Source organism: Bos indicus x Bos taurus, chromosome 11, assembly GCF_003369695.1.
Source record: "Bos indicus x Bos taurus breed Angus x Brahman F1 hybrid chromosome 11, Bos_hybrid_MaternalHap_v2.0, whole genome shotgun sequence".
Taxonomy (NCBI): Eukaryota; Metazoa; Chordata; class Mammalia; order Artiodactyla; family Bovidae; genus Bos; species Bos indicus x Bos taurus.
In genome coordinates, this window is record NC_040086.1 from 79,919,582 (window position 1) to 80,063,760 (window position 144,179).

The 144,179-nt window shown below is 44.6% G+C and overlaps 2 protein-coding genes across 4 annotated transcripts; both read right to left on the reverse strand.

Annotated features, from left to right (window-relative positions):
- Positions 1-26,142: 26,142 nt before the first annotated feature.
- Positions 26,143-74,088, reverse strand: KCNS3 (potassium voltage-gated channel modifier subfamily S member 3). 3 transcript variants are annotated; one of them, XM_027556018.1, is made up of 3 exons: positions 73,912-74,088; positions 42,266-42,454; positions 26,143-28,156 (listed from the first exon to the last, which is right to left on the reverse strand). In XM_027556018.1, the coding sequence occupies exon 3, from the start codon at positions 28,095-28,097 to the stop codon at positions 26,622-26,624; it is 1,476 nt and encodes a 491-aa protein (XP_027411819.1). In that variant the 5' UTR covers positions 28,098-28,156; positions 42,266-42,454; positions 73,912-74,088; the 3' UTR covers positions 26,143-26,621. The 3 variants fall into 3 exon arrangements, with proteins under 3 accessions (XP_027411819.1, XP_027411817.1, XP_027411818.1); XM_027556016.1 differs by lacking the exon at positions 73,912-74,088 and adding an exon at positions 73,162-73,297; XM_027556017.1 differs by lacking the exon at positions 73,912-74,088 and adding an exon at positions 51,969-52,480.
- Positions 74,089-117,880: 43,792 nt separating this feature from the next.
- MSGN1 (mesogenin 1) lies at positions 117,881-118,462 on the reverse strand. Its single transcript, XM_027554450.1, has one exon. The coding sequence runs from the start codon at positions 118,460-118,462 to the stop codon at positions 117,881-117,883; it is 582 nt and encodes a 193-aa protein (XP_027410251.1).
- Positions 118,463-144,179: the final 25,717 nt, after the last annotated feature.

Consider the following 144,179-nt stretch of genomic DNA (forward strand, 5'->3'; position numbering starts at 1 on the left):
CCGCATCTCTGCCAATTAGAACCATTTTCCTTTAATGGCATTTGATGTATGTGCTCTCAAATACCAGGCCAAGAGTAAGGAAATGTTCCTCAAGCCAATTGCTTATAAAAATATAATATAAGAAATACTATATTTTATAATTTAAAAATATTAGTGTCCTCATGTGTATTAAGTACACAAGTGTATATTAGTGTAGTATTAGTATTAGCGTAATATAGGAAAAATATTAGTGTAATATTGGAAATGGAAATATCGGAGATGGTTGGATGATGTCACCGACTCAACAGATGTGAGTTTGAGCAAGCTCTCTGAGTTGGTGATGGACAGGGAAGCCTGGCGTGCTGCAGTCCATGGGGTCACAAAGTTGGACATGACTGAGCAACTGAACTGAATATTGGAAAAATTGGGTGAAATCACATTTCCAGTGACTTCAGGAAAGCATTAGTCAAGGAAATTTTTTCCATTTTAAAGCTTAAATTCCTGTATAAAGAACACAATTGCCTTCCTCTTATTGGTGTTTTTCGAGAGATCCCATTTTACTTTTCCTGGGTCTGGAGGAAGATGACAAGTTAGATATGAAATTATAAACTACCTTCTCTCTAAATCTAAGAATAAAATGGGGAGAGAGTGGTGGGGAAGCACAGCCAAACTCAAACTAAGGAAGTATTGACCAAAGACCAAAGACAGGCAGCTTTAATATCAACATTTAACTTTAATAAATCCTGAGGAGCCCTCTACAACCAAGCCTCTGGATGGAGTCACATGCAAAGGAAACATAAATTGGATCTTAAGAGCACTTAAAAATAAAGGTTTAAAAAAGGGGGCACCAAAGCAGGGGTTTTTACACATCTCAGCTCCCAAATAGCCTCCCAGAAATACCTTCAGGCACTGATTCCTCTCCCCCGTCACATGCATGCCCGTCCTACAGGCTCTTGTCTCCTGTCCCTTTTTCCTTCTCATCCAAGCGGCATGTCACCCTGGCATGGGTCCATGCTTTGTCCTGGGCCTACAGTTCCCAACAATTGGTCAAGTTCTCCCCACATGATGGCACGGATGGACACCGGGACTTTCAGTTCTTGCGAAGTCATCCTTGCAACTAACGATCCCATAAAGGGCAGGATCTGTCTCTCTGCCGCCTGTAGTGCACCGTCTTCTTGCTCGAACTGTTTTCCTTGGGCGACACCCTAGGGAGCATCTTCCCCTCACACAGCGATGCTCCTGTTCTATCCCCTCCAAAAGCAAATGATGGAAAAGAGATCAGGAAGCAAAACTTGCAAAAAAAATTTATAAAGAAACTCCTAAAAATATGTGATAGTCGAGGCACAAGGATTAAATAGCCCAACTGAAACAATACGGAATGTCCTTGTAGAACAGACACTCCTTTAGGCCACCTGGGTGCAGAATGTCTGGGCAGAAAGTAGAAAAAGCTGTCATGTCATTGCTCTCCAGATGAAAGACAAGGATGGGCTCAGGAGACAGGACTATATACAAAGAAGGACAAGGTTTGTTCATTCATGTTCTTAGCAGCATTATTCTTATAGCCAAAAGGTGGAAGCAACCCAAGTGTTCGTCAACAAATGAAAGAATACACAAAATGTGGTATAGACAATAGTGAAATGTTATTCAGTCTTAAAAAGGAAAGAAATCCTGATACATGCTATGATATACATGAACCCTGAAGATATGTTAAATGAAATAAGCCAATCACAAAAACAAAAATTCTGTACAATTCCACTTATATGAAGTACATACAGTGATCACCTTCATAGAAACAGAAAGTAGAATGATGGTTGCCATGGGCTGGGGAAGGGGGCAACAGAGAGATATTGTGTAAGGCAGCAGTCCCCCAGCTTTTTGGCCCCCAAGACCAGTTTTATGGAAGACAGTTTTTCACTGGACCAGGACTGGGGGTGATGGTTTGGGGATGATTCAAGCACATTACACTTATTGCACACTTTATTTCTATTATTATTGCACTAACTCCACCTCATATCATCAGGCATTAGAGTCTGGAGTTTGGGGACCCCTGGGGCTAAGAGGTTCAGAGTTTCAATTTTGCAAGATGAAAAGAGATCTGGAGATGGGTTGCACCACGATGTGTAAACTACTGAACACTCCTGATGTGCACTTAGAAATGGTAAGATGGTAAATTTGATGTTGTGTGTATTTTACCACAATTCAACTTTTAAAACTTTCCTTAAAATTAAATTGGAGTTGGGGAATCAAAAGAATATGCAGGCTGCGTGCTTAATCACTTCAGTCGTGTCCGACTCTTTGCAACCCTATGGACTGTAGCCCACCAGGCTCCTCTGTCCATGGGGATTCTCCAGGCAAGAATACTGAAGCGGCTGCCATGCCCTCCTCCAGGGGATTTTCCCAACCCAGGGATCGAACTTGCATCTTTTACATCTCCTGCATTGACAGGAGGTTCTTTACCCCTAGCGCCACCTGGGAAACCCAAGAGAAGATTACAGTATGATGCATATGTAGTCGCTGCACAGAAGGTGGAGGTAGAGAGACAAAGGATGAGGCTGTTGTAAAAGTGCAGGGAAGTAGCAGCCAAGGAACAGTCCCTAAGGTGTCAGAGGGAGGGCTCAGCCCCGGGCTGCCTTCCCATATGCCTGCCCAGCCATGAGAACAAGCCTCTGCTCCTCAAGGGGCTGGTATGTCTGAAACTGGCCCTGCTAACCCCAGAGCAACAGTAAAACATCAACACAGCCCCTACCTGTGAACTGTCACCCTGCCTGGAGAGCCAGGCAGCATGTGACTGTGACCCAGTCTCAGACAAGGGACCACATGCTGTGGCTCCTTAATTCTCTTGGGATTGAGCTCTAACCAATCATGTAACCAGAGAGAGACCCTTCTGCCCAAACTGTTTCCAAAGAAAAAGAGTAAAAAAAAAAGAAAAGAAAACCATTCCAAACAATAAGCCATGCCAGTCCCCATGTCACCTCTGCACCTAACAGAGGGCTGCTTACCTGAGGGCAGGTATATGCAGGAACTTCACTCTAAGGCCACTGCAAGTCTGGGCTGTGAGTCAGTCTAATAAACGGGACCTTGATATGAATAGAGAATAGAGATCTCTTCAAGAAAATTAGAGATACCAAGGGAACATTTCATGCAAAGATGGGCTCGATAAAGGACAGAAATGGTATGGACCTAACAGAAGCAGAAGATATTAAGAAGAGAGGGCAAGAATACACAGAAGAACTGTACAAAAAAGATCTTCACGACCCAGATAATCATGATGGTGTGATCACTGACCTAGAGCCAGACATCCTGGAATGTAAAGTCAAGTGGGCCTTAGAAAGCATCACTAGGAACAAAGCTAGTGGAGGTGATGGAATTCCAGTTGAACTATTTGAAATCTGAAAGATGATGCTGTGAAAGTGCTGCACTCAATATGCCAGCAAGTTTGGAAAACTCAGCAGTGGCCACAGGACTGGAAAAGGTCAGTTTTCATTCCAATCCCAAAGAAAGGCAATGCCAAAGAATGCTCAAACTACTGCACAGTTGCACTCATCTCACACGCTAGTAAAGTAATGCTCAAAATTCTCCAAGCCAGGATTCAGCAATATGTGAACCATGAACTTCCTGATGTTCAAGCTAGTTTTAGAAAAGGCAGAGGAACCAGAGATCAAATTGCCAACATCTGCTGGATCATGGAAAAAGCAAGAGAGTTTCAGAAAAACATCTATTTCTGCTTTATTGACTATGCCAAAGCCTTTGACTGTGTGGATCACAATAAACTGTGCAAAATTCTGAAAGAGATGGGAATACCAGACCACCTGATCTGCCTCTTAAGAAATTTGTATGCAGGTCAGGAGGCAACAGTTAGAACTGGACATGGAATAACAGACTGGTTCCAAATAGGAAAAGGAGTATGTCAAGGCTGTATATTGTCACCCTGCTTATTTAACTTCTATGCAGAGTACATCATGAGAAACGCTAGACTAGAAGAAATACAAGCTGGAATCAAGATTGCCGGGAGAAATATCAATAACCTCAGATACGCAGATGACACCACCCTTATGGCAGAAAGTGAAGAGGAACTCAAAAACCTCTTGATGGAAGTGAAAGTGGAGAGTGAAAAAGTTGGCTTAAAGCTCAACATTCAGAAAACGAAGATCATGGCATCTGGTCCCATCACTTCATGGCAAAGAGATGGGGAAACAGTGGAAACAGTGTCAGACTTTATTTTTCTGGGCTCCAAAATCACTGCAGATGGTGACTGCAGCCATGAAATTAAAAGACGCTTACTCCTTGGAAGGAAAGTTATGACTAACCTAGATAGCATATTGAAAAGCAGAGACATTACTTTGCCAACAAAGGTCCATCTAGTCAAGGCTATGGTTTTTCCTGTGGTCATGTATGGATGTGAGAGTTGGACTGTGAAGAAGGCTGAGCGCCGAAAAATTTATGCTTTTGAACTGTGGTGTTGGAGAAGACTCTTGCGAGTCCCTTGGACAGCAAGGAGATCCAACCAGTCCATTCTGAAGGAGATCAGCCCTGGGATTTCTTTGGAAGGAGTGATGCTAAAGCTGAAATTCCAGTACTTTGGCCACCTCATGCGAGGAGTTGACTCGTTGGAAAAGACTTTGATGCTGGGAGGGATTGGGGGCAAGAGGAGAAGGGGACAACAGAGGATGAGATGGCTGGATGGCATCACTGACTCCATGGACGTGAGTCTCAATGAACTCCGGGAGTTGGTGATGGACAGGGAGGCCTGGCGTGCTGCGATTCATGGGGTCGCAAAGAGTCAGACACAATTAGCGAATGAACTGAACTGATATGAATAAGACTGCTGTACACCTGAAAATTGTCAGCGAATTCTCTTTGTTCCTAAATTTCACTTACCTGTTGCAAAAATGTGGAGTATGTTTGCTGCACATCCCATTTCTAAGTCCTCACTTTCCTGTTTTCCATCTTTTCTTACTGTCCTCACTTTCATTTGGCCCATTCACCACATGGCTGCTGAAGAAAGCTTTCTAGAATACAAACTTCCCATTTTCCCCTCTTTAATGCTGCCTCAAAGATTCCCCACCGGGCATGGGATCAGATCCAAGCTCTTCATGACTTGGCACTGCTCCCTGCATTTGCCTGCAATTCTCATCTCCACCCAGTACACTCCCTTTGCTCCAGCATCACCTTTGACCAAAGTTTTCTCAGCCTCGAACACTCTCCCATCTTCATCAATGCCCAGTCATCCAGTCTAATATCATTCATCCATGCATTTAGCCTAACGGCAGCCTGTACAGCCAAGCTGGGTCAGGTTCCTCCAACTGCCCCCCTACTTTCTAACACCTATCATGCCCAAGCATTTATTCAAAGACTTGAACACAAGGTGGCAAAAATTATCTTTGCCATCAACAAAAGTTCTGATTATTTTGAACAAACAAGAATCAGTTGAGCAATTTTGATTTTTTCAAATGCTTTCAGTTGAGATGGTAAAAGAGCTAGAAAAAAAATTTTTTTTAAGAACCACGTGATTATTTTGAGTCCAAAACCCCAACATCTGGAGTCAGTCCACAATGTCCCCAGGGAGGCGTCCTTGGCGACCCGGCAGCTGCCCTAGTCGTGTCCTCCCATGGCGTGGTATTCTGTTCTTCCTATGGGCCAGTGAGTCTCCCTCGTGTTTTCAAGTGAATCCCACCTTTTGCTTAAGTAATCTAGAAGCTGTTTTTGTTGTTTGTAACCAAAAGAGTCTTCATGGACACAGGGAGTTTCTAATTTAAGTCCACTTCAGCTACTGAGCCTAAGGACAAGAGAGAACTGGGAAACAAGAAAGAAACAAGCTCTCCTCCCAAGAATGTTCCAGTTCTTGAGAAGTTACATAATATCCTGTGATATCATTCTGTGAGCTTCAATGTCCCCATCAGGAAAATGCTAAATGATTTACAATTTTCCAGTGGTAAATTCGGACAGCCTAGGAATTTTTGAGAGTCCAGAATGAGCCAGTACAAACATTGGTTTAAAGTCCCTTGTACTGGTCATTCTACCAGGAGCCTGAGACACTGGCACAGCTTAGTGCCAACCCCAGGATCCTGCCAGAAACATAGTGCAGTGAAGGAGCCCAGACACGCTCCTTTGTTTATTTGTAAACCAGAATGTCTGGGCTTCCTGGAGGCATGCCTCTGCCACTTGACACGTGAAATAAGACACAAATCGAATGGCAAAGACCTTGAAGAATAACATCGAACTTTAGTGGAGGTTTTTGAAGGAACTCAGACTTTATTTTTTTGGCTCCAAAATCACTGCAGATAGTGACTGCAGCCATGAAATTAAAAGATGCTTGCTCCTTGGAAGAAAAGTTATTACCAACCTAGACAGCGTATTAAAAGCAGAGACATTACTTTACCGACAAAGGTCCGTCTAGTCAAGTTCTTTTCCAGTAGTCATGTATGGATGTGAGAGTTGGACTATAAAGACAGCTGAGCGCCCAAGAATTGATGCTTTTGAACTGTGGTGTTGGAGAAGACTCTTGAGAGTCCCTCGGACTGCAAGGAGATCCATCCTAAAGGAAATCAGTCCTGAATATTCATTGGAAGGACTGAGGATGTGGCTGAAGCTCCAATTCTTTGGCCACCTGATGCAAAGAACTGACTCATTGGAAAAGACCCTGATGCTGGGAAAGATTGAGGGCAGGAAGAGAAGGGGACGACAGAGGATGAGATGGTTGGATGGCATTACCGACTCAATGGACATGACTTTGGGTCAACTCTGGGAGTTGGTGATGGACAGGGAGGCCTGGCAAGCTGCGATTCATGGGGTCGCAAACAGTTGGACATGACTGAGCAACAGAGCTGAACTGAACTGAACTGAAGAGGACTGTGCCTCCCATAAAACACACAGCACGATTTCTTTAAGTCTTTTTTGAACATATTCCTCTTTCCCCAAATGTGATAGCACAGCGTGACTACTGCTTCTCTTTCTGTCCACACAGCACCTTCACTACCAAGTGCCCCCAGCCTCTTCCCTTCTGTGTGATGGCCTCCACCATCCACCCATTCCAGGGGCCCCCTCCAAATCCTGACTTGTTGCTCTGATGTTCTTGCAAGATGAAGCCTCCTAAAATTCTGGCAGAGGGATTGCACCTTCATTCAATAAATATCCATATAACTGGGAGGAAGGGTCCCTCAGAGAATATTCAAGGTGCATTTCACATTCAGATTCCAGCTCCAGCCCATACGTCCAGCTCTAAAGTTTAATGATGAAAAAAAATTAATTCATTTTAAAACCTTAGTCCAGTTTGCTGTTAAAAGTGGCCTCCTGTGACCCAGGCTGCACGTGACCCCAGCTAGGCTGCTGGCATCGAGGCCTTGGCTCAAGAGGGCAGCTGCCTCACACAGAGGTCCACCGAGGCCAGGGTAGGGGGAGGCCACCCCCACTCCCCAAGGTGCTGGACTGTCTGGGGGGCCGTCCTTGGCCACCAGGGTGTAGGCGCTACTGATCCCTTCTGGACACAGATCTAAGGACACTACTGACAGGGTGACCTCAGCCTGGCTTGTCTCTGACTGATGGAGAGGAAGGGGGCGCCGGGGGTGGGGGGAGGGCTTAGCAACTGTGAAGGAATCGCTGGAAAACAGCCTCATGGGCAGCAAATCAGCTTCCTCAGGAGGATTCGAGTTAAATCATCCCATAAAGCCCTTGATCTGAGGAAGACACAGGGCTCATGAAATTGAGCGATCAGGGTTACTCTCTCCAGAGAGACAACTGAGTTCTTTCAAATCAAATTGACAGACTTGGTGTAAAGTGACCTACAGCGCTGTTTGGGGGCGGCATGGAGGGTGGGGGTTGATACTGACAAGCCACCATCATCTCATGCCTCTTAACCAGCCTCTCCCCTCTTGTGCCCTCTCCTCTCTTCTCCATTCTCCACACTTTGAGACAAAATAAAAATGATCATGTCACTGCTCTGATTAAGCCCTTAAGCCTCTTCTCATGTACAGCCTTTGCTTTGTGAATGGATGGGGCCACAAGAGGAAGAACACATGTGGAAAGCAGAGCCCTGGGCAAGAGAAAGCTTGCACAGACCCATCCTGAAGTGCTAGGCAGAGCATGGGCAAGGCCTAAAGAAGACAGAGGAAGAACATTCAGGAGTCTACAAAACCCAGAGAGTAGGGTCAAAGACACAAGGATGGTTTCCAGAAGGCGGGAGGGACCAAGCTGTCCAGTGCAGCTGAGAGACCCAGCATGGTTTGGGCTCAGAGTGTGTAGTGCAGTGATTTTGGCAAGGCCAGTGCCAGGAGAGTAGGACCCAGACTGTGAGGATTTTGCAAAAAGGAAGGGACTTCTGGAACTGTAGGCAATTCTTTAGAAGCTTGGTAGAGAAGACGAAAAGTAAGATGACAAAAGAAGGGAGAAGATGAAAAAGACTGGAGCATTTTTATAAGCTGAGTTGGAACAAACCAGCAAGACAGAGATGGGACATCAGTGACAGGAAGGGGGTGACAGATGGGTGGAAGCCCTGAAAGGCTGGCATTGAAGGATGAGCAAATTGTTATTCCCACTGCTGGGCACAGTGTCAGGCACCCAGCAGGTGATTGATAAGTACTGAATTAATGAATGATGAACAAGTAAACAAAGGGACAGACAGAGGTGAAGAGAATGGTTTTGAGAAAGACTTTCATGGACTGGAAAGAGGGCAGAATGGGTGCAGATATAAATAAATTGCTATGGATTATAACTAGCATTGCAGCAAAATATTTCACTTTTAAAAAAACTTTTTATTTTGTACTGGGGTGTAACCGATTAGCTAACAATCTTGTGATAGTTTCAGGTGAACAGCGAAGGGACTGAGCCATACATACACATAAATCCATTCTCTCCCCACTTTCCTCCTATCCAGGCTGCCACATAACATTAAGCAGGCTGTACAGTAGGACCTTGTTGGTCACCCATTTTAAACATGGCAGTGTATACACGCTCATCTCAATGCCACATAACATTGAGCAGAGCTCCCTGTGGGATACAGTAGGTCCTTGTTGGTCACCCATTTTAAACGTAGCCGTCTGTAAATGTCCATCCCCAATTCCCTAACTTATCTATTTTTCCCATCATTCCCCCCAGCAATCATAAGTAAAAGATTTCACTTTGAATGAACATTTACCTCAGTAGCTATTTGGAGAGAGTGTGTGCTGAGAGGTCAAGGCACTTGTCACACAGGGACCCCAAGTGAGGACCCTCCTCCCTGAATTTTTCCAGGCAGGTCCCTTGGCTGCCATGCATGAGGCCAAACAACCCAGAAGATGCTATGACATGGGCAAAGCTGGCGATAGAGTCATGAAGACATAGTTTATAATCCTGTTTAAAACTTTTGCTCATTTGACCTTGGGAAAATCTAACCTCTCTGTACCTGAGTTTGTTACTTGCAGAACAGTGCTAAATATTATCCTTCAGCCATGGGATGTTGTGAGAACAAGTACAATGTGTCTAGCACTGCACCTGCCACAGAAGCGCTCAAAAATTGAAGAGGATGCTGTTGTTGTTTGTGTTGATGTTGTTGTTTTGCAGCCAAGAAGCAAGCCCTCCTGTGTCTAAATATTTTATTTAGCAGAAACCTGAAAACCGTTTATAAGTGGCTGTCTTGATTACACTTGCACAGTGTCCCATCAGCAAATTGACAAGCCAGCCAGGGACTTAGGGAAACCACCAACAGTGCACAAAGTAGTCCAATGCCTGACACACAGTCGAGAGAACTGAAGGGTCCCAAGTCCAGGCTTCACAGCAAAGGCAGACAAGTTGGTGAAACAGACAGTCAGGCAAATGAAACAACCAGAGAAGGGGGTCAATCAGAGGGGATGCGGGGCTGCTAACCGGGCAACACATCCCATCCTACCAGACAACTGCATCCATATGGGGATTCGGATCCTATTAATCCAAGATGGGGCAGCCAGGAACAGAGTGCTGGGGGAGGCCTGAACCAAAGTCCCAAGGGATTTGCTGAAGTCAAATGAGGACAGGATTTGGTGGATAAACTGGAGAGCAGGAGTGAAACAGAGAGGAATCAAAGTCAAGAGTCAGAAGAAGAGATGATTGGAAGCAAAGCAGGGGAAGCCAGATGATTGCAGAAAACCATGGTCTCTCAGGGTCTCAAGTTTGCCCTGGTTAGTGTTTATGCACTATCATGAAGGGTCTGGACAGATACCAGAGGCCACTTACTGCTCATAGAAAACACACACTTTGCATCTCAGCTCAATTCAACTTTTCTTCTTTTAATTCATTTTTGTTCTTTTTTTATTAATATTAATTTTCTGGCATTTGTTCTGAATGTACAAGTTAAAGTCATTTGGGGCAGCAGTCAGGGCATGAATGGATATATTGCAGATCTTTTAACTCTGTCATGTTAGAGGAATATATCTTTGTAAACTACATTAGAACCTTCTAAAAGGGACTTCCCTGGTGGTCCAGTGGTTAAGACTTCATTCTCTTAGTGCAGAGGGTGAGGGTTCGATCCCTGGTTGGAAAGCTAAGATCCCACAAGCCTTGAGGACAAAAAAACAAAACATGGAACAGAAACAATAGGGTAACAAAGTCAACAAAAACTTTTAAAAGGGTCCATCTAAAAAAACCCTCCTAAAATGAGTCAAGGTGTAAATAATTTTAAAATATTTACTTTTGAAGTGTATAGCTCTGCATACTTACCAATGTATTTTATGCGGTACATGTATTTAATGTGAGAATTCAGAGAAAATACCAGTGTATTTTCCTCAAGTAATTTATCCCTATCTTCTTGTTTCTCTCATCTCTATTTCAGAGTCCTGATTGAAATGGTAGCTGGGGTTAGAACATGTTTGGGGAACTAATCTCTTTTAACTCTCTGTAAGTGACCCCAGTTTTTTTTTTCCCTGGAATAAGGTAGAGTATTAGTAACCAAACAAATAAATGCAGTCTGTTTCTAGAGTAACAATAGATACCATTTACTGAGTACCTGATATTCAATGGGGACTGTGCCCAAGGACTCTTCATATTTTATTTCACGTAACCCTCACGATAGTGAAATTGGGTGGTTTCCCCACCTTACTGATGGGGAAACTGAAGATGGAAGAAGCTATACAAATTACTCAGCTAGTTAGAGATCTGAATCCAAGTATACCAGACACCTAAATCCTGGCTTTTTCCTCTAAAATGCACACATATATTAAAATGTGTGCACGGGTATATACAAACACCCCACAGAACCTAAAAAGTGGGAAGGGCTAGAATGTGCCACTGAATTCCAACTATCATCCTGATTTCTCCAGCAATGTCCCCAAGGTCAAAGTCTCCCTCCCGGAACTCAAGCGTAGCAAAAACGGCTTTCCGTGGCTTTGCGGTCCATCTCAAGGTCATCTCCAACTCAGATCCACCAATTCACTGAATTGCGTCTCTCTTTGAGAATTCAAAGGCACAAGCGATGAACGTCTGTAGAGCCCTCACACAAACTTCACGCCTCAGAAAAAGTGGTGGTCATATCCCAAAACTTCTCTGGCTTCAGCTTCATGGAAGTTAGATGCCAGCTTGCCACTGGGATGCCCTGAGAAAATGAACTTATCTACCGCCTTCCCCGATAATGCTTGTTTTCTCAAAGTTGTCTACAGGCTTACAGAGATGAACTATGACCTCACTATGACCCTGAAAGCTTGGATGAGCATAACAGAGAGCAGAGTCCACTTTCATTCCTGTGGGCAGAACAGAAGGATCTGGAGCAGAGCTCTGAAGAGCCTGTGTTCCCCTCTGACCTAGAATTCACTGCTTAGGATTCTTCCAGGGTAGGAGGGCTAAAGGCTCTTGGATCTTTATTTGTGCATATTCACGTGCTCAGTCGTGTCCAACTCTTTGCAACGCTATGGACTGTAGCCCACCAGGCTTCTCTGCCCATGGGATTCTCCAGGCAAGAATACCAGAGTGGGTTGCCATGCCCTTCTCCAGGGAATCTTCCTGATCCAGAGATGGAACCCACGTCTCTTGTGGGTTGCCTGCATTAGCAGGCAGATTCTTTACCACTAATGCCACCTGGGAAGCCCTGCATCTTCATGAGGCCTCTCTAAAAACCAAAGTGCTCTTAGAAGGAAGGGAGATGAGAGTACATAGAAATTTATCTCCCCCTCCCCCACAAAACTTCTAATCCTAGCTTCTAGTTTTGACTAATCTGCTATGAGAAAGGGATAAGTGACAGGGATGGGTAGTATAAGGGGTGAGAAGGTAAGAAAGAGCTGGAGAAGACAGGCTGTGCCCAGAGCCAGCCCTACCCCCCACCCTCCTTTGCAGGAGAAGCTATGAGTCTCTGACACACGGGGCACTTGTCATGAGGGTCTTGACTCAGATGTATGCTTGTTGGCCCAAAGCAGTCATTCATTCACAGAATCATTTAAATATTTTCATTCACTCATTAGACAAATATCTACTGAAGGCCTATTATCTGCCTTTAAAAAGCCAGTCTAATGGAGAGACACTTATATACATTTTATATTACCATGGGAGTAAATTTATATTACCATGGGAGTAAATATAGCAAGATATAGATAGATGATGGATGGATGAGTGGATGGATGAATGGAGAGATCAGAGGGAAAAGGTGAGAAATTAAGTAGGAACATTAAGTTTAGTTGTTTTATTTTTAAGGGAAGAGGAGAAGGAATTCTTGAGCTGATTCATGAAGGATGAACAGGAGTGAGCAGGAAAGAAAGCTTTCCAGAGAGACAGCAGTGTAAGCAAAAACATGAAAAGCTGAAAAACCAGTTGTGCATGTGTATGTGTGAGTACAAGCAATACCACTTTCAGTCTAGCTGGTTAGAGAAGTCTAAGGGGCAGAGAAGAGATGGAGCAGAAGTGGCAGAGCTGGGCCAGTTCACAGAGGTCATGTGAGCTGAGCTGTGGAGTCAGAATTTCACCCTTAGACAAAGAGCACAACCAAGGGACTGGGAGCAACAGTGACATGATCAGAAAGAGAAGGCTAGGCTGAGTTAGGGTAGTCAAAGAAAACTCACTGGAGAAGGGAGATTGCTTGCTTGTGTCTCACTGGTTAAGGGAGGAAGGATCAGCAATTATTCAAACAATCTGAGTAACTGTGGCCACATCACCATTTTCCTCAATACAAAGAAGCTTTTTTCTTAACTCTGCATTGCGGGTGTAGATAGGCAAAGGTCTTGTCATTTTTCACTATGATTTTGATCAAAATTCTGACCTCTACATCTGCAGGTAATAAGTACTCATACCCTTTAGAAAAGGAAAGAAAAAGTCAATAAGCAACAGCCAGAAGGTTTATAGAGGTTGCATAGGGCACATAACAAACAAACAAACAAGCCATGATTGGAGCTCAGGTCTGACCCGGAGTGCAAAACCCTGTATGATTGAACACCTGGCCTCAGCTGTGACTCTACGTAAAATGTTCACCCTTTTTTCACTCTCCAATTTCTTCTGCTTAGTGTAATAGCTCCTTTTTCATACTTCTATACCCCCTGCAGCTCACAATGACTTTCCCCTCCAAGAGGCCCTTTCTATTTGTCAAACTCTACAATCCCTCTATATTACTCAGACATTGTTTCATGTCTGTTGTTCATACCCACACAATGAAATTCTAGAGTCTTCTTAGGAGTCTAGGGACCTGGTAGGAGACAATTCTTGCTCACAAGATGAGAAGAAACACAAGAGATCCATGAATTGCCTTCATTCTAAACTACCTTTTCAAGGATGTTTGTAGAACAAACAGCCTCAGACAATGGAAAGAGTGTCTCCAGGTAGTGCCTGGAAACAAAAGGTAAGTTTGCTAACTGTGCAGTAAGGGTGAACATGCTTAACTTCCCAATATAAGACATCTGAGATCCCTCAGCTCTAGTGTCTTCTTCAGGCCCACTTTGCATTACCCTAGGGAAACAGGCTTGGAAACGGGAGTCAACGCTGACACACTGGTGACTGTTATTGCTGTGATTAATGAACTGCCCATTGTCTCTGAGCCCAGAATCCTATGTTCTCCACCAGCATCTGTGAATCTATGGCAGACAGACTCATGACCATGCAAACAGGGTAAAATTTCAGATTCTACACAGTCCTCTATAGGACTGTATCTAATGATCCTCCAGTCTTCTCCCCATCAAATTAAGAAAATCCTCATCACAGAACAGGGTCTCCATAAAAACAGCCATGACAAGAAAAGGAACAACCAATTTTCAACATTCAGATTTGGAAGTCACACTTTGGCTAAAGGTTAAAAACTCAGCCTTTTGAGATAGTCAAAATCTCATCAATCAAATTTCTGAACAACCATTAACTGTGTGACTTAAATTAGTATTGAGTCAGTATATTGTGGGGCTTCCCTGGTGACTCAGATGGTAAAGAATCTGCCTGTAATGCGAGAGACTCAGCTTTGATCCCTGGGTGGGGAAGATTACCTGGAGAAGGGAATGGCTACCCACTCCAGTATTCTTGCCTGGAGAATCCCATGAAAAGAATAACCTGGGGGGCATGGGGTTGCAAAAGAATCGAACATGACTGAGTGACTAACACTTTCTTTTCAATATATTGTAACGGTTGAGAACATGAATTCTGAGGTCAAACCAATTGCCTTGGTTCAAATTCTAGCTTCCATATTAGCAGCTGGGTGACTTGGGGCAGGTTTCATAACCCCTCTGTTCTTTAGTTTTCTTAATGGTAAAATGAGGGTAAAGGCAGTAACTTACTTCATGGGGTTGTTGTAAGGATTAAATGAGTGTGATTAAATGAGTGTATTTATATAAAGCACTCAAACCAATGCCAAGGACATATGTAATATTATTACTGTACAGCTGCCATTTCAAATGCAACCGCACATCCCAAAGGCACCAAAATTACTTTAAAAACTCCAGCTTTATTAGATCTGCTGATTGCAGATGATATCCTGAGATGGACTGAAGCATTTAACCATCATAAATGAAGGAGGCTTATCCCAGGACAAAACTGTGCAACTCCATTGTAAAAGTCTGGTACTCAGTGAAGGCTGGAAACCTTTGCCAAAATTTTTATGGGCCATGGTGATGACTGTCATCACTCAAATACATTCATGAGGCAGTTATTTTGGGCCCATGTTGTTTTTAGAATCCCTCATTGTTTGACAAGGCAACACTGAACTCATAAACTTCAGCACGTCCATAGCTGCTCAAGGAAGTTCCCATTGTTCAGGGATCTCCTGATTCAGAATGCACATGATCATCAGGGGAAGATAAAAAGGTCAGTATCAGCAATCAGTCAGGGGTAGAAGAGGTTGCTCTTGACTTCAGAGCACTAAGGGCATTTAATATCATTCTGAGGAGCCAACACAAATTTATCAGGCAAAGGATGAGGTGATAAGCAAGAAGATGGGAAGTCTGAATCATCTGGCTTACTGTCCACATTATTCAGATTCACTAAATACATGTCAAGGCTTCAATTCTTAACTAGAAAGCTTATCCAAGAGTGCAATACTGGTTAATGGAAAGAAGAAGAAAATGATGTTTATTGAGCCCCCACTATGCATCTTTGGGCTTCCCTTGTGGCTCAGCTGGTAAAGAATCTGCCTGAAAAGGGGGAGACCTGGGTTTGATCCCTGCATTGGGAAGATCTCCTGGAGAAGGGAAAGGCTACCTACTCCAGTATTCTTGCCTGGAGAATTCCATGGACTGTATAGTCCTTGGGGTCACAAAGAGTTGGACATGACTGAATGACTTTCACTTTCAATTCCTGTTCATGTATCTTTAATGTGCATTATCTAAACCTTGTGAAATGGGCTGGATTAGCCCCTTTTGACTAGTTGAGAAAACAGACATCTTCAGAGAGGTTCAATAACCTGACCACGGTTAGAGAAGTAAGTGATAAAGCCAGACCCTCAATAAGGTCCATACTCCAAGGTTTGTGCTCTCTAAATTTTTTTTTTTTTTTTTGGCTGTGTCACATGGCATGTGGGATCTTAGTTCCCCAACCAGGAATCCAACTTGTGCTCCCAGCAGTGGAAGCTCGGAGTCTTAACCACAGGACGACCAGGGATGTCCCTCCAAGGCTTGTACTCTGTTCCTGCTCTCCCTCAGGCACCTCAGCTCAGTTGCCCATTCCATTACACCATGAGCTTCCTGGAAGCAGGATCTGTGTCCTTGTCACATGTATATCAGAATATATAGACATATGTATTAAATAAATATATATTAACATAGAGCCCTTAATAAACTTACATTGAACAAATGAAATTGTAAATCAGGCAAAATCATAATAAGTAATCTGGATCCTTGAAAGCAATCACACAGAATAAGCACTCGAGTGAGTGAGTACTCAGTCACATCCAACTCTTTTGTGACCTTATGGACTATATAGCCCACCAGACTCCTCTGTCCACAGAATTTTCCAGACAAGAATACTGGAGTGGGTTGTCATTTCCTTTTCCAGGGAACTTCCCAACCCAGGGATCAAAACTGTTTCTGCATCTCTTGTATTGGCAGGTGGATTCTTCCCCGCTGAGCTACCTGAAAAGCCCTAAGAGCTCCAGGGTCCTCTTACAACAACCTAAGAAGCTATCACAAGTAACTACCCAACTCCACAAAGTTCCTTAACCCCCAAAAGCAGCTGGGACTGCTGGTTATAACTGCTAGTTATACTGGAGGTCCCAAGAATATGCAAGGGGAAGGGTGGTCCATTCAAAACCCCTACTACCCATCATGCATTTTCTTAGGTTTGACCCTGGGCTCCCACTGTGAGCTGATAACTCTTGATATGAAGCCTGGAGTGAAGTCTAATTGGTCCTACATCAATCAGCTGAGCTCATGGATTTTAACAGCCAGAAATGTCATTTCTCCCTGCAGAACTTTCAGGGGGTTGGGCTAATCCCTGGCTGGTTGGGGTTTGGGGTTTTCCTAAGAGGCCAGCTGGGGGTAGATTCACATTAAAAATGGTTTGAAATGAAGAGACAAATATACAGAGGGTATGAGGGCAAATTATGTGAGGAACAGAGAAATCACTTGCCAAGATCCACATTACTTTGCCAACAAAGGTCTGTCTAGTCAAACCTATGGTTTTTTCCAGTAGTCATGTATGGATGTGACAGTTGGACTATAAAGAAAGCTAAGCACAGAAGAACTGTGGTGTTGGAGAAGACTCTTGAGAGTCCCTTGGACTGCAAGGAGATCAAACCTGTCCATCCTAAAGGACATCAGTCCTGAATATTCATTGGAAGGACTGATGTTGAAGCTGAAACTCCAATACTTTGGCCACCTGATGTGACGAGCTGACTCATTGGAAAAGACCCTGATGCTGGGAAAGATTGAAGGCGAGAAGAGAAGGGGATGACAGAGGATGAGATGGTTGGATGGCATCACCGTCTGTAAACTAGGAGTTGGTGATGGACAGGGAGGCCTGGCATGCTGCAGTCCATGGTAAAGAGTCAGACATGACTGAGAGACTGAACTGAACTGAGCTGATAGGAAGATGATAAACAAAAGCCAAACCTGAGAGTCAGGAGCCAGATTACACCCAGATCCACTGGAAGCTGGGAGGGATCAGTGAAGAAGGCCTGAGTCTATTGCTGTGAACAAGAGGGTCTGGGTCGATGGCTGTGAAGTTGTAGTTCACTTTCATGAGCTAGGCAGCTGGGTTGACCAGGAGACAAAATGTATAGAAACTGTGAACCACTCTTGCCCCTATCTTAACAGAGCCAACACCCTTTAGAACCTGAAAAACATTCACATGTCCTGGTCTTTGCAGATCCCACCTGCCAGCATAGCAGTGAAATATATCTGAGATGGTTCTGAAAGCTCTCTTGATGGGCAATGGCAGGGATGAAGATGAAGACTGTAAGTGAGCTGACCTTCCATGATCCAACTTCTCTATGTCACCAAGGACTCTACACTATGACTCTCCCTTGCTTCTGGAATCTGCTGGGATTGATCCAGGGAAGAATGGGCCAAGAGTCTGATCTGGGTCCCTGCACTTAATTCAGTCCACAATCAGAACTGCACGTCCTAGAATCATTACCGTCCATGGAGAGAATCCCATGCAGCAATAACTTTGCTAACAGAATTTATGAATCCATCATTAGTTCTTCAGAAACAATTAGGCTGTTTCTTGCCAGTACTCAGGGATGAAAGTATGTGCTGTGCATGCTGACAAACATCTTTTACAGTTTATAAATACCACAGCACGTGCTCCCTACTCCAGTGGGAATAGATCCGGTTTGCCTGCTGCAGACAAGGCGCAATTTCATCAGATAATTGCTACTGGAAAAACAGCTCTCTGCGTGCTTCATACATCTGGCCTTACAGCACCATGGAACTTCACAATAAAATGTATACTCACATTGGTAGCTTGCAGGATTCATTTGAAAAGAAAGCTGTGTTCAAATAAAGCTGCGCAAAGCTTCAGGAGCCATGTTCATTGATTTTTTTTTTAATGAGGCAGTAAAGCCCATCATAGAGAGACACCACGTGCAGTTGCTTCTCTGCCTTGCTTATAAAAAGGCCTCATGATAGCTTCTTACTATGCAGTGTTTGTGGAACACATGTGAAGCATTGTAAATGCTCACAACCATAGTCTTGTTCCCTTTTCATACATTAAGACACTGAGGCTTAGAGAGGTGAAGTGGCTTCCCAAGTCCATTCAGAAAGAAATCAGCAGATCTGGATGTGAACAAAGGGTATTCTGACTCCAGTTCCAATGCTTTTTTCCATCTTCAAATTCGTTACATCTCAGTGACATTTTCTGTTTTCCCAAAGCCCTTACTATCTACTTAAAAGTTGCTGCTGCTGCTGAGTCGCTTCAGTTGTGTCTGACTCTGTGCGACCCCATAGACAGTAGCCCACCAGGCTCCCCCGTCCCTGGGATTCTCCAGGCAAGAACACTGGAGTGGGTTGCCATTTCCTTCTCCAATGCATGAAAGTGAGAAGTGAAAATGAAGTCGCTCAGTCGTGTCCGACTCTTAGCGACCCCATAGACTGCAGCCCATCAGGCTCCTCCATCCATGGGATTTTCCAGGCAAGAGTACTGGAGTGGGGTGCCATTGCCTTCTCCGACTTAAAAGTTGACCTAACATTAAATGGGATTCTTCTGTTTTAGATTTATATTTCTTGATTTTGTATTAGCTTCACTGTCTTTTCACACAATACTACTTCATAAATAATTTTTCTGCCGACACCTGTCTGTAAATGTCTTACAGGTATCAGTAGAAATTGTGTTTGATTTCATTAATGTACTACATCAGACAGAAAATACCAGGTCCTGCCTGGGTACCACTTGAGATAAATCAAAAGATGCCTTGCACTAAAATAACATGGAAGACCATTTACAGGGTGTATCCTATGCCAGGCACTGCACCAGAAAGTTTATATTGACTAGCCAATTTAATCCTTATACTATCTCTCTGAGAAGATCGGTATCAACCCCATGCATAGATGAAAAGATGAGACTCAAGAGAGGTTAAAGAGCGATTAGAGCTCAAGCTTATCAGATGCCAAAACCCATGTTCTTATCCAATGTTCCTTTCTTCCAACCAATAAGATTATTTATATTAGCATATGATTGAAATGAAGGCTTCTTGGACTTCTCTGGTGGCGCAGTGGATAACAAAGTCCACCTGCCAACGCAGGGAAGATTACATATGCCGTCGAGCAAATAAGCCTCTGTACCATAATAACTGAGTCCGTGCTCTAGAGCCCACCAGCTGCAACTACTGAAGTCCTTGTGTCTACAGTCTGTGCTCCACAACAAGAAAAGCACCACAATGAGAAGCCCATGCACTGCAAGGAAGAGCAGCCACAACTTGAGAATGTCTGGGCAAAGAAACAAAGACCCAGCGCAACCATAAATAAATAAATAAAATGAAAGCTTCTTAGTAACAGTGTAATTTTTGGAATAGTAGGCTGAAATGGGCCCTGGAAGATATCCAGGGCCTCATTCCTGGCAGCTGGAACTGTTACCTTACAGGGAAAGGTACTTCCAGCTTTGGTTAAACTGGAGATCTTGACATGGGGAGATTACCCTGAATTATCTGAGCGGATTCTAACAGCAATCACAAAGTTAAAGTCGCTCAGCTGTGTCCGACTATTTGTGACCCCATGGACTATATGGAATTCTCCAGGCCAGAATACCAGAGTGGAAAGGTAGCCTTTCCCTTCTCCAGGGGATCTGACTAAACCAGGGATCGAACCCAGGTCTCCCACATTGCAGGCAGATTCTTTACCAGCTGAGCCACAAGGGAAGCTCTGTAATCACAAGGATCCTTACAAAAGGGAGGCAGAGAGAAGTATGACACAGAAGAGGAGGCAATGTGATCACACTGGCAGAGGCTGGAGTGGTGCACCCACAAGCTGAGGGATGCAAGCGGCCATCAGAGGCTGGAAGATGCACAGAATTGATCCCCACTTCCCCAAGCCCAGGGCTTCCAGAAGAAGCAGCTCTGCCAGCACCTCAAATTTAGCCTCTTTTAGACTCAGTTCAAATTTCTGGCCTCCAGAACTGGGACGGAATCAATTTCTATTGTTCTAAGTCACCCAGTTGGTGATGATTAGTCACAGCAGCCTCAGGAAACCATCACTCTTGGGAAAGTCGTTTAAGCTCTCTACTAAAATACCTTCCTTCATTTGACTGTTGTTCAAATTGAGTAACACCTAATAAATATTTTATCTTCTTCGCTTACCTTCCTGGAAAAAAAACTGAGTTAAGTTTTCAAAACTGGGATTCTTTAGAGAACTCAGGATGAGTTTAGAGATTTTTAAGGAGAAGAGAACTCAGGATGGAAACGGAATAGCTCAGACACAGACATTCCTTATTCAGGGGCAGCTGTAGTTGGTTCCACCTTTAGGGAGAGTGAACCAAGGATGAAAGAACTTGAAACTGCTGTTGACAAGTGTTGAAAGCGTTAGTTGCTCACTCTTTTGCAATGCCATGGACTGTAGCCTGCCAGTCTCCTCTGTCCATGGGATTTCCCAGGCAACAGTACTAGAGTGGGTAGCCACGCCCCTCTCAAGGGGATTTTCCTAACCCAGGGATCAAGCTCAGGTCTCCTCCATTACAGGCAGATTCTTTACCATCTGAGCTGCCATGTAGGCAACATTTAACTATAAGCTGTAACATTAAATGTAAGCTGTAAGGTGTATTTGCTGAGCCTCTGGAGATTTTTAAATCTGGAGGAAATAGTTGTGTCTCAGATAATTTGCAGGTCTAAGCAGAAATCACTTCAATTACTTCTTGAGGCTCCTTGCTTTGCTGTGACTCTTTTAGCCATGATCTGTAGAAATTCTTACCTGAACTAGGTGTTCAAAGATGCCAGGAAACTGGAAAGTAATGGCTCCGCAGTATCTTCTAAGACTGTATCATTCAGAGTACTGAGAAATTATTTTTAAGTTTTCTAATGGCACTGCAATTGTGTTCTGAAAAAAATTTATTCTTTTAAATATACTGAAATACTTATGGATTCAGTGATATGACTGACAGTTGCTTCAAAATAACCTGGGGAGGAGAGGAAGTGAGTTGGGGAAGAGAAAATGTTTCGATAATAGCAGAAGCTGAATAGCAGGCTCATAATGCAGGAGACCTGGGTTTGATTCCTGGGTCAGGAAGATCCCTGGAGAAGGAAATGGCAACCCACTCCAGCATTCTTGCCTGGAGAACCCCATGGACTGTAGCCTGCCAGGCTCCTCTGTCCACGGGGTCGCAAGAGTCGGACACAACTTAACGACTAAACTACTACTACTATAGCTACATGGTGGGCTTCCCAGGTGACCCGGGCAGGCACTCAGTCATGCCCGACTCTTTGCAACCCCATAAACTGTAGCCCACCAGGCTTCTCTGTCCATGGGATTCTCCAGATAAGAATACTGAAGTGTTTATGCCCTCCTCCAGGGGATCTTCCTGACCCAGGGATCGAACCCCTGTCTCCTGCATTGGCAAGCAGGTTCTTTATCACTAACACTGCCTGGGAAGTCCCTCCTGATGCCCACTTCTTCCTTAAACTAGACATACAGATGGGACCAGCCACAGAGTTTGCCTAAGAACTTGAGAAATTCCTTTTTGCTAACACGAGGCAAACCTTTAACCTTAAATTGAACCATATTGAAACTGCTATTATTCTAGGTCAAAATAATAGCATGAATAATCCCTTTCTGGACATTAGAAAACCTTCTTCAATAACATCAATCAATCTCTATAAAATAGAACAGGGGTCTCAGAGCACGGAAGTCCCAAGGCAATGGCTCATCTTGATCCTCTAGACGGGGACAATACCAAGTGCCCCCAAAACTCTAAGTTAAATATCAGATCAACACAGGAGGATGAGCTCAGGCACATACAAAAGCAACTGTGACCAAATATTGCTGGCAACAGCAAACAAACCAAAAAGAGGACAAGCAAGCAAAAAGACACAAAGTCCACCTATATGGGCATCGCTAAACCCCCACAGTCAGAGAAGGCAACAGCACCCCACTCCAGTACTCTTGCCTGGAAAAGCCCATGGACGGAGGGGCCTGGTGGCCTGCAGTCCATGAGGCTGCTAGGAGTCGGACATGACTGAGCGACTTCATTTCACTTCTCACTTTCATGCATTGGAGAAGGAAATGGCAACCCACTCCAGTGTTCTTGCCTGGAGAATCCTAGGGATGGGGGAACCTGGTGGGCTGCCGTCTATGGGGTCGCACAGAGTCGGACACGACTGAAGCGACTTAGCAGCAACAGCAGCAAACCCCCACAGTAAAAAAAGGGGGATCATTACAACTAAAGGCAGAAGATCCTTTAACTAAAGAGGGGTGGTCAGCAGGGGTGAGAAAAGAAGCCCTGAAGGCAGAGATTAGCCATGTCTGTGACTGGGACCTGTCCTCAATCAGCAAAGTTTTTATCCCTAAGACTGAACTGAACTCACCACATTCTGAGACCAATGATCCCCAACAGAGGATGTCACCTCCTCCAGGAAGCCTTCCTTCTCTCTCTCTCTCTCTCACATTCACACACATACACACACACATGCAAGTCAATGGATTTATCCATCTCTCATCAGCCTTTTAAAGATTCCCTGAGGGCAATGACTATGTCTCATTCTTATATTTTCAGTGCCTGCCCTGAGCACACACCCCAGTAAGCACTCAGGTCATGCTGAGTGGAGACACAAGAAACTAAAACTATTTCCAAAGGGGAAGGACTGATAGGGAGAAAATCATGCCTGGTGGGATAGGTCCTTGGGTGCTCCAAGGACATTCCAAAGCAACATAGGAACTGCTGTTGAGAATGATACAACAAATCCAAGGAAATGAAGGAAGTGGCCACAGGGTAGGGACAGGAATTTCAAAGAACGAGAAGACAAAATTCTGCAAGGTTATCTGGTCCCACTGGAACAAATGAACCCCAGTGGCTGGGACTCATCAGCTCCAAGAGAAGCCATGCCGGTTAGGGCAGGTTGCCTGGCTTCCTCCTCTGCCCTCAGCACCCACTCCACCTCCAGAATCCCTATGCAGTGGGCATTCAGCCACTGACTCAGCTCCTCCCTCAGGAAGGAACCCCCATCTCACCACATGGGGATGACCAACAGGTGACCTGCATGCATCGCAGGAAAGCCGAGAGAGGCATAAACACAAGAAGAGTCTGCAGCTCTGTTGCTAGAGCCTTAACGATGCGGCACAAATTTCAACTGAAGAGCATGGCAAGGACTGAAGTGAGGCTCTGGGAGAGAGAGTTCCAGCTGGCAAAGCCCACCACTCACTCCACACACCATCACGTGCTCTGGTCAGCCACTCCTAGGAATTAACGCATGATACCGGTGGAAATGGCTGGATAGTGTCACCGATTCAATGGACATGAACTTGGGCAAACTCCAGGAGCTGGTAGGGGACAGGGAGGCCTGGCAAGCTGCAGTCCATGGGGTCACAGAGTCAGACACGATCAAGCGACTGAACAACAGGCAGAAACACAAGTCCTTTACAGCTTGTAAGAACTCAAGAGTAAAAGGATCCAGAAAGCTCTTCTTAAGGACCTACTAATTGGGAGATGCTCTGGATTCTTATAGAACCATAAGTTTCCCACTGCATCTGCCACTCAGGATCAGGGAAGGACCCTTAGAGGCTGCTCCAGCTTCTAGAAAACCCTGCCCTGCCAACAACTGTGTCAGCTTTGTGAGTCAGGAGGAGGAAGGTACATATGCCAGTATTTTCCCTTTCTACTCACGTACTGGAAAAATCAACATCTGACAGAGTTTGTTGCTTTTTGCCTCTTCAGATGCACATGGCCCTGACGCATCCTTAAATCCACTCCTGAACCCAGCACAGCAGGAGGCAGTGCAGTGCAGGGTTCCAGGGACAGGCTCTGGAATCTGGCTCCCAGGATCTGAGCCCAAGTCTGTTACTTGCCATGAGAACTCGAGCCATTTTCCTATGACCTGTGTCCTCATTTTTTAATTGTGGTAAAAGTCACAAAACAGAAAATGTACTATTTTAACCATGTTTAACTGTACAGTAGCACTTAATACATTCATGTGGTTGTGTAATTCTCACCATCACCCATCTCCTGAACTTTTCCTACACTGAAACTCTGTCCCTGTTAAAACACTCACTCCCTACCCCCTCCCTGCTCTCCCCCATCCCCCAGACCGGACATTAATCAAACCTTGCTGCTAGGGATGTTGTAAGGAATAAGTGAGATTATATAGGTAAAGCCTTTACATAGTAGCTTATTGTTATTATTGCTGTTGCTGTTTATTACCACTACTATTGCTATTACTATGACTACTGCTATCACTATTACTATCTAAGCAGTCTTCAATTACTTCATTACTATTTGGGAAGTCTTAAATAATATTGGGTTCCAAATCCTATTGCCATGCTTCAAAGTCAAACATAATTATGCCAACATCAAAGGCATTTGGGAAAAAGGAAACATTTCTTCAAGTGGGCAGTAGCCCACCAGGCTCCTCTGTCCATGGAATTCTCCAGGCAAGAATACTGGAGTGAGCAGCCTTTCCCTTCTCCAGGGGATCTTCCTGACCCAGGGATCAAACCAGGGTCTTCTGCACTGCAGGTGGATTCTTTACCAACTGAGCCACCAGGGAAGTCCCAGGAGATGACACATATACATGTAATAAACCTCCAGATTTAAAAGTGACTATAAATCCTGTTAGTTGTAACCATCTCAGAAGTCAAGGAAACAGCAGGAGTGGTGAGTCCAAAAATTACTTTCATCAGATAACCTAGAGAGAACAACCTTCTTTCAACAAAACACATCTGCAAACCTAAAAATTTGGATCATAAATCCACGCAGCTCCTCCATTTAGAAGGTCTCACAGGAAGAACCCAATGTGACAGCATGAGTTAGAGTCACCATTGGTGGTACTTACTCACTCAGTCATGTCTGACTCTGCAACTGCATGGACTGTAGCCCGCCAGGCCCCTCTGTCCATGGGGATTCTCTAGGAAAGGATACTGGAGTGGACTGCCATGCCCTCCTCCAGGGGATCTTCCCAACCCAGGGATCGAACCCAGGTCTCCCTCATTGCAGGCAGATTCTTTACTGTCTGAGCCACCAGGGAAGCCATGCATCTCCAAAATTAAGATTATAGTTACTTTCTCTTCACACTGGATAGAACTGCTGTCACTGCTCGGGAAATGAGTACGTATTAATACGTCTTCTCCCGTTATGAAGAGTAGAAACATAAGAGGTGGACATGACTGCCTCTCAGGCTATTTTTAAATATTGGTTCATTTCACAGCTGCTGGTGATTTAAGTCTCACTCCCCTGGCCACAGTGAGTCACATCTGTGGGTTTGTACAGCATTTCTCTTTCCTTCCAGCCACTGAATGTTACCTCTGTCTGTGAATGTGTAGGTTTACTCTGCTCCACAATTTTCAGGTGATGAGGTTTTATTCTAGCAGTTGAAATTAGAAAATAAATACTGGAAACAGATCTGTAGGGGCACATGTTTCATGCACATATACCAATTTGAGTACGTCCTAAATGTGTACATGCATAATCAGGTTACACTGGAAAGTGTGGTTTAATCATGAACATGACCCTTCCACCTGCCAACCTCCACCAACGCTACTGAACAGAAGAACTAGCCCACTGATGATGTATATCCAAAGTTCAAAAACATACAGAAAGGGCTCTTGATGTGCTAAAAAGAGCATTTTCTCTACTAAGTCGATTGTGAACGTATTGAAATATAGTTACTTCACATAAAAACACACCACCAAGACATTCTCTGTACTGAATTAGGCAATTTATTAGGCTCCTATTGTCCATGTCTAGAATGTGAACATGGATGGACATGCATTGTCTCATTTTGTGGATCTTACATGCATGTAGCCTCCAGCTGGGCCTTTGATTCTACTTGTCAGTTAGCTCAATGTGAGTAAATGATAAACACAGAATGATACAGAAGCTGGAGCAAGAAATCCCACCCAATACCATATACCATAATTTTTTTTTTTTTTTTTGCAAAATCAAAATCATATCACAACTCTCTTGTAAAAAATAAATTTCAGAGCAAGGCATTTCATTCACCTCACTGAGAAAAATAAAGACATTTCTATAATTTCAGAGCAATGAAATGTCCAACTATGGCTGAAGAGTACACCCTGAGAAGTAAATGATTTTAACGAACCCATTGAGGTTGATAAAGCTGTGTTAACCTAACATCGGGAAGGGACACGCGGTCCAGGCACAAAGGTCCCTGCTCACGTTGGGGGGCAATTCTCCAAGGATGCTGTGTTATAAACATCCTCATTGTCTTCAATGCTTGAAGCGTCTGTGGAGTCAGGGTCGCTCACCATGATTCCCACCGAAGAGAGACTGGTGATGAAGGCATGCATCCGCTGGGCATAAATGTCTCTAATGTTAAAGTAAGGGAGCTCCTGACACTTCTCTGGCGGGTCCTCACTACACTGGTCCACATCGATGTCCTTTTGCTTCTGGTAGTACTTGGAGAACTTGTTGAAGATAATGGTGATGGGAAGGGCCACCACCAAGATGCCACAGATGATGCACGTGCTGGCGATCAGCTTTCCCACCAAGGTGACCGGGTGGGTGTCTCCATAGCCCACGGTCGTCATGCTGATGGTGGCCCACCACCAGCAGACGGGGATGCTGGTGAGGCTGGAGGTGTGGTCGTCCTTCTCCACGGAGTAGATAAGCACAGAAAAGATGGAGATGCCCACCGACAGGAAGAGAAGCAGCAGGCCGACCTCGTGGTAGCTATGCCTCAGTGTGGCACCAAGAGACCGAAGTCCCACTGAGTGCCGGGCAAGCTTGAGAATTCGGAAAATCCTCATGAGCCTGAGGATCTGGACCACTTTCCCCATGTTCTCGATGTCCTCACTCTCTTCCTCCTTGGTGTCTACAGCCAACGTGGCATAAAAGGGAACGATGGACACGAAGTCAATTATGTTCAGAGGGTTCTTCCAGAATTTCTTTTGACAGGGAGCAGTAACCAGCCGGATGACCAGCTCGCCCGTGAACCAGGCGATGCATGCGATCTCCACACCTTCCAGCACGGGGTCGTCCACCTCCCCATCCTCGTTCTGGAACTCCGACATGCTGTGGATGCACATGGCCACGATGGAGGCCAGCACCACGCTCAGGGAAGAGATGGCGATGAGCTTGGCCGACAGGCAGTAGGCTGGGTTCTCCATCCGGATCCAGATCTTCTTCCGGAGCTGGCCAAATCGCAGCTTGTCAAACTTCTCCAGCTCTTTCTCGAACAGAGACGACTCTTCGAAGGAGGAGTCGGTACTCACGTCGTTGCTCTTCTGGTCCCAGTCCTTCTCGTGGTTCTCCTCCTTGCGCTCCTGGTAGCGATTACTGCAGCAGGAATCCAGGAAGAGCTCGTTGATGCCCCAGTACTCAATCTCCTGGCAGAACGAGAACACGCACAGCTCCTCCATGACGTGCAGCTTCCCCGTGTAATAGAAGTTCAAGACGTATCTGAACAGCGAGGGGTTGCGATCAAAGTAGTACTCTTTATCGGCCACGCTGTAGTCATCGCACAGTTCCAGGATGGCCTCTTCCGAGTGGCAGCTAAGCAGTTTCCCGAGTCTGGTGTGAGGGAAGCGCAGGAGGGTGCTCTGGTCGACCGTCTGCTTAAAGCCCCCCACGTTCAAGTTGACAAGTTCCTCGTCTGGTCCAGGGCGATGGAAAAACTCACCAAACACCATGGTGGATCCAGGCGGTGGAGAGCTGGCTGGGAAGGGAGACGAGGGAGTTCACGCTGGCCCTGGAAGGAACACAAGACGCGTGAGCCCTGTTCCGAGCAGCCGTGCCAAGCTTATTTTTAATCTGCCCTTTCCAGGATGATGGGCTACATTAAAAGCAAAAACAGAGGGACTTGTCTGGCGGTCCAGAGGTTGGGATGCCACACCTCCAACACAGGGGGTGTGGATTCTATCCCTGGTTGGGGAACTGAGATCTCACGTGCCACATGACTCAACCAGAAAAAATAAATAAATGAAACAAAAGTCATCTTATTAAAAAAGAAAGATTACATACCATTAAAAAAAAAAAAGAAAGCAAAATAGAAAACAAAATAAAAAAAAATATACTATCCCCCTTTGACAATAAGAAATTCAACATAAAATAGGTTTTTAGTTTTTTAAAAATGGGTTTATATATACATTTTTTAGAAAAGACTGCCATATAATTTTTATGAATTTCCAATTCCTATTTCTCTATTTTTGAAGCATTCATAATAGCATGCCATACCCCAAAAGCAATGCATTTGAGATCACTTACTCAATACAAGCATCTCCAGCCTCAAACACAAGGCTTCTTCATTTGGAAATGCTCAGTTCAAACGTGGCATGCTATTTGCTGCCTGGCTTGCAGCTCATCTCTCCTGTTCCCTATGGCTTGGTCAAGCACATTCAGGAACAGCTCTCTGCTCTGCACCTCGTACATAAGCCACACATCACTGGGGCTCAGATCAGCTCTTATAAAAGATGTAGGTTTCTTCTTACGCTCCCATGTTTCACTCCTTTTAGAGAAAGCTCTATTCCCCACATTTGGATGTGGACAATCAAGAGGATATAATTACCCCCTGGTCCCATTAGTATCTTAAAGATACAGTTACACTTCATGGGATGGGGTTTCAGGTACATCCACAAGGGAAGAAAGTGACTTAGGGAAACCTTTTTATGTTAATTGCAGTATCAGTTTCCTGACACAACTATGCTCCTCTGCCATCTCCTTCCTCCCTTCACAAACAGTCTCCTACACACTCCCAATCTTTGATACTCAAGTCTATACTGGCCCAGCATATACAGGCTATTTTAGTCTTGACTCTAACCAAGATGTACCAAAACTATTTCTCAGAGAGAAAATAATAGGTTTTGACCATCATCCAATACAATGCTGATTCCTCAGAGCTGATGATGCAAATAAAAGAAAGGCAGGAGATTGTCACGTACTGAGTTCCAACTAAGCACTAATAAATTTTTGTGTATATTATGTGATTTCATCCTTTCAATACTACACAGTAGATGTATAGGAAAGTAAACACTCAGAGAAGTTAAGTCCAAGATCACAAGATAAGCAAATGGTAAAGCCATGGTTTAAACCCAGGTTGATAAACTCCAAAGCCCATGCTATATCCACTACACACATATCCCTCCCACCCCCTTTCAGGTTTTTTTCCTTACTATAATCCAATAATCCAATATAGGTAGTAGTATTATTACCAAAGTGAGTCAAGCATCCTTGGGGTTACTGGGGAACCACCAATCCTCTGTCTGGAGAAGCTTCCTAGCAGAGGTTCTATTTAGGTAAATGTTAAAGGTTTAAGCAGAGCTGAGCAATGGGGACAAAGGACATTCCCAACATTGGGCATCAAAAGGTGGGGACAAGTCAGACTGCAAAGAGAATCGTGAATCAATCTAAAGAGTTTAGACATGGGACTTCCCTGGTGGTCCCGTGGCTAAGACTTCGTCTGCAGGTGTGCAGGCTGGATCCCTGGTTGAGTAACTAAGATCCCACATGCCTTGTGGCAAGAAAAAACAAAACATGAAAGAGAAGCAATACTGTAACAAAATTCACTTAAGACTTTTTAAAAATGGTCCACATCAAAAAAAAATATTAAAAAAAAAATAGAGAGTATGGACTTGATCCTGTAGATGAGACTGCTAAATCACCTTAATCAATAAGTAGACATGGCTGTATTTGTGACTATAACTTAGAAAGACCCCACTGACAGCAGGATAGAAGACTGTTGGCAGGAATGACTGGGGCCAAAGAGGTAGGGTTACAACAGAACGGGTGAGAGAACGCAAACTCATACATCAGTGGTATGTATAAAGAGGAGGTGACAAATTCAAGAATTTTATAGATGTGAAAGTGTTCCACTCAATATGCCAGTAAATTTGGAAAACTCAGCAGTGGCCACAGAACTAGAAAAAGGTCAGTTTTCATTCCAATCCCAAAGAAAGGCAATGCCAAAGAATGTTCAAATCACCATAAAACTGCACTCATTTCACATGCTAGCAAGGTAATGTTCAAAATTCTCCAACCTAGGCTTCAGCAGTATGTGAACACAGAACTTCCAGATGTTCAAGCTGGATGTAGAAAAGGCAAGAGGAATCAGAGATCAAATTGCCAACATCCACTGGATCATAGAAAAAGCAAGGGAATCCCAAAAAACATCTACTTCTGCTTCATTTACTATGCTAAAGCCTTGACTGTGTGGATCACAACAAACTGTGGGAAATTCTTAAACAGATAGGAATACCAGATCACCTTACCTGCCCTCCTGTGAAACCTGTATGTATGCAGGACAAGAAGGAACAGTTAGAACTGGACAAGGAACAATGGACTAGTTCAAAATTGGGAAAGGAGCACATCAATGCTGTATATTGTCACTCTGCTTATTTAACTTATATGTAGAGTACATCATATGAAATGCTAGGCTGGATGACTCACAAACTGGAATCAAGACTGCCCAGAAATATCAATAACCTCGGACATGCAGATGATACCACTTTAATGGCAGAAAGTGAAGAACTAAAGAGCCTCTTGATGAAGGTGAAAGAGGAGAGTGAAAAAGCTGGCTTAAAACTCAACATTCAAAAAACTAAGATCATAGCATTCAGTCCCATCACTTCATGCCAAATAGAAGGGTAAAAAGTAAAAACAGTGACAGATTTTATTTTCCTGGGCTCCAAAATCACTGCAGATGGTTACCATAGCCACAAAATTAAAAGACACTTGCTTCTTTCAAGAAAAGCTATGATAAACCTAGACAGGGTATTAAGAAGCAGAGATATCACTTTGCCAACAAAGGGCCATATAGTCATAGCTATGGTTTTTCCAGTAGTCATGTATGGATGTGAGAGTTGGACCATAAAAAAAGTTGATCGCCAAAGAATTGATGCTCTTGAACTGTGGTGCTGGAGAAGATTTGAGAGTCCCTTGGACAGCAAGGAGATCAAACCAGTCAATCCTAAGATCAGATCAGATCAGATCAGTCGCTCAGTCGTGTCCGACTCTTTGCGACCCCATGAATCGCAGCACGCCACGCCTCCCTGTCCATCACCAACTCCCGGAGTTCATTGAGACTCACGTCCATCGAGTCAGTGAGGCCATCCAGCCATCTCAAGCTCTGTCATCCCCTTCTCCTCTTGCCCCTAATCCCTCCCAGCATCAGAGTCTTTTCCAATGAGTCAACTCTTCGCATGAGGTGGCCAAAGTACTGAAGTTTCAGCTTTAGCATCATTCCTTCCAAAGAAATCCCAGGGCTGATCTCCTTCAGAATGGACTGGTTGGATTTCCTTGCAGTCCAAGGGACTCTCAAGAGTCTTCTCCAACACCACAGTTCAAAAGCAGCAATTCTTCGGCGCTCAGCCTTTTTCACAATCCAACTCTCACATCCATACATAACCATAGGAAAAACCATAGCCTTGACTAGACGGACCTTTGTTGGCAAAGTAATATCTCTGCTTTTCAATATGCTATCTAGGTTGGTCATAACTTTCCTTCCAAGGAGTAAGCGCCTTTTAATTTCATGGCTGCAGTCACCATCTGCAGTGATTTTGGAGCCCAGAAAAATAAAGTCTGACACTGTTTCCCCTGTTTCCCCATCTATTTCCCATGAAGTGGTGGGACCAGATGCCATGATCTTTGTTTTCTGAATGTTGAGCTTTAAGCCAACTTTTTCACTCTCCACTTTCACTTTCATCAAGAGGCTTTTTAGTTCCTCTTCACTTTCTGCCATAAGGATGGTATCATCTGCATATCTGAGGTTATTGATATTTCTCCCGGCAATCTTGATTCCAGCTTGTGTTTCTTCCAGTCCAGCGTTTCTCATGATGTACTCTGCATAGAAGTTAAATAAACAGGGTGACAATATACAGCCTTGACGAACTCCTTTTCCTATTTGGAACCAGTCTGTTGTTCCATGTCCAGTTCTAACTGTTGCTTCCTGACCTGCATACAAATTTCTCAAGAGGCAGATCAGGTGGTCTGGCATTCCCGTCTCTTGAAGAATTTTGCACAGTTTATTGTGATCCACACAGTCAAAGGCTTTGGCATAGTCAATAAAGCAGAAATAGATGTTTTTCTGGAACTCTCTTGCTCTTCCCATGATCCAGCGGATGTTGGCAATTTGATCTCTGGTTCCTCTGCCTTTTCTAAAACCAGCTTGAACATCAGGAAGTTCACGGTTCACATATTGCTGAAGCCTGGCTTGGAGAATTTTGAGCATTACTTTACTAGCATGTGAGATGAGTGCAATTGTGCAGTAGTTTGAGCATTCTTTGGCATTGCCTTTCTTTGGGATTGGAATGAAAACTGACCTTTTCCAGTCCTGTGGCCACTGCTGAGTTTTCCAAATTTGCTGGCATATTGAGTGCAGCCCTTTCACAGCATCATCTTTCAGGATTTGGAATAGCTCAACTGGGATTCCATCACCTCCACTAGCTTTGTTTGTAGTGATGCTTCCTAAGGCCCACTTGACTTCACATTATTCATTGGAAGGACTGATGCTGAAGCTGGAGCTCCAATACTTTGGCCATCTGATGTGAATGAAGGGCTGACTCATTGGAAAAGACCTTGATGATGGGAAAGATTGAAGGCAGGAAGAGAAGAGGGTAACAGAGAATGACATGGTTGGATGGCATCACTGACTCATTGGATATGAGTCTGAGCAAGCTCTGGGAGATAGCAAAGGACAGGGAAGGCTGGCATGCTGAAGTTTGTGGGGTTGCAAAGAGTTGAACATGACTTAGTGACTGAACAACAAATAAAGTAGAATCAAGAGGACTTGGTCACTGATTGGAAGGAAAAGATAAGGAAGAAGAAAGTCAAAAGGAAGATGTGTTTTCTACTCTGCACAACCGGATGACATCATTAGAGGAAACGTAAGGCCAGGTAGGAATTTCTTGTCCTTATGTTTACAAAGAGACGAAGCTGTCAGCGAGACAAGAGATTCCACCTCTGAAAAGGACACTCCAGAGAACACAGCCTGAAAACACAGCCCTCTGCCATCCACCCTAGGAGGAAGCTCAATGTGAGAGAAAATACAAGGCTATTTGCACCATTTGCTCTGGACACCCCAGCACTGACAATGTTCCCGTGAAACCAGAGACCACGGCCTGGCATAGCAAAACACTTCACAAGATGTGCTGACCTCTCCAAAAGACATGATTTTTTTCTTGCCTCGGCTTTCTATTTTTAGTTAGAGATCTTCTTCGAAGGGCCTAAATCAGAGCTCATGGCGTGGTCCAAATATTTATGGAACCTCAGATCTCTGAAAGCAGGCTTATGTTCATGGCAAGTACAAGAGTAAAATGTTCCAAGGAACGAGTTTTAGTGAAGCTAGCATTAAGGCTTTCATGGACATTTTCTTCTGGTGGATTATTTTTTATCTCCTTAGCTTTCCCGGAAACCCACAATGGTTGAAAGCCACTGTCTCCCTTCATGATACAACCTGCTGAAGTCAGTCTCATAATCAGAAAGTGTGCCATCCATTTCCCAACTGTTCCAAAATCACTTTTCCAAAGAACATTGTTATCAACCATAATTGCCATCTTCCTGTTCTGTCCTCCTTGCTTTGTATTCACTCTATGCCAGTAAAAAGGAGCCTGTTCTGAGGTCCATGCATTCCACAAAAACTGTTAGTCGCTCAGTCATGTCCAACTCTTTTTGACCCTATAGACTATAGCCCACCAGGCTCCTCTGTCCATGGAATTCTCCAGGCAAGAATACTGGAGTGGGTTGACATTCCCTCCTCCAGGGGAATCTTCCCAACCCAGGGATCAAACCTGGGTCTCCTGCTTGGCAAGCAGATTCTTTACCACCTGAGCCACCAGGGAAGCCCTCATTCCACAAAGCCTAATCACAATAGCAACATACATCATAAAACCAGAGATCTCTCATTATGGGACTTTTAGAGGAGAGAAAAAAGAAAGCATCTCTATATCAGATCAGATGCTTCAGCTCAGAGGACAAGATGAGATTCTCCACATCATGGCTGCCAGAGTACACTGTTGGTTTCCTTGGCTGCATCCAGCCCAAAGCAGCCTATGGAGAGCAGGGAAGAAGACCTCACCTTTATAAACTGTAGCAAGGTTCCCTTACATGAAGCTAGTCCCTGGCCAATTACAATCGGTCCTTATATCATCTGCTCCTCACTATTACCTTGAGATTTTGCAGGTGAGGAAGCAGGATTAGAAGAGATGGGCATCACACAGCTATTAAGGGTTAGAGCAAAACTCAAGCCAGGGCTCCCTATGTCAGCCCCTCTGCTCTGCAGTGTGCTGGTTCACCCACTCGAAGGAGTAAGTAAGAAGAACAGATAACGAACATGGTTATTTACAAGACTCTATATTCAGGCCAGCATTTAACAGCATCATTCATTCCCATTCAGAAAATACTATGTGTCAAAGGTATATTTATATATATATATTTAATATATACTTATAGTATACCTTACATATAATAATTATCTTACATATATTTTATACATGAAGCTATACCTAGATAGCATATTGAAAAGCAGAGACATTACTTTGCCAACAAAGGTCCGTCTAGTCAAGGCTATGGTTTTTCCTGTGGTCATGGATGGATGCGAGAGTTGGACTGTGAAGAAAGCTGAGCGCCGAAGAATTGATGCTTTTGAACTGTGGTGTTGGAGAAGACTCTTGAGAGTCCTTTGGACTGCAAGGAGATCCAACCAGTCCATTTTAAAGGAGATCATCCCTGGGTGTTCTTTGGAAGGAATGATGCTAAGGCTGAAACTCCAGTACTTTGGCCACCTCATGTGAAGAGTTGACTCATTGAAAAAGACTCTGATGCTGGGAGAGATTGGGGACAGGAGGAAAAGGGGATGACAGAGGACGAGATGGCTGGATGGCATCACCGACTCAATGGACGTGAGTTTGAGTGAACTCCGGGAGTTGGCGATGGACAGGGAGGCCTGGCATGCTGCAATTCATGGGGTCGCAAAGAGTCAGACACAACTGAGCGACTGAACTGAACTGATACATAAGTGAACATATAAAGGAATGTATATAATATACATATAGTGTAAACCATATTTAGAGAGAGAATTATACAAATACTAAATAAAGATTTGGGTCAATTTCTCTGTAAGTGAGAAAAATCTCTTTAATTTTGACTAAAAATACAAAAAAAAAGTTTTGATTATATAAAAGTAAAATTTTGGTATGGAAAACCATGCCATAAGCAATGTTAAAAAAATATTTGCCACTTATATCACAGACAAGTGGTTAATATACCTAGCATATAAAAGGCTTTAGACTGAGAAGAAAAAGAGAAAAACAATATAGAAAAATGGGCCAGATATGAATAGACAGTTTACAAAAAAAAATGTCAATGGGTCTTAAAACAGGAAAACAATGTTCTACCTTGCGCATAGTAAGATAAATGAACATTAAAATTATGGAGCAGTATCATATCTAATGGGCTTCCCAGGTGGTTCAATGGTAAAGAATTCACCTGCCAAGTAGGAGACGTGAGTTCGATCCCTGGGTCAGGAAGATCCCCTGAAGAATGAAATGGCAACCCACTCCAGTATTCTTGCCTGGGAAATCCCATGGACAGAGGAGCCTAGAGGGCTTCAGACGATGGGGTCACAAAGAGTCAGACATGACTTAGTGACTAAACAACAACAAATCATATCTAATACCAAAATGGGAAAAAATACAAAAACTGAGCTACATACTCTATTACTAAGTATGTGGGGAAGCAGGTACTTTTGCACGCTGCAATTGGGGAAACAAAATGAAGGGAAATTCTTATGAAGGGGAATTGGGAAATACTGAGCAAAACTGCCCACAAATTAGGAGAAAATATTTGCAAGTTATTAGGCTTCCCTGGGGTTCACTCAGATGGTAAAGAATCTGCCTCCAATGCAGGAGACACGAGTTCAATCCCTGGGTCAGGAAGACACCCCTGGAAAAGGGAATGGCAACCCACTCCAGAATTCTTAGCCTGGAGAATTCCATGGACAGAGGAGCCTGGTGGTCCACGAGGTTGCAAAGAGTCAGACACAACTGAGTGACTAACACTTGACTTGACTTGATAGATCTAATAGGAGTCTAGAATCCAGAATAGATTTAAAAAATAAAAAACTCTTACAACAGTAAAAAGACAAATGGGCAAAGGATTTTATAGGCATTTCTTCAAAGATATACAAATGGCCAAAAAAACACATGAAAAGATGCTCAACATCATTGGTCACTAGGAAACACAAGTCAGAGTCACAATGAGACACCATTTCACACAACTAGGATGGATATAATCAAAAAGTAATAATAATACAAGTCTTACGTTATAACACAGTAAGTGTTTGTGATGATGCAGAGAAATCAGAACCTTTAAGCATAATGAGTAGTAGTGGAAAATGGTGTGACCAATTTGGAAAACAGTGAAGGAATGATAGAATTAAAATCTCACCATTGTGCAATTCATAATAAAATAACAGATCTGAGTGTGCTCATAAACGGCTGCTAAAACCCAGTTAAAAAATGAATAGGGAACTCCACAATGGTTAGTTCAGAGAAACAATACCTGAACTCACTGTTCAAGCCAGTGTAACAAAAAGAGACAAGACAGAATGTGCCTCCGGATGGAAACAAGTACACAATTCTGAACTATCCTAGCTAAAAAATAAAATAAGACATAAATTTGATCTAGCTCTAACAGTTAAAATCAAATAGGATATTTCAGAGGAACATGTTCAAAGACACTATAGGGATGCAATCAGCAAAAAACAGACTGTGGGAAATTATACAGGACAAATGATGGATCAGATAAATGACACATCAAATAGATTCAGTGTGTGGCTTGGTGTGGATACTGATTCGAGCTAGCCAAATGCTTTCAAAAATATATATATGAAAATCAGGAGTATCTGAACACTGAACTAGACACTTGATAATGTAAAATTATAATTGTTCAATTTTTCAATGTGCTAATGGTATTGTAATTATGCGCTAAAAAAACCTTTACCTTTCACAAATATATGCTAAGATTTATGGATAAAATTTTACTGCATTAAGAATTTACTTCAAAATAATTCATTGGTGTGGGGTTGGGAGGACAGGGAGGAGTCACTGGTCATACAAGATGGCTATGAATTAATAACTACGACAATTATTTTAGCTGAGTGACAGGTACAGAGGAATTTAATGAATTATTCTCTTTTTTTGTACATATAAAAATTCTCCATCAAAAAATGGTTTAAGAAAAATCTAGTAAGCACCTTGTGTGGCTATGCACTGTGATACATATTTTCATATACATTATTGTGCATCCTGTAATTCCCAGCAACTCACGTAGTACCTCAGTATAAGCAATGAGTAATTATCATTGAATGAATGACTTCATTTAATTCTCCTGCAGTCCTAGCAGTAGATCTTATACCCCATGTCGCAAATAGAAAAACCTGAGGCTCAGGATTTAGCCAACATTATACAGATTTATAGGGCAAACTTTTTCCACTATGCTTCAAACATTTAACTTTTTTAACTGGAAGGAGGAAGGTCTTTAACCAGCTGGCCTTCAATTTTATATATATTTTTAGTCAGCCTCAATAAATAATGCTATATACTCTGGTAGGGGATTTGGTACTAGCATGTCAAGGATACATGCGGTCTCCGATCAGGCACATCTATGTGTACCAAAGGCATCTGGCCACAGGTAGAAAACTTAAGTGCTATTTTCGTTCTCTTCCTCAAGAGCTTCACTTCATTGCATCAATCCTCCTGCCTACTATCAACACAAATCACTCATGGTGAGGACACCATATACTGTATTTGGCCACCTTGTGTCTCCTGGTGTTTGTAAGATTGAAAAGAAAGAAAAAAGATGTCAAAGATCCAAGATATTCTATGGCAGTTTAAACTAAACACCACGCTGATCTATTTCTCTCCAAGTGGCATCCATAAAGCCTTTCCAAAGCCATTAACCTCTTACCACTCTCTTTGCTTCATGCTCTCAAACTCACTTTATAAATGCTCTCAAAACTGTGTCTTTTAAAGGTTGACACATATCCATGCACACATGTGCATGGGTGGCTTTGATAATGCACTTGATTTGCTCAAAAAAGTAAGAAAGGCATAACAAATACAAGCCACTTCTACTTGCTTTATTGGGCAGAACCACTCTTTTAAATCAATTCCATAAAAGTAAACAGACAAGCAAACAAAAAAACCTAGACTCTTTTGTCCTTCCCACTTGTCCAAAATCTACATTAGTCCTATCATCGAGGAAGAGGGGAGCATTTTTCTGCATTAATATTGAAGTCTTTATGGAATAATCATCTGGAAAAGCTGTATTTCATTCTATTAACTTTCAAATAAAAATCATATATGTTTTTTAAAAGGGTGATGTGCTGTGCTTAGTCCATCAGTCGTGTTCGACTCTGTGTGACCTCATGGACTTTAGCCCACCAGGCTCCAAGGGAATTCTCCAGGCAAGAATACTGGAGTGGGTTGCCATACTCTCCTCCAAGGGATCTTCCCAACCCAGGGATCGAACCCTGGTCTCCTGCACTGCGGGCGGATTCTTCACCATCATGCTAAATTCTATTTCCAGCCATGCTGTGTGAGACTATTCCAAATAAAACGAAACAAATGTAAACAGAAGTGAAAATCTAAATTCCATCCACACCCAAGTATTGAGCATCCTCTCACCAGGAACCTTCCCCGGTGATGACCTTCTCCCAGAGCAAGCTCCCCATGCACTGGGGTGGGTAGCATGTAAGGAAAAGAAAATCAGAAGTCAGCGTTGGGTCACAGAGGAGCAGAGAGTATAATGAAATGTCAGTGGCACTGCATGGTCCACCTTGACTGTGGATTTGGAAATGGAGATGCTAGTGGTCCTTGATTCAGATCTTTGTGGATCAGATGTCTTTTTACAGCACAATCCTGAAAAAGAAATAGCTCTTTATGAGACATCGAGGAGGACATGCCCAGAGCCAGTGTGCAGGCCATACAAAGCCTCAGAGAGCCTTCTAGATATAAGTCTTTGTTTGCAGGGATCAGCATTTCCTGGGTATCCTGAGGCTTCTAAGTGGATCTAATCCCCCCAGTAATCTTCCAAACAGCTCTTCCCAGCCCATGAGGAAGCCTGGATGCAAAGTGAATCCCACTGGCCAAGCAGAGCAAGGAAACTCCCTCCTGGTCTCTTCCACATCCGTATTCCAACAGCATTGTGTGCAGCTGACAACACACCAGTGGCACAGGTCCCCAGTCACCCTCATTCAGAAGATTCATAACCCAAACCCAACTTTTAAATGTTGCACTGAAAGAAATGAACCCACCAGGTCCACTTATCCATGCTGAACTATCAGAAGCACCTAAAGAAAAGAAGACAGGTTAAGACTCTGAAAACTTGTGCCTGAAGCGCCACTTCCCAGCTCTGTGACCTTGGATGGGAGGTTCTTGATCAATAAAAGATGATGTACACACTTTGATGATACAATAACAAACACAAAAGTCTTCTGAAAACACAAAGCATAAGATACATGTAAAGCCTTATTTCAAAAATAAGAGATTAAGACAAGAGTCCCCTGGAGAAGGAAATGGCAACCCAATCCAGTATCCTTGCCTGGAAAATTCCATGGACAGAGAAGAGCCTGGTAGGGCTGTAGTCCATGGGGTCACAAGACGGAGCGAACATGCATGAAGGGGGTGGAGGGAGATGGGTTGGTAGCAATAAATAGGTAGAACTAAAAAAAAAAAAAAAAACAGATGAGTCCCCCTACCTCCTTGTTCCTGCCCCTACTTACTCCTTTCCCTCTCTTGCCACCTCCATCTGGACAGTCATACTAGAGAGGTGCTCATTTCCTCGGGATTCCATTTAGAATGGCTGACTCCCCCTGCAAACTTCAGGGATCCCTGTAACTCACCCAGCTTATCTCCAAGCAGGAGAGCTGCTTTAGAAGGCTAATTCAGTGAACCCAAAAGCCAGAAATCTGTCCTATTTGTAAAAAGCAAAGAAGCAGAGGTGAAAGATATTCACCAGAAATTGGAAAAATGTGGACTTTGCCACAAGAGGGGAGACTTAACTCTCCAGTAGCTACCTCATCACATTACATAGAGGAACTGAGTCACATTACATAGAGGAACCCTCATGCAGACAGTTGGCCACCTGATGGAAACTGCCAACTCACTGGAGAAGACCCTAAAGACAGCTGTCGGGGTGACGCAAGGAGGTCCAGAGGTGGAGTGCTGGAGCAGAATGATCTGCTCCACATGAATCATTCCCCCTGCCCTTACTTCCCAGCTCTGTTCACCTTCTCCCATAGCCGTTCAGGTGCATTTTTATCTGCACTGCCCCCCACCCCACCCCTACCCCGGGCAAGGGATTACAGTGTCTTTATAGTTCTCTTTATCCTTAGTTATCTACATATCCTTATAGTTATCTTTATCCTTCTCTTTATTGCCTTTATAGTTCTCTTTATCCTCCACAACTCTGACCATTACTGTCACCAGACTCCAAGCTTTTCCCATGGAGGGGACTATGTCTTGTCATCACCACAGCCCCAGCCCCTTATGCTAAGTGCTGCCCGTGGTCCAGTGAAAGATATTCATTTTGATCTAGAAGAATCAATAAAAACTATGACTGTGAACAGATGGAGCACAGAGCATTTGGGAGCAGGAAACTATCCTATATGATGCTGTGACGGTCCATACATGCCGCTATGTGTTTGTCAAAACCCATAGAAAGTTCCACACCAAGAGTGAATCCTAATATGCACTACGGACTTAAGTCAATAATAATATGTCAGTATTGGCTAACAATTGTAATAAACACTGCACCAAGGCAAGATGTGAAAAGTAGGATGAACTGTGTGGATAAGGGGAGGGTGTACATGGGAACTCAGCAATTTCTGCACAATTTTTCTGTAAACTGTTCTTAAAAAAAAAAAAACACTGTTTTTGTGAAAGAGCTAGCAGAAGGCTGTAGATCAGGCATGGTGAAATGACATGCCTCCAGTGACCAAACAACCAACAAGTAAGTTACACAAATGAAGTGGGCTAGTTGGGACTGCAGTGAACCACCCAGGCTTATCTCAGAGGCAAAGACTACTCGGCATGAGTCCTTTTTGAGAACAGAAGGCCAGTTTGGGTGTATCTTACAGTGTTCCTGGAAAACCCAGAAATCCTCATTTTTACGTAAGATATCTCAACATTAATCAGAATTGATCCAAAAAGTTTTTAACACTATAGGAAGTGTCAATTGTGCAGTTGTGTCCAATTCTTTGGGACCCTGTAAACTGTAGCCCACCAAGATCCTTTGTCCATGGGATTTCCCAGTCAAGAATACTGAAGGGGGTTGCCATTTCTTTTTCTAGTGGATCCTCTCAACCCAGGGATCGAACTTGGGTCTCCTGAATTGGAGGCAGATTCTTTACCATCTCAGCCACCTATATAGCTCAAGCAAAAGTGTGTCTCCGGGCCCAGTACTGCCAATAAGTCCTCAATCTGGGACCAGAGCGAGATTCTTCTCAGGTTCGGCACCATAGCACTCATTACAGGCCAGGCTAACTCAAATGGACACAAATGGAACCTTGTCACAGTAAGGAGTGTCACTTCCTCAAGTGTGAACTATAACCACAAAAGAGGGTGGGCCATGTGGACAACAGGATCTTCCAAAGTTGACCTGCTGTGTCTCCCAGCACACAGCAACCCAGTCCTTCCAGGCCAGCCCTCTCCCTTCCTTCCTCAGTCATCTACCCCAACTGCCCCATGGATGTTTACAAACAGAAGAGTCTCCCAGATGCTTAACCCTCATTTCTGTCACTAGGTTTTTCTCCCCTTCCTTTGGTAAATGCTGGCATCAGAGAAAACACCAGACAGGCAGCTCTTACCCTTGTGCTGTTGATGTCACACACTCTGCCCTCATCCTGCCCAGCGGAATATCCATCATCATCCAAGAAGCTCCAGCCTTCTCCCCTCACTGGAAAGTGTGGAATACAGAGGCATTTAGCAGCCAAAAAGAAAAGAATCCTGTTCTCTGGTTGTACCGGCCGAAGCAATCGCTGGGAAATCACTCTCACCTGCAGAAGAAAGTATCAGTCATGTTGTAACTCCAAGGAGAAAACACATCCAAAAAGTTTTATCTCAGACTCAATGCTCTGGGCATTTTACTAATTAGACTTATATCATAGAGACCAATCAAACTCCCAGGACCCATCACTCCCCTTGGTCACATGGCTACAGAGACGTCAGGAAGTGATTCGCAACCACTTTCAGGCTCCAGGACTCAGATCTTGACTGGAGTGGACACCTGGGGCATCTCCACTGACCCCAAGGCCAATAAAATATCCATAACATGAGGTCCTAGAATTAGGACGTTAGTCACTCACCTCCCACACTGTTTCTTCCAGGAGCATCATTTTCCTAGTACATTTTTCAAGGGTATACTTATAAAAAGACCCTGATGTTGGGAAAGATTGAGGGCAGGAGAAGGGGGCGACAGGGGATGATATGGTTGGATGGCATCACCAACTCAGTGGATATGAGTTTGAGCAAACTCTGAGAGATAGTGAAGGACAAGGAAGCCTGGCTTGTTGCAGTTCATGGTGTCCCAAAGAGTCAGACATGACTTAGCAACTGAACAACAAATTTATAAACTTCTAATTGAACACCTTTAATCCATATTAGAGACCAAGTTTTGAGTGTGACTGCACTAATAGAATGCATACTGCTGCTCTAATTTGAAATCGATAGGTTTCAAAGGCTGGCCAAATTCAATGTTGCTTCATTGGTCACTGTCATCTTTCAGACATCAGAAATGACTACACATGCTAGATCAAAGTCCTCTAGTTATGTGTGCGCGCACGTGTGTGTGTGTGTGTGTGTGTGTGTGTCATGTATGAGGGAGAGTTAATATGAAAATAAGAGGATAAATTTCATTTTTTCTCTCTGAATAAATTAAAGAAAGCAAAAAAAAAAAAAAAAACTTTACTTGCCAACAGGGTAAGCTTTGCTTCATGGTGGTGCTTTCCCATGGTAGTATCTAAGCATCTACCTATCGATTTTCATGTTTTCCAATCAATGCTAAGTTCAAAGGGGAAATAGGGAAGATAAAGAAGAAAGGATTGATCCTGAGCTTCAGAAAAAAGTGAAAGACATGCTTCCAGCTGTGTCAGTCACTGCAAACCTTCATTATATCTGAAGCTCTGCCTGATATTATCCAGGCATTGCGATTACAAACAAGATCCAGCACCTGCCCTCTCCCCCATCTCGGAGCCCATAGGACCGAAGCCAAAGAACAAACACGCGGAGGTGTCCTACCAACATCCAGGGGGCAACGGGGTGGGAAGCAAAGCAGGAACCACAAGCCGGTCCCAACAAGGGCCAGAGCAACCCTGCGGCGAATTTCCACCTCTAATAGAGATGACAATGAGGAAGGATACAGAAAAAGTGCAGCTCTACCCACACTGAACTTCTGTGATTGGGACCCTTGGCAAAGAGGTAGAGACATTTCAACATGGACAAATAAAATTCAGGAGCTAGCCTCCTCCTCCATTCCTTCCACCCTTCCCCTCCGCCCCGCCTCATCTCCCCCTCCACCTCCTCCTTATTCTCCCCCTCCTCCCCCTCATGGTCCTCCCCCTTCCCGCTCCCCCCCCTCCTCTTCCTTATTCTCCCCCTCTTCCTCCTCGTCCTTCCGCTCCCCCTTCTCCTCCTCTCCCCCGCTCCATCTCCACCTCCTCCTCTTTCTTATTCTCTCCCTCCTCCCCCTTAACGTCCTCCTCCTCCTCCTCCACGGCCTCCCAGCGGCACCTCAAAGGGTTAGCCTCAGATATTTGTGTTCCACTGGATATGTAGAAATGTCGTGCCTTTTTTAAAGGGTACAGCACACAAATATAGGCTTCCTTTCCCTACCAGACACCTTTCCAAAAGTAGCACATTTTAAAGGAAGGTAAGATTAATCTGGCTAGGAGATAATTAACTAACTACAAACAGCTTTGATATGACTACATTAATTACTGAAGAAAAAAAAACTCAACAAAGTCCTTAGGCTATTCAGCACTTCTGAGAAACCTCAGCACTGCTGGACGCTGGCTCATCACCTTCGCAGGATGGGGCTGGTCCAGGGACAGAGAGACCAAATGTATCATTTTTACAGAAGCTGGTGCCCAGTGGGCATCAATGTCTGATGCATGAACAACATCCTAGGCTGTCTTTTTTCTCTTCTTCCCCTGAAAGTCAGAATTCTTGTGCCTTGCTTCATTTCCCCTCACCATGATTTCTGTCCAAAAGACTGGGTTTTTGGAAAACATGTAAAATCAGTCAATATTTCTTTATATGAATTTATGTAAGTTCTGGCAGCTGTATAGTGGGGTTAATGGCGACCTCTTCCAAGAGGACTTATGCCATACCCACACCCAGAGCCCCGTCCCTGCAGCAGATCACTGCCGACCTGTGCCTCCACAGGAGACGCTCAAACACAGTTCTGTCTCAGTCTTATTTGAATACAGTCCCAAAGAATAGCAAGGAGAGATAAGAAAGCCTTCCTCAGTGATCAGTGCAAAGAAATAGAGGAAAACAACAGAATGGGAAAGACCAGAGATCTCTTCAAGAAAATTAGAGATACCAAGGGAAAATTCCATGCAAAGATGGGCTCGATAAAGGACAGAAATGGTATGGACCTAACAGAAGCAGAAGATATTAAGAAGAGGTGGCAAGAATACACAAAAGAACTGTACAAAAAAGATCTTCAAGATCAAGATAATCATGATGGTGTGATTACTCACCTAAAGCCAGACATCCTGGAATGTGAAGTCAAGTGGGCCTTAGGAAGCATCACTATGAACAAAGCTAGTGGAGGTGATGGAACTCCAGTTGAGCTATTCCGATTTTCAAATCCTGAAAGATGATGCTGTGAAAGGGCTGCACTCAATATGCCAGCAAATTTGGAAAACTCAGCAGTGGCCACAGGACTGGAAAAGTCAGTTTTCATTCCAATCCCAAAGAAAGGCAATGCCAAAGAATGCTCAAACTACTGCACAATTGCACTCATCTCACACACTAGCAAAGTAATGCTCAAAATTCTCCAAGCCAGGCTTCAGCAATATGTGAACTGTGAACTTCCTGATGTTCAAGCTGGATTTAGAAAAGGCAGAGGAACCAGAGACCAAATTGCCAACATCTGCTGGATCATGGAAAAAGCAAGAGAGTTCCAGAAAAACATCTATTTCTGCTTTATTGACTATGCCAAAGCCTTTGACTGTGTGGATCACAATAAATTGTGAAAAATTCTTCAAGAGATGGGAATACCAGACCACCTGATCTGTCTCTTGAGAAATATGTATGCAGGTCAGGAAGCAACAGTTAGAACTGGACATGGAACAACAGACTGGTTCCAAATAGGAAAAGGAGTATGTCAAGGCTGTATATTGTCACCCTGCTTATTTAACTTCTATGCAGAGTACATCATGAGAAACACTGGGCTGGATGAAGCGCAAGCTGGAATAAAGATTTCTAGGAGAAATATCAATAACCTCAGATATGCAGATGACACCACCCTTATGGCAGAAAGTAAAGAAGAACTAAACAGTCTCTTGATGAAAGTGAAAGAGGAGAGTGAAAAAGTTGGCTTAAAGCTCAACATTCAGAAAACTAAGATCATGGCATCCAGTCCAATAACTTCATGGAAAATAGATGGAGAAACAGTGGAAATGGTGGCAGACTTTATTTTGGGGGGGCTCCAAAATCACTTCAGATGGTGACTGCAGCCATGAAATTAAAAGATGCTTACTCCTTGGAAGAAAAGTTATTACCAACCTAGATAGCATGTTAAAAAGCAGAGACATTACTTTGCCAACAAAGGTCTGTCAAGTCAAGGCTATGGTTTTTCCAGTGGTCATGTATGGATGTGAGAATTGGACTATAAAGAAAGCTGAGCACCAAAGAATTGATGCTTTTGAACTGTGGTGTTGGAGAAGACTCTTGAGAATCCCTTGGACTGCAAGGAGATCCAACCAGTCAATCCTCAAGGAAATCAGTCCTGAATGTTCATTGGAAGGACTGATGTTGAAGCTGAAGCTCCAATACTTTGGCCACCTGATGCGAAGAACTGATTCACTGGAAAAGACCCTGATGCTGGGAAATATTGAAGGCAGGAGGAGAAGGGGATGATAGAGGATAGAGATGGTTGCATGGCATCACCAACCCAATGGACATGAGTTTGAGTAAACTCTGGGGGTTGGTGATGGACAGGGAGGCCTGGCATGCTGCAGTCCATGGGGTCACAAAGAGTCATACACGACTGAATGACTGAACTGAACTGATGTGAATTTATGTCAGTTCATCCCCTGCTTACGGCATTCATACACTAGGTGTGACCTCTCCATGTAAAACAATAACTAGCATTTTCCAGGTCCCTACAACATACCAGGAACCTTCCCATTTTACTGGTGGGACACTGAGGCTCAAAGACACTGTTTGCCCAAAGCTCCACACCTGTGAGTACCACAGATGGCATTCAAACTCAGGTAGGTCTGCCTGATTTCAATGAGTATAGAAAATCAAGATCCTCTTCTAGCCCTTGGGGGAAAATAAGGAAGGACTGGGATGAGATGGCTGGATGGCATCACGGACTCGATGGACACGAGTTTGAGTGAACTCCTGGAGTTGGTGATGGACAGGGAGGCCTGGCGTGCTGCAATTCATGGGGTCGCAAAGAGTCGGACACAGCTGAGCGACTGAACTGAACTGAACTAGGAGAGATGGCAGACATGGCCCAAACCAGCAGGTTTGAGGGGAAGAAAAATGTGTACATCTGACACATTCCCCTCTTCCTGCTGAACAATCCCACCAACTGGTTCTGTTTCTGTGTTCCCATCATCCCTATCTGTGTGCAACTGTTCAAAAAAAAAAAAAGACTGGAGCATTCGTGATTTTGCACTTATGCTGGTTTCTGACTTTGTTGAGTGATTCAGCAGGATCCGGACAAAACACATCAAGCTCATTCAGTATCTCCAGCCTCCGCAGAATTCCTCTCTTTACAGGACAAAGGGAGACCCTCGGTGGCATTCTTGGGCTCCCGTCCAGCCTGGCTATATTTCCTGCTGGGTTGACTACAGCTTTCAAAAATGAACACGATGACCACCTCCAATATTGAGAGGGGAAAGGTGAAGATTAAGTGGCAGATAGGACTCTTTCATCACCCGGAGGCCTGACATCCAATCTTGGAACAGAACGAGGAGAATCAAACAGACGAGCAGACAGTACACAAGACTGATAATGATTCCCTGCATCATTCTCCCAGAGAATCACAGGAATAATGTTGCTCTCCCAAAATTAAACTTTAAAACCAGAGCCTGAGAACTTAAAGCAGCACTCCAAGTGACACTGCAGCCTAGGTCTGTGTCCTCTGAGTTTGTAGAGAATGCTGAGAGCACCTGTCACTGCCCTGCTCACATTCTTCTGAAATGTTGTCACTTCAGTGCCACCCACAATACTGAGAAGCCTGCAGTTAGGGACAGTGTCCTAATATCAATCTTCAAATTAATTGTCTCTGTTTTACAATGACACCTGACAGGTTTTTGTTTTTGTTTTTAGCCAATTCCTCTCCCCCAAGCCAACAAGACTAAACAGTAAATTAATTAAAAGAATCAATATGGATAATGAAAGGCAGAGGATCAGCAATGGAAGCAGAGGAAGAAAGTCAAAGATCAAAATTGGTTGCCAAGACCCATTCCAGCACTTTCTAAAGAAGAAGAGTTTTATCCTGAAGACACAGCATCTCCAACACTGATATGATACATCTTGAGTGGGGTTTTAAGTCTCCAGAACTCAGAGTCTCAGATAGCATTACATACTCCCAAATCTCCCCTTGTTCTGACTCTCAGCTCCTTGAGGCACCTGCTGGTGATTTCAGTTCCCAGGTTCCTTGCCAACACAGAGCAAATAAGCTATGCAGCTGACACAAGTGTCCACTCTGTCCACCATTTCTATTTAAAGAGTGGAACTTAGTAAAGCAAACAGAAGTTTATTTACTCAGCTCTGGGACACCTGAGTTTCTGAAGTCGCAAGTCTGAGACAGAGCTGACTCCCATCCGTGATAAGGTTACCAGGTAAATGACACCTTGGAGCACCCTCCTAGCAACCCGCCGACTTCCCTGGAGACATGCTGACCTTGCAAACTTCTATAGCAGGGACTCTTAGCCTCAGCACCACTGACATTTTGAGGCCGGATAATTCTTTTTTCCTGGGGGATATCCTATGCACTACAGGACACTTAGCAGCATCTCTGGCCTCTACCCAAAGGCTTCCCAGGTGGCTCAGTCAATGCAGGAGACACAGGTGTGATCCCTGGTCGGGAAGATGCCCTAGAGGAGCAAGATCCTTCCTGGAGGAGGGAATGGCAATCCACTCCAGTATTCTTGCCTGGGAAATTCCATGGACAAAGGAGCCTGGTGGGCTACAGACCATGGGGTCATAGGAGTCAGGCATGACTGAGCGACTGAGTATGCATACATGCACTGGACTCTACCTAGATGCCAGCAGTATACCTCCTTCCTGCCCCCCAGGGTGTGACAATCAAAATAACTCCAGATACTGCCAAATGTCCCCTCAAGAGCAAAATCAGCAAGCAGAGTGAAAAACACCTCAGACACCTATATGGGAGCTGGAAGTTCAGAAAGATCAGAAAGACAGATTGTACTAATACTTCATCTGCTGTCAGGGGCTGGGGAAATTTCCCCAAAACACATATTCTTTTAGAATTCAGTGCTGGCATTTCTGGTGTCAGACAAGCAAAATTTTTCAAATGAGGAAAGATAAAAGCAAGGTTAACCTTTTGTTGAAAGTCAAAGCATGCGTCACACAACTTGCATCTTGAGTCTAGTGTAAAGATTAGTGATTTTCTCAGTGAGTCGGTCTTCTGTTTGCTAACATTTTCAGTACTAGAATAATACCCAGGGCCACACATTCATACAGTTTCAAAGATGTGGCCTACTTCCTGAGGGCCGGAGGCTCCTGCTGGCCACACCCACTACTAATCAAAGCTGCCAATCTTGTGGAAACTCTGATCTGCCACAAAATATCGGTTTGGTAGTCTTGCCCCTATTCATCATTTACAGACCAATTTCCCATAAAATCTAAGAGTAATGATGCGATACAAGGACAAAGAAAAGGTAAACGCTGACCCTACCTCTAGCTTGCTTCATTAGTAAGAACTGTGGTCAAGGGTTTTGCTTAAATAAAGTTAAACTAATGCAATCAGGCCACCATAGTAGAATTTAATGTGCCAGTAAAATCATATTTAAATCCTATAATCCAAAGCAATCAGAATAATACAACCCTGTCTAGTTAATTCAGAAAGTAGTTTACTAAGAATATCTATCTCCAAACGACTTATTTTTTCCAAATTATCAAATTTCAGTGGAGAATGAACATGTGGACACAGAGTGGGAAGGGGAGGGTGGAACAAACTGGGAGGCTAGCACTGACATATATACCTACCACGTGTAAAACAGCCAGGGGGAAGCTGCTGAATAGCACAGGAAGCTCAGCTGGTGCTCTAATGACCTGGAGGAGCGGGGATGGGGGAAGTGAGAGGGAGGCTCAAGAGGGAAGGGATATATGTATATATATACAGATGATTCACTTTGTCATACAGCAGAAACTAATACAACGTTATAAAGCAACTATACTCCAATAATAAAATAATAAACGAATAAAATATGAAAGTGGTCGTGAAAGTCGCTCGGTCATGTCTGACTCTTTGTGACCCCATGGACTATACAGTCCATGGAATTCTCCAGGCCAGAATACTGGAGTGGGTAGCCTTTCCCTTCACCAGGGGATCTTTCCAACCCAGGGATCAAACCCAGGTCTTCCACATTGCAGGTGGATTCTTTACCACCTGAGCCACAAGGGAAGCCCAAAATATAAAATATAGAGGCCATTAAAAAAGAAATACCTTAAGTCAATAGGAAAAATCCTTAAGTTAACCAAGATTTTTTTTTTCCTTCCTTTTTCTCTGTCTCAAGAGGAAAATGAAAGCTTCCCAGGGTCTAAAATATTCAGGAATTAAAAATAAATTGATAGGGATTATGGTATTCAGAGAGAAAACCAGTAAGTGCTTGCTAAAGCAAGGCCTCTAAATGATATTTGAAGGGTTAATACAAATTACACTTCTCTTGGCCATCCAGAATGAGTGAATGCAACACCATCCCCAGACATCCCAAGGGCTACAAGCATGGTAACTGAACACCACTGTCTTCCCCCAGGGTTCTGTTCCTAGACGACCTCCCCTGGGGAGCAGTAAAAGGCAGCAAGCCGCTGCTGAGTCATCTTCAAACACAACCCACAAACAGGAAGGTAAGGAGGGTCCTGTGGAAGGCCGTGCACCTCGTAAGGAAAAGCAAAACCACACTGCCACTGCCCCTAGCGTGGTCCTCCTCCTCGACTGCCACCATTCCACTGGCCCCAGGGAGGAATGCCCTGCCTCCCTCCACTCGGCAGGAGTCCCCCAGCTTCACGGCTGACAAGCAGGGGCTCAGCCTGCAGCCAGGAAACAGGAAAATCATCCCACCTGGGGACTTTAGACTTTGAGTTCAGTCTTATCTGTCCCCACGTTTGCAATGACATGACTGATGCATCCAACATCTACACTAACACAGTGATAAAATGATCAACTGCAAGAAAACAGTTCTGTGGGTACGGGACGGGGTGGGGAATCTATCATGCAATGATAGTAGCAGTGTCAACTGATTAAAGGAAATCTGGAGGACACTAGTAATGTATATCATAAAATCCCACAGTTTCACCTTTTGGAATGTATCCTGAGGAAATAAATCAGACACATGTCCAAGGGTGTAGATACAACGATGTCACTGCATCATTAATTATTCATAAGAGTATAAAGGCAACCTAAAAGTCCATCGATAGGGGAATGGTGAAATAAGATTAGGAGCGGGCCATGCCAAAGAATACTCTGTGGCCATTAGAAATGCTGACATGATCATAACAGCTCTGCATACCAAGTCAGGCTCCTCTCTAAGTGTTCACACCTGAATCCATTTAATCCTCACAACACTTGGACTAGTAGTATTTCCACTGGGTTCATTTTACAGAGGGAGCAACTGGCAAAGAGAGAAGTTAACTAACTCTCCAGAGTCAGTAGCTCCTAAGTGATGGTTTGACAGTTTAAATAATGATGCTCTAAAGCCCTGTTCATCCACTGGACTCCATTGTCCAGAGATTCCAGAAAAGTAAGTCACAAAATGGTAAGTAAGAGAAGAAAATAATTATAATACAATAGTGTCATGATCTGATCTTTATAAACTATGTCTGCCTTTATGAAATGGAAAAAAAAAAAACTATACAAATATGCCCCAAAATGCTAAACACATTCTCTCTGAATGATGGAATTTGGGGTGATTTTTGCCTTCTATTCTGTACCTCTCAGCATTCTGTGAATTTCTTTAAAGTATTACAAAAACACTGAAGAAAACAGTTATTTCTACTTGGGAAAATAAAAGGTCATAAGCAGCCTTGGTCAGTATTTGGGAAGGGAGGAGAGGCAGAAGAGCAGACATTAAGTCAACTTACAGGTCTGGGTGAGACAGAGCCCTCCGCCGATGTGCTCTGCCATCACGCGTAGGACTGTAAGCTTCTGCTTTTCATTCCATCTGCTTTAAGACAGGCCTGTCCTGGAAATAATGGAAGACAAAACACAACACGGCTCTTGCCCTCTGTGCTTAAGGAGCTTAGAAAATGTTGGAGGAAAGTAAATAGGTAAATAAACAACTGCAACCCAAGGCAGAATATCAACACAAGAGGAGATACTGAGAAGGTGCTGCAGTTCAGAGGAGGTAAAGGGTCCCCTGGGATGGGGAAGCAGGGACACTGCCTGACCAGGTATATCAGAGCTGAGCCCTAAGAGTTGGGTCAGATACGAACAAGTAAAGAAGAACAGTTGAGAGTAAGGCTGCTCTCCAAGTAGAGGAAAGAACTCGTGTAATATGTGGGGCCTAAAACGCCTATAGCAGGTAGAGAGCAGAAAATGGCTGGACTTGCCCAAGATGTAGCCATATGACCTAGACTTATTGATTTTACTTTTTTTTTGGCTATGCCTTGTGACTTGTGGGATCTTAGTTCCCCAACTAGGGATTCCCCAATAGTGGAAGCTCAGAGTCCTAACCACTGGACTGCCAGGGAAGTCCCTGCTGCTGCTGCTGCTGCTGCTAAGTCTCTTCAGTTGTGTCCGACTCTGTGCGACCCTATGGACGGCAGCCCAACAGGCTCCCTCGTCCCTGGGGTTCTCCAGGCAAGAACACTAGAGTGGGCTGCCATCACCTTCTCTGAGGAAGTCCCTGGACATATTTAAATAGATTCTTTCTTCTCAGAATATGAAGAATTTATAGTGTCCACACCTTGGTGAGCTGGGAGTTACCCAGGAGAGAGATGTCCCTATGGAAGCAAAATGGATTGCATGTGGCCATACAGAGAATCTGCTGAAACATGAGACCACACCCCAGGTGTCCTGAACCATTTAGCCACAAGGAACAGTCAGAGAAATTCAGCTTTCAGTTCAGTCGCTTAGTCATGTCCAACTCTTTGTGATTCTATGGACTGCAGCACGCCAGGCTTCCCTGTCCATCACCAACTCCTGGAGCTTGCTCAAACTCATGTTCATTGAGCTGCTGATGCCATCCAACCATCCCATCCTCTGTCATCCCCTTCTGCTCCCACCTTCAATCTTTCCCAGCATCAGAGTCTTTTCAAATGAGTCAATTCTTCTAATCAGGTGGCCAAAGTATTGGAATTTCAGCTTTAGCATCAGTCCTTCCAATGAATATTAAGGACTGATTTCCTTTAGGATGGACTGGTAGGATCTCCTTGCAGTCCAAGTTACTCTCAAGAGTCTTCTCCAACACCACACTTCAAAAGCATCAATTTTTCAGTGCTCAGCTTTCTTTATAGTCCAACTCTCACATCCATACGTGACTACTGGAAAAACCGTAGCTTTGACTACGCCAAAGTCTTTGACTGTGTGGATCACAACAAGCTGTGGAAAATCGTTAAAGAGATAGGAATACCAGACCACCTTACCTGCCTCCTAAGAAATCTGTGTGCAGGTCAAGAAGCAACAGTTAGAACCAGACATGGAACAACAGACTGGTTCCAAATCGGGAAAGGAGTACGTCAAGGCTGTATATTGTCACCCTGCTTATTTAACTTATATGCAGAGTGCATCATGAGAAATGCTGGGCTGGATGAAGCACAAGCTGGAATCAAGATTGCCAGGAGAAATATCAATAACTGCAGATATGCAGATGACACCACCCTTATGGCAGAAAGTGAAGAACTAAAGAGCCTCTTGATGAAAGTGAAAGAGAAGAGTGAAAAAGTTGGCTTAAAGCTCAACATTCAGAAAATGAAGATCATGCCATCTATAGACGGGGAAACAGTAGAAACAGTGACAGACTTTATTTTGGGGGGGGCTCCAAAATCACTGCAGATGGTGACTGTAGCCATGAAATTAAAAGACGCTTGCTCCTTGGAAATAAAATTAAGACCAACCTGCTGCTGCTGCTGTTAAGTCACTTCAGTTGTGTCCGACTCTGTGCGACCCCATAGACGGCAGCCCACCAGGCTCCCCCATCCCTGGGATTCTCCAGGCAGGAACACTGGAGTGGGTTGCCATTTCCTTCTCCAATGCATGAAAGTGAAAAGTAAAAGTAAAGTTGCTCAGTCGTGTCCAACTCTTGGCGACTTCATGGACTGCAGCCTACCAGGCTCCTCCATCCATGGGATTTTCCAGGCAACAGTACTGGAGTGGGTTGCCGTTGCCTTCTCCAAAGACCAACCTAGACAGCTTATTAAAAAGCAGAGACATTACTTTGCCAAGAAAGGTCCGTCTAGTCAAAGCTGTGGTCAGAGAAATTAAAACAAAACAAAAAACCCTTTGGCATTATCACTGTTATAGAATATCTGAAAAATTAGAAGCTACCACTGGGTAGAACCAGGAACTGCAGTGATCCAAAATGGCTAGATCGTCTTCAATGAATTAAAGAGAAGAACATACATTGCTAAGTTATAAATTGGTTATTCTGGTAACTGTATTTCCATACAGTTGGATTCTTTTATATTCTGTGGCTTTTTTTTTTTTTTTTTTTGGCATTTAAAAATACTATTTTAAAAAGTGGTCCATAGACGTCCCAGGACTGCCAAAGGATTCCATGGCACAAAAAAAAGTTAAGAATGTAAAATTGTAAATCACTTCATGTTACTCTGGTAGTAACTTCCATCTTACTCAGAGTAAAGTTTCCCTTCCCTGGCCTGACTCATCTGATTTCATCTCCTACTCCTCTCACTCTCTTTCACTGCCATCTGGCACACTGGTCTCTTTGTTTGTGTGCTCAGTTGCTCAGCTGTATCCAACTCCGACCCATGGACTATAGCCCACCAGGCTCCTCTGTGAGTGGAATTTCCCAGGCAAGGATACTGAAGTGGGTTGACATCTCCTTCTCCAAGGGATCTTCCCAATGCAGGGACTAGTCTCTGTAACAGTCCTTAATCCTGCCAAGTGAGGCACATTCCTGCCTCAGGGCCTTTGCATGGTTGATCTTTGTGCCTCGAATGCTCTGCGTCGAGTTGATTGAACCCCACATCCTTCTTCCTCACATCCTTCAGGTCTTTACTCAGATAACAGCTTCAGAATGACACTTTCCTTGTTTGCCCTATCTAAAATATCCCTCGATGAAACTCCTAGCCCCCTTCCTTACTCTATTTTTTCTCCTTAGCATTTGTTAATCTGTAAAATACATAGAGACATATGCTTTGTTTCTTTATCTTATTTACAGTTTGTTTAAACTATATTATAGTTTGTTTAAGCTCATATCCTACTTGGATATTAGCCCATTAAAGGCAGAAATTTTTATCTTATGCTTCACTGTATCCCCAGCACCTTGAACCTCACATGACACGTATGAGATTCTCAAAAATTGCATACTGAATTGATTGATGAATCAATTAGTTGGTTGACATTTATCACATTTCTTGGCTACTGGCTGCTTCCACACCATGTCGAATTTGAAAGTCTCTATTGCCCACTGGGAGGAATGAAAAATCACACAAAATATGCTTTTGAAACTGTGGTCACCACAGATGAAAAGAAGCTTACTTATCAGCCAGTGCAGATGGGAGATACATTTTTTTCCTTAATAGTTTTACATCAAAGACAAAATAGATAAGTTCTAACACACACAAGTTATGAATCAAGTTATAGCATAACAAATACAAAAAAGTAAATAGAAAAATTGACATATGGCATACAACCAATAAAAGCACACTAACTCAGAATGTAGAAGAAGTGATGCTGGTTGATATGATCATCACACAGATTTCACCTGGCAAATGATTTAAAAAAGGAAATGGACAGCTTACAATGGAATGAGTAAAAACACATAAGAAATCACTACATGGGTACTGCTGCTTTTAAAATGCAGAATTACCCGTTTGAAGGCTTTGCTGCTTACCTATTAAAACAGCAAAGCTGCCTTTAATATTGATAAAATCTGAAGCTCACAGCACTATCTTCATAGACATATAAAGCACCTCACTCCATGCTACACCCCAGGAGCATGTGGTTTTAATAAGAACAACTTTCTTCTTGTAGGATAATCTGCCAACCAGGCAATAGAAGACTGGACTTCTTGTAGTTATAAAAGGTAAGTCAAGGACAAATAAAGGAAGTACTATTTTATATCACATACATCCTTATACAGACATGCTCAAATCACACATATTAAAAAATAACACAAAATAGGGACTTCCCTGGTGGTCCAGTGGGTAAGACTCCACACTCCCAAAGCAGGGAGCCCAGATTCAATCACTGGTCAGGGAACTAGATCTCCTGTGTTGTAACTAAGACCAGGAACAGTCAAATAAATAAATAAATAAAATACAAAAAATCTTCCAAATTCCTCCTTGCAACACAGCTTTTCGAAAACAGTTTTTACACTCATCCTTCCTTCTTCTCCTACAATACTTGCCCTAATGCTGCACTCAATGTTTTGCTAAAGGCACCTCCAGACAGCCAAAGCCGAGGTTCACGTCACATCTCTGAGTGACTTGTTTGAGGCACTTGTCTCTGCCCACCTCCCAGCCCTTGCAGTTCACCAATGCCACTTCTCTGGCTACTTATTCTTGGTTTCCTATGAGACTCTGCTTCTTCTTCCCGAAGCTTAAATCTGAGTTCACAAAATAAAATACCCACAGGGACTAGGTAAGATGAGAGAGGAGGTCACCTGGCCACTGTGACAACCTGGAGAGCACCAGTCCTGCCAGAAAAGGATCACTGCCCCTCATCTGTGAGCATCAGGTGGCCAGATGACCCCAGACGGTCAAGGATATCCATTAATCTTATTTTTACAGGAACTTTCCCAACTTTTCCAATGTCATCAATTTCGTGGTTAATGTTTTAATACTGTAAGCCAAATCAACAGATCTGTAGCCTGGATACAGCCCATGGACCTCAAATTTGTGTCATTTCCCCCATCCCGTGGGTTTCTCATCTCGCTGTTCTTCTCCCTGAAAATTTCACTCGACTCAAGAGCCCAGGTGTGAATCTCCAGCCCAGAGCCCCTCCTACCTTGTGGATTCACAGAACTGCCTACTGGATGTATCCATTCGAATGTCCCAATGGGACCTTGAAATAAAACACGTGTACACTTTCCCTTCATCCTCTGTTCCCAAACATGTCTCAAGTCCCTTTCCTTCCCCTCTCTCCTGCCTCTGCTTCAATTCAGACACACAGTGTTTTCCATGATTTACTCAATAGACTTCTGACTGTCCTCCCCACCCAGGCCTGTCCACATTCTCTACTCTCAAATTCATTCTTCCATCCAAGCTAAAGCTACCTTCTAAAAGGCACAGCCTTGTATAACACAGGGAACTCAAACTGGTGCTCTGTGACAACCTAGAGGGGGTGGGATATGGGAGGGAGTGGGTTCAAGAGGGAGGGGACACATGTACACTTAAGGCTGATTCACGTTGTCATATAGCAGAAACCAACACAAGATTGTGAAGCAATTATCCTCCAATTTAATTTTTTTTAAAGGAAAAAAGATAAATAAATAAAATGCACAACCTTAACATGCTCTGATGGCTCCCTTGGCCTTCAGGATAAACTCTGGATCCACACTGCTTGAGTCTGAATCTGCCCAAAACTTAACTAAGACCAAGGCCATGCATGCTCAGTCATGTCTGACTCTTTCGTGACCCCATGGGCTGCAGCCCACCAGGCACCTCTGTCCATGGGATTTTTCAGGCCAGAATACTGGAGTGGGCTGCCATTTCCTCCTCCAGGGGATCTTCCCCACCCAGGGATCGAACCCTCATCTCCTGCATTGACAGGTGTATTCTTTACCACTGCACCACCTAAGAACAGCACTATATAAATACTTATTCTATTTTATCATTAACCATTGCCAGAGCCCTGAGTGTCAGCTGAGTAAGACTTGGAATAAGTACACAGAGACTGACCCATCTCTTTGATGCTACTTTGACCCCCACCCCAGCCCCCCAGGTAGACACACCTGCATCAGGTTCACCCACAGCAACAATGAGAGGCCAGCAAAATTCACTGGCAGAGCTTTAGTCTCCTGTGTCTCTTTTAGTACAGCCCTCACTCACTTCCAGCCAACACCCTTCTTGCATTTGCCCTGTTCCCCTTTCAAAACCAGTAGGAAATGCTGTGAGGTTAGTCTTCATGCTCAGGTATGAAGTGAGGCCTCTGGACACTTCTCATAACACCAAGGGCTCTTTGGATACAAACAACAGCAACTGGGCTGGCTCACTGACAAATCCAATCTGTGTCAAACAGAAGGCTCTTTGAAGCTCTGTGAGCCAAAGAGAAGCCTGAAGATCCACACGTGGCCACAGACAAGAGCCGGGGCACTTCTGAAGGACATGGAGACAGAAACAACCGACAGAAGAAGCGGTCTGGCCAGGGAGAGCAAGGAACACGCCAGGAGGCTCCTCCATCCGGCCGTCCCTCCACTGACAGACGCCTGACAGGCTGGGCGAACCGTCTGTCTGTCCCATGGCTGGACCGGGGCAGAAGGAATCTCAGGGGCATCCTTAACAACCACCATCCCACCAAGACAACAACCAGACAGGGAGGAATAATTACCCAAAGGAAATGAGAGGGTTGCAGGAAGAGGAAACTGATGTGTGGCTGAAAAGTCCATTCAACTTTCCCACAGAGTTCTCCACTCTCGACCTTAGAACTATAAATATAAATATGAGTATGAATAATGTATGGGCTTCCCTGGTGTCTCAGTGGTAAAGAAGCCACCTGCCAATGCAAGAGACTCGGGTTCAATCCCTGGGGCAGGAAGATCCCCTGGAGGAGGAAATGACAACCCACTCCAGTATTCTTGCCTGGGAAATCCCATAGACAGAGGAGCCTGGTGGGCCACAGTCCATGGGGTCACAAAGAGTGGGACAGGACTGAGCGACTAAAAACAACAACATGAATACTATAGAAGTCTAAGGAATTTCAGGTCTCAAGGATCAGGTCAAATTACCGCTGTGGGTGACTGAGGTCTCTAATGCCCCAAATAGTCAAGTCAGTGACATCATCTCACCCCTACCTCTCACGAACACCCCTTCCCTCTCCACAAGCAGCCAGAGACTTTCCTAAAATACATGTCACAATGTGTCTACACTTTCCATAAACCTACTTGTTCAGGACAGAGTTCAAACTTCTTTCCACAGATGTCAAAGCCAGAACATCCCCACCTGTATCTCTGACCACTGTCTCCACCCACCTACTTCCAACCCCTCTTCCTGGGCTACGAAATATTCCTTCCCATCCCCAGCCATAGGGTACACTCTCTTTCCCAAATCTCACTGAAGTGGTCCCCTTGATTCCCTCCTTTTTCAGTTAATTCCTGTTTGGTCTTCAAGGAACGAGCTCCAGTGTCATCTCTTCCAAGACACTCTCTTTTGAGGCACTGCACACATGTTGATGTGCCCACACATCCACGCACACATCTCTAGCTACACAGGCATGATACTCGGTGCTTACAGATCTGTACTTCTCAGCAATATCACCGACACACAGGGATATCAGCAGGCAAGTGGGACATGTCTGGTGGGATCCTGACTAAATGAATGTTCCACCTAACGGTAAAAAAAGCAAGGATTCATCTGCTCAAGAGTGAGAAGCCTGCTCAGAGGGTGCCTTCACACCATACAGTCTTCCCTGGAGGCTCCAGGATGTGGGATGAGAATGTTTGACCAAGCTATCATTTCTACCTAGTCTGTGCCCCTGATACATCAAGGTCTTTCCAAAGGATTGTAGAAAAGCATCTATTGCTGCTAGAAGTCACAGATTTTGCTAAATCATAAATCCTCAACATATTTACAACAAAACTCTGAGACAGCCAAATGTCTGTTGCTGTAGTAAGCTGTCACAGAGACTATTTATTTCATGGAGTGAAAAAAGAAGTTTCACTTAACATTTTAAATATGATGGTTTATATAACATCTAATCCATTATTTGGAAGGGAGAAAAAATGTTTTTATGCTTCACAAATATCCACATCCAGCTCCTGGAAACCAAGCTGGGAGGACTTTTTTTTTTAATGTTTTGCCCAGAACTATCCACTATGACTCACTCCAAACTTTATCAATATAAAGAAATTATAAAATAATGAGATCCCCAGGGGATGCGAGTCAGAATCACATGACTGAGTGGGAGCTGCAGCTGGCTCCCATTGCCCAACATCATGAGAAAGAATCTAATGGGATATCCCAAGCCCAGAAAAAAGACAAAATTCAAAATTCAAAGTATAGTTTCTGTTGAGTGTGTATCGCTTTCACACCATCATAAAGTTGAAAAACAGTAAGTCAAAATATCATGTCAGGACCATTTGTAGATATAACCAAAAATGCATGGTCCTCAAATTCTAAAATACTACTATCTTGCGCTTCACAGAAAAAATCTGCCAACCTTTGAGCAAATACTTAACACTCAAATAACAAAAATGCCAATAAATAACATAGAGATCCCCTTATTTGATTATAAACTCTTCCCTTTGATCATATGTGTGCATGCTAAATCGCTTCAGTAATGTCCAACTCTGTGTGACCCTATGGACTATAGCCTGCCAGACTCATCTGTCCATGGGATTCGCCAGGCAAGAATACTATAGTGGGTTGCCATTCCTACTCCAGGGGATTGTCCCGATGCACTGATCAAATCTGCATCTTACATCTCCTGCATTGGCACGTGAGTTCTTTACCACTAGCACCACCCGGGAAGCCCCAGTTTGGAATTCTCCAGGCAAGAATCCTGGAGTGAGTTGCCATTCCCTTCTCCAAGGGATCTTCCCAACCCAGGGATTGAAACTGGGTCTACTGCATTTCAAGCACATTCTTTACTATCTGAGTCACCAGGGAAGCCCTATGATCATAGATACCTCTCGCAAACTCAAACTGTAGACTAGCATAGAAATTAAAAATTCCTAAAAGCCCTAGAATTTCTTTTGTCAGATATGGCTAGAACAAATATTGCCTCCAATCCTGTGGTTGCTTTCATCAATTGTTATTGTTACTTATTAAAAAGTGAGTTAAAAAAGAGTTTTCAATTTGACTTATTAAAATTAATTTGCACATCTCTCCTTTCTCCAGTCTACATCCTCACTTCTCTCTGAGTTTCAGAGTTCTCCATACAAGGAAGAACAAGGTGGGGTAGAACAGGAAGGAAGAAAATGAGAGACCCCAAGCCCTCTGGCAAGCACAGCAGTGACATGGGCAGAGCCCCAGAGATGGCTTTTGGCACCATCTCTGGACCAGTGCAGACTTTCTTCCTGACCTTCTAAGCAGAAGTCCTCACCCCACAGTAAATAGGAATGCACACCTGAAAACAACGAATGATATGATACTTCTCTTTCTCAGGAGCCACCTAGTTTTTTCACTTGGAATCATAGATAAACAATACAGGGAATTGTGAAGGTCCAAAATCAGACAGTATGACATGAAAAGAGATAAAAACATAACATAACCAAAAGTTAATTTGGTTGTGGATTTATTCTATAGCAGTAGTTCTCAAGTGACTCCCAATGGCTCAGTGGTAAAGAATCCACCTGCCAATGCAGGAGATGTGAGTTCAATCCCTAGGTCAGGAAGATCTTTGGAGGAGGAAATGGCAACACGCTCCATTCTTCTTGCCTGGGAAATCCCATGGACAGAGGAGCCTGACAGGCTATACAGTCCATGCGGTTGCAAAGAGTCAGACATGATTGAGCATGCACGCAAGCCAGCCAAGTAGTTCTCAAAGTGTCATCAGGGACCTCTGGGGTTCCTAAGGTTCTTTAAAGGGTTCATGAGGTGAAAACTATTTTCATAATAAACTAAGATGTTATTTTCCTGTTTCCTTCTCATTCTCTCACCAGTGTCCTATGGACTTTTCCATAGGATATAGTTTCAGAACATAACAGACTTAGTAGAGAAGCAAATCTAAGCATTCCATTGTGTTCTATTAACCTAGACAAATAAATTTGTAAAAGTGTAAAACAATGTCACTTATAATTATTTTGTTTAAAAAAAGATAGTTATTTTTCATAAAAATATGCCATTTGTGTTAACATGGTATGAGATTATCATTAGTTTAAATGAATTAATGATTAATTTGAAATGTATCTATTTTCATTTCTAATATAAACATTACCTGGTAACTCAGTTCGTAAAGAACCCACCTGCAATGCAAGAGACCCCGGTTCAACTCCCGGGTTGGGAAAATCCCCTGGAAAAGGGATAGGCTACCCACTCCAGTATTCTTGGGCTTCCCTGGTGGCTCAGCTTGAAAAGAATCTGCCTGCAATGAGGGAGACCTGGATTTGATCCCTGGGTTGGGAAGCTGCCCTGGAGAAGGGAACAGCTACCCTCCCCAGTATTCTATCCTGAAGAATATAGTCTAGCCTGACTATATAGTCCATGGGGTTGCAAAGAGTTTGACATGACTAAGTGACTTTCACATTAACAAAAGCTTAAAACAAAACCTTTTAAGCATATACAGGTCCTGAGACCAAAACATTTGAAAATGCAATTTCACAGCAATGCAATCTCAATTTCTTTTTTTTTTTTTTTCTGATTTTTTTACTGTAGTAAAATATACATGACCTAAAATTTACCCTCTCAACCATTCTGAAGTATACAGCTCAATGGTATTAAAAGCATTCATAACAACATGCAAACACCATCTGAAACTCTAGAACTCTTTTCATGCTTAAAACTGGAACTCTCTACCCGATACGGTACTCTTGTGGATCTGTCTACTTCGTCCAATCAGCTAATCAGCCCACACTAATGGGACCCTTCCTCCTCTAGGGTGTGTAGGGTGTGTTTCTGTGTAGATGGGTGTGTGGGGCAGGACCCTGTATGCAGGAGAGACAACTCCATCCCCTCCTATCTACACCACACAGTCCCAGATGTCCACTGCTCAAAACCACCTCCAGTTCCACTCCTTATAATTTAACTCTGCCTTCATGGGGCATTCTGAAACTTTACCCCAACATCTAATAGCATTTCAGTTCAGTTCAGTTCAGTCACTCAGTCGTGTCCAACTCTTTGCGACCCCATGGACTGCAGCACTCCAGGCCTCCCTGTCCATCACCAACTCCCGGAGTTTACTAAACTCATGTCCATTGAGTTGGTGATGCCATCCAACCATCTCATCCTCTGTCGTCCCCTTCTCCTCCCACCTTCAATCTTTTCCAGCACCAGGGTCTTTTCAAATGATCAGTTCTTTGCATCAGGCGGCCAAAGTACTGGAACTTCCTTCAGCTTCAGCATCAGTCCTTCCAATGAATATTCAGGACTGATTTCCTTTAGGATGGACTGGTTGGATTTCTTTGCAGTTCAAGGGACTCTCAAGAGTCTTCTCCAACACCACAGTTCAAAAGCATCAATTCTTCAGCACTCAGCTTTCTTTATAGTCCAACTCTCACATCCATACGTGACTACTGGAAAAACAATAGCTTTGACTAGACGGACCTTTGTTGACAAAGTAATGTCTCTGCTTTTTAATAAGCTGTCTAGGTTGGTCATAGCTTTTCTTCCAAGGAGCAAGCATCTTTTAATTTCATGGCTGCAGTCACCATCTGCAGAAATTTTGGAGACCAAAAAAAAAAAAAAAAAATTAAGTTTGTCACTGTTTCCACTGTTTCCCCATCTATGTGCCATGAAGTGATGGGACCAGATGCCATAATCTTTGTTTTTTGAATGTTGAGTTTTAAGCTAACTTTTTCACTCTCCTCCTCTTTCACTTTCATCAAGAGGCTCTACGGGCTTCCCAGGTGGCTCAGCAGTAAAAAATCTGCCTGCAATGCAGGAGCCTTAAGAGATCTGGGTTCGATCCCTGAGTCAGGAAGATCCCCTGGAGCTGGGCATGGCAACACACTCCAGTATTCTTGCCTGGAGAATCCCATGGACAGAGGAGCCTAGTGGGCTACAGTCCATGGGATCACAAGAGTCAGACATGACTGAAGCGACTGAGCACAAGACACTCTTTAGTTCTTCTTCACTTTCTTGCCATAAGGGTAGTGTTATCTGCATATGTGAGGCTATTGATATTTCTCCTGGCAATCTTGATTCCAGCTTCCACAGAGACTGAGACAGAGCTGTTATTTTGTTTGTTTGTTTGTTTGGGTGTCTCCTGAAGAGGTACAGGTCAGCAGTGGACTGCTGTGGGGATAGGGGCTTTGGGTGCAGTAGACCTGGGTATGGCATAAGCCCTCTTGGAGGAGGTTGCCATTAACCCACCATAGAGCCACCAGAACTTACACAGGACTGGGGAAACAGACTCTTGGAGGGTACAAATAGAACCTTTGGGACACCAGGACCCAGAGAAAGGAGCAGTGACCCCATGAGAGACTGGCCCAGACTTCCCCGTGAGTGTCCAGGAGTCTCAGGCAGAGGCATGGGTGGGTGGTGGCCTGGTGCAGGGTCGGGGGCCCTGAGTGCAGCAGTGTGTGCGTGGGAACTTTTGAAGGAGGTCGCCATTATCTTCCTTACCTCCACCATAGTTTGACCTCAGGTCAAATAACAGGGAGGGAACACAGCCCTGCCCTGCAACAGAAATAGCATTTAAGTGGGGATTATTTCCAAGTTGCTGATACTAACTTACAAATGAAGGGTTTGCTGGTGTGCTCTTAGAGAAGCAACTGGTAAAAAAGCAACTAAAAGCTAACTCAGGAGCTGTGAGGGTCCCCTTACATGACTGTACATCCTATTGGATACTCTCTACTTCAAAGCCCCGAATAAAAGACATGAGATGAGAAGGCAAAGTGTGCTGCAGCTTCCACATTTTAAGTCTGGAGGAGCTGGAAGAAGGGAATTCAGGGCTCATCACCAAAAAGAGGCACCATGCTGACATTTGATTTCTAATTAGATCCAGAAGCTTGGGGAAACAGCTTAAAGGTAAAGCTCTCAGGCACCATATGAACTTTCATGAGATTCCTATTTTTGCATATCCGGAGCGCCTACACCATAGGATGTGTGATTTCAGGAGGTGATGAGAAGGTATGAGGATACTGATACCTTTTATACTTCCTCAAAGATAGAAAGATAGATAAACACTGTTATATGATGACACTTTGTATTTACACATTTAGGGATGAGGAGACAAGCTTCACCAAGAATGTTCAACCCTAAAAGAGCCAAGGGGCTAAATCTTAGCCAGGCAAGAGCTAACCACCAAGAGGAGGAGGGTGGGCAGGGTCCTCATGAGGTGATGCTGTTCAGTCGCTCAGTTGTGTCTTACTCTCTGCGACCCCGTGAACTGTTGCCCACCAGGCTCCTGTGTCCATGGAATTCTCCAGGCTAGAATACTGGAATGGATTGCCATTTCCTTCTCCAGGGAATCTTCCCAACCCAGGGATCGACCCCGCATCTCCTGCATTGGCAGGTGGATTCTCATGACACCCCCTCATGAAGGTACCACACTTAGAAAACTGGGATCTTAAGAACCCACAAGAAAAACACTATCCAGAAGGTATGATTTATTGACCTCAAAGACCAAAATGCTGAAATACCCTTGCCAGAATCCAGGCATCTCTTCGCAATCCAAATATGCAAACTACAGTCTTTAGCCCTGGAGTTCTCCCACCTCTTTAGCCAATAAATTTGTTACCTTAAGTAAACTGTAAGTGTTAACTGTTAGCCACTCAGTTGTGTCCGACTCTTTGCGAACCCGTGGACTGTAGTCCACCAGGTTCCTCTGTCCATGAGAGAATACTGGAGTGGGTAGCCCCTCCTTTCTCCAGAGGATCTTCCCAACCCAGGAATGGAACTGGGGTCTCCTGCATTGCAGGCAGATTCTTTACCATCTGAGCCACTAGGGAAGCCCAAGTACATGATTTTAGGTTCACCGTGGCAGGCCAATCAGGACTTAGGAAAGCCAAACAAGATGACAGAAGAATGAAAGCAAAAAAAAAAAAAAAATGCAAACATGTTCAAGCCCAAAATGTTAGTCTGCTGGCATTCTTTTATCTGAACACACTAATGATTTGTCAGGATATAAGTCAGCACTACTGAAAGCAGCATTCAAGAGGCAGATGCCTCTTCACTGATCTTTGGAGTAATTTTCAATTCCATGGTCCTGTTTATGCTGTCATTTCCCTTCAACGATTGATTGGTCACTGGGTAGTCCATCATTTCTTCAAGACTCCATCAGGCTCCCTGTGATGTTCCTTGTTGATCTTCAGGCCAGCATATTCTGCTACACGTGCGTTCCCAGATGATAGACCATATGTCACTCTCTTGTATCTTTTTACGGGATCCCCGTGGGTACAGAGGAACAGTCCCATGTGATGAGGAAGACCCGGTAAAGAAGGATTCCACTAAGATGCAGAAAGCTGGCTTCTAGCCATGCCTGAGCTCCCCATCAGGCCTCGCCCCCATACATCTTGGGAGAGGCTCTGCATCTCCCCGGCAGCACGCTGATCACGGATGTCTTTCCATTTAAGTCAGTTTGAAAGCAGCTTGCTGGTGATCATCAAAGACCAAATGCTTAGAATCTCACCACAAATGTTCCCACATACCCACTCATAGTTCTCCTAATTCAATTTATAAAAATGATCCAAATTAACACATCTAAATGACTCTATGGAAGAAGAATATTTGTAGAAAGATCATCTATTTTTTTAATCATAAAATTGCCAGGTTGTGGGGAGAAAAAGCAGGGAAGGACAAGTAACACATTCAAACTTACTCAGCGACTGGAGACAAAGCCAGAGGAATGTCTAATCTTCTAGAAATGTTAGTATTGTATGACTCCCCATTCAGAGATGGGTGTGTGTTGGTTTACCGAGGAGCTGGCCTCAGCTCCCTAACCTCGGCCACAGTCGCCTTCCACACAGACAGACATAGACGCCAAGCCTCCCCTGCCCTCACCTGTGTTTGTTCCCTTAGATAACTGGCCTACACCTGTAGGATCTCCACTTCCTCACTCCTTACTCTTTCTCACTCAGTCCCAGCTGGCTTGAGGTCTCACCTCTCCAACATGCCTCTATCTAGCCTCCCAATGGCCACGCCAGAACCTCTCCAATCTCTTCGTCTCTACTCTCATTTTCACAGCCTTCACGGCTGATCTTCTAGAAACATAAACTGGCTCCTGACACTCCCCTGCCACAAATCCATGAACTCCTCCCCAGAGCCCTAGTGATAAGCTCTTAAGATCCTGAACTTGGCCCTAAGTGCACAGCGTGACCTGGCCCCTGCCTCCCTCTCTGAACTCCTCCCAGCACCTTGGCCAATTCTCCTAGAGTTCCTCCAACTGTCCAGGTTTATTCCTGTCTTAGAATCTTCACACCCTCCGCAGCCTGGAAATCTCTCTCTCTCTGCCTTTTCAATGTAATAAACTCCTCTTCACCTCTCAGAAAGAAAAGTCTCTTCCTCAGTAAGGTCTTCCCAGCTCCCCCACCTAAACGAGCGCCCACACCCCCATCCCTGCTACTCTCCCAGATGCAATTCTTTAGAACTCTTGCCACTACTTAAGTGTTTGCATTCATTTGTTTAACATCTGTCTCCTCACCAGCCCCAGCCTAGAACATAACTCAGGGTAGATACTCAAATACTTGTTGAATAAATGCTTGTGCCAATTTGTATATGTAAAGAGGATATATACACGACCACAGAAGCTAATCATTAAGTCAAAGTGGGTGAGCATCTGCTGGGTGCTCAGCTGGCTCAGGTGATCTGCTCAGGACATCAGCAGGATGCTTCATTTGTTGGGGACTTCAGCAAGCACACTGAAGCCAGCTGCTATCAGGACTAACTGCTTATCTATAATGCTAAGTCACTTCAGTCGTTTCCAACTCTTTGGGATCCCATGGACTGTAGCCCGCCAGGCTGCTCTGTCCATGAGATTCTCCAGGCAAGAACACTTGAGCGAATTGCTTATCTATAGTGTTACTGGCTAAAAGGAGGTCTTGGGTCATTATCATCCAACACGAGCACAATTAAAGACAATTTTATAAGGTATCTACTCCAAACAAACCATGGTGCAGGAAGGAACTTTGCTCAATATTATGTAACAACCTAAACGGGAAAAGAATTTTTTAAAAAAGAATAGATACATATATATGTATAACTGAATCACTTTGCTGTATACCTGAAACTAACACAACATTGTTAATCAACTATACAACAATTAAAAAGCTTAGTAATTATATTTAATTTTTAAATAAAAAGCTGCTTTCTTTCTCTGCCTCTTACACAATTCTAGACAAAAGGATGTAAGCAGAAATGTGCTGGGAAAACTTTTGAAAAAAATAACAAACATCATGCAAGGCTCTGCAGGATCCCAAAGAGAGCAAGACCCCCTTGTCTGCAAACAAAAAAATACTACAAACTAATCTAGGAACTACTTAGAGCTTAGCAAGAGGAGTTAACTTTTATAGCCCATAGATGTATGTTACAAAGTTGCAAAGGCTGATCTTAAAAAATGATCAAGACAAGGATGGACTTTTTCTAAATCAGCTTCTACATTTGACTGCACACTCCAAATATTTTTGTTGTGTTCATCACAATTGTGATTTCTCTCCAAGTTTCACCTACCAGGTCACTGAATGCAAAAATAAAACAGTAAAAGGTACTTTCTTCTTCTCCCCTGCCCCAACTAAGCATTCTAGCTAGCCAAGAGTAACAGCCAAAATCCAGCTTCAGGATGAAATTCAAACTCCACCACCTCCAAGGACCCTCCCCATCCACTGCTCTCCTTGTCAGACATGAAAATGATGGACCTGGAGTCAGAAGACTCCTGTGTGTGTTGCTAGCTCAGGAATGTCCAATTCTTTGCAGCCCCATGGGCTGTAGCCTTCCAGGCTTCTCTGTCCATGAGATTTCCCAGGCAAGAATACTGGACTGGGATGCCATTTCCTAGAAATGGCCAAATCCAAGTCTCACTCACTTTGCCTTATTTTTTTCATCTGCAACTTGGACTTCCTAACCTTCCCTCAGCCTGTCACTTATTGTACTCGATTACTGTGAGAACTGAAATGAGATAACCTTGTGAGGTTTCTGCAAACTGCAATAGGCTAGACAAAGATGACAAAGTCAGTGTGATTTTTATCAGGACTCATATTTAGCATCTTGTGCGGTTCTGTCTTAGGCGTGCTAGTCTTGAGTCTCCAAGTCCGCTGTAAGTTCAAGCTTGCAGAATGTATCTTAGATTCTGCCTGTCCTTAGTGCCTGTAGTACTGGACACAAGGTGGTGGTGGTTGTTGTTTAGTCACTAAGTCATGTACTTAGTGATTCTTTGTGAACCAGTGGACTGTAGCTTGCCATGCTCCTCCGTCCTCCACTATCTCACAGAGATAGTTAGATCAAATTCACGTTCATTGAGTCAGTGATGCTATCTCACCATCTCACCCTCTGCTGTTTGCTTCTCCTTTTGCCTTCAATCTTTTCCAGCATCAGGTAATCACACAATAATTTTTTGTGAGTTGGTTACTGGCTAGCTTTTTTAATGGATTTGGCAGAAAGTGCACTGCCCTGTGATTTTCCTGGATTTCTCACTGATAATAAACATCCTTTCTGGAAATAGCCATAATGTTTACCTACCCCATGACCTTTATGGTCTGTTTCCCTTTTTCCCAACCAGCTGGGCAGAGTTCTACTGGAGAGAAGATAATATTGGCCAAAGAAAAAAGAATATTTTTCTAGCATAGTTTTCAAGTTTCTTTTCATGGGGAGATGGGGAGAATGGGGGTGGGGAGATGGGGAGTTTCAAGGGGAGAAGCAACCAAAAAGTTGCTTCGTAACAGCAAGCCACCTCTCAAGGTCACCATCAAACAAGCCCAGCCTGAGTCCTACTAAGCACAGGGCACAGGGTCAGGGCTACAGGGATACACAAAAAGGAGTCGGGCAGTGGCTCCAGCTCCACAGCCAGACTGCAAGGGACAGAATTCTAGCTTCCCATCATCCTCATTATGTGACTTTGCACATGATACTCAACTCTCTTTTTTCTCATCTACAATAGGGTGATTCATGGGGGCAGAGATCAGAGTTATGTAGCAATAAGCCAAGGGATGCCTGGGGCCACCCAAAACTGGACTAGGACAAGAACAGATTCCCCTTGCCTGTGGGCAAACTTGATTTGGGTCTGCTAGCCTCCAGAACTGTAGAAGAATATTTTTTTCTGTAGTTTTAAGCCAATAACATTAAAAATGGGGTGTTAAAACAGCCTATCTCCTAAGGTTGTCATCAGGATGAAATGAGTTAATGCATCAAGAGCTTTCAACATAGTGCCTCGTTCAGGGTAACAACAATGTCCAGCAGCAAGATCCTCACAGCTAAATGAGAAGCAAAGTAAGTCTAGGAGCCATGAGCAGGTAGAAATCAGGCTGGAACCCAGGTCCCCAGTCTTAGTAGGTTTTTCACACAAGTGGTACTTGGGCAGATCTACCTTCTTGACACCTGATCAGCAGGGACTGTAAGCACGCCACCCTTCCCTCTGCCTCCAACCCCCCTGGGTAGCTGTCCTTGCCTGCTAGTGAGACTTTGGGTCCAGCCCCATCCTGCGGTCTCCCATCAGCTCAGAGCGCCCTGCATGGGCTCCATGTATTGCTGGCTCCCACAGAGACACTATGACCAAGAAAGGAAGCCTCACTTCCCAATGGGAGTGTTTTGAGGATTAAATGAGATAATGCCTGGAAAAGTGCCAAGCAGAGTAGCTGGCGTATGGTATCCAGCCAATAATGCTATTGTTTATATAGATAGATATTGTGATAAAAAGTGAATGTCGCTCAGTCATGTCCGATTCTTTGCAACCCCATGGACTATACAGTCCAGGGAATTCTCCAGGCCAGAATACTGGAGTGGATCCCCTTTTCCAGGGGATCTTCCCAACCCAGGGATCAAACCCAGGTCTCCCACATTGCAGGAGGATAAAGAAGAGGACTTCTCTGGCAGTCCAGTGGTTAAGACTCCACACTTCCACTGCAGCGGGCCTGGGTTCCATCCCTTATCTGCGGAACTGGAGAATGAAGATCCCGCATGCCTCGAGGCATGGCCAAAAAAAAAGAGGAGGAGGAAAACCCTTGTGATGCCTGCTTTCTTGGAGCTGACACACATCCCAGCCCCAAACGCCAGACACAGGGCAGATGGAGAACTCTGGTAGAACATGGAGGCAGTCTCTGAAGGATGACAGTGACAGGCAAAATTCACTGAACACAGAAGAGGTGGCTGAAGTGCCCACTCTTCCCTCTCTTTCTTTAAAGTAATAAGGAAGAAGAAAAAACTTAGCTGGTGCTTTTCTGACAAGCTCAAGTGTCAGAGCGTTGGCTTTTTAATATTTTAATATTTCTGAACAGAACGAAGATTGCTTCCAACCTCCCCATTTGCTCTCACATACTTGACCAGGAAAACCTTAGCTTTGCTGCATTCATTAAGGGCTTTTCTTGTTCAGGCTGATTTTCCAGGTAATGATGGCTCAGACACAAGAGAGAGGCAAAACAGATTCTGCAAGTCTCCTTAAAATATTCACAGCAAGCTCTGGATTCCGAGTTTCTGAGTACTTCATGACCATCTTCTCCCTACCCCAATACTGATCATTCCTAGTTTTGAAATGACTAATTTAATATTAGAACAGGAGAAGAAAGGAATCTGGTGAGAAATGAAAAAAAAAAAAAAAAACTGGGAGCAGAAACTTCACCTTACTGCATATGACCAAGGCCTGGCCCAACCCCCGTGGTCTGCTTGTAAACACATACTGAGTGAATCAATGTCCTTAAGCAGTTTACCACCCGGGTAAAGAGTGAGACATACCTAGTACAGCAAGTTCAACCACAGAATCAATGCCACCCTCTCTCAGCCTGAGACATGTGCAGAGAGAAGGATTAGTGCATCTGCCTTTAGCAAGAGGGCAGGTGCTCAGGAAAATGCTTGCATTCTGTTTACCTGGGCAGGTATTTGCAAGTAGTCAGAAAGGGGAGCAAAAAGAGGTAACTTACCCAGTTCTAAGCGAATGCTTATGCAAATCCCTTAAGCAAATACATGAAAAGGGATGGGAAGGTTTCTGATCTGGTTTTTCTCACCTGGTTTTTCTCTTTCTGGGGGCGTGTGAGATGAAAGACAAAAATCAAGTCAGAGGGCGATGAGAAACACCCCCTCCACGCCCCAGCCTCAAACCAGGACTTCTAGGCGTGTAGAGGTGCTTCTCTGTTGCCCTCCACCCCTGTCCTGGGTTCCCAGAGCTAGGCTACCGTCTCAGGGTCCCTAGCCGAGACGCTCAGACACCAATGGCGCAAAGGGTGCTCCTTTCCCAAAAGAGACCACAAGAGGCAGAGCAGGAGAAGCGCGCGGGGTGGGGGGGGGGGGGGGGGGGGGCGGGCGGGGGTGCGTGGGGGTTGGGGGGAGAGGTTGTTCAAAATGATCCCTGCAATGCGAAAGGCGCCCAGCCCGGCTCGCCGCGGCCCCTGCCAGCAGGTCTGGCTCGCTCGCCAGCCGATTCACCTCGAGAAGTCGGGCAGCCAACCAGCCGAGCGCGGGAAATGGAAGTTTGCGACCCCGAAGTACCCACTCCCATCACGACCACTGATCCAGACGCACGTTCGGCGGGCGACCTGCCACGGGCCGGGCCCTGCCAGCCCCAAGCGGCTCCTAGCCAGAGCGCGCCGGCGGTCCCCGGGCGCAGCGCGGCACCGAAGCCAGCACCCTGCGCCCGGGGTGCGCTCATCCCAGCAACTGTCGCGGGGCGCCCTGCACTGCTGCGGGGCAAAGGGGAGGGAAGAGTGACAGGGAAGAAGGCGGAGCAGGCGGCCAGGGAAGCACTTACGGCCGTCCGGAAAGCGCCTCCTCCTCTTCTCTAGGAAGAGAAGGAACGGCTTCCAGGCTAAGGAAACGCCCCAGGGCTGCCCCTCCGCCAAGTGCCGCCTTTCAGCCGCTCCTCGATTCTCCCGTCTCTATCCGTCCCCCCCCCCCCCCCGGCGCCCAAGAATGGATTCTAGACACCCTCCCTGCGGCTTTCCAAGGGACCCAGACACTGTCTCGGCTGCCGGCGGCTCGCGCAACAGGCGGATCTTTAGGGCTCCAGCGACGACGGGCTCTGGGGACCAGAGGATGGAGCGCGCCGGAGACAGGCGCGCCCGGCAGGTGTAGGTTTGCGGGGGTCGTGCACTCGTGACCTGGGCCACCGCGGGGCTGGGCAGCAGATGATGGGGAAAGTTGCAGGGTCGCACGGAGAAGTCTCCGGAGCGCGCGGGGAGGAGGGGACACAAGCATGTACCTGCAGGCGTCCGGGCGCCTTTGGCTGGTTCCGCTCCGCGCGGCCACTCGCCCGCGCTGCAGAGATCAGGCGTCCCCGCGCGGCCCCGCGCCCGCCGCGCCGGCGGCGAGGAGAGCCCGGTGGCCCGCGTCGGTCGGTCTGTCCGTCCAGTCCGGCAGGAGCCCGGCGCCCGGGAGCCGCCGGCGGGGCGGGGCGGGGCGGGGCCCCCCGCTCGGCCGCCACCCCATTGGTCGCAGCTCCGCTCGCCGCCTGGCTTCAGGCTCACAGTCGGCGCTCGGGGCCCAGGGCGCGGCGCGGTACCGCGGGCGATCGCCGGCTGCGGGACTCAGGCCGCGCGACGAGCGGACTGTTGGATGGACCGAGAGGCGGCCCCGCGGGGCGCGCGCCCCCGCCCGGACCCAAGTGCAGAGTCACCCCCGGGGCGGCGCGCCGGGTCCAGGCGGGAGCAGCAGGAGCGCGCCCCGCGCCTCCCACCTGCGCGCCCTCCGGGGATGAGTGCACCTTGACCCTACTGGAGACCGGTGACCTCCTCTGCGGCCCCGGCGGCCCCCACAACGCCTCTCCGCCCGCAAGCAAAGCTCTGCGAATTTGCCAGAATTTTCTTCCCAAAGACTGCGGCCCCCAACTTGTTTTAAAACAAGTGCGAAGGAAGCAGCCCCAGGTCCTGCCTATTTACTACCAGCCCCGCTGCCTTAAGACTCGTGCACAGTGTCTTCAAGATTGTTTTACACGCTCCGTTTCTCCACTTACCAAGTCAGAAGAGCTGGCGGACGTGTGCACTGAGCGGAAGGAAGACGAGTCAGCCCCCTTCTCGAAGGATGGACGAGGGGTTCGGAAGGAGATGCCTCGGAACAAACCCAGAACCCCGGCGAGGGCGGCGTGTGGTCCAGAAGGCCCCGCCTGCCCCTCCGCACTGAGCTAGGACGCTCAGCGAACCGCCCGGAGGCGAAATGGGACGCTCGGGGACCCACCCCCGCGCTCCCCCTCCCGCCCCCAAACTGCAGATTTTTAAGTTGTGCAGACTTGCAATAATTCTTCGGAGCCAGCTGCTCCGAGCTGTAGGCGCCCAGTGTTCCTCGGATTCCCGCCCCATATCTCGCAGTCTGCCAACCACCCGCAACCCAGCACCCTCTCTCCCATCACTTGTCCCAGACGAGCGCCTAGCAAGACCACACACACATAGTTAAGTTCCAGGCCCTGAGCCAAGCCCTCGGGAGGGGTGAGGGCAAATGGGTGTGAAGAAAGAGTGAATGACACTTTCTCTGACCTCACCGAAGTACCCCCATGGTGTCTTTGGGGTTTTTCTCGTCATTTTTGATCAAAGCCCAGAGTGGGAGTCAGATAAGGGAGCAGTACTTACAAAGTCTGGTAGGCTTCTAGAAGGAGGTCAAACCTGAACCTTACAGGGCGGTTTGGCTAGAGGAGAGGATGATGGCCAGCAGGAATGGCGGAGGAGAAGAGAAAGTCGTCTGCCCTCAGCCTCCAGCGTTTTCATTTGGCAAGGAAAGGATGCTGGATTCAAGGAAGGCGAGATGGGCATGCAGATGACTGGAGAACAGATGTTTTTGGGGGAGCTCTCTGACCCTGATCCCATCACTCTTTGAACCCTCTAGGCTGCCCCATCTCTTGTGGAAGAGGATTCAAAGCATTTATCTACACTGCCTTAGCAAGTGGACTGGAAAGGTAAATTTTCATGCACCATCCATCATCTTATCATCAAAGCTAAGATTATTCTAAAAATATATTTACTTTGTATCAGCACCTGAGAAAAATGCTTCCAGGTCTCTCCAGCAGTTAGCAGTTTAATCATTTTTAAATCACCAAGTTTATCCCAAAAGTCTAGCATTGTTTACTTGAGAATGAAGTATGTTCCAAATCTCTAAGCACTGCAGAAGGCATCTGCAGTGCAGAAGAGTCTGAGTGAGGTCCTTCCAGTGGGGTCTGGCTGGCACATGTGAACTGGAGGGAAGGCACACACACACTTGGCATCTGTGAGACCTGGGGACAGAAAGGACAGGCCTCCTCCACTCTGGTCATATTTAGGGGAGAAGTTAGGTTAAAAGGAGCACAGATTTGAGAGCCAGACTGAGTTTTCATCCTGCTGTACCCTGTGGGGAGCCCTGAGAATAAGTCACTTGGCTTTTCAGCCCTAGTTTATTCATCTATAAGAAAAGTTTCTCCCTCAAAGTGTGATCATGTGAAGCCAATGAAATAACAGAAAAGCTTTGCATGGACCATAAAAAGCGTGTCTATTTCCTGTTCCAAGGTTGAGCCAGGCCAAGTGGTGAATGCACACACATTCAGCCACACACACACAGCCACACTTTCACCCCCCTCCCCAAATCTAGAGCCCCTTCCTCTGACCACAGTCTCCATCACTAAAGTCCATGCTCTGATCTGTCTGACAGCTTCTTTCCTCCCACACGCCCACCTCCCACCCCACCAAAATGTCTTTTTGCCCCATGATATGACACCCCATTTTCTTTTCACTAACCCTGCCCACAGGGAAGCACCTGGGCAAGCCATGCATCAGCCTGGAAGGGGTTAATCACCAGCTGACACTAGTACTCACCCCTCCGTGGTTTCAGAGAAGACTCCAGGAGTTAGTGGAGAGAAGATTCCAGGAGTTAGTGGAGGTGTCTCAAGCAAGTGGGCCTCATGCAGCCTGTCTTCAGGGCTCCATATTCTCCTTGCTCTTGATACCTCCCATTTTCAGGGTGTCCTCTCACCCACTTACCCACAAGTCTATGTGATCTCTTCCCTCTCCCTCCCCAAAGCTGTCTTTGACCTTCCATTCTCAAGAAAGAAAACAACTGGGCGGCATCCCTGGAGGCAAGAGCAGTACTCACTTGTTTTTAAATGGGGACAGGTCTACAGGTGAAAAGGAAAAGGCTCTCATCTCTGGCAGCAAGGGGGAGAGTGAGAGGGTATCAGTAATGATGGGCAACATTTACTCATTTGGTGGCTCTTATTTGCTAGTCTTTATCCCGCAGTTTGAATGTCAGTCCAGCCAATCTGAGCACATTAAACACTAAAATTCCTTAAACTCACCAGCCATTTTCATGTTGTCCCACCTTCACAGTGGTGCTTCCTCTCCTTAAACCCTCTACCAAATCCTTCTTTGCTCAACAAACTCCCCTTCTGTTAGCACACCATTCAGCTGATTACACTACCCTCAGGAAAACCACCCCTTTCCTGTCCTGAATGATACATCTCCTCTCCCTTTGGAAACAGTGACAGACTTTGTTTTCTTGGGCTCCAAAATCACTGCAGATGGTGACTGCAGCCATGAAATTAAAAGATGCTTGCTCCTTGGAAGAAAAGCTATGACCAACCTAGACAGCATATTAAAAAGAGACATTACTTTGCCAACAAAGGTCCATCTAGTCCAGGCTATGGTTTTTCCAGTAGTCATGTATGGGTGTGAGAGTTGGACCATAAAGAAAGCTGAGCGCCGAAGAACTGGTGCGTTTGAATTGTGGTGTTGGAGAAGACTCTTGAGAGTCCCTTGGACTGCAAGGAGATCAAACCAGTCAATCCTAAAGGAAATAAGTCCTGAATACTCATTTGAAGGGACTGATGTTGAAGCTGAAGCTCCAATACTTTGGCCACCTGATGCAAAGAACTTATTCATTGGAAAAGACCCTGATTTGGGGAAAAATGGAAGGCAGGAGGAGAAGGGGACAACAGAGGATGAGATGGTTGGATGGCATCACCGACTCGATGGACATGAGTTTGAGCAAGCTCTAGGTGTTGGTGACGGACAGGGAAGCCTGGCGTGCTGCAGTCCATGGGGTGGCAAAGAGTCAGACACGACTGAGCAACTGAATTGAAGTCTGGTGACTGATGGCTGCAGTCACCACCAGCAGTGATTTTGGAGCCCAAGAAAATAGTCTCTCACTGTTTCCATTGTTTCCTCATCTATTTGCCATGAAGTGATGGGATCAGATGTCATGATCTTAGTTTTCTGAATGTTGAGTTTTAAGCCAACTTTTTCACTCTCCTCTTTCATTTTCATCAAGAGGCTCTTCAGTTTCTCTTCACTTTCTGCCATAAGGGTGGTATCATCTGCATATCTGAGGTTATTGATATTTCTCTCAGCAATCTTGATTCCAGCTTGTGCTCCATCGAACCCAGCATTTCACATGATGTACTCTGCATAGAAGTTAAATAAGCAGGGTGAAAATATACAGCCTTGGTGAATGCCTTTCCCAATTTGGAACCAGTCCATTGTTCCATGTCTGATTCTAACGGTTGCTTCTTGACCTGCATACAGATTTCTCAGCAGTTAGGTCAGGTGGTCTGGAATTCCCATCTCTTTAAGAATTTTCCACAGTTTGTTGAGATCCACACATTCAAAGGCTTTGGCATAGTCAATAAAGCAGAAGTAGACATTTTTCTGGAGTTCCCTTGCTTTTTCTTGATCCAGTGGATGTTGGCAATTTATTTATTTTTTTATTGGTTTTTACCATGCAACAACATGAATTGGCCATAGGCATATGTATGTTTCCTCCCTCCTGAATCCCTCCCCACCTCCCTCCCCACCCCACCCCAGGTTGTCACAGAGCACCACTGGCTTTGGGTTCCCTGCATCATACGTCAAATTCCCACTGGCTATCTGTTTTACATATGATAATGTATATGTTTCAATGCTATTCTTTCAAGTATGTTTTAGTTTTTTGACCACAAGAAATATGGAACCTTAGCTCCCCCACCAGGAATTGAACCCACACCCCCTGCGTTGGAAGGCTAAGTCTTAACCACTAGACAAGGGAAGTTCCTCCATATTGAAGTTTGTGTGTGTGTGTGTGTGTGTGAATACTTTTTATTTATTTATTGTATTATTTTTTAATTAATTTCTTTTAGTTGGAGGCTAATTACAATATTGTTGTGGTTTTTGCCATACAGTGACATGAATCAGTCATGGATGTACATGTGTTCCCCACATTGAACCCCCCTCTCACCTCCCCCCCATCCCATCCCTCAGGGTCATCCCAGTGCACCAGCCCTGAGCACCCTGTCTCATGCATTGAACCTGGACTGGCAATCTGTTTCACATATGATAATATACATGTTTCAATGCTATTCTCTCAATTCATCCCACCCTCACCTTCTCCCAGAGTCCAAAAGACTGTTCTTTATATCTGTGTCTCTTTTGCTGTCTTCCATATAGGGTCATCCTTACCATCTTTCTAAATTCCATGTATATGCATTAATATACTGTATTGGTGTTTTTCTTTCTGACTTACTTCACTCTGTATGATAGGCTCCAGTTTCATCCACCTCCTTAGGACTGATTCAAATGTATTCTTTTTAATGGCTGAGTAATACTCCATTGTGTATATGTACCACAGCCTTCTTATCCATTCATCTGTCAATGGACATCGAGGTTGCTTCCACGTCCTAGCTATTGTAAACAGTGCTGCAATGAACATTGGGGTACACGTGTCTCTTTCAATTCTGGTTTCCTCAGTGTGTATGCCCAGCAGTGGGATTGCTGGGTCATATGGCAGTTCTATTTCCAGTTTTTTAAGGAATCTCCACACTGTTCTCCATAGTGGCTGTACTAGTTTGCATTCCCACCAACAGTGTAAGAGGGTTCCCTTTTCTCCACACCCTCTCCAGCATTTATTGCTTGTAGACTTTTGGATAGCAGCCATTCTGACCAGTGTGAGATGGTACCTCATTGTGGTTTTGATTTGCATTTCTCTGATAATGAGTGATGTTGAGCATCTTTTCATGTGTTTGTTAGCCATCTGTATGTCTTCTTTGGAGAAATGTCTGTTTAGTTCTCTGGCCCATTTTTTTTTAATTTTATTTTATTTTTAAACTTTACAATATTGTATTAGTTTTGCCAAATATTGAAATGAATCCGCCACAGGTATACCCGCATTCCCCATCCTGAACCCTCCTCCCTCCTCCCTCCCCATACCCTCCCTCTGGGTCGTCCCAGTGCACCAGCCCCAAGCATCCAGTATCGTGCATCGAACCTGGACTGGCGACTCGTTTCATACATGATATTATACATGTTTCAATGCCATTCTCCCAAATCTCCCCACCCTCTCCCTCTCCCACAGAGTCCGTAAGACTGATCTATACTTCGGTGTCTCTTTTGCTGTCTCGTACACAGGGTTATTGTTACCATCTTTCTAAATTCCATATATATGCGTTAGTATACTGTATTGGTGTTTTTCTTTCTGACTTACTTCACTCTGTATAATAGGTTCCAGTTTCATCCATCTCATTAGAACTGATTCAAATGTATTCTTTTTAATGGCTGAGTAATACTCCATTGTGTATATGTACCACAGCTTTCTTATCCATTCATCTGCTGATGGGCATCTAGGTTGCTTCCATGTCCTGGCTATTATAAACAGTGCTGCGATGAACATTGGGGTACACGTGTCTCTTTCCCTTCTGGTTTCCTCAGTGTGTATGCCCAGCAGTGGGATTGCTGGGTCATAAGGCAGTTCTATTGCCAGTTTTTTAAGGAATCTCCACACTTTTTGATTGGGTCGTTTATATTTCTGGGATTGAACTGCAGGAACTACTTGTATATTTTTGAGATTAATTCTTTGTCAGTTGCTTCATTTGCTATTATTTTATGCCATTCTGAAGGCTGTCCTTTCACCTTGCTTATAGTTTCCTTTGTTGTGCAAAAGTTTTAAGTTTCATTAGGTCCCATTTGTTTATTTTTGCTTTTATTTCTACTACTTTGGGAGGTGGGTCATAAAGGATCCTGCTGTGATTTATGTCAGAGAGTGTTTTGCCTATGTTTTCCTCTAAGAGTTTTATAGTTTCTGGTCTTACACTTAGATCTTTAATCCATTTTGAGTTTATTTTTGTGTATGGGTCGGGAAGATCCCCTGGAGAAGGAAATGGCAATCCACTCCAGCACTCTTGCCTGGAAAATCCCATGGACAGAGGAGCCTGATAGGCTACAGTCCATGGGGTCACAAAGAATTGGACACGACTGAGCGACTTCACTTTCACTATGGTGTTAGAAAATGTTCTAGTTTCATTCTTTTACAAGTGGTTGACCAGTTTTCTCAGCACCACTTGTTAAAGAGATTGGCTTGTCTCCATTGTATATTCTTGCCTTCTTTGTCAAAGATAAGTTTTAATTGTTTAAGTTCAACCAGGCAATGAGGGCCTTGAAGACTGAATTTCCACAATCTTCTCTAGGGTATGCATATTTGTGAAATGAGTTACAGTGGCTCTGTCATAGGATTGCTCAACTCAATCTGCTCCTCGTGGGAACTGACATTCTTTTTTTCCTCTGTTACCTTTTATCAGGTTAAAATAAACATATAAACTTTCACATTGATGTCTTTGCTTGGATGCCAGGCAGCTCAAGACTAAATCTTGTTAACTGACTAGAATGCTTTTATGCCAGATTATTACTACAATTATCGCTTTTCTTTCACAACATCATTTGTATGCTTACTTTAAATGCCCTCTGTTATATTAATTTTGAAAATGCCTTAAATATTTATAGCCTTAAAGTTCAAAGACTTGAATTCTAATCCACTTCTGCCTTTGAACAGGACAGTGATATCTCCTTTTCAGTTCTCTTTGGACTTGGATTAGATAATGTCCAAAGTCCTTGTGCGGAGAAGGCAATGGCACCCCCACTCCAGTACTCTTGCCTGGAAAATCCCATGGGTGGAGGAGCCTGGAGGGCTGCAGTCCATGAGGTCGCTAAGAGTTGGACATGACTGAGTGACTTACTTTCACTTTTCACTTTCATGCATTGGAGAAGGAAATGGCAACGCACTCCAGTGTTCTTGCCTGGAGAATCCCAGGGACAGGGGAGCCTGGTGGGCTACTGTCTATGGGGTCACACAGAGTTGGATACAACTGAAGCAACTTAGCAGCAGCAGCAAAGTCCTTGTGAGTTCTAAAAGCTTACAATTCTACAGACAAAGGGACATGGTTTATACTTTATTAAAGGAAAAAAAACCCTGTGACAGAATGTGACTTAAATCTCTAGGCACAAAGGAATGCTTTCCTAGGTACTTGGAGATTTCCTCTGAGAACCCCCAAGGTGAGTTCCATGGAACATCTGTGCCTTGGTCAAAGGCTTTGGCGAATGCATACTGCATCCCACTTGTCAATACACACAATACAGTTTAGTACAGTAAAGGCTCTGTCTAAGAAGTTTAGGTCATAAGAATACTGCAAGGGATGGACTTCTAGATTGCTCGTAATCTGGCCGAGGCCTACCTTTTCAGCCAGTGTCAGTGTCACACTCTTTTCTCTGCCTTATTCATTCCTATACATCTTCCCCCACTCCAACATACTTCTCACTCTTGCAATCCAGCCTAACATGTGAGCTCCATCCTTCCCCTGGGCTCTTCGTGTGCTCTCTGAGCCTTTGCCCCCTTCTTTATCTGGCAAATGCCAATGCAACCTCCAGTATAATTATCACCCATTCTCTGAGGCTTTCCTTTAACCTGCAAATCCAATTTAGTTGTTCCTTCCACTGGGTCCCATTTTACTTTGTACAGTTATACTCCTGTACTACTGTTGCCTCCTTGGATTGAGTCTCCTCTGTTAAACTGTGAGCTCCTTGAAGGCTAACATTATGTGGTATTATTCAGCTCAGTACCACAAAGCCTGGCCCATTACAGGTGCTCTGTGACTGCTTTAAGAATAAAAGAATGAGATGGATGGATGGATGGATGGATGGATGGATGGATGGATAGATGGATGGATGATGGATACAAGGATGGAATACAGGCCTTCAGGCTTCAGGGAGGAGTCAGGAAAGCAAATTCAGAGGCACCAAAGACCACCTCCGATGTGTGAACCTGGTGGGTTTTCCTTTGGGGGAATCCTGCACCTGTTTTGTTTATTAAATCCTTCATTTGTATGATAGAACATAGGGGTCTAGCCTTCATTTCCAACCAGAAGAAGGAAGATTTTCTCTGTGATGGAGACTGCTAGAAACAACCTCGTGATCTTCTCTCTTATGCTTCCTCAGTAGTAATATCCCCAATGGTTACCTGGGTCATAAGGTAACCAACCCTTCCTGGTTTTCCTGGGATTGTCCCAGTTTTAAAAGTCCAGTGTCCCAAGAACCTCCCTGGTCCAAACAAACCAGGACAGTTGATCATCTTACAAGTTACACTGCTGGCCAGGGATAAAGTCTACATGTCCAAAACTCTCGTGCCACTAAGGGAGAGCATACAACTGAGGTCTTTCCAGTGGGATGTCAGTGGAAGTGACCCATTCAGTCACTGTGCTCAGTTGCTCAGTCATGTCCGACTCTTTGCAACCCCATGGACTGGAGCCAACCAAGCTCTTCTGCCCATGAAATTTCCCAGGCAAGAATACTGGAGTGGATTGTCATTTCCTTCTCCAGGGGATCTTCCTGGCCCAGGGATCGAACCCATGTCTCTTATGTCTCCTGCATTGCAGGCAGATTCTTTACCCACTGAGCCATTTGGGAAGCCACATTCAGCCACTGAGACAGGAGAAATTTTCTATTAAAATTTATTTTGAAAAAAAAAAATCACAGCTTTTACCATAATAATAAGGCAGTCCTACCCTAACAAGATATGGTGGTGCAAAGGAACCAAAAGATCTTTCTGGATCTTTCAAATACACCCATGCTTCCTCTTTAAATTCAACTGCATTCACGTATAAATGTTCGTCAGCACTACTTACTAGTCATCTTTTTTTCCTCTTTCTTGTCTTCCCTTGGTTCAGATCAGATCAGATCAGTCGCTCAGTCGTGTTTGACTCTTTGCGACCCCATGAATCGCAGCACGCCAGGCCTCCCTGTCCATCACCAACTCCCGGAGTTCACTGAGACTCATGTCCATCGAGTCAGTGATGCCATCCAGCCATCTCATCCTCTGTCGTCCCCTTCTCCTCCTGCCCCCAATCCCTCCCAGCATCAGAGTCTTTTCCAATGAGTCAGTTTTTCTCATGAGGTGGCCAAAGTACTGGAGTTTCAGCTTTAGCATCATTCCTTCCAAAGAAATCCCAGGGATGATCTCCTTCAGAATGGACTAGTTGGATCTCCTTGCAGTCCAAGGGACTCTCAAGAGTCTTCTCCAACACCACAGTTCAAAAGCATCAATTCTTCAGTGCTCAGCCTTCTTCACAGTCCAACTCTCACATCCATACATGACCGCAGGAAAAACCATAGCCTTGACTAGACAGACCTTTGTTGGCAAAGTAATGTCTCTGCTTTTGAATATGCTATCTAGGTTGGTCATAACTTTCCTTCCAAGGAGTAAGCCTCTTTTAATTTCATGGCTGCAGTCACCATCTATAGTGATTTTGGAGCCCAGAAAAATAAAGTCTGACACTGTTTCCACTGTTTCCCCATCTATTTCCCATGAAGTGATGGGACCGGATGCCATGGTTACAGAAAGCTAAATTACTCATACTCCTCAGTTACATCATATTATCATCATTAGCACTCAAGGCCTCTCTCCTGTTCTAATTGTTTATTTTGCCTTTATCCCCGCTTCCACACTGACACTGACACCTGATCTCCACAGGCTGCCGTTCTAATGAGCTTATTGATCGCCTTCGTTTCCATGTGTCCTTGCAAAATATGTATGGCTGTTTTGAATGCATACATTTAAAATTTATGCAAATAGTCATTTGGCCTTTATCTCAATCTTCTCATGTGTTTCATTCCATATGGTGCTGTGGTTTTTACCTCCATCCCTATTGGTCTGTGTGTATCTCCATTTTATTACTGTGTACATTATCCACTCTCCAGTGATGGGCACCCTGAATAGCAGAAATTCCCCATCACCATAAACATCACTGGGATGAACAACCTCTCTCATGTCAACCTTATGGACCCGGGAAAAATTAAGCATGGTAATATATTACCAGGGTTTCTGGTTGTAGAGTACAGAGAGGACAGATATAGAAATACTGAAATACTTCTATACCAGTTGGTAAGTAGCTCTGCCCCCAGGATCCCTGAATGTCTTTCTTGTTATCCCAGGAGTCCTTAGAAATTTCCACCATCTGCCAACTAAAGGGTTAATGCCTGGGCCAGTGAAAACTGACAGTCTCTCTAGCAATTGATAAATATTTTGCATATCACCCCTGGATATACATATAGTTAATTAATGGTCCCCAGCCATTAGTCTTCCATACAGCAACCAAAACAAATAAAAACCCCTTTGCCTAAATGAAACCTGGGGCCCTCACCACTTCACAGAGCTATTATATCAATATCAACAGCTGCACTTCTTTTACTTGAGAGAAAAATAAATAATTTATTTGTATGTCTATGTGTGTGTCTGTATTAATGCAACCAATTCTAATCTCAATTGAGACACAAATATTTAGTACTAATAAATAATATACATAGTTACTATTTTATTCAGTTCCTAAAGAACTTATGAGATTTTTTTAAAACATAAGACTCTTCAAAGATTCAAGAATTTATTTTAGCTTCTGAAATGTCAAGTTTCATGGTGGCATAGCATTGTACTTCAAGTATTTTCACAACCAGGAGAGCCAGATCAAGGTTTGGGTTCAGGTCATTTTAAGACTGAAAAATCTGGAAAATTCTCCTACTGAATTAGGAGTAGATTTCTGGGGCTGTACATCTGCTGTCCAGGACTTGGGGCCACAGGCACTGTTATCCACATGCCTATACACTCACAGGAACACGCCTGCATGGGCACACGCATATGCTCAGGAAATTGCTTACATGCATCACACACACTCAACAGCCACACACAGGTAACATCCTCATATCCACACCCAGTGACGGCTCTGGTGGTTCCCTGCGATTGTGAAAGCCCCAGATTTCTCCAGAGCACTAAACTATTATATGAGTTAGTATTTTCAATAACCTGTATCCTGGGCTGGAAGTGGGATGCTGAGTCATAAAGAGGAAGAAAGCTTGAGAAGTCAGCCCTTGACCATGGAGGTGCACTCATGGTGAAGCAGCAAGAAGAGGGTCCCCTCCCTCACTCCAGATCAAGGTCAGAAGGAAAATCCTGATGAGCCAGGGGCAGTCTGGACTCCATGAAGCCTTACCTTCATGGAGGATACTTCCTTGAGCCTGCGAGTTAAGCTCCTACCTGAGTCTCCATCCATCTCTCTCCAGGGCTTTTCCTCTAAATGAGCATATCGATTGAGTTAAGCCCAGGTTGTATATCTAAAGCCCACCCTCTGGCTCTGATCCCAGTCCTCTGAGAGCCTGCTCGGCACTGCACATTGTGCGAAGGTCTTCGGAAAACACAAGATGAAGAAACGTAGTCCTTGCTCTCAAGAGGCGGGCATTCTATCCAATAGTCAACTGGGAAATGAATATGGAGAGCAGACTCCATAAAAATATACAGGTAATTACAGAAGTTGATGTGAATCTAAAATGCCACTTACTGCCTTTAGAAATGGGGCTTCCCTGGTGAGCTCAGACAGGCTCAGAATCTGTCTGCAATGCAGGAGAGCCAGTTTTGATGCGTGCATTGGGGAGATCCCCTGGAAGGAAATGGCAGTCTGCTCCAGCATCCTTGCCTGGAGAACTCCATGGACAGAGAAGCGTGGCAAGCTACAGTCCACAGGGTTGCAAAGAACTGGACACGACTGAGTGACTAACACTTTGCACTTTTTTCCCCTTTAGAATCTTGAGAAATTCTTAAGTTTTCTCATCCACAAGTTAGGAATAATTTAATTATTTTGGGATTCCCCACTGGTACTCAGCAAATCTTTTATTCAACTCTAATTTTATCTTAATTGAAATATAGTTGATTTACAATACTGTGTCAGCTTCAAGTGTAACAGCAAAGTGGTTCAGTTAATTATATATATTCTTTTTCAGATTCTTTTCCATTAAATAGATTACTACAAGATATTGAATATAGTTCCCTGTGCTATTAATCCCAAACTCCTATTTATCCCCTTCTTTCCCCTTTGATGGGGGCTTCCCTGGTGGCTCAGAGGGTAAAGCATTTGGCTGCAATGCGGGAGACCTGGGTTCGATCCCTGGGTCAGGAAGATCCCGGGGAGAAGGAAATGGCAACCCACTCCAGTATTCTTGCCTGGAGAGCCCCATAGACGGAGGAGCCTGGTAGGCCACAGTCCATGGGGTCACAAAGAGTCAGACACAACTGAGTGACTTCACTTTCTTTCTTTCCCCTTTGATAACTACAAGTTTGTTTTCAATATCTGTAAGTCTATTTCTGTTTTGTAAATAAGTTCGTTTGTATCATTTTTTTAAGATTCTATATATAAGCAATATCATAAAATATTTGTCTTTGTCTGACTTACTTCACTTAGTATGGTAATCTCTAGGTACATCCATGTTGCATGATTTCATTCATTTTTATGGTTGAGCAACATTCCATTGTACATATATACCGTGTCTTCTTTATCCAATCATCTGTCGATAGGCATTTAAGCTGCTTCCATGTCTTGACTATTGCAAATTTAACTCTAATTTCAAACAAATCTCATAGAACCCCCTCCAAATCTTCTCCAGTCTAAGTCCTGGAATTTCTCGATCCCAACCCAATCTCTAGGTGTTATCCTTAGCATATGACCTGGCCACTTTAATTACTGAGAAGATAGAGGCCATGAAGTTGTGGTCCCTCAACTTCCACCTGGTCCACCTGGAAGTCTCTCTAAGGCTTCATGCATCTTCCCTTTCTCTCTTGCTTTCAGGAAGGATGCTTAGACCCAAATACTTTAGAGACAAAAGAATGATGACCAAGAGATCCATGATTACAGAGAAAGAGGGTTTTAATCATCACCAAGAAGTTAATTTACAAGCCTAGGATGCACATCATAGCGTCATGGAAACACTGGTTTCAAAGGTGTTTCCACTTAACCACCTGTACTGCCTTAAGCATGTGACTCGACTTTCATTTATGAATTCCTTCAAGCAACATTTGAAGGTCTATTGAGTGCCAAGGGTACTCACCACAGCTACAATTTAACTATTATAAAATAGGGTAATAATAGTGCCAACTTCATAGTGTATGGCAAGGCTTTAGAGCCCTCCAAGTACAAGAGGGAGTAATAAATGTGAATTATCTTCCACTTTCCCTCCTGGTCCTTAGTACTCATACTCCTATTTTGTATAGAAGAGGAATTTCTCATAAACAAAATAAATTCTTAGTTGGATAAGGAGAAGAATCAATATAAATCCCACATAAACTTCAAAGCACACCATTCCATCCTCACAATGAAGTACTAGGTTGTATGTAACTGCATTCTGTAGCAACTGTAGGTTGCTGCATTCTCATTATATGCGATCCATCTCAGGGCAGAGTTTGCGAGTCCTGCCAAATCACAACAGGCAGGACCCTTTAGGCGAGAAGGCTGGCAGCATGTCTTCCAAGGGTGCTGTCCCTGACAGTCAGAACAGCTGAATTTTTATTCCCTCATTTCCTGAATCAAAAAGTGTTTTCTGAACACTTAGGTTGTACCGGGTTCAGGGCAAAGAACTAGGATTATAGAATGTGAATTTCAAGAACTCAGATTCAGAGCTGCAAATTTTTTTTATTTTCTCTATTTCTCTATCATTGATTTAACTCTTGAGAATCCGCTTCTGCCTGACAACAGAAACAACCTTGGTAGTTCTGGGACAACCTGGTGATTCCCAGAGTTAAATTCTGTAAATTCAGGCTTCTCTCCCACCTTCCTTCCCTTGTCCTCTGAGGCACCTGTGATCTCTGGAGGCTGTATATCTCCTCGCAGTGAGGATAAGTGGAATAAAGACTCCACAATGAGCTTCCACTGGGAAGGGCTTCCCACTGTTTAGTATTCCTCTTTTATCACCATTCATCATTGATTTCCACGTGTTCACTGGACCCTCTGTTTCTTGTTGAATGTACTCTGTTTCCCCATGGACCTGACCCGAGTGGTTTGGGGCCATCACCCTATTTATAACACTTCTGTGATACCTCTGTGGGGTTCAGAAACTCTCAGCCCCTTTTCCTGAACTACATGGAGTAAGTGAGGCATCCTGCAAGGTACCGTTGGCCCACATTCTCAGACAACTGACTGAGATGCCACTACTCCTTGACTCGAAAGTCATACTGGGAGCAGATATTGCCATGTGGTTTGCAAAAATGAATATTGGTATCTTCTGATCGCAGATCCTTCCAGACTAACCTGGAACGTCCATCTTCCTCCCCTTCTGAGGGTCTTTACCAGCCCTCTTAGATATAAGTCCCAAAGGTCTTTCCACCATCTCATAGCTGACACTATCAACTTTGAGCAGGAAAATCATAGTTTATCAACTCTCTTTCTCATCTACTGTTTATGCCAAAACCTTGACTCCTGAGCTTCTACAGTTAATTCCTTTCCCTGGAAATCATTGTTATGGGATTCGAGAGCCTATTTTGCAAGTCAAAAGTGAAACTCTGACATTTCTTTCTCTTTGCATTCCTTTAACAACAATGCTAACCCTAGCCTCTGACTAAATAAGGGGAAGATTGTGTACACAAAATATAGAAGGGAGAAGCACTCTAATATTTTAAAATATTATCTCACTACATATGCATAACCATATATTGTCCTTGCCATTGAAAATCTCACAGTCAATGGAAAACTTTCACCAAATGGCTGCTACTGCCGCTGCTCAGTCGCTTCAGTCGTGTCCAACTCTGTGCAACCCCATAGACGGTAGCCCACCAGGCTCCCCCATCCCTGGGATTCTCCAGGCAAGAACACTGGAGTGGGTTGCCATTTCCTTCTCCAATGCATGAAAGTGAAAAGTGAAAGTGAAGTCGCTCAGTCGTGTCCGACTCTGAGCGACCCCATGGACTGCAGCCCACCAGGCTCCTCCGTCCATGGGATTTTCCAGGCAAGACTGCTGGAGTGGGGTGCCATTGCAAGTTAGGCCAATTGACCAGATCCAAAATGAACTCCAAAGATTGGCTATGATGAGCAAAGCTGGTTGGTAAAGTAACCCATAGATTCAGCTCTACCCCTACCATTTGTGGGACCAGGACAAGACTCCATGGAGGCCCGCAGACACCCTTGCCCTCCCATTCTGGTTGCCTCCTACAGAATGAGGGAATCTCAGGTTCACCCTAATGAACACACTAACTCACTCATCCAAAATGTCTATAAGACCTGCTGTCAGGGTGCGCACACGCTCAGTCGTTTCAGTCATCCAGCTCTTTGCAACCCTAGGACCATAGCCCTTCAGGCTCCTCTGTCTATGGGATTCACCAGGCAAGAATACTGGAGTGGGTTGTCATGCCCTCCTCCAGGGGATCTTCCTGACCCAAGGATTAAACCTAGGTCTCATGTCTCCTGCATTGGCAGGCAGTTTCTTTAGCACTAGTACTACCTGGAAAGCTTGTTGAATGCTATACAGTTATAAAATTCTCTGCACAGGTCAGTAATTTATTTCTCCCAGTTCTGGAGACTGGAAAGTCTAAGATCAAGGTGCTGGCAGACTTGATATCTGGAGAGAGCTGGCTTGATAGTTCATAGATGGCTATCTTCTCGCTATGTCCTCGTGTGATGGAAGGAAGCCAGGCAGTTGGTGTGTGTGTCAGATGCTCAGCTGTGTCTGACTCTTTGCGACCCCATGGATTGTAGTCCACCAGGCTCCTCTATCCATGGAATTCTCTAGGCAAGAATACCAGAGTGGGTTGCCATTCCCATCTCCAGGGAATCTTCTTGACCCAGGGATCAAACCCGGGTCTCCTAATTGCAGGCAGATTCTTTACCATCTGAGCCATCAAGAAAGGCATTTGGAAAAAAAAAAAAAAAAAGAAAGGCATTTGGTACCAGGATTGAATTGACCCATTTGGTGTCTGCAGAGAACTGGAAAATGACTCAGAGTGGAAAACCCACACATTTGGTGTCAGAAGTGTTATGACAATGAAAAATAGTTCATAGAAAGAGCAGGGCAGGAGAGACAAGGGACTAACCCCCTACCTTCTGGGGTTTGTTGTGTCAGGGATATGGGGTCTCCCAGGAGGTCAAGCAGACAAGATAGAATACAGCTCAGCCTGGGCAAACTTGCAAGTACCCCCTGCCACCAGGAGGGACTCCACCAGCAAGAAGCTCTGGACTGGGCACTGGTGGCAGGAGCCAAGGTGGAGGAAAAGTTTGATCTCCCGTGAGCAGCTGAGCAGTGGGGAGGCCAGGGACCCACTAAAAACCCAGCCCACCAAGGACATCAGAGCCACTTGTGTCAGCCAGAATGGCAGTGGGAGTCAGCAAAGAGCAGCCTGTACCTGCGCTCACTCAAGTGGAGACCAGCCCTCTATCCTTCACCCCTTTGAGCTGGGGTGTGCTCACTCCAGCTCAAATTTCTTCCCAACTCCACACGTAGTGTGACTCGACATCACTAACTTGAAATCAGCCAGGGCAGGGGGAGGTGGCAGAGGGCATTTACCCCATGGAAATGTGCAAATACTACAAACCAGGGAATCTTTTCCAGGGAGCTGGTTGTTAAACACTCACCAGCACCCCACTGCCCCATTTCTGCCTCCTTGCCCAAACACTCTGTTGGATTCAAGACTGGAGCAGGCAGGAGAAGCAAAGGAAGAGAAAGAGGAGGCGGGACTGTGGGCTACTCCCCACTCCACACCCTTTGAACATGGCAATGGCCTAAAACAGGCAAGGAGAACAGTTTTGAATCACATATGAGGTTGGCATCATGAACTGGACTGGACTAGTTTGAATAAAAGGAAATAACCAGAGCCTATGATATCTGCCCAAGAGGTGGGAAGGTAGAATGGGTCATATTCCCTTTGGGGAAGCGATTGTAAGAAACACTCAAGGGTACAAAACAGTCTGTATGTGTGCCATTGGGTAGAGGGTCCTCAGACCCTCCAGATGGTTCCATCTATGTGCCCATCACCCCTAGTAGGGCACTGAACCATGGTGGCTCTCCAAAGCACATTCAGGTAACAATGACCTTGTCCTCACCTGGTTGCAGGGCTGCTGATGAACTTGGGGTTAGTTGCTTCCCTCTTGGGGCTCCAGGTTCTTACAGAGGTGACTGGAGATGTTTTCTCCTCTCTCTAACATATGATGCCCTCTATGAAACACACACACACACAAATACACACACTCTATAGTACCCAAGTTAGTCATCACTGAGGCTGACAATCCAGTCTCCTCTGGGGATTATACAACCAACAGAGAGGACAGGAACCCTGAAGCTGAGCCAAGATGCCTGAGGGAGGGGGTTGGGCAGCATCTTCCGGGTGCTGGGAGCCTGCTGGGGGGGTGGGGACGGGTGGTTGGGGGTTGGGACAGAGAGCTATAATGTCCTCTGCATTCTATTCCAAATTATGTGGTTTTTTAAGAGCAACTGTCTGCAGCAAATACCCAGAGCTATACTTACTGATCAACAGCATCTGACAGTGGACGATCTAGGTCAGGGGCCTTAAGAGAAGGGTGGACTGTGTGCTGTCACTGCAGTGTGCCCCTGAGCTGCCCCTCACCGCTCTCTTCTCCTCGGCTCTGGGCAGTAGAGGGAAGAGCACTGCCCAGCAGGAGCTAAAGAAGGGAGAACTGAAGCCAGGAGGCTTTGTTGACCAGCCTTAACTGAAAACGTAGTGCCACTGAGCCATACAGTTGTGGTTAAAATAGTATGTTTTATATTATGTGACTTTTACCACAGTTAAAAAAAAAATTAAGAAACCCTTTAATATATTTGTCATTGTACCGAGTAGTTTTTCAAAGAATCTATCAGTTATCTTTGCCATTTCCATGTTAGTGGATTTTTTTCCGGTATTCCGGGGTGGAGCTATCCCAAACAACATTGGCATAAATATCTTGTAAAATATCTTTCATTTATAATTATTGCCTCAAAATAAACTTCCAAGAATAAAATTTTTTAAAAACCTGAAAAGGATTTCTTTTCCAATCACCAATTTCAACGTTGTCCTGTCGAGTGGCTCTTTTTGCCCTTACTGACACCTGGGCAGATGCCACACCTGTCAGGTAGTTTGTTTGTTAAAAGTCCAGGATACTTTGAAATAAAATTGCAAATAGCCAGTGCACAACCTTCACTCCCCCAGGTCCCGGCAGGTCTTGAGGCTGAAGGGACCCAAGTCAGAGAGACCCCTTGGAGTGGAGGGAAGTGACTGCCCTCTCACAACACCCTCTTTCATCTCTGGGAGCAAGACCTCCCTATATTGGGGCAGTGAGGAGAGAAAGGGGGGGGGGGGAAATCAGCATTTGTGGGGTGTGTGTGTTATTTGGGGTTTTCTCTTTGTTTTACTGAACTGGCTCTGACTGCGGTCATCTCCCATTGGTCCTGGCTCCCCTCGTTCCCACCGTGGGTGCTCCTGTGTGACAGGTGGGTCTGGGGCGGGTTCTTCTGGTGGGGGGTAGGGGGTGAGGGGTATGCACACCTCAGGGCACCAACAGGCCCTTCCGCACATCCCACTAAGGCGGGAGCTTCTGGTCCCGAGGCAGCCTCTTCCTTCCCACTCCCCGTCCGTCCCCTTCCGTTTGTAATTAAGAGTCCCTCCCCGGTAGACGCTGTCTGTCGGGGCGAACATGGATGCCTCAGGGCCTCCATAGTGTCCAGTAGGCCCCAGCAGTCTCTGGTTCTCACGTAGCCAACAAGGTGGAGAGAGACTGCTTCCCCCGACACCTCTCCCCGGGCTCTTCCGGCTCAGGTGGCTCAGGGCGGGTCTGCAGCATCTCCGCTCAGCCAGGTGCGCAGTCTCACCTTCACTAGTCTCCTCCCTGAATCTCCGGGGAGTCTCCTGCTTTTGACCCGTGTCCAGGGAGAGGTGGGGCACACTTGCCTCTGCTGTGAGAACTTTGCCTTTCACTTTGGTTCCTAGAGATCCGTGGGGGCCAGAGGAAAAGCCCTAATTACCCCAATAGTTCTGAATATTCATTGGAAGGACTGATGCTGAAGCTGAAGCTCTAAAACTTTGGCCACCTGATGCAAAGAACTGAGTCATTGGGAAACACCCTGATGCTGGGAAAGATTGAAGGCTGGAGGAGAAGGGGACGACAGAGGATGAGGTGGTTGGATGGCTTCACCGACTCGATGGACATGAGTTTGAGTAAGCTCCAGGACTTGGTGATGGACAGGGAAGCCTGGCGTGCTGCAGTCCATGGAGTCTCAAAGAGTCGGACACGACTGACTGAACTGAACTGAACTGAACTGTGGGAGGCGGGTGGCTGTTTTCTTGCCCCTGTCACACCCTTCAGACTCAAGAATGCTTTTGTGAGTACCAGCCTCCTTTTGCACTTCGCCCTCACGAAATGGGGTCAGCAAATGTTACAGAGGAGGGCTTAGGACAGGTTTTATGTCGGGTTGGTCGGGGGTGGGGGGTGACTTTCCAGGAACTACGACTGTCCAGGTCTCACTCTGCTCATTCTGCACTCTGCGTTCAAGTTGTTCACTAACCTCTGCTCTGGGCCTCCGAAAAGTCATCGGAGGGGCACAGGCTCCCCCCTGTGGCCGGATCTTAACATTGCATCTGCACAGGGTCACAGCCTCGGAAAATTCACTCAATCCTACACGCAAAAATTCTCATACTACCATTCTCTTGTATTTACTTCCAGTAATCTTCCCATGTGCACAGAAAGTATGAAGATAAAGAAGTGAAAGTGTTAGTGGCTCAGTCGTGTCGGACTCTTTGCCATCCCATGGACTGTAGCCCACCATGTAATTCTCCAAGCAAGAATACTGGAGTGGATGGGTAGCCATTCCCTTCTCTAGGGGATCTGCCCAGCTCAGGGATAGAACCAGGTCTCTTGCATTAGCAGACAGATTCTTTACTGTCTGAGCCACCAAGAATATGAAGATATGCGTCTTGTTTTTTTTTTTCCACTTAACTGCCCAAACAATAATATTGCTACTTTTAGGCATTTTTTAATGTAAAAAATTCATTGTGAAAAATAGTTAAAGAATTGCTAAAATACCAAGAGATGATCACATGTTTTACACTCAGTAGTTTTATCTCTGTCTCTCTTAGGGAATCTTCATTTTTCCAAGTAGAAGCTGGGGCAGAAGCAGAGGAGGGAGTTTCTTACCTGCTTTCCCGAGTGTGTGTCCATACATTCCCAGGCACTTTTAGTGAGAACACTGTGACACGGTAAATCTCCATTTCACAGATTAAAAAGAAATCAGTTCAGAAGAGTTAAGTAACTTTCCCGGGGTCACACAGCTGGTGAGTATCAAGACCAGAAATGAAGTGTTTTCATGACCAAAAAGTCCAGTTACCTTTAAGATACTAGACCTGCTGGATTCCCTTCCACAGGAAATCCTATCATTGAGGATCAGTTAGGACAGCGTTCAGGGTGTTTTAGATCCGTTTTGCACATTCATCCAGAATGGCTCCAGCTCTCTCACAGGTTCCCTGGTGGGCACTCACCTTGCCCTCAGGGCAGAACATCCTCGCCCCCTCCCTGCCCCTGGAATGTACACTCTGCCCACCACACCCACAGTGAGAAACCTTTCCAGGGATGCGGCCTTGACAGAGCCTTGAGTTGTTGAGAACCATCTGGATGATGTACATGACTGACCCCAGTAAGGCCTCTATATAAACTTTTAAGATTCTTGAGGACAGGTGAGGGGATAGCTGCCCAAGACAAGCCTGGTATGTAAGTTTCCTTCATGTTAAACCTGCCACCTGTGGTCTGCTGCTGCTGCTGCTGCTAAGTTACGTCAGTCGGGTCCGACTCTGTGTGACCCCATAGACGGCAGCCCACCAGGCTCCCCCGTCCCTGGGATTCTCCAGGCAAGAATACTGGAGTGGGTTGCCATTTCCTCCTCCAATGCATGAAAGTGAAAAGTGAAAGTGAAGTTGCTCAATCGTGTCCGACTCTCAGCGACCCCACAGACTGCAGCCCACCAGGCTCCTCCATCCATGGGAGTCTCCAGGCAAGAGTACTGGAGTGAGTCGCCAGTGCCTTCTCTGCCTGTGGTCTGCAGGGGTGTGCTTTTTTCTTCTCTCCTTGCCCTCTGCGTACTTTCCATTTCAGCTCTCACACAACAGCTTGGGGGCTGGTTACCAGGGGAGATCAATTCACCCCCACATCCCCGTTCTCTAGCATAAATAGTAAATAGTAAAATAGTTCTCTGATAAATAGTAAATCCTCATTAAAAGGGTCTTACCCCATAACATATTCCTTCCATGGAAAGTTCTTATTCCCATAAGGAGAGAGGTGTTCTCGACATGTTCACATATAGTCAAGTTCATTCATTTCCTGGCTGATTTCACTTAGTTTTGGCCAAACATCTCAAAGGCCTTTCCCTGGTCAATTTAATTTATTTAATGTAAATTTAATTTATACATTGTGCCAAAAATGGCACGGAAAAATAAAAGATTTTCTGGAAAAATAGACAGTTTTTCTCAGCCTGGTTTTCTTTTCCTACTCAGCAAAACCAAGACCTTGCAATCAGGGCGCCAAGTTTAGCACATAAACATACAGAATACCTTGTTGAATTTGAATTTCAGATAAACAATGGATAACTTTTTACCATAAGTAAGTCTTAAGTATTAAAAATAATGGCAATATTCCCCAGATCACTGGAAATTCTAATTTAACAGGGCATCCTGTGTTTTATTGGCAGCCCTACTTGGGGAACCTCTTCTGGCATGTTTGTGGAACATTCTGGGCCGAGCTGGAAAGGGAAGCCTTGGGAAGGAGTCAGGAGATGGTGGGGGCCTCCTTGCAGGGCAGCTGTTCTGAATCCTATCTTGTTGCTGGGAAAGGGAGGAAGGGCTGCTGTAGTGGATTCTCCTGGTAATTGCAAGCCCAGCTGAGGACAGGTCCATGCTGACAGGCCGAGCAGCAGCAGGACAGGCTTGTCTACAGAGATAAACAACTGGTTGGCTGAGCGGGGCCTCTACTTGTGCCCCGCCTCTGCGTCTTGCTGTGAGGTGAGCGATTCTCCCTGGCTCTTCTGCAGGTCTGCAGCTGAGAGAAGCCATGGGGCCTCAGGTTCTGGGCTCTCTGACGATAGGGGTCAGACGATCGTTGCTGTTGTTGTTCAGTCGCTAAGCTGTGTCTGACTCTTTGCGACCCCAGGGACTGCAGCACAAAGGCTCTCCTATCCCTCACCATCTTCCACAGTTTGTCCAGTTCACGTTCACGGAATCAGTGACACCAACAGGATTAGTCTCTGACTAAATATTATCACTCCCAGTATCCCTCTCTCCCTGTCTTTCTCCATCTGTGTATCTGTCTGTCTGTGTGTCTGCCTGTATACACCTGTCTGTCTCTTTCTCTGTCTCTCTCCCACCTGCCCAGCCCCTCTTGTTCACACTGTTTGGTAAATTTCTCTCAATGCCTCTAGAAGCAGAGCTGGGGGTCGTGGGGGTAAGGCATTCAAGTGCAGACATGGCAGGAGAGTCTGCACTGTCTTTGACCACAGATGAATTCTTCTAGGAGCTTTGGTTTGCAGACTTGGAGCCCTACTACAGGCAGATGAGGAGGTTTTTCTTGTCTACCTGGGCACTGTAGGGCTAAAAGTGACATTGGGAGGCTCACTGACCACCTTGTCTTTGCTCCATGTGGTTCCTGACCCTGAAATGTATAGGGAGCATCTCAGGAACAACTCTGAAGGCTCACACAGCAGGGGCAGTAACATGGACTTCTGAGTAGTCAGTGAGCCTCGTCATCAGGAGACACAGCCTGGCTACGCCTCATTTTCATGGGACGGGGCGAGGGGCAGGTCGTCGTATCTCGCATGGATTTAATCACGTCTAAGGATTATACAGTGGAAGTGAGAAATAGATTTAAGGGCCTAGATCTGATAGATAGAGTGCCTGATGAACTATGGAATGAGGTTCGTGACACTGTACAGGAGACAGGGATCAAGACCATCCCCATGGAAAAGAAATGCAAAAAAGCAAAATGGCTGTCTGGGGAGGCCTTACAAATAGCTGTGAAAAGAAGAGAAGTGAAAAGCAAAGGAGAAAAGGAAAGATATAAGCATCTGAATGCAGAGTTCCAAAGAATAGCAAGAAGAGACAAGAAAGCCTTCCTTAGTGATCAGTGCAAAGAAATAGAGGAAAACAACAGAATGGGAAAGACTAGAGATCTCTTCAAGAAAATTAGAGATACCAAGGGAACATTTCATGCAAAGATGGGCTCGATAAAGGACAGAAATGGTATGGACCTAAAGAAGCAGAAGATATTAAGAAGAGGTGGCAAGAATACACAGAAGAACTGTACAAAAAAGATCTTCATGACCCAGATAATCATGATGGTGTGATCACTGACCTAGAGCCAGACATCCTGGAATATGACGTCAAGTGGGCCTTAGAAAGCATCACTACGAACAAAGCTAGTGGAGGTGATGGAATTCCAGTTGAGCTATTTCAAATCCTGAAAGATGATGCTGTGAAGGGGCTGCACTCAATATGCTAGCAAATTTGGAAAACTCAGCAGTGGCCACAGGACTGGAAAAGGTCAGTTTTCATTCCAATCCCAAAGAAAGGCAATGCCAAAGAATGCTCAAACTACCACACAACTGCACTCATCTCACATGCTAGTAAAGTAATGCTCAAATTTTTCCAAGCCAGGCTTCAGCAATACGTGAACCATGAACTTCCAGATGTCCAAGCTGGTTTTAGAAAAGGCAGAGGAACCAGAGATCAAATTGCCAACATGCACTGGATCATCGAAAAAGCAAGAGAGTTCCAGAAAAACATCTATTTCTGCTTTATTGACTATGCCAAAGCCTTTGACTGTGTGGATCACAATAAACTGTGGAAAATTCTGAAAGAAATGGGAATACCAGACCATATGACCTGCCTCTTGAGAAACCTATATGCAGGTCAGAAAGCAACAGTTAGAACTGGACATGGAACAACAGACTGGTTCCAAATAGGAAAAGGAGTACGTCAAGGCTGTATACTGTCACCCTGCTTATTTAACTGCTATGCAGAGTACATCATGAGAAACGCTGGGCTGGAAGAAGCACAAGCTGGAATCAAGATTGCCAGGAGAAATATCAATAACCTCAGATATGCAGATGACACCACCCTTATGGCAGAAAGTGAAGAGGAACTAAAAAACCTCTTGATGAAAGTGAAAGAGGAGAGTGAAAAAGTTGGCTTAAAGCTCAACATTCAGAAAACTAAGATCATGGCATCTGGTCCCATCACTTCATGGGAAATAGAAGGGGAAACAGTGTCAGACTTTATATTTTGGGGGCTCCAAAATCACTGCAGATGGTGATTGCAGCCATAAAATTAAAAGATGCTTACTCCTTGGAAGGAAAGTTATTACCAACCTAGATAACATATTCAAAAGCAGAGACATTACTTTGCCAGCAAAGGTCCGTCTAGTCAAGGCTATGGTTTTTCCAGTGGTCATGTATGGATGTGAGAGTTTGACTGTGAAGAAAGCTGAGTGCTGAAGAATTGATGCTTTTGAACTGTGGTGTTGGAGAAGACTCTTGAGAGTCCCTTGGACTGAAAGGAGATCCAACCAGTCCATCCTAAAGGAGATCAGCCCTGGGTGTTCTTTGGAAGGAATGATGCTAAAGCTGAAACTCCAGTACTTTGGCCACCTCATGCGAAGAGTTGACTCATTGGAAAAGACTCTGATGCTGGGAGGGATTGGGGGCAGGAGGAAAAGGGAACAACGGAGGATGACATGGCTGGATGGCATCACCGACTCAATGGACATGAGTTTGAGTGAACTCCGGGAGTTGGTGATGGACAGGGAGGCCTGGCGTGCATGGGGTCGCAAAGAGTCGGACACGACTGAGCGACTGAACAGAACTGAACTGAACTGAAGGATTGCCTGTCTTGCAAGTAGAGCTCAGAAAGACCTGTTTCCACAAACCCCTGCACCTCGGGGCGTTCTTGACCCCAAAGTTATATGTGGAAGAGATTTCCAAAATTGTTTCGATCAGAGTAATGAAAGAGGGGGATTAAAATATTACTTTCTATTTTATGATTATTTTGTCCCCAATTTGCCACCTTAGAGTATTAGTCACTAAGACCTAGACCTTGGCCATGGCATAATTGGTGGACTTCACATGTAAATGGATTTATACTTATCAGCACTTGCCTATGGGTTTCCCTGGTGGCTCAGCAGTAAAGAATCAGCCTGTAATGCAGGAGATGGGGGTTCAATCCCTAGGTCAGGAAGCTCTCCTGGAGAAGGATATGGCAACCTACTCCAACACTGTTGCCTGGGAAATCCCATGGGCAGAAGAGCCTTGCAGGCTACACCATGAAGTTGCAAAAGAACTGGACACAACTTAGTGACTATACAACAAACAACATTACCAATAAGAAACAGCTGTTTGAGAGTGGCCAGCATTTTGCAAATGAGCTGTGTGTCCTACAGAAGCCACAAAAGATCATGGAGAGAGCTAAGAACTGAGTTTAACTTCACCTCTGTTCTTCACAAGCTCTGTGACCTTGAAGGGGTCTTAACCCTGCGACCCTCAGTTGCCTGGGTGAAATACTCATCAAGTGTCCAGCACAGCCCCTGCCACATTGCAGTAACTTATTCCTCAACAGCCATTATTGGACATTTACAGTATACCAGGCACTTCCTGGAGGCTGGGGGAGATGGGGTCAGTGAGACAAACCACAAAAATTTCTGATTTTATTTAAAAAAAAAAAAAAAAGTGCAGGTTTGAGTCAAGGGCCTGAGTTTCAATCCTGGCTCCAGCTCTCCTCAGCTCTGTAATTCAGGCAAATTTGTTTTCTATAGAGTGGGGGCTGGTAGATTGGCACCTGGAGCTGAATGGGGAGAAGGGCTCTTGGTAAGGCTCTGTTCAAACCAGTTTGGCTCAGAAAGAAAAATAGATGAGATCCTGGCTGCCCAATGTAGCTACACCATCCTCTCAGGCCACTTGGGGAATGTGCAGCTGTGGGCATCTCTCCTGTGTACAGGTGTGTCGCAGGCCCTCTGGGGGTGATTTCTTTCACTGGAGCACAGTTAGCCTTGGGAGTGGCTCTAGGCTTGGAGTTTGGGATCCTCCCCAGGTTACTGATAAATTGAGTCTTACCCTTGGCTTTCCCATACCTTTTCTTAGGGGAAAGGACATTAGCTGAGTTAGACCACTCAGCGCTGGAGTTGGATCTCTACCCAAAGGGTTTTTGGGATAAAGGTTGAGATTTGGTGGTTCCATTTTAACTTTTTAGTCATCCTAAGACAATTTAGTCAGTAACAGAAGCTTCTTTCTTCCCTGTCAGATTGTCGGCATTATCTATATTTGAAAGAATTTATGGTCAAAACCGTTTACCAGAGGCTTTCATTGAACCACTAGAAAGAAAACTACAGAGTTAGATACATAAGATGGAAATACCACCTAGGCTCAGGTCAGCTCTGGCACCGAAGCTAAATAGTCAGTTTTCTTGATATACACATATAGTCTAGACTCTGAATCCTATTGTATGTATATATTTGTAATACTTTTAAAAATTCTTTATTTTTATGTTAGGCTGTGCTGGGTCTTCACTGCTCTGCACTGGCTTTCTCTAGCTGTGGTCAGCAGGGCTACTCTGCACTGTCGTGCACAGACTTACTGTTGTGGCTTCTTTTGTGTGTGTGTGGCATGTGGAATCTTCCTCGACCAGGGATTAAACCCACGTTCTATGCCCTGGCAGGCAAATTCCTATCCACTGAATACTAAGGGAGTCCTCTTGAATGTATATTTTTGTTTGGAGGCAGAACTGACCCCACAGCCTACTAACTCTAATTTGCTCACTTGCCCTTGAAACCAATTAGACAGCAACTGTTAAGACTTTAGAACTGTAAAAGTGGGTAGGACTGGGGACAGAATAACCATAATATAGAAAGTGATATTTAACCCCTCTCTTTCATTACTCATAGGAATGTAATCTGTCCTTTCCTAGGACGTAAGTTCTTCCAGAGTCACTGCTTCACTATAGTTACATTTGAAAGACAGTCAAACTCTTGCTGATATGAAGATTTTTCTAAGACTTAGCTCTTCTCTTCTGAAGAATTAATAGGTAAGATTTTTTTTTAATCTTTGTGACTTAAAGCTCCATGCTCAATATACTAGATATATCACTCTATGAATGAGGAAAAAAACTCCTAAACAAGGAACAATTGAAAAAAAATCTATGGATGAAAGCTGATTATTAAGTATGTCAAATGTTCCATCTGGGGCTTTCCAGGTGGTGCCAATGGTAAAAAAAAATTTCTCCTGCCAAGGCAGGATACGTAAGAGACGTGGGCTCCATCCCTGGGTCGGAAGATCCCCTGAAGAAGAGCAAGGCAACCCACCCCAGTATTCTTACCTGAAGAATCCCATGGACAGAGGAGTCCAGCGGGCTACGGTCCATAGGGTTGCAAAGAATCAGACAAAACTGAAGCGACTTTGCATTGCACACAGCACACATTTTCATCTGTCTCATTCTTTGCCTAATTTATCTCCTTACTTTACTTTGGGTGGTCAATTTGGAACAGTAAAAAGTAGTTTAACCAGATTCATAAGCAGGAATAATTACTAAAATGTAAGAATGTTTTTGACTTAACATGTTGTATCCCAGTAGAGTTATGCTCAGGATTATTAATACTTTTTGAATCTGAAGATACCTGTCTTTTATCAGTTCTAGGATATTCTCAGCCACTCTATCTTCAGATATTACTTTACATATGCTCTTCTTTCAGAACATCTATCAGACATGTGTTAGACTTTTATTTTTCCATGTCTCAGTTTGTTCACATTTTTAATGTGCCTCTGTTACATTCTGAATAAATCCTTTAGATGCACTTACACTTCTCAGATTCTCTACAGCTTTATTTAATCTTTTCTATTTTCTGTTGACTTTGATTTTAATAATGAGTTTTCATTTCTAGAACTACCTCAGTCTTTTTCATATGTACCTCTTACTTGATAATGTCATAGCCTTATGTTTAATAACATTTATATAGCTTCTAAAATTGGCTTTGTAAATTATATCTTGGGCTTCCCTCGTGTCTCAGTGGTAGAGAATATATCTGTTAATGCAGGAGACACAGGTGGGATCCCTGCATCAGAAAGATCTCCTGGAGAAGGAAACGGCAACCCACTCCAGTACTCTTCCCTGGAAAATCCCATGGTCAGAGGAGCCTGGCTGGCTGCAGTCCATGGGGTCACAGAAGAGTCGGACACAACTTAGCAACTAAACAACAACAGCCAATTATATCTTAAATTCTGTTGTCTGAAATTCTAATCCTATAGTTTCTTTGTGTGTTGTTTTACATTATATTATGAATCCACCTTGAGTAGGATTTTGGTTGTAGGAATCTATGTGAGCTCGTTTGAAAATGCATTTCTCATAAGAGACTTTGTTGCTTCTACAAGATACCTCAGGGTTATTGTCTGCTGGAGAACATTCTTTTTTATACAGTTCCCAGTTTGGCTTTCTACATCAAATGGATTAGAAAACCTCAAACCCAAAATCACGTTGTGAGGGCAGGCTTGGTATTATAAACTCTCAAGGGAGACTTCTCTACCTGACTTTCACCCCTAAGAACTCACTGACGGAGAAAGCTTTTTGTTATCTTTTCTTACCGCTGTGTGGAAACAAAGCTCTTCTAGCTTACCTTTTCAGTGAGAGTATAATCCTTTCCAGGGTGAGGAAGTGGTTGAGACTTCACACAAGCGCCGCATTTTAATTATTCATTTTGGCTGTGCTGGGTCTTGGATGCTGTGCATGGGCTCAGTAGTTGCAGTGTGCGGGCTTAGTTGGTGCATTTGGGATCTTCATTACTCAACCAGGGACTGAACCCAGGGCCCCTGCATTGGGAGTGTGGAGTCTTATCCATTGGATCACCAGGGACGTCCCAAGGGTCACATTTTAAATCCAAGCCTTCTACAGGCCTGAGAGTCTCCTGTCACCACACAGGTATTAAAATATACATCATGGTTTATTGGGTTTCCCTGGTGGCTCAGATGATCAGGAATCTGCCTGCAATGAGGGAACCCTGGATTCAATCTCTGGGTCAGGAAGATCCCCTGGAGAAGGGAATGGCAACCCACTCCAGTATTCTTGCGTGGAGAATTCCATGGACAGTGGAACTTAGCGGGTTACAGTCCATGAAGCTGCAAAAAGTCAGACACAACTGAGCAAAACTAACACCATCATCTCCAGCCCCTACACCTGTACAGCAGCCACAGAGTCCAATCATTATTCATTTGTCCAAGTTGTGGCTACCTCTTCTTTTATGGTCTCAAGGATTTCATTGATGGTCTCTGCAAGCTTAACTATACTCCTAGATGGATTAAGTATACCCTCTCAACATTTCTAGCTGTCATTCTGTTGTGGGATTTTCACATTTCTCTAGTTCACAATGTTTCTGGAAAGGCGCTTCCTCACTTATGTCAGTGTCAGCAAGACTCCATGTCCAATGACACCATGGTAGTTATTGCAATGAAGCTGGAAGGAGTTCCAGGCATGGATCCATCAGAATTCACTTTAGGACACAAATGTGGCCAACTTGTAGCTGTTATCAAAACAAGCACAACATTTATGTTCAGTGTGAACACTTGAAAAACCAGCAGAAAGATAAGAATTTTTTTTTTTACCACATCCTTGTGTTTTGCACATTTTCAGTGAGGATGATGTTATGCTCACAGTTCTCTTCCCTACGTAATTTGAAAATCACATCCTGACTTATGAGAACCATGTCCTTCACTTCAGACCTGAAGCAGCTTATCCTGGTATGAGTAAGACGGTATGCAGGGAAGTGGTAACTAAAGCCAGAAAGACATTGCTTCTGAAAGCTTTCTTTCTTGGGGTTCTGCTTCTATGGAAGTGAAGGATTTTGATATTCCACCTCCTTTTTCTCCCCATCTGGAGTTTTTTGAAAAGCAGCAGAACAGGAGATGGAGGTGGGGAAACGCCACCCTAAGCTTTGCCGCTAATGATGCCTGATGATTCAGTGTATTGTGCCCTTTCTAAAGGGATCCTGTTGTATTTTTCTTAGACTGAGATGCATCTGTTAATATCTTCTCCATGATACAAAGAAGACGAACCCACACGCTGGTTGAGCCAGGGCTTGGTTATGTTGCCCTGACCATGGAGCTGTCCAAAGGTGAGTTCTTCTCGGTTGTGTGGGAAGATAATCCATCTGATGACAACAGTGACATGAAAGAATTCAACTGTGCCCTCTGTGACACTTCCTATCACTCTTATCTATGTCTGTTTTCTCATTTGTCCTTCAGTTACCATGAGAGGCAAGCAAGAATCTCTCCAGTTTTACCTGTTTGGAAAGTAAGGTTTATCAAAAGTAAAACTGAATACTACAACAAATTACAGAAGAGAAATATTCTTAAACTGAACAGATCTTAAGAGTGAATGACTTACTGATATCAAGTAGAAAGCTGGGGAAATGATACATACAAGTTACCAAAAACACACTGTAATTAGAGGGCAAAATTTATTGTTACAAATCTTACCAATAGAAGGGTGGGGGAAAGTGGAAGCAGTGACAGATTTTTCTCTTCTTGGGTTCTAAAATCACTGTGGATAGTGACTGCAGCCATGAAATTAAAAGACGCTTGCTCCTTGGAAGAAAAGCTATGACAAACCTAGAGAGCATATTAAAAAGCAAAGACATCACTTTGCCAACAGAGGTCCATAGAGTCAAAGCTATGGTCTTTCTAGTAGTCATGTACGAATGTGAGAGTTGGACCATAAGAAAGGCAGAGCACCAAAGAATTGATGCTTTTAAACTGTAGTGTTGGAGAAGACTTTTGAGAGTCCTTTGGACAGCAAGGAGATGCAACCAGTCAATCCTAAAGAAAATCAACCCTGAAAACTCATTGGAAGAACTGATACTGAGGCTGAAGCTTCAATACTTTGGCCACCTGATGCGAACAGGTGACTCATTGGGAAAGACCCTGATGCTGGGAAAGATTGAAGGTGGGAGAAGAAAGGGATGACAGAGGATGAGATGGTTGTATGGCATCACTGACTCAGTGAATGTGAACTTGGGCAAACTTTAGAAGATAGTGAGGGACAGAGAGGCCTGGCGTGCTGCAATCCATGGGGTCGCAAAGAGTTGGACACAACTTAGCGACTGAAAACAACCACCACCACCAACATAAAGTAAAAGGAATAATTAGGAGATGCAGTATCTGAAAAAGGATGCATTCCAATTTCTTTGTTTTATATATCACAAAATCATAAGGCTAATTCTGGAATTTTAAAAAATGTAGTTTAGACAAGGAGGGAAGTTGATTGTAATTTGCATTTTCAGTTCATCCATACTAGCTGAACATTTTTTTTTTTTTTTGCTGTGTAATTGAAACCGAGTTTAATAATACTACGACCTCAAGACTGAATTAAAGGCAACAGCTTCTTTCTATAGTTGAGTTTGGATCTCTACCTCCAGGCTGGATCATTTCTAGCCATCCTGAGGCCACCAATCCCCCTGTCCACACCCTGGAGGCAAGAAATTCACCTACTTCTAACTCTTCTGTTGAGCTTGCTGTTTTAACTTTTTGAGGGAAAAATAGACAATTTACCAGTGCCCCTGAACTTAAGGGGAAGGAAACGAGCATTTGCTCCATCAAGCACTGTTCCGGCAATTCAATGCCACTGGCCTTTCACTTTTCACTTTCATGCGTTGGAGAAGGAAATAGCAACCCACTCCAGTGTTCTTGCCTGGAGAACCCCAGGGACGGGGGAGCCTGGTGAGCTGCCGTCTATGGGGTCGCACAGAGTCGGACACAACTGAAGCGACTTAGCAGCAGCAGCAGCAGTCCCATTTTATCTCCACCCCTGACCAGTGAAGTAAGCTGTGCTCCCTCATTTTGCAGATTAAACACTTACTTGAAGTTTGTGAACCTTATGGCTTTGGAGACATGGTTAAGTAACTCGAAAACAGAATGCTTTTCACTAAACCTCTGGGCTTCTCAATTACCTGGAACAAGAAGCCAAGCTATTTTCTGCCTCAGCACCAAGCCTGTTCAGAGCCTACCTGGGAGGAAGGAAAGTGACCTTCATGCCCAGTGACCTTCATGCCCACCACACACTGTGCCTCTTAGACCCCTGGGGCACAGGGTTGAGCATCACTGAGCCTGGCATCCTCTTTGCTCTTCCGTTTCTGCAGTCCAGGACCAGGTCTGCATGACTGCCTGCTTGCCAGGAAATACAGTTTTCTGAATGGATTCCTTGTTTTCCACCCATGGGGCCTCCCTGGCAGCAGAACAGTCTGCCCATACCCTTTGCCTCTGAGCCTGGTGGGTTCAGACCAGGCTCAGACCTCTGAGCACAGACCCGCTGAGCTCGGACCATCGGGGACATGGCTCGCTGTCCCCTTGCGCCCAATTCAGACACCCGAGGGCACCTGGGTCTGGAAGCAGCAATGGGGTGCCTGCTAGCTAGGGAAATTGACATCTGCTTTTCAGGAAAAACAACAACAACAGCAACCCTCTGTTCACAGGATGGATGGGGGCTTCCAAAAGTGGGGAGAATAGCCACTGTATTGGGTTCCTGCTTCCGCAATGAATATTTGGAGGCTCTGTTCTCCAGTAAAAGTCCTCAGCATTGTTGGATGTGCTCTGGGTCCCAGAATGGAAATTGTTGTTCCTTCTTGGTATTTAAAATACACACACCACACAAACAGAAATCAAGACCCTAGCACTTCTCTGGCACCTCTTGCTCCTTTTAACTAGAGCTCTTTATGATGGAGACACACTATTGGCACCTCCAGCCTTGTTAACAGGGTTAAAAGCTGGTTCCGGGAGCGCCTCGCAGGCTAGCCTACTGGTGAGAAGGGGGCAAAGGAACCCTAGAGCACCATGCCCTGAAAGGACCTCTTTTGCAACAATCATAGACCCCAGAGAAGTGACTGCAGCATTTTATTTGGATGTACGTACCTATTTAAACCCCTGGGACTTTTGAAAAGGTCATCCCCCTGAAAGATCAAAATCAAGAGGCATTTTCATTTCCTTTAAATCAGCTGTAAAGGGAGAACTATATCTGTCCCTCCCCCATTCCTGGTGCGTGTGTGTGTTAGTCGCTCAGTCGTGTCCAACTTTTTGTGACCCCATGGACTATAGCCCGTCAGGCTCCTTTGTCCACGGTATTCACCAGGCAAGACTACTGGAGTGGGTTGCCATTTCCTTCTCCACCCCCATTCCTGGAGTTTATCATTTAAGAATTAATCACAGATAATGCTATGTTCTATATATGCTCTATTCTGTTTCTTTATATGCTATAAAGAAAGCTGAGTGCTGAAGAATTGATGCTTTGGAACTGTGGTGTTGGAGAAGATTCTTGAGAGTCCGTTGGACTGCAAGGAGATCCAACCAGTCCATCTGAAAGGAGATCAGTCCTGAATGTTCATTGGAAGGACTGATGTTGAAGCTGAAACTCCAGTACTTTGGCCACCTGATGTGAAGAGCTGACTCATTTGAAAAGACCCTGATGCTGGGAAAGATTGAAGGCAGGAGGAGAAGGGGATGACAGATGATGAGATGGTCGGATGGCATCACCAATGTGAGTTTGAGTAAACTCCTGGAATTGGTGATGGCTAGGGAGGCCTGACGTGCTGCAGTCCATGGGGTCACAAAGAATTGGACATGACTGAGCAACTGAACTGAACTGAACTGAATGCTATGCTCAGAAACTTCCTGGGCAATCATTCTTTAGTTTCTACTTTCAGATTCTTTTGGAGAAGCAAATGGCAACCCACTCCAGTACTCTTGCCTGGGAAAGTCCATGGACAGAGGAGCCTGGCGGACTACAGTCCTTGGGGATCACAAAGAGTCGGACATGACTGAGCAGCTGAACGACAACAGTGCTGCCGAGGCTTTTCAGGGAAGCTCTGGAGCCCATTAGTCCTTTACTGCCATAGGTCTAGAGACTTGCCTAACCTCTCTGAGCCTTGTTTTCTCATCTGTGAAATGGGAATAGCAGCCTCGACCTCACAGCCTTGCTGGGAGTATTAGGATGTGGAGACCAGGGCTCAGCAGTGTTACTGACCCTTACACACTGAAGTGAACATTCAGGAACAGCAGAATGAATGGACTGATCAGAGTTTGGAAATGTCTTTTCCACTGGCTTTTCCCGAGCTTTCCAAAGCTGGAGCCGTTTTTTCCCTTCTCACCACTTCTCCTGGCTCCTCATTCACCCTCCTCTCTAGCTCCACTGGGATGCTCTGCCTTCCACGTCCTTCCCACCCCTCAAGCCTCAGCTCTCTCATTTTGTAACCCCTCAGTCACTTCCTTCCATGCTTCCAATCCCCGGAGAGGGCCCCTCCAACCCACAGTTCACAGCAGACTTGCTGTCTGAACCACATCCTCTTTAAACCATTATGGAATCTTATTCCTCCACCACTGGAGTGTAAACGTCCAAAGGCCTGGGGTCCTATCCCTCTTCCAGAAACCAGACACAGACTAGGAAACATGCCACCAGCTCATCGATTCTTGTTCAGTGAATGAATTCATCATCTTCACAAATTCTTACAGAATGAGTCAAATAAAAAATATAAGTGCTTGCTAAGTCCTGCCCCGTAGCTTAGCATCCAAGCCTGTTATACTCTGTATCCAGACTCCCTGTTCCGCCCTCAGTTTCAGCCAAGTGCCCTCATGCTGTGCCTCTCACTGATTTCTGCCTTTGGACCTTTGTTTTCTCTGTTCTTTGTCTCTTGAATGACCCCTGTACTCGACCAAGGTCCCACTTATCCATCTAGGTTCAAGTTCAGTGCCAGCTTACCTACAGAGTCAGCTTCCCCACAGAGTCAGCTTCCCCTTCAAACAGAATCCCTCTTTCCTTTCCTTATTCTCACTGATTTTAGACACACTTTAAAAATGTCTGTCCATTTTTTTTTTGCCTGTATATGCTTATTTAGGTATGTCCCCCAACTCCATTTAAACTTCTTGAGAACAGAGACCATATTTTGCCCTCACAAGGTTATTATGAGGGTTAATGAGATAGCATAGGTTAGAAAAGCACAGAGTTACTTGTGTTACATTTGTGGCATCTTAGGACTTCCCTGGTGGTCCAGTGGCTAAGACTCTATGCTCCCAATGCAGGGGGCCCAGGTTCGATCCCTAGTCAGAGAACTAAAAGATCCTGCATGCCACAGCTAAGACCTGGTGGGGACAAATAAATAAAATATACTTTTAAAAATTGTGGTATCTTGGTCACCCTCCACCCATTTGTTGCTCCAAGACCTAGTTCTCAGCTTGGTAAACATATGCTTGATAATCTGTACTGCATAAATGATTAAAAAAAAAATAAAAGGAGCCCTCTTGGAGGTCTGTGCTTGAAAGTAGGATAGGAGGATCATTGAATGTATTAAGTGATGAAAGAAGGTTCTGGCTTCATCTGCTTCCTTTTCCCCTTCCTTGCCCTATGAGAGCACCAGTGCAGGACTGGTGTGGTTGGAACAGAAGGAAGAGCAAGTACCGAAGTGTGGGATGGTGGGAAAATTGGGGCAGGGGAAGAACAAGACTCATGTGGCTATAAGTGGGGAGGAAATTTTTTTTCAAAAAATAAAATATGAATGAGATACAGAAAAAGCAGAAATAAAAAGATGATTTTAAGAAATATTGCTAAGGACTGGATTTCTTTGTGAAAATATAAAGAAAAATGGGCTTCCCAGGTGGCGCTGTGGTAAAGAACCCACCTGCCAATGCAGCAGGAGACATAAGAGACTCAGGTTCAATCCCTGGGTTGGGAAGACCCTCTGGAGGAGAGTACAGCAACCCACACCAGTATTCTTGCCTGGAGAATCCCTTTGACAGAGGAGCCTGGCGGGCTACAACCCATAAGGTTGCAGAGAGTGGGACGTGACTGAAGCGACTTAGCATGCATGCACAGGCACATATAAAGAAAAACAACATAAGAAGGAAAACAAAAACTTGAGTATTTAGTAACTGAGCCAGTGGACCACAATGGCAGTCACTCACTGCAAGCGTGTGATGTTCTGTGCCAGGTTGCTTTCTCAGGACCCAGAGAAGTAATGACTTGAAGTAGCCTGTGAGCACCCACTCCAGTGTTCTTGCCTGGAGAATCCCAGGGACGGGGGAGCCTGGTGGGCTGCTGTCTATGGGGTCGCACAGAGTCGGACACAACTGAAGCGACTTAGCCGCAGCAGCAGCAGCAGCCTGTGAGCAGGAGAAGCTTCTCTCAGGTTGGGAGTCAGCTTCCCCACAGTTGGGAGGATGTTCAAGCCCTCAGCCTCCCACCCCTGCTTTCCTGTCCATCTCAATTCCCTGCCCTTCAAATTCACTCTGTGTACTTCAACCAAAGCAGCCCATTTCTAATCCCCAACCAGGGCTTTCTCGGACCGCCATTCTTTAGCACATGCTGTTTGCTCTGATCAGAATGCCCTTGGCTCCCTAGAGGACTTCTAGAGCCTCCTCCTGTGTATCACCTTCCCTGAGTCCCTCCAGGAGCATTGGATCCTTTCATCTCTTTACTGGTCCTGCTCACTCACTGGCTGCGTGAATCTCCCCTGTGCATCTTCACCGAGGAGGGGCTGCTCCTGAAATCTGACTCCGGTCTCCTTCATTGCCGGGGTCCTCAGCCCACTGCCTGACTCTCAGCTGCCCCAGAATATCTCAGGCCATTTGATGTGTGTTAGAATCCTGGAACTTAAATTACTTAAATGTCACCTGCTTTCTCTGCTAGGAAGTAATTAGATGTGCAGTAAAAACAGCAATGGGAGTCTCTTGGGAATGCAAATTCTCAAGGGATGAAGGGAAATAAAATTCTGTTCAAGGGTTTTGGCTTTCATTACTCTTCCCTATGCGCAGATGTGAACTATTTTGTGTGCACACTGATGAGATTCAAAAAGTCAGAAAACATCCATGCAAAAGCCGCCTTGAAGAAATGATGTATTGAAGAAATGTACACATAGCTTTAGGAGGATGCCCTTGGGGGCAAGCTTTTGGGCACAACTAAATTTTCCTTTGGAGACAGAGGAGTTTAGCCAGAAGGTGCCAGACCAGGAGGTTAAAACTTTGGACTCTGCGACTTGCCCGGTGGTCTACTTGCTAAGACTCCAAGCTCCCGATGCAGGGGGCCTGGGTTTGACGCCTGGTCAGAGGACTAGATTCCATGTGCCACAACTAAAGATCCCACATACCACAATGACGACTGAAGATCCCGCATGTCACAACTAAGACCCGGAGCAGTCAATAAATAAATAAATGTTAAAGAAACTTGGATTCTGGTGCCAGCTGTGTCATTCACTCATAGTTATGATGTTTTGTCATTATGAGCTTTAATATCCTCATCTCTAAACTGGACATAACAATCCCTATTCAGTTTCATGTATAATTAAGTACAGGTAAGAATGAAATAAGATAATGTATATGAAATGTATTGTAATCACCAAACCAATATAAGGACACACCTGGGGTAAGTAGTGACGGCTTGGTGTGGCGCACAGCTGCCAGAGTTTGATTCCTAGGTCTGCTGCTGCCAAGTTGCATGAACTTGGATAAGTGTTCACCTCTCTGTGCCTCAGTTTTCTCATCTATAAAATGGGTAAATGTTTGTCCTTATGTCATAAGGTAGTAGCTTCTTCTTGCTTCATAGGGATTAAAATACTTATTTCATGAAAAGTACTTAATGCCTTACCCAGAGTAAGGACACAATAAATATTAGTTGTTGTGCTATTGGTAACATTATGATTGCCAATTTTCATTTGGTCATTTTGCACCCAAAAGAAATTGAAGGAAAACAATAAACTGTAGCCCCTGAAAACAGGTATTTCTAGAATCCAAACTGTGATACCCTTAGAGGCATACAAATGCCCCAAGGTTGTTACAAAACTCACACTTTTCTCAAATTCCAGTTTATGAGAGAAAGAATGGTCATGCTCCATACCACACAAGAAGAGAGTGGGGAACAATGTTGTTTTTCAGTCACTCAGTCGTGTCCACCTCTTTCCGACCCCATGGACTGCAGCATGCTGGGCTTCTCTGTCCTTCACTGTCTCCCAGAGTTTGCTTAAACTCATGTCCATTGAGTCGGTGATGCCATCCAAAAGGCATCACAATTTAAAATATGCCCTGATCTCTGTACATTCTAATAAGTTGCTTGCACAGTGCAAATGAAAATGTAAATCTTCTTCAAGGAGAGCGTAGACTAGTGGGAGCCACTGAAATGCAGAGACTTTGCTGTGACTTATTTTGTTCTCGGCTGCATTTCCAGCACTTGAAGCATAGTATTGTCCAACGTGTCAGTGGAGAAGCCCTGAGTGGAATCTTGGCGAGCATGCGTGCGTGCTCAGTCGTGTCTGACTCTTTGAGACCCCATGGGCTGTAGCCACCGGGCTCCTCCTCCAGGGGATTTTCCCAGCCCAGGGATCGAACCTGTGTCTCTTATGTATCCTACATTGGCAAGCAGATTATCTCTGGCGCCACCTAGGAATCCCATGGAATCCTGGGCCCTGTGCCAATTAAGTGACCTTCAGCAAGATCACTTGGCTTCCCAGAGCCTGTTTCTTTGTTTGCAAAATGGGCTAATATTAGTGATCTTCTATAGCTGTTAAGAGTAAAAGAGAAAAGATATAGAGAGCCTTTGGCCCTGATACTTGACACCTCACATGAAGAATCAACAGCTTCCATTGGCGGGGCTGGGAACAGCCCATGCAGTGCCTGCTAAACTCTCCTGTCTCCTGCACAGCCCTGAACTCCAGCCTTGCAGGGCTCCCCACTTAATGAAGAGAAACAGATGTCAATAGCATTCATATGAGAAAGAACTTAGTAGGAGACTCTGCTAAGGAATGGAGAGTGAATAGTCCCAAACCCGAGAGACAAACAAATCATATGTTTTTCCCCAGCCTCCTCAGAAGATATTTTGCTTTCTCCCTGTTCAGGGCTAGGGACTTTCTGGAACCAAAATATTAAGAGCAAGTCCTTCCAGATGCTCTAAGAGGCACTGCTTAGTCTTCAGTATTTCATTACAAGGTAGAAGTTATCTCGGGTTTCCAGCAAGTGGACCGGAGGCTTTGCCAAGCTCTGGTTGCTGTCAAGCCAGCATGGGCTGAGCCCACAGGGGTCAAGGCACAGGTCCAGGCTCCTTCCGGCAGCTTGGAGTATACAGGGATCAGATGATGCCTCAGAGAAGTCACATAACATCCTGCTGCTGCTGCTGCTGCTGCGTCGCTTTAGTTGTGTCCGACTCTGCGACCCCATAGACGGCAGCCCACCAGGCTTCCCGTCCCTGGGATTCTCCAGGCAAGAACACTGGAGTGGGTTGCCATTTCCTTCTCCAATGCATGAAAGTGAAAAGTGAAAGTGAAGTCACTCAGTTGTGTCCGACTCTAGCGACCCCATGGACTGCAGCCTACCAGGCTCCTCCATCCATGGGATTTTCTAGGCAAAAGTACTGGAGTGGGCTGCCACTGCCTTCTCTGACATAACATCCTAAGCTACTGTAATTGGAGCTCAGGGCAGTGGTGTGTGTGTGCTAAGTCCTTTGAGTCACTTCCGACTCTTTGCACCCCATGGACTGTAGCCCACCAGGCTTCTCTGTCCATGGGATTCTCCAGGCAAGAATACTGGAGTGGGTAGCCATTTCCTTCTCCAGGGGAGCATCCTGACCCAGTGATAGAACCCGCATCTCTTGTGTCTTCTGCATTGGCAGACGGGTTCTTTACCATGGGTTCTTTACCACCCAGGAAGCCCCAAGGCAGAAGTACCAAAACTTATTTGCATATGCATCTTCTTTTGCTCTGTGTGTGTGTGTGTGTGTGTGTGTTTTAAGACGTCTGAAAGTAAAAGTAATTCTGTCGACCTGTCATTCTGCAGAGGCTCTCACCCACCCCAGCTCTGACCTCTCTCCCAATTAGCTAATGTGGCAGAAACTACAAGAACAAAGAAACCTCAGCCCGGTGTGAATTGTGGAACGTTTTATTGAACACAGATGAACAGCAGAAGTCAGGTTTCTCTGTGGATTAAGGACTCGAGGCGCCAGCAAGGAGGTGAAAGGAATTTCAGAGGAAATGTTTGGGGCGGAGGGAGAAGTTCAAAGGGAAATAATTTAGAGGACAAGATGAATAGCCCCTTCAGAAATGTTGCAGACAGTAAAACAAATGAGGGCCCCAGAGATGGGGAGGTAGAAACTAGGCTAAGAAGCCTGGGAGTGAGCATTTGCCAAGAAAGCTCTCTGCCTGCCCCGCCCAGGGCTCACAGAGCCAGCGGGGTAGGGTCTAAGCCTTGGAGTTAGAGCTGAACTCACTTGCTGACTAGTCAACCACGTGCCACCAGCTGATCGGGTGGCTTTGCACCATGTAGCTTTGTTTCCTCATCCTCAAAATGGGACTAACGATGCCCAACCCCAGAGCTGTTAGGCAGATTACATGGAATTCTGAATGTGAAAACTTAGACCACAATATACTAGACACACACCTTATCCAAGTGCCAGAAATAGCTTATTCCTAATTTTGAGCTACACTATGAGCCAACTGCTTTTAAATGCTCTCTAGAGGAATCAGGGACACAGTCCAGCTATCCTTCACACAAAGGAGACGACTTCACTGGGGATTTTTGCTGGAATCAAATGCTGATGGTCAGCTGCCTGTCCTGATCAGGGCCCACCCGGAGCTGGAGGTGATGTTAGGAACACAAAACCTCTGGGTCCGAGGCCCACTCCCAGGAAGTTATCTTCTCCAGGCTTTCCAGGGAGGACCTTAGGAGTCCTGAGAACAAGCCTACCTAGTAGTTGAATGGCTTTCTAGAATTTTTTGAAAGTCAGGACAGGACCTCCTAACCCATCCACAGTGTTTGGTCCCTAGGGCAACCAAAATTACCCAAGCTATTTATAAAACATACTTAATCCTTGAGTTTGAAAAACCAAAAGCCAAGAGCATTTGGATTCTACCCTCTTTAAAACAGCAAGGAAAATACCAACTGATTCAAAGGCTGAACACTCCCTTTCCTAAAATATTATTTCTCTAATCCTCCTCCTCTGACATAGGAAACACCACACACACACATACACACATACATACGAACAAATACACGCACACACATACATTCTCACATGAACACCTGTACATGGTAAAGTCCCTTGAAGAAAATCTTAATATTGTTCAGCATTTTCTAGTTGCTTCTTTAAAATGTCATCAGGGAATATATGAGAAGTGGATGAAGATTTGTATACATAGGATGACCTTTTAGCAACTGTGTCCTACCACCATCTACCACCTCCAATGACAAGTTATACTTATTCTGCAGCTACAAAAAGCTGATCAGAAATTAAGTTAGATTCCTTCTTTGCACTATGGGTAAAAATAAATTGTAGATATATTAAAGACCCATATATAAATATTAAAATATTTGAAAATCAAAGCTATTTAGATAGCCTTGGAACTGGGAGAAATTGAGAGGGAAGAAACACATAAGCCAGTTGAAAAAAAAAAAGAGAAAGAGATTTGATCATTTAAAAATCAAAGCTTCAAAGAATGTAAGATACAGAATCAAAAGCACAAACAAAGATGATAACAAAGTGATAGATTGGAAGGAAACTTTTCAACACATAGAACATGTGAAGAGCTCTCCCAAATGATTAACAGGAAGATAAATAACCCAGTGGAAAAACGGCAAAGACTATAAACTGGCAAGTTATAGAAGAGGAACCAAAATGAACAATAGTCACATAAAATTTTAAAAAATAAACCATTTCAAAGAGTGCATAGGAAAATTAAAATTAACACAAGAACAGCATGACCATTTTTAATGCATTGAAAACTTCAGAAGACTGATAATATCCAGTGGCAACATGGACCAGATGCTTCTGTCACCTCAAGCTGGTGGAATGTAAATAACTACAAACCTTTGTAAAAGTCACCTAATGGTATTTATTTAAAATTAAAATGTGCATGCACACAACTCAGATTCAGGAATCCCATTTCTGGAAAATTTTCACAAAAACAGTGAATATTTGTCTGTGATGTTTGTTATAGCATTTTTGGTAATAAAAACTGAAAACAACCTAAACTTCATTTGAAAGGTGGTTCACTGGACAAACCATATTTAGCAATAGCATACCTGGCTATGGGACACTGTGGGAACCTCTTCTTTCCACTATATTTTTCACATTTGTGACTTAATCTGCTTCAATTTCCTCATCTATAAAGTCAAGGTAAAAAGGGTACTTGCAACATGGATTTATTTGTGTTAAACTGGAATGGTTTGTACTATATATTGCTAAGAAAAAAAAAGCAATTCGCAGAATTCAAGGTATTCGTTAAAAACTATACACCTATATTTATTGGTATATGTTCGTATTAGCAAAGGAAAAAAAGTGGAGAAGTTATACATTCAATTGTGAACACATCTACTGTCTATGTAATTTGTTATTTAAAACAACAACAACAAAAACATGCAGCTAGTTAATACTGATTGGAAGAGAAAAATTCAGCCCTAAAAAAGCCCACTAGTTTTCAAGAAACTCCTTAATTCAAAGCCCCCATTTCCGTGCCATGTGCCAGCAAATTAGCCAAGCTGAGGGTGTTACAGCCACCCACCCTAGGATGAGACACTATGAAGAGAGTGTGTGTTTGTGGTAGGGGGGGCATGTGAGGTGATTTGGGGATTGGGTAGGAGGAGTAGATGTGGATAAAGAAATAAATCTCTTTGGAGGGGCGAGATATAGAATTGCATTCTAATCCTCACCCTTGCACTTATCTCTAAAGTCAGACAAATCTCCTTTTTGAGCTAATTTCTTCATTTGAGGGGCTTCCCAGGTGGCGCTCACGGCAAAGAATCCACTTTCCAATGCAAGAGACTCAAGAGATGTGGGTTCGATCCCTGGGTTGGGAAGATTCCCTAGAGTAAGAAGTGGCAACCCACTCCAGTATTTTTGTCCAGAAAATTCCATGGACAGAGGAGCTTAGCGGCCTACAGTCCATGGGGCCAAGAAGAGTCAGATAAGACTGAACACCAGACTTTGTTTGACAAATGAGTAAGTGATGGGATTCATTAAGGTCATATTCAACCAGGCCTGGCACCAAGAGAACCCACCCCTCATTCCATGTCGTCCCCAGCTCTGTTAAGATACCTGGCTATGAGGCTGAGTTTTCCTTCTCTTCCTCTCCCCTCTAAGCCCTTCATTCTCTGGCCCCCAGCCTCCTTTTTCTTCCTTTAAGAGAGAAGGGAAACCTTTAAACTTCCCTTAAGAAAGGAGCCAGCCTTTAAACACTCCACTCTGTCTTAAAATAACCTGTCTGCTTGTGAATTTCTATTTACCATGACACTTATTTCTTCTGCATTTAAGTGGTTTTGTTCCCTGCAAAAGCAAAGCCCGATTTTAGTCACACACACACACACACACACACACACACACACACAAGCACACAAACAAAATGAGACAGGAGCACTATAGCCCTTTACTTGATGCTCATCTTTCTAAATAAGAATCCAGGTGTCACCTGGGATCCAGTACAAAATGCAGGTTTAGCTAGCAACAGGAAGAAAGCTCCCCACACCAAAATGCCAGGAGAGGGAGAAGATTAACGGTAACAATTTTACATGCTTGAAAAAAAAAAAACAACAATGCATTTGAAATCACTGACCCTTTAAAATACCTGGAACAGACAGAAAAGGGCAAAGCCATCTGTGTCTTTGCAAAGGGCAAGTCTCTTCAGAAATGGTGGCAAAACCGGAAGCCAAAAGTACCTGCTTGTCTGGCAGTTAAGTGTTCTGGATGTTTCTGAAAAGTCCAATGGGAATTCCCTTAGACTTTTCCAGACAACAAGGTCACGCTCACTCTATGAAAATAATCAGGTGCTGTTGTTCCAAGAGCTGGTCCAGGTGTTTAAAGCTCCTCTGCCCCCTGCCCGGGGGGCTAGGTGGTGAGTCTCCCGAGTCCCCAGGCTGAGCTCAAGCGCTTTGGGGCCGGGGCTCTCGGCCGCTGTTGAGAAGGTCCGTGAGCTCTCCGATATACTTGATGGTGTACTTCAGCGTCTGGATCTTGGTGAGCGGCTGGCCCCTCTGACTGTAGACAGGGGGCAGATAATTCCTGAGGGTGTGCAGGGCATCAGCCAAGGTCCTCATCCGAAGCTTCTCCCTCTCGCTGGCCTTCCGTCTCCGCTGGACGGACATCCTGACCTTGGTGCCCTTCTGGGCCTTGGTGCCACTCGAGCCCTGCAGGTAGGCAGGCGGGAAAGCCAGCATGTCGTAATCCACCTCTATCAGGCCGCTGGTCCCAAGGCCGCTGCAATCATCGCCGCCCCGACCGTTGGCACCTCCATGCCCACAGGCAAGCCCGGCCACAGCCTGACAGGGAGAGGAAGAATAGGACTCCAGGGATGGAGCCGGGGAGAGGCTCTGGGAGGGAGAGGCCTGAGTCAGCTCAAAGGACCCCGCCCTGTCTTTCCAGTCCCAGGAGGACAGCAGGCCAGGGCTGTCGGAGGAGCCCAAGCCTTCTTCCAGGCTGAGGAAGGTCTCTCGCAGGTTGTCCATGCCTGCAACACAGCTGCAGAGAGGATGAGGCCCTGGCAAGTGAGAAGGCAAGTTGTGCCGCCTGGCCAGGGCAGGGCTCTCTTTTATGATGGCCGGGGAGAAGTGATGAAGTGGGAAAGAGGGTCGGGTAGAGGGAGTTCAAAGGAGAAACCAAGGACCAAGATGGAGAATGAACTCTTCAGGTGTCACTTTCTCCTCATTGATAATTAGCATCTTCCAGCTAAAATGTCTCTAAACAGAAAGGCCTCTGAGAGAAGAAAAAAGGAATTATCTAGTTGTAACTAAACCAATTAAGACTGCATAACTAGACTTAGCATTGTCCTGTGGAACTCATTAATGAGGGAGCCAAGAAAAACAAACCTGGGCAATCTGCAGCAAGGAGGTGCTGGCGAGGGGCCTGCTGGAGAGGAACAGAGCCCCACCCCCCGAGGGGCCACGACCACCTAGCTATTTCAGAGCAGACGGGGTGCTCTGTGGGAGAATCAAGGTGGTTTTGGGACAAGGTAACCCCTCTGAGCTTGGACCCTATTGCTTGTCAAATGCAGACAGTAGTTCTTACTTTGTGTGGCTGCTGGGGGAAGGCACACAGGCACACAGGGAATGCCAGTCTTCTCTCCATCCTTTCCCATGTTTCCTTGGGTTTTGCAGAGTGCAGACAAGCCCCCAGAATGCTTACACTCAGGATGACAAAAGCCAGCAGCTCCAGTAAATCCAGAGCCTCAGTGAGCAGGAAATATCCTCCAAGAAGCTTAAAGCCCTTGCTGTAACTGAGCAGTTTGGGATTCCCCACAGCAAACAGATACCAGGAAGTAGAATGCTCCTTTAAGACAGGACGGCTGCAGAATACCTGGCATGTAGCCTTCTGAGACTCTTTAAAATCCAGTCGCAGAGTCACACCTTGTTTTTTGAAATGTATAGAGGAAGTGTGAAATTAACTAGGGAGCCCGTTTTTCCCACCACAGCTCCAAATGCCGCCAAATGTGTTAAGTTGGATGGTCCTGCTAGGTTGCTTCACTTCCTAATGCTCTGAGAGAGAGACCTGGTGTTTTGGAAAAGGAGTCTCAGATTCCCCATTTGTCCCAGGAACGAAATTTATTCTCCATGCAACTAGTTCTACAAATTAGTATGAACATCAGCCTCACAGTGAGTTACATTTCATATTAATGTGTCCTTTAATATGGTTATTTAAGCCCCTTTGCAATTATTGAAAAGAAATGTCAATGGTATAATTAGAACATTTATGGTATTTTTTAATTAGCTTGGCTCAGGGGGAGAATAAAAGCTCTAGCAGGTAATCTGTGGAAGAATGCTCTTAATTATGCCATTTGCTAAAGGACCCTAAGCCATGTCTTAAAGAAGAATAATATTAATGAAACTAATAAGTGCAATACATGGCTCTTTTTCCCTTCTCCTTTTTCTCTTCCTTCAATTTTTATTGGAAAGTCTAGAATCTGTTGATTCTACCCAAGAAACTTTACCTATTGGTATGAAAGAAACAAGTGAAAGTGTTCATCACTCACTTGTGTCAGACTGTTTGTGAACCCATGGACTGTAGCCTGCCAGGCTCCTCTGTCCACGGAATTCTCCAGGCAAGAATACTAGAATGGGTAGCCATTCCCTTCTCCGGGGGAATCTTCCTGGTTCAAGGATCAAACCTGGGTCTCCCACATTGCAGGCACATTCTTTACCATTGGAGCCACCAGAAAAGTCCAAAAAGTGAAAGTGTTAATCCTAAAACCTGCTAGGCTCCTCTGTCCACAATTTCATTTGATTTCGGTAGAGGGAGGTGACCTAAATGCCATTCAGAGAGAAGGGGATTCTCCACAGACCTGAGGTGGCTGTGCTGGCCCCTGCCACGGTTGGCTTTCAGGCCTCATGTTTTAGACTTTATAATTTTCCATGTAAAACTATTTCTGTTTCCAGACTCCATAAATGTTTTTCCCTCTCTAAAGCTTCTGTCTGGGGTTTCCCTTGTGGCTCAGATGGTAACGAATCTGCCTGCAATGTGGGCAATCCAGGTTTGATCCCTGAGTTGGGAAGATCCCCTGCAGAAGGGCATGGCAACCCATTCCAGTATTCTTACATGGAGAATTCCATGGCCAGAGGAGCCTGGTGGGCTATATAGTCCATGGGAACACAAAGTCAGACACAACTGAGTGACTAACACACAAAGCTTCTTTCTAAAATTGCTGATTTCTTAAACTTCTATTTTCAGAAGTTTCATTTCCTAAGTGAGACAGTATCTGTCAAATCCTTGGTGTCCTGTAAGACCCTTAATAAATGTAGGATTTGTTCTTGCTGTTACTGTCTATTCATGGTCAAACTCATCAGTATCAGAACGTCCTACTGGATTCTGACTCCTCTCCCCTGACCCTGGTCACCCAGCATTGCTGGTCCTGGAAAACTTGCTCTTAAAACAAAGAAAACTGCCTGGTTTCCATATTTGTCGATGTAGACTCTTTCACTCTTGTGAGAAACAAACCAGAACTAGACTTGCACCTACACTTCTGGTCTCCATGAGGCATTCTGTGCTCAGTCAGAGGAAACTGGAGATGCAGGACAGGCTAATGGAGATGAAGGCCTGGGGTTGGGTCCATACTAGTTGGTGTTTTGGGTTTTTTTTAATCTGCCTTGAAGACCAGACCACAGAAACTGGACAAGACTAAACAGGACCCAATAAAGCCTAGTTGACAGTGTGAAATAGCAAGAAGAAGAGCCAGAGTTCACCTCCTTTAGAGCAAATGACTCATCCCCTCAGGACCTTAGTATTTTAATTTGTAAAAGAAGGATAATAATATCTGTTCTGCCTTCTTTGTGAAGAGCATCTGTAAAATGAAGCATGTAGACCAGATCATTAAACCTCCTTCCAGCTCTAAAATGCAACGAAACATGTTACTGTGTGAACATGCCACTTGATCAAAAGACTAGCTGTCAGACCCATGTAAGGACTTACAGACTATTGAGCCCACCATTTTATCTGCATTCTGGAGATGACAATGACTTGCTCAGTATCACACTAAAAGGCTGTGGCAGAGATGTGAACCAAAAAGCCGAAGTTGCCTGACTCTCAGATCTGTCATTTTTGTTCCCTTGAAATTAACATAGATTAAGTGATAAGTAAGCTTTCATATCGGAGAAGGCAATGGCACCCCACTCCAGTACTCTTGCCTGGAAAATCCCATGGACGGAGGAACCTGGTGGGCTGCAGTCCATGGGGTGGCTAAGAGTCGGACACGACTGAGCGACTTCACTTTCACTTTTCACTTTCATGCATTGGAGAAGGAAATGGCAACCCACTCCAGTGTTCTTGCCTGGAGAATCCCAGGGATGGGGGAGCCTGGTGGTCTGCCGTCTATGGGGTCGCACAGAGTTGGACACGACTGAAGTGACTTAGCAGCTTAGCAGTAGCAAGCTTTCATATCAGTCAAGATATATAGTTCCCACAATACTGTTATTGGGATAAATATTTTAATATGAATTGAAATGTCATTCACTCAAAATATTCATGAGATATTGTGATTATGATTGTAACAAACTAAAAAGAAGTCTCCACACAGAAGTAGAGAACAAATGTATGGATACCAAGGGGCAAGGGGTATATGGATTGGGAGATTGAGGTTGGCATAGATACATTCAGTTCAGTTCAGTTCAGTCATTCAGTTGTGTCTGACTCTTTGTGAACCCGTGAATCGCAGCACGCCAGGCCTCCCTGTCCATCACCAACTCCTGGAGTTCACCCAAACTCATGTCCATTGAGTCAGTGATGCCATCCAGCCATCTCATCCTCTGTCGTCCCCTTCTCCTCCTGCCCTCAATCCCTCCCAGCATCAGGGTCTTTTCCAATGAGTCAACTCTTCGCATGAAGTGGCCAAAGTATTGGAGTTTCAGCCTCAGCATCAGTCCTTCCAATGAACAGCCAGGACTGGTCTCCTTTAGAATGGACTGGTTAGATCTCCTTGCAGTCCAAGAAAATCACAAGAGTCTTCTCCAGCACCACACAGTTCAAAAGCATCAATTCTTCAGCACTCAGCTTTCTTCACCATCCAACTCTCACATCCATACATGACCACTGGAAAAACCATAGCCTTGACTAGACGGACCTTTGTTGGCAAAGTAGTATCTCTGCTTTTTAATATGCTATCTAAGTTGGTCATAACTTTCCTTCCAAAGAGTAAGCGTCTTTTAATTTCATGGCTGCAATCACCATCTGCAGTGATTTCGGAGCCCCAAAAAATAAAGTCTGACACTGTTTCCACTGTTTCCCCATCTATTTCCCATCAAGTGATGGGACCAGATGCCATGATCTTAGTTTTCTGAGTGTTGAGCTTTAAGCCAACTTTTTCACTCTCCTCTTTCACTTTCATCAAGAGGCTTTTTAGTTCCTCTTCACTTTCTGCCATAAGGGTAGTATCATCTGCATATCTGAGGTTATTGATATATATTAAATAAATAACTAATGAGAACTGACTGTATGGCACAGGGAACTCTACTCAGTGCTCTGTGGTGACCTAGATGGGAAGGAAATTCAAACAAAGAGGGGATATATGTATATGTATGGCTGATTCACTTTGCTGTATAGCAGAATCAAATACAACATTGTAAAGCAAATACACTCTGATATTTTTTTTTAAAGTCTGCAACTCCAAGGCATACTACTAAGATGACTTGTAAAACTTCCTGGTCCTAGTTTCCAAAGAATAGCATAAAGATACAGATTGTCTCAGCTTTCAAGTCCCAGGTCATTACAATAACTTTTCACTGTAGAAAAGAACCCAGGATTTTGTTATACAGATTAAAGAGTGGTCTGGTGTCCAGTTTTCAGAAAGACAAACAGTTGAGGGAATGACAGTCATGACCCCAATAACAGTCAGGACAGACGCATGGACAGCTGGGCATTTCGCACTAGCCAGAGGTGATTATAAACTCTGCATCTAAGAGCCAGGTAGAGCCACTTCCAGGAAATTGACAAACAGTTCTCAGAGAATCCACTGGAAACAAGAGGAAACAGGCTGCTTCAGTGCTTGAGTCTGAATCCACCAGTGGTCCCTTGTCACCGCTAGCCCATAAGGCACCTCTCTGCAAGTTAGAAAATTGCTGAGCTTGGACCTATGTCCAAGCTGCACTCCTGACCTCTTCCAGTAACCTCTGTATAGCCCCTGCAAATGGTGGTTCTTGTGATGTGTCTCTTTTGCTATATTAGCCTTCTCAGTACTAAATTGTTTGCTGTTCAGACACTGGTGGACAGATGGAATGTGGTAGTAGTATAATAATGCAGCCATTCAGAATTGGACAAATCTTACACTGGCTCCTGAGTCATTATGACCTTGGACATGTTAATGCATCTGTCTTAGCTTCAGCTTTTGTCTGTACAACTGAAATACTAATACTGACCTCATAGAGGGAGGTCTACTTTTTCATCAGGTCTACACATGGTATGGTGTAAGTTTACTGACAAACTGTGCTCAATCACTTCTTGATTCCCTGAGTCAAAAGAAGTTGGAGCCACAATACATGTAGTCCCAAATGCATCTCTTCCATTTTCTTTGACCTCAAGTCACCTCTGCTTAGAAATCAAAATTCCCTCCTTTCAAACGCAACCAGATAGATATTTTCAGTGAAACCAATTTAGACAGAGTTCTTTATCAAAGAGGGCTTCCCAGGGTGTCTCAGTGGGTAAAGAATCCTCCTGCAATACAGGAGACATGGGTCCCATCCCTGGGTTGGGAAGATCACCTGGAGGAGGAAATAGCAAACCACTCTAGTACTCTTGCTGGGAAAATCCCATGGACAGAGGAGCCTATCGGGCTACAGTCCATGGGGTTGCAGAGACACGACTTAACAACTGAGCATGCACACGCTTTACCAAAGAACAGTGGTTACCCAAGGGGAGTAGTTGGAGTTATCTGCCTCCAGTGCAGACAATAAAGGAATGCATTGACTGCCTGCCTGCCAAGTTGCTTCAGTCGTGTCTGACTCTGTGCGACCCCATAGACTGCAGCCTACCAGGCTTCTCCATCCCTGGGATTCTCCAGGCAAGAACACTGGAGTGGGTTGCCATTTCCTTCTCCAATGCATGAAAGTGGAAAGTGAAAGTGAAGTCGCTCAGTCGTGTCCGACTCTTAGCGACCCCATGGACTGCAGCCTACCAGACTCCTCCATCCATGGGATTTTCCGGGCAACAGTACTGGAGTGGGGTGCCATTGCCTTCTCCGGGAATGCATTACCTACAGATAATTTAGAAACAGAGATGAGATAACTTAGAAACAGTTGATCTGTGCTTTACTATTGCTATATAGTGGTGGTTGCAAACAATGACAATAATAAAATGACTACTCCTTGCTGGTGTGGCCCACTTCCACCACCACCCCATCCCTGGTGCCACCACTGCCAAAGAGAACTTTAAACAGCCCAGCAGTTTGGAACCGTGACCCAGGACACCTGAGCCCTAGTCCTCGTTCTGACTGTCTTTGCTGTGGAACGTTGAGTGACTCATTCGTTTATGGACCTTGCCTTTACCATGTGAAGATTTAGACCATCCTATATACATTTTTGAGGGCTTCCCAGGTGGCACTAGTTCCGCTAGCCAAAGCAGGAGAACATAAGATATGTGGGTTGGGAAGATCCTGGATTGGGAAGATCCCCTGTAGAAGGGCACGGCAACCCATTTCAGTATTATGGGCTGGAGACTCCTATAGATAGAGAAGCCTGGCAGGTTATTGTCCATAGGGTCACAAAGAGTCGGACACGACTGAAGCGACTTAGCACAGCACAGCACACATACCTTGTTGCTAGCATGTTAAGAAGACTGAAAACTGAAGATTGCCTTTGGAAAGTATAAAAGGGCTATAGAGATACGATATTTCCAAAAATAACTACTTCAACAATAAAATCAATGTTGCCATGTTCAATTGTTTAGTCGCTAAGTCATGTCTGACTCTTTTGGGACCCATGGACTGTAGCTCACCAGGCTCCTCTATCCACGGGATTTTCCAGGCAAGAATACTGGAGTAGGGTGCCATTTCCTTCTGCAGGGGATCTTTCTGACCCAGGAATCGATCTCACCTCTCCTGCATGACAGGTGGATTCTTCACCGCTGAGCCACCAGGGAAGCCCATGCTCCCTAAGAGCATATAAGTGAGCATGGATGATGGTGCTTTAAAGCCTATCTCCTGAGAAACTGTGCTTTCACCAGACCTTTGAGGGGCATCCTGGATCTCTATACACATGGGGCAGTCTGTGTGGGCCATTTGCTCAAGGCAGAGAGAGGGTCGGATGGATTGTAATCCCTTCAGTATCAGTATCAGTATCAGTTCAGTCTCTCAGTTGTATCTGACTCTTTGCGACCCCATGGACTGCAGCACGCTAGGCTTCCCTGTCCTTCACCAGTTCCTGGAGCCTGCTCAAACTCATGTCATCCAACCGTCTCATCCTCTGTCATCCCTTTTTGCTCCTGCCTTCAATATTTCCCAGCATCAGGGTCTTTTCCAATGACTCAGTTCTTTACATCAGGTGGCCAAAGTATTGGAGTTTTAGCTTCAGCATCAGTCCTTCCAATGAATATTCAGGACTGATCTCCTTTAGGATGGACTGGTTGGATCTCCTTGCAGTCCAATGGACTCTCAAAGTCTTTTCCAACACCACAGTTCAAAAACATCAATTCTTCAGCGCTCACCTTTCTTTATGGTTCAACTCTCACATCCATACACGACTACTGAAAAAACCATAGCTTTGACTAGATGGACCTTTGTTGGCAAGATAATGTCTCTGCTTTTTAATATGCTGTCTAGGTTGGTCATAGCTTTTCTTCCAAGCTATGCAACCCCTTAAGATGCTGCAGAAAAGCCTTTGACAGATAAGAATCTTGTCAGTAACCAAAAAGTCTAAGCTGGAGTCTAATTAACATGAGAGTTACTCTTGAATTCCTGCCGTGTGCAGAGAATCAGACTCATCTATTTTATTTTTGTTTTAAGATTCACTGGTTCATCTTAATTTTCACAGCAATTCTGTAGGGTAGAGGTTATAAACTACACTCTAAAGATGAGGAATCCTGTGTTCAGAAAGCGTGCTAAGTCTCTTTGTAACCCTATGGACTGTAGCCTGCCAGGATCCTCTGTCCATGGGATTCTCCAGGCAAGAACACTGAAGTGGGTTGCCATTTCCTCCTCCAGGGGATTTTCCTGACCCAGGATTTGAAGCTGTGTCTCTTATGTCTTGAGCAATGGCGGGTGGGTTCTTTAACCACTAGCGCCACCTGGTAAGCCCATGTTCAGAAAGGGATTCAGCAAACACAGAGGATAAAAAAGGCAGGATGCAACCTGAGTACATGAATGCCAAGTCCCAGACTCCTTCCTCTACACACACTGCCTCCCAGAAGCAGTCATCTGTGCAGTGTAATCCCTGGGAACACCTACAAGATGCAAGACTTTGCTCGAGTCCCATTCCTGCCCAGAAGCTTCTCCCGTGTGTCTCAGTTATTAGAATGTGTCCCTTCTCTAATTGATAGACAGTACAAAGCTTTGGCCCCAGTTATTTGCTGCTAATACTTAACTGCCTGATGTTCTGGTTATCTAGTCACATGTCTGACTTACTACCCCAATTATGTTTTGATTCCTTAGTAGGTCTCAGCATGGAATAGGAGCTAAGAAGGGATAGCAGATTAGCCTATGGGTTTTTGTTTGATACATACTACAGGCCAAGTACTGTGCTGGGTGCTGAGGACAGAAAATTAAGTTAAAAAGCTTTTGTCTTTGTGTTACTGAGAGCATTGAAGTTGGAGACAGAGAAGTAAAAATACTCATAAAACCATATGTAACACCGAGGAAACAAGAATTGAAAGAGACACGTGTACCCAATGTTCATCACAGCACTGTTTACAATAGCCAGGACATGGAAACAACCTAGATGTCCGTTGGCAGACAAATGGATAAGAAAGTTGTGGTACATATACACAATGGAATATTACTCAGCTATTAAAAAGAATGCATTTGAATCAGTTCTAACAAGGTGGATGAAACTGGAGCCTATTATACAAAGTGAAGTAAATCAGAAATAAAAACACCAATACAGTATATTAATGCATATATATGGAATTTAGAAAGATGGTAACAACTACCCTATATGCAAGACAGTGAAAGAGACATAGATGTAAAGAACAGACTTTTGGACTCTGTGGGAGAAGGCGAGGGTGGGATGATTTGAGAGAATAACATTGAAACATGTATATTACCATATGTGAAATAGATGACCAGTCCCAGTGTGATGCATGAAACAGGACATTCAAAGCTGATGCACTGGAACAATCCAGAGGGATGGAATAGGGAGGGAGGTGGGAGGGATTTCAGGACAGGGGGACACATGTACACCCATGGCCGATTCATGTCAATGTATGGCAAAAACCACCACAATATTGTAAAGTAATTAGCCTCCAACTATAATAACTAAATTAATTTTTTAAAAAAACACCATATGTAATCCATATGATAAATTGAACCATAGGGTACCTACCACCTGCACAACTGTATGAAGCAGCCCTGGGACCTCTGTAATGTGTCCCCATTGCAGTACTAGCACATGTAGGATTTTAGATGGATGGTTAAAATGTGCATTATTGTCAACAGCAGAGGCGTCAGAGCAGACTAAACCTGGGTCAAGTCTTAGAGATAGTTGCACACAGATGAGGGCTACAATAAAGAATCTGGAGGGTTTTCTGTATGATGTGATATTTTAAAGTAACATTCCTGTGGGTTCTTAAAATGATGCTCCTTTAAAAGCAGAGCTTTTGTTTGTTTGTTTTTAACAAGGTGAAAGTTTGGAGGACAGCATTCTAGTCATTGCTTGGAGGTTAGGTAGAACACAAATTGTGCAAGAAACTACCAGTCATTCCGTGTTCCCAGGGCGTCAACCGGAGGCCGAAGCTGGTCAGAAAACCACAAAGCCACACTTGTTGAAAAGGAGAACTTCTATCGCTTTCCAAAGTGCAAGCAAATCCCTCTTTCTTTTTTTCTAAGTTTTTATTGGAGTATAGTTGCTTTACAATGTTGTGTTAGTTTCTACTGTATAGCAAAGTGAATCAGCTGTACATGTACATATATCCTCTCTTTTTTTGATTTCCTTCCCATTTAGGTCACCACAGAGTACTGAGCAGAGTTCCCCATGCTATACAGTAGGTTCTCACTAATTATCTATTTTTCATATAGAATCAATGGTATATATATGTCAATCCCAATCTTCCAATTCATCCTCTACCCCCAAATCCCTCTCCTTTTGAAGCTGGAGAGGAGGACCTTGTCTGTATTGGTAAGGCACTTGGAGTTTATCTTGTAGATGACGAAAGCTTCTAGTCATCATGATGAGATTTAAGCAGAGGCTGGATTTGGCCAGCAGAACCCCGGAGCCATTACTCCAGCTGCTTATAGAGGATGTTTTTGAATGGAACGTGCCTGGAGGCCAAGGCTGCACCAGGTTTTATTCTGGATTCTTAACAGAGGTTAACTCACTTTAATCCTTGAAACAGCCCTGTGAAGTATGTGCCACAATCATCACCAATCCTGTTTTACTAATATTAGAATTTGAGACACAATTTGCAGCAACATTATCATTTGCAGTAGAGATTATCATACTAAGCGAAGTAAGTCAGAAAGAAAAAAAATACCATATGGTATCACTTACATGTGGAATCTAAAATACGACACATATGAACACACATACGAAACAGAAATAGATTCACAGATATAAAGAACAGATTCATGGCTGCCAAGGAGAAGACGGGTGGGGGAAGGAGGGATTGGGAGTTGGGGATTATGAGAAGCAAACTATTTATGTAGAATGGGTAATCAACAAGATCCTACTGTATACCAATAAACTATATTCAATATCCTCTGATAAACCATGATGGAAAAGAATATGAAAAAGAGTATACATATATATATGTATATGTTTAACTGAATCACTTTGCTGTACAGCAGAAATTAAGGCATTGTAAATTTACATAAACATTGTAAATCAACTATACTTCAATTAAATATTTCTTAAAAAGAAATAGAAGTACAGAGCGGTTAAGCAATCTGCCCAAGACTCCACACCTAATGACTGGTAGCCCTAAGATTCGTACCTAGGCAGGCCACCTCAGGTCCAGACTTTTAACCACTGGCCAAATCAGCTGAGAAGGGTTAGAGGCATCAGTGTGATGGTCTTTATAGTGCTCTTGAAGCCAGAACTCAGTCTTGAACTTCAACTCAGTAAATATGAGAAACAAGTTGACTGGTACCTTTCACTCATGTAAGCAGTACATACAGGGCTCCAGAGATTGGCCCAGGGTTCTAGGTGCTTTGGGCTTCCCGGGTGGCTCAGTGGTAAAGAATCCACCTGCCAACGCAGGACATCTTCCTATGTCCTTGAGCTGGTAGAGAGAAATAAAGGTAGCAATTTCCTAGTTGGTCACTGACACAACCTCCTGTGAAGCCCATGAGGGTTCCAGTGATGCCAGGAGTTGTTCTTCCCAGCCTGGCTTCCACGTCACTCCCATCATTCTCTCTACAAACTAGAGAAATAAACAGTAAAACGTTTTGCTTCTCCTGATTTAAGTTTGAGGCTCATTGAAAAGCCAAAAGGTAAAACTTGACACTTTGGTTTTCATTTCCTTATAAGTAAATGGCATAGCACTATGTCGTGTGCACATAAATGGTTTTCACCAGCTGAATATTTAAATTAGGACAAAATAGCAGGAAAAAAAAATGAAATCATTTGGTTTACTTCATAAAAGAGATGAGAGACAGAAGGTAAAGACGCTGAACTGTAGAAATGCTTTAGGACAGAAAGACAAAACCCTTGCAGACTTCTCAAGAAGTTCCTGAACAGGATTTCCTGACCTGAATTTATGTTTACCTCCATCCCCTTGGCTAAGTGACATTGTGGGAAAGAGTAGCACCCTCACTCCCAAACATCTCTAAGACTTCTCTTTCCTCAAGCACTTGGATGACCTGAGCTCAAGGTCTTCATTCATTAACCCATTCCACAGCCAAGTGTTGGGTGACCTTTCTTTGCCGAATGAATGTAGATGGAGGCCAAGGCAGTGTGGCTTTCTCTAATTCTTGAGGCAAGAATACTGTAGGGGGTTGCCATACCCTTCTCCGGGGGATCGTTCGCACTCAGGGATCAAACCAGCATCTCTAACGTCTCCTGCATTGGTAGACGGGTTCTGTACCACCAGTGCCACCTGGGAAGCCCTCTCTAAAAAGAATCCATTCCCAAATAGCCATGTCCCTGTGGGGTCCCTACAGTTTCTGACTATAAGCCACTTTCTCTTTTGAACATATGACTAAATGTGTTCATTTGGAGGGAAAAAAAAAAATCCAGCCACCACATCTGCACAAAATGAGCAGTTCGGTGGAAGACAGGAAGGTGGCAGAGAGGGGAATGCGATGTGTGGGGTGGAGGAACATCAGAGCAGGGGAAGAGGGTCATAAATAGAGGAAGTGAAGCTAATTCTCCCTTGAGAGCAACAGGGCAGAATGTGTCGATTTTTCTTACTGCAAGGGAATATGAGCAGTTCGTCTTGGTTCAAAATCTCATGTCACCCACAACTAACCTGAGGTTTTCCCCAGAAGGTAGGGGAAGCAGCTTTGAGCACCCCACCAATGATTCTTCAGCAACTGTCTAGCAAGATCCAAAAAAAAAGAAAGAAAAAAAAAAAATCTCATGTGTTACATTTACACCTACTCTCCCTTTTAAGTTGGATTCTTTACTACCACGGGTATTTGGGGTGGCATTTTAATACCCATGTCAAAAAAGTTGAAAGCAATTTGCACTGAGGCTGTTCTCTAAGGATGTCCCTCTGTTTTTATCAGCCTGAACAGCAGAAAAGTGCAACCTTTCTTCTTTAGTCATTGCCGGTACCCATAACTAAAATGCCGAAACTCCTAGGATGAAATGAACGCTCAGTGTGTTTTAGCAGGACATCTATCGAATGAGCCTGCTCATTTCCAGAAACCCTGGCCCCGCCTTTGGACCATTTTTAATTCAGACTTCTATATTCGCGAGTTAATTGATACCTAAAAGGCAGATATGAGGTGAAGAACAAACTTAGGAAAGTATTTCCCACAAATATGGGTCAAAGGGTGTTGCTATGGAGATCACATATAGATAAGAAAAACACAAGCTTGCCACTGGGGAGATGAGCAAGGGCATGAATAAACAGCTCTCAAAAGGAGAAGTACCAGCAGCTAACAAAAGTAGAAGAAAATGTTCACCTCGATAGTAATCAAAGACATGCAAATATAGTGACAAAGGGAGGCCATTTTTCACCTCCCAAATGGGCAAAGTTGGCAAGAGGGTGAGGAAATGGTCTCTCCTACACACTGCTTGTGGGAGGGTAACCTGACTAGACTTTTAAAATATTTTAAAGTCTCTAGAATGCATTGGAGATTTAAGTCTCTTTGGCACATGAACCTCATTCTATAGAACTAAGCAAACCTGCAGTCAAATGTTTATGAGCAAGAACGTTCATCATAGTATTTTTTTTAAGATATTTTTTTTTTGGTGTGGACCATTTTTAAAGTCTTTATTGAATTTGTTACAATATTACTTCTATTTTACACTTTGATTTTTTGGCCATGAGGCATGTGGGGACTTAGCTCCCCAACCAGGGATTGAACTCTTACCCCCTGCATTGAAAGGCAAAGTCTTAACCACTGGATTTCCAGGGAAGTCCCTCTTCGTAGTATTATGAGAAAAAAAAATTAGAAACAACATCAATGTCTAACAACAAAGCAATGATTACATAAATTATGTCCTCTCCTTATGATGGCATTCTGTATAATGGATAAAAGCCATATTTATGGAAAACAAATATTATAGGAAATAGAATTTAATATTAAATTATTATTTTAGGGCAAGATATATGAAATTAATACTTCAATACAATTAAATTTTTTCCTAGAAAAATGACTAAGTGTTTGAGTGGTTATTTTTGGTAGTAGGAATTGAAGGTAAATTTTCTTTATTCATCATCCTTTCTTCTTGAGGGGTGGTCTAGTGTCATAGTTAGAAGTGTAGACTCTGCAGCCAGGCTTCCTAGGTCAAAACTTTGACTTGTCTACTTTGGTAACTCTGTGATCCTAAGCAGGTAACAATCTCTCTGTGTCTCCATTTCTCTATTTGTCATATGAAAATAATAACAGCAAATAACTTCAAAGTGTCACTGTGAAGATTAATACATGTAGAGAAATTTCATTATACCTGGCCTCAAATGCAGTCAGCATTCAATTATTAGTAGCTGCTATTATAAAGTAACTATCTTTTATAGTTGTCAGTCCTAATTTTTAAAAATTTATTTTTAAATTTAAATTTTATGTCCTAAATTTTAAAAAGTTATTAATTTAATGCTTACTTCAGTCGCACATATACTAAAAAGTCGTCAATTTAAAAATCAGGATTTTCACAGCATTGGCTAGGCAAGGCTGGCCTGAGTAGGTCCTTATATAGAAGACCAAGACTTGGGGATCATAGTTGTCCTCAAGTCGAATCAAAGCATCTAGGTAGTTCACTTATTTAAAAATAAAGGGGAAAAAAGGTCAGAAAGTAGGAAGGAAAAAAGGAAGGAAGGGAGGAAGGGAGGGCGGGTTGCTGAGTCCTTCCTGTGCTCTGTGTTCAGCACTCAGGACACATGACTCCCATCCAAACCTCCCACAATTCCATGATGACAAGAGTAACCTGGGGAGAGAAAAAGAATTATTTTTAAAAGGAAGACTCCCAGGCTCCTCTCCTGAAGCTTCTGATTTGATAAGTCTAGGTTGTAGCCAAGTGATCTCTTTTTATTTAAGAAGCAGGGAAGCTGGGAATCACTGACATTTCTAGAGAGAAGACCTCCAGGGCTCCAGGAGCTATTGAGCCTGGCGCCAAGGAAACCAAGAGCACGTCCAGCTCAGACCTTTTGTCTAGACTGTTAAACAGAGAGAAACCCTTGGAGGCAAGGAGGAGGCCTGGGTGACCTCCAGGACTTGACGTTTTCATGCTATGAAAATCTTTCCTGATAACTTTGCTGCCTGTCATTTAAGGCCGTTCATGTTCTGGCCCATCTTGACCCTTCCAACTTTCCATCCCTCTGCTTCTCAGGCACATTCTCTGCCCCACTCCAGGAGGGCCCAACACAGTCCCTAGACCACGTTTTCTTTTCTTGGGCTCTGCCTGGGCTGTGTTCCTCACGTGACTCTCTCTTGCCTTTGACCTCTCAGTTCCTCTAAGCTGGGGCCAAGTGTCTTCTCCAGAAAACTTCTGTGCTTCCTTCACTCCTCAGGGACCATTTATAGGGACAGCCCAATTCAGAAATGTATTGTACTGACCTGTATTGTTTAATAATTTTTCCACTTGCTAAAATCAGAAACAAGGATTTTAGTAATGCCTAAATTTTGCCTTGGACTGCAAGGAGATCCAACCAGTCCATCCTAAAGGAGATCAGTCCTGGGTGCTCATTGGAAGGACTGATGCTAAAGCTGAAACTCCAATACTTTGGCCACCTCATGTGAAGAGTTGACTCATTGGAAAAGACCCTGATGCTGGGAGGGATTGGAGGCAGGAGGAGAAGGGGACGACAGAGGATGAGATGGCTGGGTGGCATCACCGACTCAATGGACATGAGTTTAGGTGAACTCCAGGAGCTGGTGATGGACAGGGAGGCCTGGCATGCTGTGATTTATGGGGTCGCAAAGATTCAGACACGACTGAGCAACTGAACTGAACTGAACTGAAAGTTTGCCTTATAACATGGAAAAGACGTCCATATCTATTATATCTTTGGAATTTCACAAACTGCCTCGTGAGGTGAGTAATGTTATCATCATCAGCAGAGAGCCAAGGAAGCTAAAGTTGAGAGAGGCTTTTCGTGCTTGCCTTCGGCAAGATGGCCAATAAGTGGCAGAATTAAGAAACTAAAATCCCATGGACAGAGGAGCCTGGTGGGCTGCAGTCCATGGGGTTGCAAAGAGTCGGACACGATGGAGCGACTTCACTTGCATTTTCCACTTTCATGCATTGGAGGAGGAAATGGCAACCCACTCCAGAATTCATCCCCCAGGGATGGGGGAGCCTGGTGGGCTGCCGTCTACGGGGTTGCACAGAGTCAGACACGACTGAAGCGACTTAGCAGCAGCAGCAGCAGCGCAAGTGAAAAGGAGAAGGGAGCGCCCACCCTCCCCTCCTCATATGAAAACTTGAAATGTGAAGTGTTAACGAATGGTTCTCTTTGTTGTCTGGACCTGAGGGAGGGCTGAGACATCAGGCTTTAAAAAACAGCTGCACCCCTGGAGCTGAGCTTGTGTCATCTACAGGCTCAACGCTGGGCTCATTACTGCAGCTGTTGCTGGCTTTAGGGAGCCAGACAGCTGTTAACCAGGAGATGGATGCAAAGAGAACAGAGGAAATGGAATCCTGCGAAATAATTGTGCCTGTATGTCTGTCCACCGTGTTCTCCCTTCTCGCAACTCAAAGCATCCTAAAGATATTATCTAATTACTCCCTGTAGGAAGACCAGGTTTGGCAAGTCCAACTGAGACAGCCAGGCAGAGAGAAGATAAGTGTCTCAAACTAGGCTTTCCTGGACATTGCTGAGACGGGAAAGCAGAGTCTTTGAAATCACACGAGCTTTTCAGTCATCAGCCTTTGTGATTGGCTCAGGTAGAATCTGCCTGCCATGCAGGAGACCCGAGTTCAATCCCTGGGTTGGGAAGATCTCCTGGAGAAGGAAATGGTAACTCACTCTAGTTTTCTGGCCTGGAAAATGTCATGGACAGAGGAGCCTAAAGGGCTATACTCCATGGGGTCGTAAGCCACCACCTGCAGAAGAGTGCTGCTGGCAGACCTGGGGAGCCCAGGGCAGGCCTGGGCCGAGGGACAGACCGTGGGGTTGGAGATTAATTTCTCACTCTCCACCTCCCCTCGCCTCCCATCCCTTCCCCACAGTGCAAGCTGTTGCCATCTTACGGATCTTAGCAACTTTCTCTGTTGCTTTGGGGACGATGCCTGCTGAGGAGCTCTTGGTCTGTTTCCTCTTTTGATATTCTTACTACCCAGCTTACTTGTCACTAAGGCTTCCTGTTGCCTCCTCACCACTTTGCTTCCTTCAGTCTGGACTTTCCCTTCTCACTCTCCTCAGAAGACAGACGGCTCACCCCATTGGCTGATGTACAATTTCCTGCTTGGGAGGAATGGTGCCATCTCATTGCCTTTCTAGATCCTAATTGGTTTGTTTTTTTTTTTAATCTGGTCTACTCTGACTGGCCCTCAACCCCACGGTGCTGGTCACCTGTATTGTGTTTATACTGAGTGCTACACAGGCTAACACAAGGCTTTTCTCCTATGGTAGAGTCCACTCAACTAGAATATAAGCTGAGGACTAAGAGGACAGTCTTCCTGTCTTCTAATTTCCCTCAACTGCCCATCATTCATTGTGCGATGATATGTATTCAGTGCCCACTTGCTTGAAGTATTTATTTCTCTTCTCTTTTAAGCTCATTTTTCTACTTTAAACTATCCTGTCTTATGTTGGCTTGAAACTTTTATGGAGCACTTTCCATGCATTTTGACTAGTACTTTATTTCCCGGTTTAATCAAGACACTAAGGGGGTAAGGAGTGTTAGTACTCATACTTCACAGTGGAAAACCTGTGGCTGAAAGAGGTAAAATAACCTGCAGGAGGTCACATGCTAGTGATCCAAGGTCTTAACTATATGTTACAGTGCTTTGCATAAAACGCCAAAAAGTCCTTTCAAAGAAAGAAAAGACAGTGAAGTCACTCAGTTGTGTCTGACTCTTTGCAACCCCATGGACTGTAGCCTACTAGGTTCCTGCATCCATGGGGTTCTCCAGGCAAGCATACTGGAGTGGGTTGCCATTTCCTTCTCCAGGAGATCTTCCCGACCCAGGGGTTGAACCCCGGTCTCCCGCATTGTAGGCAGACACTTTACAGTCTGAGCCACCAGGAAAGCAAAAAGGAAGTGTACAAATGAAGAGTTCTAATATAATAGATGTTCTAAATAAATGGGCAGGCTGGCATTTGGAAAATGGGGTGTTCCTCTACAAAGTCTGGGCTCTTGCTACTATAACCTGAGCCTCATCAAGGAACATTATAATTCAGCCAAGTGTCTGGTCCTCCTCAGATGCCTTCTTGTAACTTTACTACACTGCTAATGACAACCAACTTGCAGGGAGGTGTCCAGACTCCAGTCCCTGTACCTCTCTGTACATCGATTTTTTGACCTCAGAGGACCTAGGGAAAGGAGCTTAAATTTTGATTTCCTCAGGAGATCTCTGTTTCCTGGAAAGCTGCGATCATATATCAATGAGCACTGCCTTGGAGGCAGTTCTTTTTTGACAAAAGTGGTAGCCTGTTCTCCTCACCGAACCAACTTTGGGTAAATTAGGAGGTAAGCCAATGAACTTTCTTGGGAAGCCTGTGGCCAAGGTATAAACAAGTTCAACATGTTTTCAGAAGTGATCTTTACTGAGAACACATTCTCGATGCACCTCTTTGTTAAAGACAACTGATAACATTACACCTTGATCAAATCCTCTGGCATGCAGTACTCTTCAGGCCGTTTGAGGTAGCTTGCAGAAGGAGATCAACTACACAGTTCAGAGGCACCATCATCTAGAACAGAGAAGTTTCCCTAGTATCTACCGCCTGCACTCCACTGCCCTTTTCACTCCCTTTAATGAATGCTCCATGCCCCCATATTTCTTCCAATACTCACTCCTCTTTTATTGCCTTTACCTATTTGGTTGCATTGGATCTTAATTGCTGCACACGAGATCTTCGTTTTGTTATGTTGCTCTCTTGTTGTTGGCTTTCTTGTGGTGCGTGGGCTCCAGAGCACGAGAGATCAGTAGTTAGAGGTGTGCAAGCTAAGTTGCTCAGCATGTGGGATCTTAGTTCCTCAACTAGCACTCCCCGCGTTGCAAGGTGGATTCTTAACCACTGGGTCACTGGGAAAGTTCCCCTTACTACTTAAATGAAACCTACTGTGACTTGCTTTCCCCTTTCTGAAACGGATGTACCCACTATCCACCGTCAGCCACAGAGATGCTGTATCTTAAAACAAATACAAGGCTAAAGGATACTCTTCAGGAGGAATTTGCGTTTATATTAACTCAAAACACTTTCCATGATCCTTTACTGGGTTCAGGAAATGGCTCTGCTTCTGAAGACCCAGAGGCAAGAGTCAGAGCCTTGCCCTCAGAGACCCAGGACTGTGCTCCCCCACAGGGCCTCCACCTGCCATGTGTGGCCACACATAGAACTTGAAATGTAACCAAAGCTGAGATGAACTCTAAGTGTAAACCGCATACCAAATTTCAAATACTCAGTGTGATTAAAAATTTTTGTTGATGATTTTTATATTATCAATGTTGAAGTAACATTGTGGACATATTGAGTTAAATCAAACTTGTTATTAAAATCATTTTATCTATTATTTCTATTAAACAAAATATGACTACTAGAAAGTTAAAGATTATACATGTGACTGGTATTATTACTGCACAGTTCAGTTCAGTTCAGTCGCTCAGTCATGTCTGACTCTTTGCGACCCCATGAATTGCAGCACGCCAGGCCTCCCTGTCCATCACCATCTCCTGGAGTTCACCCAAATCCATGTCCATCGAGTTGGTGATGCCATCCAGCCATCTCATCCTCTGTTGTCCCCTTCTCCTCCTGCCCTCAATCCCGCCCAGCATCAGGATCTTTTCCAATGAGTCAACTCTTCACATGAGGTGGCCAAAGTACTGGAGTTTCAGCTTTAGCATCAGTCCTTCCAATGAACACCCAGGATTGATCTCCTTTAGAATGGACTGGTTGGATCTCCTTGCAGTCCAAGGGACTCTCAAGAGTCTTCTCCAACACTACAGTTCAAAAGCATCAATTCTTCGGCGCTCAGCTTTCTTCACAGTCCAACTCTCACATCCTGGAGGACAAATGTCCTTTGAGGAAAGAGGTGATGCTATGAAGTGTTATAAAGATACTAGAGATGTGCCATGGAGGAGAGAGAAGAGGGAAATAAATATTAGCTGGATGACCAAGAGGGGCTTCCTAAAAAAAGTGACATTAGAACTGGGTCTTGAAATAAGATTATAGGGAAAAGGCCTGAAGGCATCCATACTTGGATCTAGGATGGGAATTTTTGACCTCAGCTGGTTGGAGGACTGAAACAGATTTTGTGGTGCTAGAGTCTTTCTAGGGTTTCCAAATCCATTTGCCCGTTTGATCACTCTGGACAGCGTGTCATGTACTTTCAGAAGCTCTTATAGCTGCAGTAGATTAAAAGAAGGAGGTTGAATGAGATAAGGGCTTCCCAGCTGGCGCTAGTGGTAAAGAACCTGCCTGCCAATGCAGGAGACATGAGATGCAGATTTGATCCCTAGGTCGGGAAGATCTCCTGGAGGAGGGCATGGCAATCCACTCTGGTATTCTTGCCTGGAAAATCCTGTAGGGTTGCAAAGAGCTGGACATGACTGAAGCGACTTAGCAGCAGCAGAGTGAGAATAAGAGAGACAGAGAGAGAGAGAGACAGAGATTCATTATTCTGACAGTGATATGGTGGCTTGATCTGCACCCCCAAACAATGTAATGGTCCTTTTTTTTCCTTCTTCAGTTCTTACATCCCTCGATGATCTATAGTTGTTTCTCTATGATTCAAAGGCCACCTGACTTGGAATCTATGGCAGTGGGGTCCAGCAATATGTTTGCATAACACTCTTCAGGTAAGTCCTAAGAAAGCTGAATTTGAAAACAACTGGTCTAGAATTTTACACTCTCCAGAGTACTTACTGGTACCTCTGACAGTCCATACCATCCCAAGGTGTTTTCCTGGTCAATGCTGTCAGCCTCGTTTGTCCTGCCCTCTTTCATTTCCACCTGAGTGCAACCCTTCGAGCTGTGCACAGTGTCACGCAAGGTCACTCCTCCTAGGCCAAAAGAGCAATGGCCTCCTTCAAGGGGTATCACCAAGCCAGCATTGCTCTCACATACTCACTTGTAGATCAGTTAATTCATTCAACTTGCAACACACATTTGTATCTTTTATGCACCAGAAACTACACTATTCTCTGGAGACACAAGGAACTGGATGAGGTCCCCGGACCAGGGTGCTTACTCTCTAGAACAGAGGTTAGCAGTGACAGAGGTCAGAAATGAGCTTCAAAAGGTGCCAAATACAGTACACCGTGATAATCGCTATGTTCCCATGTAAACTTTTTTTGTTGCTTTAGTTGTTATGCTGTGCTGTGCTTAGTCGCTCAGTGATGTCCAACTCTTTGGGACCCCATGGACTGTAGCCTGCCAGGGGATTCCCAGGCAAGAATACTGGAGTGGGTTGCCATTTTCTCCTCTAGGGGATCTTCCCAACCCAAGGACTGAACTCGAATCTCCTGCATTGGCAGGCAGATTCTTTACCACTGAGCCAAAAGTTCACTGGTAGGTAAAAGTTTTCAAAAAGTTTTCAAGGTTTCGCATAACTGAAAAAGGGCTAAGAGCTACTGGATGGACTGCTAACAGTGTTCACTGTTCTTTCTAAAACGAGAAAGTGTCATCACTGGCAAGCTAGCAAATGTCATCATTGCAAGCTAGCAAATATGACGCCAAGTCAGGATCATCAGTAACAATGCCATGACGGGGTCAAGTCTTTGCTCCAGAATGGGTGACATCAAGATGCGGGAGAGTTTCCTTTTGTATTGACGTCAAAGGTGTCCCTGGAAGCACCACTAAATGCCACCAATGACAGGCTATCCTCCTGATAGTTATGTGTAGATATATTTCATTTCCGAAAAGAATGAAGGTTAGTATGGATAGGTGGCCAAGAAAAATGTTTTGGGAGAACCGGGTTGTGAGCTGTGCCTGAAGAGAAGTTGGGGTTGGGCCAAGGCTTGCTGGGTAAGATTTGAACCTGTTGGATTAGTGTCATCTCCTACCCATGCTGTTCTGAACACTGGGGACCCATAACTGTACAGTTGGCAGGAGTTATTCAGGAAACAGCCTGCTTAGGAACAACCCAATCCACAGCAGGTCTACCCTAGTGCTCAGGAGTGGGGATCTCTGTTTCTGTAGCCAATTCTTCCTGGAGAGGAACCTTCCCAAGAGCCTCTCCTGTGCAGCTGGTATCTGAGGATGCCGCACTCTGGCCCCTAGCTCAGCACAGCCCAGCGGTGCTTACAGGACTGCAGTGGGGGGAAGGGAAGGAGCTGCCTCTTTGGATTGGAGGTGGTTTGGGGAGGGAGGTGGAGAAGCTGCGGCTTGAGCTTTGAACCTGATCTCTCAACCTCAACAGGAAGACTCAGCACCAGCGACGACTTGCTTATGGCTCCCAATTTGGCACTTCTAAGGCTTTCTCTCTGAGAGTTGGGGGGATGGATTTTTCCAAGGAGGAAGGGAACTTGCAGAACCTTCTGATTTGTTACAGTCTCGGAAAGTCTGGGGCAAGGCTGCAGGTGGGTGAGTGGTCCTTGTGTCTGAGGGAGGCTTTACTGGTCAAAAGACCACCCAGATGTTTGGTTGGTGAATGGCAGATGACCTTCGATTAGACTTGACCTCTTACAAAATCTATGAAATGACTGCATTCATTTGTTTGTCCTGTTGGCTCTTTGCTCTGAATTAAGCACAGCAGCACGTTTCACAGGCCGGTCACAGCAGCCAGGACACTGTACTCCTCAGCAAGCCGCACCTCCTGCCATGGAAAGGAAAGCTCTGTGTCATTCTAAAATCGCATGGGTTCAGATCTCGAGTCCTCCAATTACTTGCAAGGGAACATTTAGTCAGTTGTTTCTCTGAACCAGGGCTCATCTATAACAGGAGGATAATCATTGATTGTACCTCACTGGACTGTAGTGGAGATTAAATATGAAAAAGCACCCAGAACGTGGAGGTGTCCGTGTGATTTGTCTCTTTCATCTCTCACTTTTAACATACCAAACACTCAGCAGGCATTCTCATAAATCTGATGCCAATTTGCATGAGTCATTCTCGGAACCTCTGTTTCCTCCGTAGCTTCTAGGATTCCTTCCAGCTGTGAAAGCATAAGGCTTCCTGAGATTCTGAGCTCGTTTCCAACAGGGTTTCTTTGGGGGCAGAGAGTGACTCTGTTCAGCAAATCCAGTGGGGGCCACAGAGGGCAATTCCAAACTAAGTCGTGCAGCTGCTGGGCCTCCAGAGGCCTGTGTGAAAGAGGAGTAGAAGAGAAGGAAAAGCTCAGAGCCCGAGAAGAGTTGCAAAGGAAGACAGCTGCAAGTTGGTCCCGAGTAAATCAAATTGTGACGTTTATTGGGCTATTTCCAGAATAACACCAGCAAGAAAACTGGAATGCGGGATCATCTTTTTCTAAGAGGGACCTCAGCTAAGTAGCCTGCAACAACCAGGCTTGGTGACTGGAGTCAGACTGGCTTTGTGAAAAGGTCATAGGTTTGAAGATACACAGACCTGAGTTTTCACTGTGCCCCCATTATGTCTTATCTGTGATTTGGGGCAAGGTTACTTACCCTCCTTGAGCCTCATTTTCCTCCTCCCTTAACAATGACTAAAAAGGTAAATAATGAAACTTGCAGTGAGCCTGTGGGAGTCAGAAATAAAGAAAAGTATTTGCTATAGAGTTGGTATTAATAAATAGGAGCTGTATGACTGTGAGCATAGCACCCAGGGCACATATCCTAGAAAGTTCTGGACCTGGAGCCATCATTTCTCAAGTCTGTACCTGGTACAATGTAGAAATATGGGAGCTGGGGAAGGAGGAGGTAGGCAAGACTGCGGGTGGGTGTGTAGAGTAGGGAAAGAAGATCAAAAGGCCTATAAATATCTGTCAAACTTTAAAATGCAAATTCCTTGTCTGTGGCTCTGTTGGGACCAAATCTTCCATTATCACCTTTCTGGGAAGAGCCTGAGAGGGGAAAAAAAATGGTAAAGCATAGTTTTTCCCTTCATGAAGTGTTTTGCTTTGGTTTGGTGTGATTTTTGTGGCCAAGCCAGGATTTTATTCAACTCTGAGCTTAAAGCACGAGTAGAGTTCAGACAGTAACTCCATATGGTCTTCTCTGTGGATCAACCATGAGTTTCTCAAGGAAACTGTCTAACCCTTACAATAGCCCCTGCAATTGGCACGGTATAGAGGACCTGCTTGTTGAATGAATGAACGGAATGGATGGATGGATGGATGAACAGATGTTAATTCTGAGCATCGTAAGTCATCTTCACCAGTTGATGACCTGGTCCTCTGGGATCTCCTTATCAACACTGGGTTGGGAGCCATGGTTAGAGGTGTTGAGAGTCCCCTCTGAGGGGCATCTGTGTCCTCCTGAGAAACCCTTGGATGGCTGGTGTGTCTGCCAGTGGCCTGAACTCTGTGCTGCCCCTTCCTGGACAGACGTGATGCTACAGAGCAGCTCTGCCCTCTGTGTGCCCCAAAGAGGTGGCCTCCTCACATGAGTCCCTGTTGGTGATTTATCTGTGAGCAAGCATGGAATTCCAGGGGAATCTTACAGAGGAGACCTTCAGGGGTAAGAGAAGCAATCATACATGACACCATATGCCAGGTCCAGGTTCCCCTTGCCCCTGCCCCTCCCCCCACCACCCTGAGTCAGAAACAGGGTACCCCACTCCCTTTCCTCCTCTCTTCTTCCCTTGCTGGCCTTGTTTTGCTCATGAGATTGTACTTATACATAATGGGTGACTGGGTTTTATTTTTTTTTCCCCAAAAACAAAAGAATCTGATACATGTGTCCAGTGTGGAAAGCCCTAAAACACATGTCATTTATGAGACTCTTCGTGGACAAGCTCACCTGACTTCATCATATCCAAGAACCTGAGAGCCTTTCTTCCCCATCCCTAAACTGCATCTGCCATTCGAGCCTTCTATCAAGTCCCTAAGCACTAGGGAGCCTCTGAGGGTCACCTGGGTCCTCGCTGACCACTCTCTTTAGCCTTTTGATGCCCTCTGGTGCCACTCCCTTCACCCACCATTTATTCATAGTATCCGTTATTTCAAGAGCAGATTAGTCTGGTACTATAGCTAAGTTATAAACATCTGGTATTACAGCTAAGTTATAAACATGAAGAGAAGAAACAGGTATCCTGTGTGCTCTGCACCATGCCTCACCTAGGCTGAATCCACCTCAAGATGAATTCAATTTTTCAATGTAAAATTGCAGCATGTTGATGGTCAAAGCTTGAGCTTTGGCTTCAGGAAAATTTGGGTTCAAAGGTTACCTTCGGCCACACATTCATTCAGCCATGATGTATTAAATGCACGTTAGATGCTGCTGCAAGCTCTGGGAATATAACAAAGAAGCAGACAAAGTGTCTTCTCTTGTGTTGTTACTGTAATGACATGAGACAAAATCCAATTATTTGTGAAGAAAATAATGGGGGTTAGAGTCGGGAGACAAGGAGGCCACTCAGCTGGCGTGGTCACAGAAGTTCTAGATGAATGGTGTGAAGGAGTTTACTATCTGGAGATCTGCCAGAAGTCCAGGCAGAGGGAACAGCAAGTTTAAGAGCTAGAATGTGGAATGAGTTCTGTGTGTTTAAGGAGGTGAAAGAAAGTCAGTGCCTCCGGAGAAAGGTGAGCAAGGGGGAAGAGGCAGGAGATACAGTTAGGGAGACAAGCAGGGCTCAGCCACAGAGGACCTCACAGGCTCTGTCCAGGACTTTGCAATTTAGACTGAGAGGGATGGGAAGTTTTTTCGAGGG

Coding starts and splice junctions, on each gene's coding strand:
- KCNS3 (XM_027556018.1), bottom strand. CDS start 28,097: ATGGTGTTTGGTGAGTTTTTCCATCGCCCTGGACCAGACGAGGAACTT.
- MSGN1 (XM_027554450.1), bottom strand. CDS start 118,462: ATGGACAACCTGCGAGAGACCTTCCTCAGCCTGGAAGAAGGCTTGGGC.